The 143,644-nt window shown below is 44.3% G+C and overlaps 4 protein-coding genes and 1 long non-coding RNA gene across 17 annotated transcripts; 3 read left to right on the plus strand and 2 right to left on the minus strand.

The window, feature by feature from the left end:
* Positions 1-440: 440 nt before the first annotated feature.
* Positions 441-19,122, minus strand: THNSL2 (threonine synthase like 2). 6 transcript variants are annotated; one of them, XR_009739412.1, is made up of 10 exons: positions 18,969-19,075; positions 17,040-17,274; positions 14,890-15,084; positions 13,825-13,977; positions 10,357-10,587; positions 6,630-6,778; positions 6,406-6,531; positions 3,398-3,549; positions 2,610-2,886; positions 441-2,500 (listed from the first exon to the last, which is right to left on the minus strand). XR_009739412.1 is itself a non-coding variant. In XM_061432605.1 (9 exons), exons 2-9 carry the CDS (start codon positions 17,260-17,262, stop codon positions 2,661-2,663), a joined length of 1,455 nt encoding a protein of 484 aa, XP_061288589.1. In that variant the 5' UTR covers positions 17,263-17,274; positions 18,969-19,075; the 3' UTR covers positions 441-2,660. The 6 variants fall into 6 exon arrangements, 3 of the variants coding, with proteins under 3 accessions (XP_061288589.1, XP_061288590.1, XP_061288591.1); XR_009739413.1 differs by having other exon boundaries at positions 441-1,494; positions 2,131-2,886; XM_061432605.1 differs by having other exon boundaries at positions 441-2,886.
* A 33,190-nt stretch (positions 19,123-52,312) lies between these two features.
* On the plus strand, positions 52,313-58,048 carry FABP1 (fatty acid binding protein 1). The gene is made up of 4 exons (XM_061432608.1): positions 52,313-52,462; positions 54,675-54,847; positions 57,034-57,126; positions 57,924-58,048. Exons 1-4 carry the CDS (start codon positions 52,396-52,398, stop codon positions 57,972-57,974), a joined length of 384 nt encoding a protein of 127 aa, XP_061288592.1. The 5' UTR covers positions 52,313-52,395; the 3' UTR covers positions 57,975-58,048.
* A 5,866-nt stretch (positions 58,049-63,914) lies between these two features.
* Positions 63,915-112,872, minus strand: SMYD1 (SET and MYND domain containing 1). Of its 2 annotated transcripts, XM_061432609.1 has the most exons (10): positions 112,639-112,872; positions 97,040-97,216; positions 94,309-94,522; positions 92,246-92,376; positions 89,452-89,490; positions 87,134-87,323; positions 75,004-75,096; positions 71,162-71,325; positions 69,616-69,784; positions 63,915-68,452 (listed from the first exon to the last, which is right to left on the minus strand). In XM_061432609.1, the coding sequence occupies exons 1-10, from the start codon at positions 112,773-112,775 to the stop codon at positions 68,294-68,296; spliced, it is 1,473 nt and encodes a 490-aa protein (XP_061288593.1). In that variant the 5' UTR covers positions 112,776-112,872; the 3' UTR covers positions 63,915-68,293. The 2 variants fall into 2 exon arrangements, with proteins under 2 accessions (XP_061288593.1, XP_061288594.1); XM_061432610.1 differs by lacking the exon at positions 89,452-89,490.
* A 321-nt stretch (positions 112,873-113,193) lies between these two features.
* Positions 113,194-118,360, plus strand: LOC133257115 (uncharacterized). Of its 2 annotated transcripts, none has more exons than XR_009739416.1 (3): positions 113,194-113,292; positions 113,823-113,960; positions 118,197-118,360. It is a non-coding gene; the product is annotated as an uncharacterized LOC133257115 (long non-coding RNA). The 2 variants fall into 2 exon arrangements; XR_009739415.1 differs by lacking the exon at positions 118,197-118,360 and adding an exon at positions 115,078-115,171.
* Positions 118,361-128,735: 10,375 nt separating this feature from the next.
* Positions 128,736-143,131, plus strand: KRCC1 (lysine rich coiled-coil 1). Of its 6 annotated transcripts, XM_061432616.1 has the most exons (5): positions 128,773-128,961; positions 137,862-137,968; positions 138,762-138,874; positions 139,881-140,001; positions 141,781-143,131. In XM_061432616.1, exon 5 carries the CDS (start codon positions 141,800-141,802, stop codon positions 142,571-142,573), a length of 774 nt encoding a protein of 257 aa, XP_061288600.1. In that variant the 5' UTR covers positions 128,773-128,961; positions 137,862-137,968; positions 138,762-138,874; positions 139,881-140,001; positions 141,781-141,799; the 3' UTR covers positions 142,574-143,131. The 6 variants fall into 6 exon arrangements, 5 of the variants coding, with proteins under 5 accessions (XP_061288600.1, XP_061288597.1, XP_061288596.1 ...); XR_009739418.1 differs by lacking the exon at positions 141,781-143,131 and having other exon boundaries at positions 128,736-128,961; positions 139,806-139,895; XM_061432613.1 differs by lacking the exons at positions 138,762-138,874; positions 139,881-140,001 and adding an exon at positions 129,812-130,017.
* The last annotated feature ends 513 nt before the right edge of the window (positions 143,132-143,644 follow it).

Consider the following 143,644-nt stretch of genomic DNA (forward strand, 5'->3'; position numbering starts at 1 on the left):
TGTTATCCACTTTAAGTACAGCAGTGTGTACATGTCCATCCCAAACTCCCCTTAACTATGGGGAGAAGACAGCTAGACGGCCACTGGGTCCTTTCACAGCAGCCCTCAGAGTAGCTGCAACAGTGCCCTCTAGTGGTCAGAAATCTCTCCACACTGTGCCTGCCTCACCTGCCATCCGAAGGGGCTCCCAGGGACCAGGGTCTGAGGGTGTGCTGATATTGCAGTCTTTGTGTTTGTCTAACCCCCTCCCTCAATCCACACAAGATTTGAACCCAATAATATAAGTAAATCCACAACTATCTGTGGCGTGTTCATGTACACACAAAGCCAAGGTTAAGCTCTAGATCACTGCTGTCTCTAGAAATACATTGGGAGCCACAAGGGCAAGCCCCATATACAACTTTAAATGTCCTTAGAAAAAGAAAAGGAAAAAGATGGAATTAATTTAATATTATATTTTATTTATTCTAATACATAAAAACACCATCCTTTCAACAGATCATTGATATAAAATTACTGAGATATTTTAGATTTTTTTTCATTAGATGTCTTTGAAATCCAACATGTAATTTACACTTGTGGTACATCTCAATCAGAACACTATCTTGAATCAAGATATCTTAACAAGAATCTTCTTGAAAAAGAACAGACACGTGTATATGTATAACTGAATCACTTTACTGTACAGCTGAAACGAACACAACATTAATCAACTATACTCCAAAACAAAGTAGTTTATGTACTTCATAAATTTTATAGCTGAAAAAGCAGATCCATATTACTTGAATTTTTCCATACTTAAAAGTTTTCCAATAACTGAATCAAGTAAGAAAATTTGACATTTAAATGTAAATTAATTAAAAAATTTAAAATTCAGTTCAGACTATTCACATTGCAAGAACTCAACAAATGTTTGGTGGTTCCTGAATTGGGCAGTGTAGGCTAGATCATAAAAACAGTAGCAGGAAGAGAGCATGCCCTTGTGGAAACAAAGCATATCTCCCTGTGACAGACAATTATTTATGAACTTAAAGTCCTTGGCCAGGGTTTCCTGAAATTAGAGGGCGGAAACTTATGTGGGGGCATTTGTAAGAACTGAAGACACCCCGCCTATGTCCACAGATTTGCTGTGCTCTAGGGTGGGGGTTTCACTTTCACTTTTCGCTTTCACGATTGGAGAAGGAAATGGCAACCCACTCCAGTGTTCTTGCCTGGAGAATCCCAGGGACGGGGGAGCCTGGTGGACTGCCGTCTCTGGGGTGGTACAGAGTCGGACACGACTGAAGTGACTTAGCAGCAGCAGCAGCAGCAGCAGGGTGGGGGCTGGGAGTTTGCATTTTGGGGAAACCCAAGGACCACACTTTGAGAGTCATCACACAGTATCTGGTAGATGTGCAGTCACAGAGGAGCTTTGTTCCTGGTCCTGCCAGTTCCAGAATGCACCAGGCACAGTGCTCAACCAGGACTACCAAAGACAGGCCCACAGGCAATCCACTGGACGGGGGGAGAAGAGATAAATGTAAGTGCTGTTATTATTTCTTCATGTCTATTTAGCACACTCTGTGTGCTAAACATATATATATATATATCTTTTTTTTTTTTTTTTGCCACACTATATGAACTTCCCTGACCAGGGATCGAACCTGTGCCTCTGCATTAGAAGCATGGAGTCTTAACCACTGGACCACCAGGGAAATTATACATAGTCTAGTACACATACGTTGGGCTTCCCCAGTGGTTCAGATAGTAAGAATCTGCCTGCCAATGCAGGAGACACAGGTTGGATCCCTGGGCTGGGAAGATCTTTGGAGAAAGAAATGGCAACGCAGTCCAGTATTCTTGTTTAGAGAATCCCACGAACAGGAAGAGCCTGGCAGTCTACAGTCCATGGGGTTACAAAGAGTGGGACACAACTTATCTACTAAACACAACAACAAAGCCTCTGACAAGGCAGGCCAAGGCCTCTGATCTGGTTTGGGGACCAGATAAACTAAGACTCAAGCCAGACCTGTGCTAATGGAGTCAGTGGTCCCCATCTGCCTGGGTCCAAAATCTTAGAACCGAGGTTGACCCTGAACCCCAGACTTTCCTTTCTTTTTTAAGTTTTTATTTATTTATTTATGTATTTACTTATTCTTTGTTGCTTTGCTCGAGCTTTCTCTAGTTGCTACAAGCGGGGGCTACTCTTCCCTGTAGCACACAGACTTCTCATTGTGGTGCTCTCTCTCGTTGCGGAGCACGGGGTCCAGGCGCCCAGGCTCAGCAGGTGTGGCGCAGGGGCTTTGTTGCTCCCTGGCATGTGGGATCTTCCTGGACCAGGAATCAAACTTGTGTCCCCTGCACTGGCAGGCACATTCTTATCCACTGAAACTTTCACAGGCAGCAGCAATGCTCCTGCACTGTCCGGCGGTGGCAGTGCACCCCCAGCAACATCTACAGGAGCCCTCCCCGCCTCCCAGGGGATCAGGCGCGACATCAGGCGGTGACAGCACAGAGCATCCTGGGAACAGAGCACAGCCCGCTGGCTCCAGACCCCCACCTCTAGAGCAGCCCCCCGAGAACCTCCTGCACAGACTCTCAATGGGGAGAAGGTGCCCCAAGCGGCTCACAGGGGACACCTCCCAGGGTCAGAGGCCTAAAGGAAGCCATCTCCAGCGGGGCTATACCGGGAGATTCAGGAAGCGCCTCTGCCACTGCTGGCTCAGGTCCTCAATCGTGTCCCGGAGCATCCGTGTCCAGTCATCGCCCTTCCGCATTGGGGTGCAGCGTGCCTCCTTGTGCTCCAGGGCGAGGATCTCTGCCGGGGTGTCCAGGGTCAGCCTGGCAGCCTGCACAGCCTCCGGGAACTTGGCTGCAGAGGCGGGAGCCAGACAACAGCGGGGAGGGCTGGGGGAAGTGGGGGCAGTGAAAACAGGGGGTGGAAGATAATAGATAGTGGGGCAGGTACCGGAAGAAGGTGAGGCGGGAGAAGAAGGAACAGGGGAAGGTTAGAGGTAGGGTGGAGAGAGACAGGGAAAAAAACAGGTTTGGTCCCTTGAATTCATTTCTGCAATAACTCTGCTAGCCAACTGCTCCTGCTTTTGGGGGTTCAAGCTCCCTCTTCTAGGACCACAGTCTCAGCACACACCTTCACTCAGCACCCACTATGCTCATAAAACCCATTTGTGGGACTTCCCTGGTGGACCAGTGGTCGAGACTCTGTGCTTCTACTGCAGAGAGCCTGAGTTCGATCCCTAGTTGGGGAACTAAGATCTCACATGCCATGTGGGGCACCCCTCCTCCCAAAAAAAGCAAGTTGTTCACATTCCTGTGCCCCCTGCTTGGGGAAAAGGATGGGCCCAGAGAGGTCCAAAGGGGTCCCCCCTCCCTGAAACTCAGGCGCCCACCCCACCAGTACCTGGGCTGCTGCCTGTCCACCTGCTGGTAATGGCAGCTCACGGCCACAGCTGAGTGCGGGCACAACAGGTACTGGTTCTCCTGCCAGCAGCGGCCCATCGTCTGGGTGATAGCCTCATCCGACACCGATTGAGAGGTTACTGCCTCCGAAAGCTGAGGGGAAGTGGGGAAGAGATGACCAAAAACCCACCATCCAATACAACCATCTGGGTACACATCAGAAACTCAAATGAAATGGCTCAGATTCAGCTCAGAGAAAAAGCTAGTTTCCCATGTTTCCCAGTTTTAAACAGATTCACTCAAGTTAGAGGAAGCACACGTTTGAGTTTCAGGTCAATACATTTAGTTAGAATTTGGCTCTGGATCAGCAAAATAGAACATATGCTTGCTCAGCAACCAAAGGAAACACAGGCTAAGGGCACTCAAGCATTCCTAGTGCTTTGCTGTTAGTGCGCCCCCTCCCTGTAGGTATGGGAATAGTTTCCCATCGGTTTCCACCCAAATCTCCAGCTTTCCTTTAGGAAAATTGCCCACTACCTCAGAAAAGGAAGACTCCCTTTTCAGTGCTCCCTCGGTGTAGATGGTTTATTTGATCATTCTCTGGAAATGCACTGCATGTGCCAAAAACCATGAATATAATCAACTTCAATCAATAAAGACCATGTTGCTGCTGTTTAGTTGCTAAGTCATGTCCGACTCTTTGTGACCCCATGGACTGTAGCCCTCCAGGCTCCTCAGTCCATGGGATTTCCCAGGCAAGAATCCTGGAGTGGGTTGCCATTCCCTTCTCCAGGGATTTACCCAACCCAGGGATCGAACCCATGTCTCCTGCATTGGCAGGTGGATTCTTTACCACTGCGCCACTTGGGAAGCCCAATAGAAACCACAGGTTATTATAAATTGTTTAGACATCTTCCTGACCCATTATGGTTCACAGCAGACAATGAGTGTGTTTGTTTTATTTATATTTGAATCTCTAGCACCAAGCACAGTTCCTGGCTCATGGGCAATAAGTAACATGAATGAATGAATGAACAAATGAATGAATGTTGTTTCAGCAGATGGAGTAACTTCTACATGTACAGCCAGGGAGAGAATGAAGAACCAGGGGATATGGTGTCTGTCTTCACATAGCATCTCATTTACATGAGGAGAAGGAATATCAAAACAAACCATTAAATAAGCTGAACTTTAGTTGTATTATGGTCTTCATAGTCGTGTTCCCACCAAATTTATATGTTAAAGCCCTAATCCCAATATGATGGTATTTGTAGGTGAGGCTTTGGGAAGTAATTAGGTCATGAGGGTGGAGCCTTCATGAATGGAATTAGTATCTTTATTAGTGTCTCATATTCCCCCATATGAGGATACAAGAAGGTGGCCTACTACCTCCCAGAAGGGGGCCCTCACCAGAATCCAACCTTGACCTTGATGCTAGCACCTTGACCTCGGTCCTCCAGTCCCTGGAATTGTGAGAAATACATTTGTATTGTTTATAAGTCACCAGTCTGTGGTACTTTGTTATAGCAGTCCAAACTGATTAAAACAGGTTGCATCGAAGAAGCATAGGGAGACTTCCCTGGTGGTCCAGTGGTTAAGACTCCTGGACTCCAATGCAGTGTGGGGGCAGAGTTGATCGCTGGTGGGGAACCACAGGCCATGGCCAGAAGAAAAGAGAGGAAAAGAAGCACAGATTCCAGAAGACAAATTCCATACCCGTCTGTGTGAGTGACTGAGCCCACAGAACTGTATCTAGTTCTGGGAACAACTCTTTAAGATGGACACCAACCACTCAAAATTACGCCATGTAATTCACACCATGTAGCTAAAGGAACCAGGAAGGCTTAGCAGGTAAAGGAAGATTCTCTTCAAGTATGGGAATCAGCTCACCAGTACACAAGCTAGAAGGAACAGATTCTGGCTTGACATAAAGAACTTTGTAATGACGACAGCTGATGTGAGGTAGTGAGGTCCTTGTTGTTGGAAGTATACACAGTCTGGATGACCAATTGGTAGGAATGTGGTAGAGAAAATTATAGTCAAATTCAATATATGAAATCCTTTTTTGATATTAAATAAGTTTCCATCACCAGGTTACATTAAAATAAAAGCAATCCTTCCCTAGAGGGCTTCCTAGTAGTTCAGACGGTAAAGCATCCGCCTGCAATGCAGGAGACCTGGGTTTGATCCCTGGGTCAGGAAGATCCCCTGGAGACAGAAATGGCAACCCACTCCAGTATTCTTGCCTGGAGAATCCCATGGACAGAGGAGACCGGAGGGCTACAGTTCATGGGGTCACAAAGAGTTGGACACAACTGAGCAACTGAGCCCTAGACTCCTATCCATCTGGAGACAAAATTTCTCCTTATTCTTTATTTTTTTAATGTAATTTTTTGGCAGTGCTGTGACTTGCAGGATCTGAGTTCCCTGACCAGGGATCAAACTTAGGTCCCCTGCAGTGCAAGCACAGAGCCCCAACCACTGGACTGCCAAGAAACTCCCTCTCCTTCTTTATTTTTTTTAAAAAAGTTAATTGAACAATAGTCTCTGCACATACTGGATAGAGAAAGTGGCTTCCAGTTGTTATTATTGGAAATCAACAACAATAATGAATAAAATAATGATAGTTAATATATTAAGCCCTATATTGCCAGGCAGTATACAAAGCGCTTGATGGACTTAAATCTTCAACAATGCCATGAGGCAGGTATTCTCATGATTCCCATTTTACAGATGAGGAGATTGAGGCACAGAGTTTAAGAATCTAACCCAAGGCCTCATAACTGGCTTGGATTTACATGCATCTAACTCTAAACCAAAAACCTCTAAACCAACCACCTCTCCCCATTCAAAAAATAAATCCTCATAAACTCCAGAAGTGCGAGACTCATAGCAGGTACTCAAAAAAATACCCAAGCATCTCCTTTCCTTGAAAAGATTTTCAAACCCCAGGTCTGGTCTCGTGGCTGTACCCTTTCCTTTCTCCATGGTGTGTGAGTGGTAACTGACCTTGCTGTGCAGCTCCTTGGGTAGACTCACACTTTTTGTACTTTCAAACTGCTCCATGAGGGCTCTTATCACCTGGCTGTCAGAGCCAGACAGCAGCCAGAAGATCCTCTCCATGTTGTAGGGAACCTGAGCAGAGAGGCAGGGTCCCAGGGGTCATGCTGACCTCAGCCCTTGTCCACCTCCATCCAACCAACACCTGGGGCAGACCTGCACACACATCCCACCTGAATGTCCATGGCCGACGCCAAGGTTGGCTTGACCGCTTTGGACAGAGAGAAGTCTCCCCATTGGATGGTCCTGTGGATGATGTCATTGCTGTTCACTGCCACGACCAGGTGAATGGGCAGCCCCATCTTCTGAGCGATGCACCCAGCTTATGAGAGGAGAACAATGGTTTCTTAGCCATGACACCAAAATCACAGACAACAAAAGAAAAAATAGATGAACATCATCAAAATTAAGAAGGTTTTGTGCTTTTTGAAGCTTTCATGCTTCAAAGGACACTATCAATATATCATTATCAATTTATCGCTATAAAAAGGCTACCCACAGAATAGGAAAAACCATTTGCAAATTGTATATCTGATAAGAGACATGAACCGAGAATATATAAAGAACTCTTACAACTCAACAATTAAAATACAAATAATCCAATTAAAAAATAGGCTAAGGACTTGTGTAGACATTTCTCCAGAAAAGATAAACAAATAGCCAACGGACATATGAAAAGACACTCAACATCACTGTTGCTGTTGTTTAGTCACTAAGTGGTATCCAACTCTTTTGCAACATTTGTAACCCACCAGGCTCCTCTGTCCATGGGATTTTTCAGGTGAGAATACTGGAGTGGGGTGCCATTTCCTCCTCCAGGGATCTTTCTGACCCAGAGATTGGCAGGTGGATTCTTTCCCACTGAGCCACCAGGGAAGCCCACTCAACATTATTAGTCATCAGGAAAACACAAACCCAAATCACAATGATACACCACTTCATACCTACTCGGATGGTTAGAATCAAGAAGACAGATGATAACAAGTCTTGGTCAGGATGTGGAGAAATTGGAACCCCCATATACTGTTAGTGGGAATGGCAAATAGTGCAGCCACTTTGGAAACCTGTCCAGCAGTTCCTCAAAAAGTTAAGCACAGAGCTCCAGTACGACCCAGAAATCCACTCCTAGTTTGTATATACTCAAGATAACTGAGAACAGAGCCACACAAACACATACACAAACGTTCACAGCAGCATTATTCATAACTAAAAACCTAAGCAATCCAAATGTCCATTAACTCTTAAATGTGTAAACAAAATGTGATACATTGATACAATAAAATAGTATTCAGCCATAAAAAGGAATAAAGTACTAACACGTGCTACAGTATGGATGAGCCTTGAAAATGTCATGCTAAGTGAAAGGAAGCTAGACATAAAAGGCCACATATTGGATGATTCCATTTACATAAAATGTCCAGAATAGGAAAATCTACGGAGATGAAATAGATGAGTGACTGCCTAAAGCTGGGAGAGAGGAGGGAATGACTACTTCATGGGAACAGGGCTTCCTCTTAGGGTGATGAAAATGCTCTAAAACATTATGGTGATGGTTGCACAAATCTGTGTGCACTGAAAAGTATTAAGCTGAATACTTTAAACGGGTGAATTGTATGGTATGTGAATCATAGAGCAATAAAGCTGCTACCAAAAAACAAAAAAGGAGGAAAGAGTAGGAGGGGGTTACTGTGCCCTGATGCTGTTCTCCACGCCAAACCCTGCCCCTACCAGGTACCGACACACAGCATTTGCAGAAGAGAAAACAGAGGTTCTGAGAAGTTTAAATGACCCACCCAAAGCCTGCTTTGGGCTTCCCTGGTGGCTCAGATGGTAAAGAATCTGCCTGTAATTTGAGAGACCCAGGTTCAATCCCTGGGTTGGGAAGATCCCCTGGAGAAGGGAATGGCAACCCATTCCAGTATTCTTGCCTGGAGAATCCCACGGACAGAAGAGTCTGGCGGGCTACAGCCTATGGGGTTGCAAAGAGTCGGACACGACTGAGCTACTAATTCTTGCACTTTCAGAGCCTGCTAAGTGGCAGAGTGAGGATGTGAACTTAGAGGTCTGTCTAAGTCTGGAGCACACGCTGAGCCCCAGACGAAGAACTTTCAGGCTGAGTCTTTCAGTGCTTTCAGGCTGAGTCTCCTGGAAAGGGGCCGAAGGAGGATGGGGAGGCAGCTACTGTCCACCTAACAGCAGCTCCTGTTTGCATGAAACAAATAAAATGCCTCACCCCGAGAGATGGAGAGCCCAGAAAGGTAATGTAGTTTAGGAAGGTTCCTATTCCCATGAATAGTTTATTTCTATGAGTAAGTAAAAGGAGTTAGGGATACCCACACCACCCAGTGTCACTCAATTTTGCAAAGCACTTTCACAGTCTTATTTCATGGGACCCTCAGTAAATGCCATGAACCTTGCATGACAGGGGAACAATGGAGGCTTAAGGGGTCCAAGGGCTTAAAGTCAAGCAGCTAGTTCCTGATGGAGCAGGGCTAGATAGGAGATCCCTCTGCAAATGTTGCTTTTGTGCCAGGCACTGTGGCAGATACAGGGCACAGGCAGGTGGTACCATTCCCTGGGGGGTGATGCAGATAGGCAGTGTGGTGGGCTTCCCTCCATGGACGGGGAAGAAGGCTGAGCCGTCCTTGTCTAACAGCCAGCTCATTTTTTCCATCGCTGTGTTAGCTGAAGTCATAAAGACTCCTGAGCACTAAGATGCTTTCATGGTCTCACCTAAGCCAACCTGGGCACCCATCAGAAGCGATGCCATTAACAGAACCATCAGAAAAAAGTCACGTCCATCAAGAGGCAGCCTCATAAGTTCAAGAGGGCGAAGACTGAAGCCAGCTTGCCTGGGCCACCATCCTGGCCCTGGGACTGACCAGTGCATAAACAATGACAGGCTGTCCAAGGACTTCTATGTGCCACAGCCTCCTCACTGTAAAATGAAATTAACGTGGGCCCCTCATAGGCCCATGTGAGGATTAAATGAATTGATATGAGGGAAGCATTCAGAGCACTGCCTGACACACAGTCAGTGCTTGATCAACGTTCCTATAAATTATTACAGGAAATGATTTTCATGCCATGCAGCTTTATAGCACTCGACCTTCACAAAGTTCACATACACACAGAATCTAATTTGCACCTCACGCTCGTCCTGAGAGATATGATAAGCGGTCCAACCTCCCTTTGATAGCCGAGGAGCTGAACCTAAGGGACAGCCATTCAGCTAGTAAAGGACAGAACTGGAGCCAGAAGCCCAAGTCCAGGACTCTTTCCACATCACACGGTCTCTGAGGAGAACACGCTGTGCCAGGCGAGTCCTTATCCTCAGAGCAGGGAGCTGGCCAGGGCTGGGAGGAAAGTCCACGTTCCTGGCAGAGGGCTCTGCCATCCAGGAACAGCAGCTGAACCTTCACCTCATCTCCCCATACTCTGCTGAGCGACACATCAGATCAGGCGGCCGAGCACACTGGGGTTAACCCATTACTCTCCCTCTGTGGCGAAAGGCCGGGATGTCCTCCCAGGAAGTCAGGGGGACATTTTCTGGAAGGTTCTTTTGTGTAGTTCCCCATCACCTAGGACCCAACCTGGGCTTCCGTGGTGGCTCAGTGATAAAGAATCCACCTCCCAATGTAGGAGACCGAGGTTCAATCCCGGAATCGAGAAGATCCCCTGGAGAAGGAAATGGCAACCCACTCCAGTATTCTTGCCTGGGAAATCCCATGGACAGAGGAGCCTCGTGGGCTACAGTCCTTGGGGTTGCAAAGAGTTGAACGTGACTAAGCGACGAAACAACAAAGGACCCAACCTAGGTTATAGCCAAAAGGTGGCTGGGAGGACAAGGACCACAGGCATTTTTCTGGAAAGCCCATTTCCATCCAGGGGTCTTCTCACCTGCAAGGTTACCGGCAGCCCCCGTTGGCACAACCACCTCCACGGGGGACAGGGGGTGCATGTCTAAGGATGGCGCACACTGGAAGTAAGCAAAGAAGTGGTGGGCTATTTGCACGAGGACCCGGGACCAGTTGATTGAATTCAGACTCATTAGGTTGTGCTTCTTGACAAAGGCCACGTCGGCAAACACCGTCTTGATGGGCTCATCCAGTTCATCGCTGTTACCCTCCACTGTCAGGGGAGAGAGGAGACGGAGCTGTCAGGAGCACAGAGAACCCCTAGATGGTCAGCATGTGCCCACAAGGCCTTTCAGACTGAGCCCATCGCACTGGGACCTTCACTCAACCCATGGCTCATATCGTTGTGGTCACATTTCCAATGTTTCTACCATTATCTAAAATTAGATATTAAATGTCAACCTTCTGGGACACTGGGGGAAGAATTCCTCTTTGTAGTCCAGGCCCTCTTCCCCAGGCTCTGGGAACAAGGACAGGATAGTTTATCAGGTTATAAGATGGTGAGAGGCTGAGCTTTACTCCATGGTTCTCCATCAGGGGCTGAGGGGAAAGAGTTGCTCTTTCTATGGGATCTGCCCTTGTTCCCTCATTTAGATCAAAGGGTGGAGGTTCTACCCTCGGCTCCTACGTGGCAGGGAAGCTGGTATGGGCAGGATTTCTCCTTAAGCTGGGTGTGTGTGCACTTTAATTTATGGATAAATTAATTGGGTAATTGTTGGGCAAATCAGCACCTAGTCCAAGTTGCACCCCTCAACCCAGCCCAACCAGCAATCAAGCCAACATTAATCTCTTATCTAAAACCTGGGTCTATTTCTCCATTGAATCCAAACTTGGAGGCCAGAGGGGGATAAGATTATTGGGGGTAAATGCCAGAGTAGGCGTGGAGGTTACCATTCATTCCCCCTTTCATCATGTAGTAGCACTGAGACTGCAGGACTAACTCCAGATCCATGTTACAAGGGGGTATTTGCTGGGGTTCAAGGAAAAGATTCACTGCTTTCAAGAGACAGCCACAGCAAGAGAGACTTGGTTACCTTCAGTAACCATCATGAACCACAAAAAGCTTGAGAATTGGGGAAGATGGAACCAAGAATACTTGGCTCCCAGAAGGCAGTGAAACAACCAGTCAGAAGCCCATTCCATTTCTATACTTACAGGTACATGAGCTGGAAATTATCCCTGTTCAAGTCAGTCTGAGTTAGGTTTTCTGTTACTTCCAGGCAAAAACAACCCAAATAATACATAACTAGCATTGGCTGATTATCCTCTGCTTAAGAAGAATTGAGTATATAATGTACAATGGGTATTAATGACTTCAGAAAACATCAGTGTCTAAGACACAACAATCCAGGTGACCCATCTCTGCTCCCTGAGCTCCCTAGTCCTAGGGAAAACACACACCCACTGCTAGCTCCCAAACTAACGCATATTCTCCTGGAAACCAAGTCAGAAGATTCCAGAAAGGAAAGGAAGAACTTGAACGGTACTGTTTTGAAATAAAAACTAATTTATGCACATTTATGACATACTGTATTCATCACCATCCACATGTCTGCCACATTTTCCTAATGTGCACTGTTCTCCAACTCATGATCAGGAATGATGCTTCTATACACGCCCTTAGATAAAAGCCTTCCAACATCTGTATACAAGGAGAGAAGGCTGCAGGTCCAGAACAGAGGCACAAAAAGCTATTCTCTGATCTGATTCTAGGCAAAGACAGTCGCAGATCCATAAATAGCAATTCTGGTGCTTAGGGTTTAACAGAAACCCTTAGGAACCTGAATGTTGTGCATTAAAATCTTGCCATGACTGCAGGAAAATGTAGTCAGATGCTCCGCTCAGTCACGTCCACTCTTTTTCGACCCCATGGACTGCAGCCTGCCAGACTCCTCTATCTATGGAATTTTCCAGGCAAGAATGCTGGACTGGGATGCTGTTTCCTACTCCAGTGGATCTTCCCAACCCAGGGATCAAACCCGCATCTCTTGTATCTCCTGCACTGGCAGGTGGATTCTTTACCACTAGCGCCACCTGGGAAGCCCAATATGTGGCCAGATATGGGCAATGAATTACCAAGGTTAATTCTGCCAACACTTGCCTTAGCTAAACAATAAACTTTTCACTGGAATGTACATGGGTTTGCTAAAGGAAAGAGTAGAAGAGGCTTTTTGTTTGCTCTTGAACAAACAGACAAAGGATATTCATGCTAATCCCCTGGGTAACAGTTGTTTTCCCTGTGTTTTTGGTCCTTGACAAAATTGGTGTTATATAAAACTTCATCTATGGGATTATAACAGGAGGCCAGGCCAGCTACAGAAGGAGGGTTTTCTGCTACCACATTTGTTGTCCTGCTAGGTGAGTGACCAAACCAAGTCAGGCTACCTAGATAGCTTGCTCCAGGCCACAGAGCACAAAACTTCACCAAGATCTCTACTGCTCATTTTCCTATCCCTTCCTTGGGGGTCCCTGGGGTGCAGTGGGGTGTGACAGGTAGAAATAAAAAAGTATACAAGTGTGTGTTAGTTGCTCAGTCAGATCCAGCTCTTTGGAATCCCATAGACTGTAGCTGGCCAGGCTCTTCTGTACATGGAATTTTCCAGGCAAGAATACTGGAGTGGTTTGCCATTCCCTTCTTCAGGGTATCTTCCCGACCAAGGGATTGAACTCAGGTCTTCCACATGGCAGGCAGATTCTTAACTGTCTAAACCACTAGGGAAGCCCACAATAAAAAGTATGGCTCCACTCAAACTCACTCTGCCTTCCTACACTCTTGGGCTTCATAATGATTAAATGCGCTCAGAATAGATGGCCAGACATTAAGATTTTTTTTGCCTTTCTGCAAGCATAAAATGCTATGATTCATGATGTGGCTCAGGAAGTAGGAGTCATGAGCCATAGGTACCACTGAGTAGCTTCCTATTTTAAATACTTAGACCTGCTAACCAAATGCATTAGTTGATTCAACACTGCAAGGGAAGATGTGAGCTGCCAACATGTAATAGCACATTCTCTCAGAGGGCAATGTGTTTTTGCCCTCTGAACCTCAGTGCCCTGGAAAAAAAATCCAAGTCATCTGGCTCAGGCTATGGCTCTGGGTGGCTGCCTTACAGACATGGCACAAACAGGTTGAATGTGCATGGAGGTGGCATTCTTTGGGGTATGGGTTTAAACCTGCACTTCCTTGGATGTACTATTTATTAGTAATGGTTTATGCACCAGTCACCTCCAATAGTTTCTGAGACTGTATAGCCACGAGCCTACTTAGGGCTAAGTCAGGGCATATATCAACCTCAAAATATGACTGATAAAGGAAGGGAAGGAGAGAGAAAGGAGAGGAGGCAGGATGCTCAGCTAGACAATTGATTAGCTTGGTTCCAGTCCATCTCGCAACATAGAACCACTCAAGGCAGGGCCACGCTGTCCCTAGAACCTCAGTCCCAACACTCACCTCCGAACACGTGGACGTTCTCTCTTAGCACTGTTGTCATCTGGAGCTCCTGAATCTTTGTACAGTGACCCTTGGGCAGCAGAACAATGATGTCCACATTTTTTGCCCCCTGAACACTCTCAATGGCAGCACTTCCTGTGTCTCCAGAAGTTCCTAGATGGGAAGAAGGAGGAACCCTCCTCTTTAGACAAAGGGAGATGGAAAGAAATTGGCCCCTAAAGCACAGTTGCCAAGTGAGGGGATACCCTGGAGGATAGGAATCCAGAACTTAACCTGGGGTCCTTGAACCTCCAAGAGACCCATGGATACAAATCAAGGCACCTGTGAAGTTGGCACCATATCATCTATGTATTTTATTTATTTAAATTATTATTCTGAGAAGATTCCATAGCCTCTATCAGTCTGTCAAAAGGGTCCATGGCACAAGAGAATGTTAAGAACCCTGCTCTACAAATTAGGAGGTTGGGATTAACATATATATTTAAAATAGGACTTCCCTGATGGCTCACCGGGTAAAGAATCCACCTGCAATGCAAAAAAACACAAGAGATACAGGTTTGATTGTTGGGTCGGGAAGATTCCCTGGAGAAGGGAATGGCAACCCACTCCAGTATTCTTGACTGGGAAATCCCATGGACAGAGGAGCCTGGTGGGCTACAGTCCATGGGGTCACAAAGAGTCAGGCACAACTGAGCACTTCACATATATAAAACAGATAACCAACAAGGACCTAGTGTATATCACAAGGAACCATACTCAACATTTTGTAATACTGAGAAATCCCATGGACAGAGGAGCCTGGTGTGCTAGATAGAGTCCATGGGGTTGCAGAAGAGTCAGACACAACTTATCGACTAAACAACAACAATAGATACATATAACCGAATCACTGTGCCGTATACCTGAAACTCACATGGTATTATAAATCAATTTTTTAAAAAAGAAAGCTGCTCTAGAAGAATCAGTAACACACTCCCCAAGAGACATCAGTGGAGGGCATCCCATGGGCGGACACCAGCCAGCTGGGGTGCTGTGGGCTCCAGGGCACATGCCCACGATGCACACCTACAACCACGGTGATGTGCCTGTTCCTCTTCTCCAGGAAGTACTGCAGGAACTGTGCTGTGCAGCACAGGGACAGGTCCTTAAACGCATAGGTGACCCCGTGCCACAGCTCCAGCACGTTCAGCCCATTCCTCAACCTGGACAGATGCACCACCTCTCTGTGGCGGAATCTGCTGAAGGCACGATCAATCAGATCTGCAAGGGGAAGGAAGGGAAATCGTACATTGAAAACGGCATTCTCTCATCCTCCTCCAGGGCTTCCCAGGTGGCGCTAGTGGTAAAGAATCTGCCTGCAAATGCAGGAGATGCAAGAGATGTGGGTTCAATCCCTGGGTTGGGAGGATTCCCTGGAAGAGGAGATGGCAACCCACTCCAGTATTCCTGCCTGAAAAATCACATGGACAGAGGAGCCTGATGTGCTACAGTCCATGGGGTCACAAAGTGCCAGACACAACTGAGAGTGTGCACACGCGCACACACACACACTTGTCCTCCAAGTTCATTCTTAGTCTCTTTACACTTTTAAATTTGAATTTTCTATCTTGTTACCAGAGTAAAATACCTGAAATTTTTATCATAAAGGATACTGTGTATGAATATAATTGTATAATCCTAAGGGGAAAAGTTTGGAAAGACATGAACCGAACTGTTCATGGATTCCTCACAGTGATTCTCCCAGACAGCAGAATTGATGCTGTAAGACTTTCATTTTTTACTTTATAGATTTCTACACCATTTGGATTTCTTGTGTGCATGTATTCCAGTAGAAATTCAGTTAAACAATCACGCAACAAACAAATCAAGTATCTCATCTCTTCTAATTTTCCTTCCTAAAAAGAGAGTTGTTTCTTTGTTTTGCATTACTTAATCTCACACCTGTGATGCCAGAAACTTGGGGTCCTACCTAAAGCTAAGCCCATCCAGAGTAGCATTTCTCAAACTTTAATTGGCAAACCAGTCACCTGGGATCTTAAAATGCAGGTTTTGGATCAGTAAGTCGGAGGAAGTAATGAGAATTCTAACACATACCCAGGCAATGCCATCAGTGCTGGTCACTGAACTACATTTAAAATTTTTTTATTTATTTATTTTTATTACATCCAGAGTAGCTGTGGGTGGGCTACTCTCTAGCTGGGGTGAGAGAGCTAGCCTCTCTCTAGTTGCACGAGCGAGCTTCTTACTGCAGCGGCTTCTCTCATTGCAGAGCACAAGCTCTAGGTGAGCCGGTTTCAGTAGTTGAGGCACTCGTGCTTAGTCATCCTGCAGCACGTGGAATCTTCCTGGACCAGGGATCGAACCGGTGTCCCCTGCACTAGCAGGCAGATTCTTCACCACTGGATCACCAGGGAAGTCCCAAACTACATTTGAGTTCTTTTCAGTCTCAAACTCTCATTACTAGGTTGCTGCTGCTGCTGGATTATATTATACAGCTGGTCCATGGACCAGCAGCATTAGTATCATCTGGACGTCTGATGCATGCATGCTCAGTTGCTCGGTCATATCTGACTCTTTGCAACCCTATGGGCTGTAACCCACCAGGCTCCTCTGTCCATGGAATTTTCCATGCAAGAATACTGGAGTGGGTTGCCATTTTCTCCTCCAGGGGATCTTCCCCACCCAGGAATCAAGAACCCACATCTCTTGAGTCTCCAGCATTGGCAGGCAGATTCTTTCCGCCTGCACCACCAGGGAAGCCTGGACGCTTGATAGGAATGCAGAATTTTCAGGCCCGCCCCAGATCTACTGAATCAGAATCTGCATTTTAACAAGATTCCCAGGGACAATCTGTAGGCACATAACAGTCTGAAATGAGCTGGTCCAAAGTTTGGGAAATATGACTGGGGACTTGTTAGTTATTCAGTCATGTCCGACTGTTTGTGACCCCGTGGACTGTAGCCCACCAGGCTCCTCAGGCAAGAATACTGGAGAGGGTAGCCAGTCTCTTCTCCAGGGGATCTTCCCAACCCAGGAATCAAACCTGGGTCTCCTACAGTACAGGCAGATTCTTTATCATTTGAGCCACCTGGGAAGCCAAACTTTGGGAAATATGACTGGGGATCTCCTAGGGGTTGAATGATGGATTTGCAACTCTGGGGGCTGGGCTGGCAGAATAGTGAGGTGGGAGAGTAGAAAGGTAGAGGGGTGCTCACCATTTAGGTCATCTCTAGGAATGAGCTCAGGTCCAATGAAGAGGCTGCACAGCTCCTTCACCAAGCTGGGGTAGGAGAGCGTGCTCCACTCATGCAGGGTCTCTCTGCCCAGCTGTGGAAGCTCCTCAGGCATGTAGAGGCCCCTGTCTGGAGCATAGCCAGAGAAGAGCGCCTCCTTGAAGTCAATCCGTGGGGCCATACCCCGAGTGCTGACATACCACATGATCCCGGGGGCCTGCAGAGGGACCAGCCCCAGAGGCATTTAATCTCCAAGCTCAGTACCCCATGGGGCAAAGCCCAAGTACACCCAGCTCCCTCAGCTAACCCCTAGGCCATCACTCATCAGGCATGCATGTGTGCTAAGTCACCTCAGTCGGGTCCAACTCTTTTGCAACCCTATGGACTAGAGCCTGCCAGACTCCTCTATTCATGGCATTCTCTAGGCAAGTAGACTGGAGTGGGTTGCCATGCCATCCTCCAAGGGATCTTCCCAACCCAAGGATCGAACTTCGAGTCTCTTATGTCTCCTACACTGGCAGGCGTTCTTTACCCCTGGCGCTACCTAGAAAACTGAGTCAAATTGTTTGACTTTAAACATTGTTTAAGCAGTTAAACGTGTTTAACTTAACCATGGTTTTTCAAGTAGTCATGTAGGGATGTGAGAGTTGAACCATAAAGAAGGCTGAGGGCCAAAGAGTTGATCCTTTCGAACTGAAAGCTGAAGAAGACTCTTGCGAGTCCCTTGGACAGCAATGAGTTCAAACCAGTCCATCCTAAAGGAAATCAACCCTGAATATTCACTGGGAGGACTGATCCTGAAGCTGAAGCTCCAATACTTTGGCAACCTGATGTGAAGAGCCAACTCACTGGAAAAGACCCTCATGCTGGGAAAGATTGAGGGCAGGAGAAGCGGGTAGTAGATGATGAGATGGTTGGATGGCATCACAGACTCAATGGACATGAGTTTGAGCAAACTCTAGGAGATAAAGAAGGACAGGGGAGCCTGGCCTTCTGCAGTCCATGGGGGTTGCAGAGTGTGAACAGCAACAAACCAGAAAGAGAAGCCCAGAAGCAGAAGCAGCTGCCACAGGACGTGAACTTGTGAAGTTAACCAAGAAAATTTAGCACCTGGGTTGGACTGCTGAACGGACTAATGACCTCTGGCGCATGATTTTGTAATTTGCCCCTGTGACTCCGCTGGGCCCTATTCCAGGGTGGAGACGGGTCAGAAAATATCCGACCAATAATCTGGATGAAGAGCAAAGGAAACAAGAAATGGCCGCAAGGCAGGGAAACATTTTAAGAAGGGCTCCTCCTCCAGGCCAAGAGATTTTCTGAGCAAGGATGGGGGCAGGGCGGAGACTTAAAATCGGGCGGCCGAACCGTAAGCGGCTATCGCTGCGCCCCTGGGATGGTGGCCAAGGCAGGGCCATGGCAGGCGCCGCCAGCCTCTGCAAGTCACTGGCACCTCTGGCTGGCCTTGCCTTGGGCCAAGGCGTTTTTGATCAGGCCTGCGGGATAAAGTTCCACTCCCAGCCTAGGAAAACCCAACAGGCTTAGTGTCGGGGCTCTCCGTGAATTGCAGAAATCCTGCAAAATTTTCGAAGCGTCGGGAACCCTCAACCCTCCCAGGTTTCCTCCAAGTCGCAGCGCCCGAACTAGAGGCTGAAAAAAAGGGGGGGGGGTCAGGGAGGCCAACCCAGCCACGCTGAAGACAGGGTTGAGCGAAATCGCGAGTAGTTTCGGAGCTCAGAAGTCTCGCTACCGATGAGCTCTGCGAGGCCGCCGCGATTGCCGGGGGGCGACGCGGGGAGGGGACCCGAGGCCGGCGCGCCGGCTCGCGTGGGGCGGAACCCCAACTCCCACCCCGGAATCAGCCGGCTGGGCCGGATGGTAGGAGGGCTGCAGGGGCTGGGGCGGCGTGGTTACCCGGTCCCAGGCTCCAGAAGCGGCAGAGCTCGGCCCGGGAGGCGGATCGAGCGCAGTGGGAGTGCCAGGCTCCGGTCTTGAGGGCGGGACTGGGCGGGCAGCATCCAGGCTTCGGGTCGGAGGATGAGCAGGGCCTCATGGGTAGGAGGCCGAGGGCGGAATAAGTGGAGGAGGAAATGAAAATGAGACGGAACCTTGTATTCCACATTTGGCCTTTTTTAAAACCACTTTGCTAAACGTTTTATTCAGCCTCTTAATCGTCACTGCAGCCCTGGAAGTACCATACCGCCGCATGTTTCAGATTTGAAAAACTGAGCGCCAGGTGGAAAGAAGAAAGGTCCTTAGCTTCGCTGGGCTTCACGCTTCCCACCTGCAAAAATCTCAAGATTGATGAGCTCTCTGTTTCTCAGGAACTTCTCAGGAGTGCGTCAGGAATTCAGAATCCACGGGGATTCATGACATCGTTTTGTAGGAAAACACTTTTTATTAAGCATAGATCTATTCTAGGGGTTTCCCTATAGCTCAAGGGACTAGATCTGATAAGAGTGCCTGATGAACTATGGACGGAGGTTCGTGACATTGTATAGGAGACAGGGAGCAAGACCATCCCCAAGAAAAAGAAATGCAAAAAAGCGAAATGGCTGTCTGAGGAGCCCTTACAAACAGCTATGAAAAGAAGAGAAGCCAAAAGCAAAGGAGAAAAGGAAAGATACACCCATTTGAATGCAGAGTTCCAAAGAGTAACAAGGAGAGATAAGAAAGCCTTACTCAGTGATCAGTGCAAAGAAATAGAGGAAAACAACAGAATAGGAAAGACTAGAGATCTCTTCAAGAAAATTAGAGATACCAAGGGAACATTTCTTGCAAAGATGGGCTCAATAAAGGTCAGAAATGGTATGGACCTAACAGAAGAAAATATTAAGAAGAGGTGGCAAGAATACACAGAAGAACTGTACAAAAAAGATCTTCACGACCCAGATAATCACGATGGTGTGATCACTCACCTAGAGCCAGACATCCTGGAATGTGAAGTCAAGTGGGCCTTAGGAAGCATCACTACGAACAAAGCTAGTGGAGGTGATGGAATTCCAGTTGAGCTATTTCAAATACTAAAAGATGATGCTGTGAAAGTGCTGCACTTAATATGCCAGCAAATTTGGAAAACTCAGCAGTGGCCACAGGATTGGAAAAGGTTGGTTTTCATTCCAATCCCAAAGAAAGGCAATGCCAAAGAATGCTGAAACTACCACACAATTGCACTCATCTTGCACACTAGTAAAGTAATGCTCAAAATTCTCCAAGCCAGGCTTCAGCAGTACGTGAACCATGAACTTCCAGATGTTCAAGCTAGTTTTAGGAAAGGCAGAGGAACCAGAGATCAAATTGCCAACATCCGCTGGATCATTGAAAAAGCAAGAGAGTTCCAGAAAAACATCTATTCTGCTTTATTGACTATGCCAAAGCCTTTGACTGTGTGGATCACAATAAACTGTGGGAAATTCTTAAAGAGATGGAAATACCAGACCACCTGACCTGCCTTTTGAGAAACCTATATGCAGGTCAGGAAGCAACAGTTAGAACTGGACATGGAACAACAGACTGGTTCCAAATAGGAAAAGGAGTACGTCGAGGCTGTATATTGTCACCCTGCTTATTTAACTTATATGCAGAGTACACCATGAGAAACTCTGGGCTGGATGAAGTACAAGCTGGAATCAAGATTTCAGGGAGAAATATCAATAACCTCAGATATCCAGATGATACCACCCTTATGGTAGAAAGTGAAGAAGAACTAAAGAGCCTCTTGATGAAAGTGAAAGAGGAGAGTGAAAATGTTGGCTTAAAGCTCAACATTCAGAAAACTAAGATTATGGGATCTTGTCCCATCACTTCATGGGAAATAGATGGGGAAACAGTGGAAACAGTGGCAGACTTTATCTTTTTGGGGGGGCTCCCAAATCACTGCAGATGGTGACTGCAGCCATGAAATTAAACGACACTTACTCCTTGGAAGAAAAGTTATGACCAACCTAGACAGCATATTAAAAAGCAGAGATATTACTTTGCCTACAAAGGTCCGTCTAGTCAAGGCTATGGTTTTTCCAGTGGTCATGTATGGATGTGAGAGTTGGACTGTGAAGAAGGCTGAGCACCAAAGAGTTGATGCTTTTGAACTGTGGTGTTGGAGAAGACTCTTGAGAGTCCCTTGGACCGCAAGGAGATCCAACCAGTCCATCCTAAAAGAAATCAGTCCTGAATACACATTGGAAGAACTGATGTTGAAGCTGAAACTCCAATAGTTTGGCCACCTGATGCAAAGAACTGATTCATTTGAAAAGACCCTGATGCTGGGAAAGATTGAGGGCAGGAGGAGAAGGGGACGACAGAGGATGAGATGGTTGGATGGCATCACCAACTCGATGGACATGAGTTTGAATAAACTCTGGGAGTTAGTGATGGACAGGGAGGTGTGGCATGCTGTCATGGCACAATGGAAATAAGCAAAAAGGCAGTGACATATGTTAAAAGTGGTAAATCATCTCACTTTTTCCTTATATTTTTGTTTTTAGTGCATGCAGAGGAGTGTGTCCTAGGACTCATCAACTTAGTGAGCTCATTGGTCAGGGTGTGGGTCTCATGCCACCATTGTTTTATTGGTTTTGGGTGTGTCTTATGCTTCTATTACATGGTTTTGTTGCTACGCAACCCTGCTTGGTTTTGTGGTTAAACAAATCTACTTTCTTTCTTTTTTTTTTAATTGGAGTATAATTGCTTTAGAATGTTGTGTTAGTTTCTGCTTTACAATGTGAACAAGCTCTAAATATACATATGTCTCTTCCCTCTTGTGCCTCCCTCCCAAATCTGCTTGCTTGAGTGATCATTAACTTACAGGGGTTCCCATACTTTTTTCTTCACTTAAATGTTTTAGTGAGATGAACTATTTAACCACCTGCTTTGTACCTTTTGGAGAAGGAAATAGCAACCCACTCCAGTACTGTTCTATGGACAGAGGAGCTGTGGCTACAGTTCACGAGCTCACAAAGAGTTGGACACCACTGAGTGTCCGTCCCTGTAGTGTCTGTCCCTGTTCTACCCTGTTTTACTCTTTTCCATAAACTTATCACCCCCAGACAATCTAGAGGGTCACTGGTTTCTCCTCACCGTACTGGAAGATCCCCGGAAAGCATAGGATAGTTTTGTTCCATTCTCTGATTTATCCCCAGTGCTCAGAACAGTGTCTGTCATATAGAAAATGCTTGATAAAGTATTTGCTTAAAGAGGAAGGAAGACATTACTGCAGTGATGGAGATGTTTGACACTGTCTCTACCCTGATACCTTCCCTTCCTCCTGGTGCCTCTTAGTCCCAAACTTCTTACCAGCACATGACTAGGAATAAAAACAATCAGTTAATTCCTTTTAATGAGTAATGCTATTCTGAGTGAGGGTGTCCCCGGTGACTCAGCAGTAAGGAATCTGCCTGACAATGTAGGAGATGCAGGTTCAATCCCTGGGTCAGGAAGATTCCCTCGAAAAGGAAATGGCAACTCATTCCAGTATTCTTGCCTGGGAAATCCCATGGACAGAGCAACCTGGTGGGCTACAAAGTTGCAGAGTCAGAAATGGCTTAGCAACTAAACAATAACTCTGAGTGTGGTTATGTGTGGCTTTCAACAAATTTGGAGGGAGGCAAAATAGAGTAAGGTCAATATATAATTTATTACTTCAGGTGAGTTAAGAAATAATAGGTGACCATCAAGTCAATACAGGTATTGTACACACCATGTGGATGACACAGGTCAAGATCACAGAGAACAAGCCTGAGACAATATGGGACACAAGTCAGGCAGGACTGTCATAGATCAAGCTAGGCCGGGAGCAGATGTCAACTGTCTCAGACAGGGCTCAGCAAACTATGACCCACGGGCCAAGTCTGGCCCACTGCCTGGTTTCATGGATACAGTTTTACAGGAACCCAGCTGTGCGCATTCATCTGAGTACCTTCTATGGCTGCTTTTGCACAGAGTGGAGAAGCTGCACCATAGACTCTGTGGCCCATGTCCATTGGGAAAAAAATGTACAAAAGTTGAGAATTACGTTTTGTTTGGCAGACTTACTGAGAACTTAAGCCTGGGATGCAGCCTCTCAGATAGCTCTGAAGCACTGCTCCAAAGAGGTAAGGGAAGAGCTAGAATATATAGGAATTTTCACAATAGAAACCAAGTAGTCAGAACATTAAGAGATAACTGTCTAAAAAAAAATTTTTTTAATGAAAAAGATAACTGTCAAAAGGGAAATCAGACATGTCAAGTTAATGAATTTAGCACTTATGTATGGGAAGATGTAAGAGTCTGGGTTCATTGAAATCATTCCTTTGATATGCACCTTAGCTGTCTAAGGCCAGTGTCCCACTTTTCTCTAATGTGAATCCCCTTGGGGTGTATAGTCTGATGGAGGCTGCAGTGGCTGAAGGTTTGATGGCTCCAATATCCTTTGTTTCCCAATAAGGCAGGTGACATTTTTGGTCCACACCCGCACAGCCTCATATGTTTATTCTCTGGCGCTTTACAGAGGATGTTTGCCCACCCTGTTTTAGCAGCTTCTTCCTAAGTAGAATTGACAGGGAGAGAGTGAACGTGGGAAGTATTTGTCTGAAAACTTTGAGGGAGATTCAGGACTTGTTGACCATCTATCTCACAATGGGATGCCACAAGCAGCATCAAGAAAATATCTTCCAAGGAAAGGAAGGCAGGCACCGAGGTCAGGAAACTATGTGAGCCACAGAGGGGCACAGGGGCAAGGGGAACAGCTTAAAACACAGTTTTCTTTTTATTTGATTGATTGGTTGGTTGATCTTTTGGCTGCACCATGCAGCCTGTGGGATCTCAGGGGATCTTAGTGCCCAGACCAGGTTTCGAGCCCACTCCCCCCGAGTTGGCAGCAAGGAGTCTTAACCACTGGACCACCTGGGAAGTCCCTAGGCTACATTTTTTAAATCTGCGATGCTCATCGGAGCTTCCTGAATGGAAGGAGCACTATCCCAAGTAGTAGGAGAAGAGGGGAGAACAGTGTGTTTGCCTTGACGTCAGGGGTCGCAAAGAGTTGGACACGTCTGAGCACACACGAAGAAATGGGGCAAGTTACCCACCGTTGGGGGAAGAAGGTCCCTGAGGCCAGACCTTGGAGACATCACAGTGTCTTCAGGAATTAGCTATGATGCTATAAGTCACTCTGACATCTGTCAGTCATTGCATACGGCTGCCCCAGGGGGAGGTGTGACGTTGAATGAAGCCGATGCAATCAGTGTCTACAATTGTCCCATCAGCTGATAGAATCTCCAAACAAGCCTATGGGTTGAAGGTCTTCTCCCAGGGGTTCCCAGCAGCTGAGGAAAACGCTCTTCCTTCCTGAAGCAGAGTGTGAGCAGAGCATTGTAGCATCCTCCTCATTTAGAAAATGGTTTCAGAGGAATAGAACTCTCATTCTCTGGAGCTGACATTGTTAAAGTGATAAACATTTACTCTGCCATTCACACATTTTATTGCATAAATTATGTATAATATATATGATGTATATTTAATGTATAATACATCAGATCAGATCAGTCGCTCAGTCGTGTCCGACTCTTTGCAACCCCATGAATCGCAGCACGCCAGGCCTCCCTGTCCATCACCAACTCCCGGAGTTCACTCAAACTCACGTCCATCGAGTCAGTGATGCCATCCAGCCATCTCATCCTCTGTCGTCCCCTTCTCCTCTTGCTCCCAATCCCTCCCAACATCAGAGTCTTTTCCAATGAGTCAACTATTTGCATGAGGTGGCCAAAGTACTGGAGTTTCAGCTTTAGCATCATTCCTTCCAAAGAAATCCCAGGGCTGATCTCCTTCAGAATGGACTGGTTGGATCTCCTTGCGGTCCAAGGGACTCTCAAGAGTCTTCTCCAACACCACAGTTCAAAAGCATCAACTCTTTGGTGCTCAGCCTTCTTCACAGTCCAACTCTCACATCCATACATGACCACAGGAAAAACCATAGCCTTGACTAGACGAACCTTTGTTGGCAAAGTAATGTCTCTGCTTTTGAATATGCTATCTAGGTTGGTCATAACTTTCCTTCCAAGGAGTAAGCGTCTTTTAAGTTCATGGCTGCAGTCACCATCTGTAGTGATTTTGGAGCCCAGAAAAATAAAGTCTGCCACTGTTTCCACTGTTTCCCCATCTATTTCCCATGAAGTGATGGGACTGGATGCCATGATCTTTGTTTTCAGAATTTTGAGCTTTAAGCCTACTTTTTCACTCTCCACTTTCATTTTCATCAAGAGGCTTTTTAGTTCCTCTTCACTTTCTGCCATAAAGGTGGTGTTATCTACATATCTGAGGTTATTGATATTTCTCCTGGCAATCTTGATTCCAGCCTGTGTTTCTTCCAGTCCAGTGTTTCTCATGATGTACTCTGCATATAAGTTAAATAAACAGTACATATATGATGCATAATTAAATATGTTATATATATATATATATATATTGTCCATGGATTCTCCAGGGAGGAATACTGGAGTAGGTAATCATTCCCTTCTCCAGGGGATTTCCCAACCCAGGGATCAAACCTAGGTCTTCTGCACCGCAGGCAGATTCTTTACCATCTGAGCCACCAGGAAAGCCCAATAATTAAATTATATATATATATATATATATATATATATATATATAAAATATATAATCGTGTCCAACTCTGTGTGACCCCACAGATGGCAGCCCACCAGGCTCCCCGTCCCTGGGATTCTCCAGGCAAGAACACTGGAGTGGGTTCCCATTTCCTTCTCCAATATATATATTGCACCTAAAAAAGTACCAGGCACTGGGCCAGGGTCTGCACTTCATGACCCCATAGTCTGCAGAGCAGAGGAACACAGACAACTGACAAGTGCTCCAAGGGAAGCAAGCACAGGCCTGGCTCACCACATAGATTTGGGGCTCAGGAGATGTAGCCAGAGTTTCATGGAAGAGGTGGCCCCTGATCCAGCCTGGGCAACTCGAGTTTGCAACTTTAGGTGGAGTGGAAGAGGGCGTCTTTTATACAGTCACACCATGCAGAAATTTTAAGTGATAGGAGCCTTTGACTCCCTTCTCTCCTGCATGGTACCACCACCCTGAATTCCAACTCTTGGTTCCTGATTCCAGCATAAACCAGAGTGTTTACATTCATTGCCACTAGAGGGCAGTATTCAGTTAAGCGTGCTTGCTACAGTGGCTTTATTACTGTCAACCCTAGTATCAGTTGAACTAGTTTCAATTTTGGTTTGGGGGGGAAGGGGGACAAGATGAGAAATCTTGTGGCAATAGGGTTTTCCATTTCTTTTACTTTACTTCATAAATTTGTATATGACATTTATATCCACCACCCAAACTTACTGAAAAATTAGGCAAATACTAGAGTATGACTCTTCGTGGTGATTGGAAATTACTGCCTAATGTTTTCCTAGAAAATTGGTATAACTTCCCTGGTGGTCTAGTGGTTAAGAATCTGCCTTCTCATGCCAGAGGTGTAGGCTTGATCACTGATCAGGGAACTCAGATCCCACATGCTGCCTGCTGTGGCCAAGAAAAGAAAATTGGCAAAAACTAGAGTTTTGCTATGAGAATTTTCTTTTTTTAATATTTATTTATTTATTTGTCTTCAGGGGTCTTAGTTGAAGCACATGAGATCTTCGGTCTTCATTGCGGCATGCAGGATCTTTAGTGGCAGCATGTGATATCTTTTTGAGTTTCCTCATGCAGGGTTTTAGTTGCCATATGTGAACACTTTAGTTGCAACATATGGAATCAAGTTCCTGATCAGGGATCGAACCCAGACCTTCTGCACTGGGAGCTTAAAATCTTAGCCACTGGACCACCATTGAGAATTATCTTTTATTACTACCCCACCTCCTGGCCAGGGACCTGGTATACACACTGGTAATGTTATACTTACTTTTTTTCATGATCTCCAGTTGGCACCATCTTCTCTCACTTGTGCGAGTTCTACCCACGCTCCACAAGGTGAGGAGAGGTTGGACTTTCTGTGGCAGGTGCTATGGGGCATGGCCGGGGCATCCTCTGACAGCAAGATGGCAGAGGTGTGCCCACCTGGGCACCTGAAAACCACCAAATAAGCCTTGTGATCCTAATCTTCCATGATAATGAATCATTGATAGCATCTAAAGCCAGAAAAGAAATGAGAGGAGGAAAAAAAGAAGAAAAAGGAACAATTATAAAACGTGTTATTTAGAAATGTATAGAAAAGTATCAGGAAAAAAAATAGCTAAAGGTTGAAAGTGGTTGTAATGATCTCATTACTTTTACCTTTTATTGGGTGTGTTTTTTTTTAAAAAAACTTATTTATTTTATTTTTTGGCTGTGGTAGGTCTTCGTTGCTATTCATGGGCTTTCTCTAGTTAGTGTGAGTGGGGGCTACTCTTCGTTTCAGTGTGAAGGCCTCTCTTTGCGATGGCTTCTCTTGTGGAGCACAGGCTCTAGGCACTCACTCTAGGCTTCAGTAGTTCCGGCCTACGGGTTAGTAGTTGCAGCCCTCAGACTCTAGAGCGCTGGCTCAGTAGTTGTGGCCCACAGGCTTAACTGCTCCACAGCAAGTGGGATCTTCCCCGATCTGTGTTCCCTTTATCACAAGGCAGATTCTTAACCACTGGACCATCAAGGTAGCCCTAGGTGTGTTTTGATGTGCATTTTAAAATTATAAGAAAGGTCCTAGATGCTCAATTGTTTTGTGCCCCAAAACACAAGGGGAGATTCATAAACACCCAGACTCCACCTTCAGAGATCCAACTGGTGGGTCTGCAGTGGGTTCAGACATCTGGATGTTGAACATGGTACAAGACCTCGGTGGACCACTTTGGGGGCTTCTATTCTAGGTTCCAGAGAAGGCAATGGCATCCCACTTCAGTACTCTTGCCTGGAAAATCCCATGGATGGAGGAGCCTGGTAGGCTGCAGTCCATGGGGTAGCTAAGAGTCGGACACGACTGAGCGACTTCACTTTTCACTTTCATGCATTGGAGAAGGAAATGGCAACCTACTCCAGTGTTCTTGCCTGGAGAATCCCAGGGACGGGGAGCCTGGTGGGCTACCGTCTATGGGGTTGCACAGAGTCAGACATGACTGAAGCGACTTAGCAGCAGCAGCAGCATTCTAGGTTCCAAGTGGGATGGAGCTGCCCCCCCAAGTTCTATTCCAGCTCCACTCCTTCCTGGCTGTGGGACTGTGAGCCACTCACTTCACTTCTCTGTTTCCTAAAATTAACAAGGGATCACTTCTTGCATGTTTTGAGAGGCGAAAGTTGAGAGTCAAAAGAGCATCTTTTTAGAAAAATGCAATATGATACTTTGTACACAATTTCAGAATATTCCTAGACCCTTCTGGGTCCCATAGATTCTTGGTTACAATCTCTTGGAATGAATGTTTTCAAAGAATGTGTCCTTTGCAGTTCTGATGTTCAAGGTTGATCTGGAATTTGGATGCTATGGGCAGGCTGGGGGAGAGGGCTGGATTCAACCTGGAGATCAGCATAAGAATCTCTGTCCATGAGGCTCTCCTGATATATGCTAAATGGGCACTTTATTCTGCTTTTTATGGGATTGAAGAGCTGGTCACTAACTCACAGATACAAACAGGATAGAAATCTCCCCAGCCAAGACCTTAGTAGCTAAGCTTCCTGTGAGTCCCGAGGGACCAAGGATGCTTCCTGCTTTTCCTACTAAGCTATGAACTGTTCCTCAAAGACTACCACCTACATCTTTCTATGCCCAGCACCTGCAAAGGAATACTTGGCATACTTTTGTGTTAAGATTCACTGAATTCAAATGAAACAGACTGAAGCAAGTGAAGTCTATTGGCTAAAACCTACATCAACCATCATAGATAAAAACATGAAAACTTTAAATTAGAAATAAGGCAAGGTGACCTATTATTACCATTATTGTTATCACAGCTCTGGAGGTCCTGGCCAAGATTATAAGGCAAGAAAAAGAAATAATAGGCATAAGAATTGGACGGGAAGAGATTAGATTGTCATTATTTGAAGATTATATGATTATCAGTAATTAAAAAGAGAGGGGACTTCCCTGATGGTCCAGTGGTTAAGAATCTGCCTTGCAATGCAGGGGGCAGGGGTCTGATCCCTGGTTGGGGAATCAAGATCCCACATGCTGCAGGGGACCTAAGCCTGTGTGCCACAACTACTGAGCCTGTACACCACACAAAAAGATCCTGCACGTCGCAACCAAGACAAGATGCAGCCAAGTAAATAAACATTTTTTAAATTTTGTTTAAATAGAGAGAAAATAAGAAAACAAACTCAAGACCAAAAAATCTTTTTTAAAGAGAGAGAGAGGACTTTTGTTTCTGGCCACAATGAACCTTTCTGCCTAAAACAACCAAAAACAAAAAATATGTGAAACAACAGTTTTCAGAAGTCTGGACAGCATACAGTGAAGGAAATTAATCTTGCAGAGACTGAAAGTAAATGATATAAGTCTTATGATTGTCCCAACTTACTGGCTTGAGTTCCTAGACTATGGCACAAGCAGAGGAAACCCAGGCAGACCTTGGTGAACCTCTTGAGCTGAGGAGACAAAACTGAATATCCAGGAAGACTAAGTCAGTGAAAGCTTGCAAAACAGAGGACTAGAGAGGAGACAGCATCACAGGCAGAGAATCCCAGAGATCTTCAAGTGTTACCAGAGAACTGATCAGCAAGGGAACTACTCCAAAGCCAAGGAAAGAACCAAGCCAGAGGATTAGAGGTAATAGTGCCTGCTCCCACCACATGAATTATGGGAACTGAATCCTTACTTTTGAAAGAGCTAATCTCACTACTGGGGAATAATTATTCCTAGTCAGAGCACTGTTCCAGCCTGCCTATCAAATCTTAAAGATCCAACAGAATCAAACTTTTTGAAACCACATCCCAGAATGAAAGTCAAGAGTATTAATGGGACTACAAGAAAGTTATAAGACACTAATGAAAGAAATCAAAGATGACATAAACAGATGGACAGAGATTCCATGTTCCTGAGTAGGAAGAATCAATATTGTGAAAATGACTATACTACCAAATGCAATCTACAGATTCAATGTGATTCTTATCAAATTACCAATGGCATTTTTCACAGGACTAGAACAAAAAATTTCACAATTCATATGGAAACACAAAAGACCCTGAATAGCTAAAGCAGTCTTGAGAAAGAAGAATGGAGCTGGAGGAATCAACCTTCCTGACTTCAGATTATACTACAAAGATACAGTCATCAAGATAGTATGGTACTGGCACAAAAACAGAAATATAGATCAATGGAACAAGGTGGAAAGCCCAGAAATAAACCCATGCACCTATGGGTACCTTATTTTTGACAAAGGAGGCAAGAACATACAATGGGGCAAAGACAGCCTCTTCAATAAATGGTGCTGGGAAAACTGCACAGCTACATGTAAAAGAATGAAATTAGAACACTTCCTAACACCATACACAAAGATAAACTCAAAATGGATTAAAGACCTAAATGTAAAACCAGAAACTACAAAACTCTTAGAGGAAAACATAGGCAGAACACCCGATGATATAAGTCACAGCAAGATCCTCTGACCCACCTCCTAGAGTAATGGAAATAAAAACAAACGTAAACAAGTGAGACCTGATTAAATTTAAAAGCTTTTTCACAGCAAAGGAAACTATAAGCAAGGTAAAAAGACAACCCTCAGAATGGGAGAAAATGATAGCAAATGACACAACTGACAAAGGATTAATTTCCAAAATATACAAGCAGCTCATACAACTCAATGCCAGAAAAACAAACAACCCAATCAAAAAGTGGGGAAAAGACCTAAACAGGCATTTCTCCAAAGAAGAAATACAGATGGCCAACAAACACATGAAAAGAGGCTCAATGCTGCCTATTATTAGAGAAATGCAAATCAAAACTACAATGAGATATCACTTCACATCATGAAAAAGTCTACAAACAATAAATGCTGGGGAGGGTGTAGAGAGAAGGGAATGGTCTTGCACTGTTGGTGGGAATGTAAATGATACAGCCACTATGGAAGATGGTATGGAGATTCCTTAAAAAACTAGGAATAAAACCACCATATGACCCAGCAATCCCACTCCTAGGCATATACCCTGAGGAAACCAAAATTGAAAAAGACACATGTATCCCATTGTTCACTGCAGCACTATTTACAGTAGCTAATACATGGAAGCAACCTAGATGTCCATCAACAGATGAATGGATAAAGAAGTTGTTGTAGTATATACACACAATGGAATATTGCTCAGCCATGAAAAGGAGTGCTTTTGAGTCAGTTCTGATGAGGTGGATGAACCTATAACCTATTATACAGAGTGAAGTGAGTCAGAAAGAGAAAGATAAATATTATATTCTAATGCATATATACGGAATCTTGAAAAAAGGTACTGAAGAATTTATTTACAGGGCAACAATGGAGAAACAGACAGAGAATAGACTTATGGACATGGGGAGAGGGGAGGAGAGGGTGAGATGTATGGAAAGAGTAACATGGAAATTTACATTACGATATGTAAAATAGATAGCCAATGGGAATTTGCTGTATGTCTCAGGAAACTCAAACAGGGGCTCTGTGTCAATCTAGAGGTGTGGGATGGGTTGGGAGATGGGGGGAGGTTCAAAAAGGAGGGGATTTTAAAAAAAGGGAGGGGATATATGTATACCTATGGCTGATTCATGTTGAGGTTTGACAGAAAACAACAAAATTCTGTACAGCAATTATCCTTTAATTTAAAAAAAATAGAAAATATGATACATCTATAATATTAGCCTTGCTGGGAAAATCCCATGGACAGAGGAGCCTCATGGGCTACAGTCCATGAGGTCACAAAGAGTTGGGCATGACTAAGGGACTGAGCACAGAGCATAATATTAGCAATATCTCTAAAACATCAAGAAATTAACTTTATAAAACACATGACACTTCTGTGGGAAAATGTATATATATATGCCATGTAGCTTGAAGGATCCTTGGCAGTCAAAGTGCAGAGTCCTAACAGCTGGACCACCAGCAAAGTCCTGATGTGGGGAAACTTTTGAATCCTATTAAAGAAGGCTGAGTGCTGAAGAATTTATACTTTCAAAGTGTGGTGCTGGAGAAGACTCTTGAGAGTTCCTTGGACTGCAAGGAGATCAAACCTGTCAATCCTAAAGGAAATTAACTCTGAATATTCATTAGAAAGAATGATGCTGAAGCTGAAGCTCCAATACTTTGGCAACCTGATGTGAAGAGCCAACTCACTGGAAAAGACCCTGATGCTGGGAAAAACTGAGGGTGAGAGAAAGGGGTGACACAGCATGAGATGGTTGGGTAGCATCACTGACTCAATGGACATCAGTTTGAGCAAACTCCAGGAAATAGTGAAGGACAGGGAAGCCTGGCACGTTGCAGTTCATAGGGTTGCAGAGAGTTAAACATGACTTAGGGACTGAACAGCAACAAAGAACATAAGAGGATGTGCAGATATGTTTGATGAGATAACGGTGTTATAAAGATAACGCTTCTCTTTAGATTGATATAGATATAGACACAGATACAAAAAGTACTTGATTTATCAGACATGCACAGCACTGCAAGTAGGCGAAAACACAATACCATCTGAACAAGGTTGAGGTTTTGTTAGAAAAGAAGTGGGTGAGGATGTACGTTAGGAAACCCCCACAGTGTCTGCTGCATCAGTAAGCGTGGTGTAGAGAAACAGCCCTGATCAGAAATCGAGCGAAGTTTGAGTATCAGCTTCAACACCAGAACTCTGGAAGTTTGGGCAAATCTCTTACCACCTCTGACCCCTTATCATCCTTACAAAAGCCAAGTCTGGACCATTTGCTCTGTATAGCACATTAAGTTCCATGTTTCATCGCCCCATCTCCCTGCTCCTGCACCTTCAACTTCTGCATAGCAGCTCACAGCTGCTATGGAGAGCAAAGGGGCACCTTTGCTCCCTTATAGGGAGCAAAGAGGCACCTCTAGCCCCCCATGCTCCTCAGCCTTTCTTCTTGGGGAAGATACCCACATGGTTGGTCTCTATTAAAGCCCTAAGCAGTGCCAGGAGACAATTTGCCATGCTGGGAAGATCAGTAAATTCCTCAAGGACAGGGGCTGCAACTTGTTAACATCTTGGGTATTAACAAGGGATGAGCAACATCCCAGCATGAGGTAAATGCCTCATAAACACTAGTTGTGTGAAGCAATAAATACATTGCTTCTTAGTTCAGTTCAGTCGTTCAGTTGTGTCCGACTCTTTGCGACCCATGAACCACAGCACGCCAGGCCATCCTGTCCATCACCAGCTCCCAGAGTCCACCCAAACCCACGTCCGTTGAGCCAGTGATGCCATCCAACCATCTCACCCTCTGTCATCCCCTTCTCCTCCTGCCCTCAATCTTTCCCAGCATCAGGGTCTTTTCAAATGAGTCAGCTCTTTGCATCAGGTGGCCAAATTATTGGAGTTTCAGCTTCAACATTAGTCCTACCAAGGGCTGATCTCCTTCAGAATGGACTGGTTGGATCTTCTTGCAGTCCAAGGGACTCTCAAGAGTCTTCTCCAACACCACATTTCCAATGCATCCATTCTTCGGCGCTTAGCTTTCTTTATAGTCCAACTCTCACATCCATACATGACCACTGGAAAAACCATAGCCTTGACTAGACAGACCTTTGTTGACAAAGTAATGTCTCTTCTTTTTAATATGCTGTCTAGGTTGGTCATAACTTTTCTTCCAAGGAGTAAGCGTCTTTTAATTTCATGGCTGCAATCACCAACTGCAGTGATTTTGGAGCCCCCCAAAATAAAATCCCTCACTGTTTCCACTGTTTCCCCATCTATTTGCCATGAAGTGATGGAACCAGATGCCATGATCTTAGTTTTCTGAATGTTGAGCTTTAAGCCAACTTTTTCACTCTCCTCTTTCACTTTCATCAAGAGGCTCTTTAGTTCTTCTTCACTTTCTGCCATAAGGGTGGTGTCATCTGCATATCTGAGGTTATTGATATTTCTCCTGGCAATCTTGATTCCAGTTTGTGCTTCCTCCAGCCCAGTGGAAGGCTTCTTATTCTGCAAGTGACAAAATTGTTGTTGGGGAAGCTGGGATTGTGTAACCAGGACTCTGTGGTCTGACTGAAACAGAGCAGGAGCCTATGGTCCTTGCCCCCTACCCCCCACCATGTCCTCTGCCTACCTTTTGTCTGTGGAAAACTTTAGCCAAAGAATCAGTTTAATGAGAGAAGTGAGAAATTCGGAAACAAAGGAAAACTGTCAAAGGAGACTAAATAATAATAATGTAGTCATTAAGCATAGTCAGTGCTCTTGCCTGGAGGATCCCACGGACGGAGGAGCCTGGTAGGCTGCAGTCCGTGGGGTCGCTGGGAGTCGGACACGACTGAGCGACTTCCCTTTCGCTTTTCACTTCATGCATTGGGGAAAGAGATGGTGGCCCACTCCGGTGTTCTTGCCTGGAGAATCCCGGGGACGGTGGAGCCTGGTGGGCTGCCGTCTATGGGGTCACACAGAGTCGGACACGACTGAAGTGACTTAGCAGCAGCAGCAAGCATAGTCAAGGACCTTCAGCTCTTTCTCAGGGGCTGTAGATAATATTCTGAGCCACATCCTGTGAGCTGTCTTATAGATATTAAAACATCAGGTGGAGAAATTAACTACATGATGACCAGATTGTATCCAGAACATGAGCTGCCACAATTCCAAGAACTGACCGCAAAGAAATGGGAACAAGTGGATCCTGGAACTGAAGATTACCTGTACCTAAAACAACTAAGATGAGGCTAGTCAGACCACTGATTACCAATTTAAAGATGACTGTTAGAGATGACTGTGCTGTTTTTTGTGTGTATCCCTTCCCCCCTCCCCACACACACTCTGTCTATAAAAGTTCTCATTGCCTGCTTGTCAGGGGTGGGGGAAGTAAGCCTTTGGACAGGTATCCATCACCTTCCCCTACCCCAAGTTGCCAGCATCTGAAATAAAGCAAACTTTCCTTTCCACCAACCTGGCCTGTTTATTGGCTTTGGAGTGGCAAGCAGCCAGATCCACAGCCTCTTTTGGTAACAAGACTACAAATTCTGCACTCTTTCTGATTGATGGCAATGACTATTTTGTAACCAATTGGGACCCTTTGCAACTTTCCCAGGACAGATCCCCACCCCCCATATACTCTACTTTAGCTCCTCTCTGAAGTATCCAGATAATAGTGTCTGATGCACATTTCTTGGATAGTTTTGCAGATGCTAAAAGCCCCAACAAATGAAAGAAATTAACCACTTGATGAGCGTGAGCCCTTTACTACCACCACGCCCTCCACACCTACTAGCCCCTAAGGATTGATAATGTTAAACCCTGTGACACTACCCTATTACACGCCCCCCATCAACCAATCAGAACTGTGCACCAACTGACCACACACACTGTGACTGTCCTCCCTTACCTTGCCTTTAAAAATGCTTTGCTGCATTTTAAAATAATTTTTATTTATGTATTTATTTATCTTTGGCTGTGCTGGTCTTCGTTGCTGCTTATGCTTTTTTCTAGTTGAGGCGAGTGGGGGCTACTCTATAGCTGTGGTGCCTAGGCTTTTCATTGCAGTGGATTCTCTTGTCATGCAGCACAGGCTGTAGGGTGCATGGGCTTCAGTAGCTGTGGCTCACGGACTCTAAAGCACGGGCTCAATACCTGGGCATACGGGCTTAGTTGTTCCACAGCACGTGGAATCTTCCTGGACCAGGGACTGAACCGGTATCTCCTGCATTGGCAGCAGATTCTCTACCACTGAGCCACCAGGGAAGCCCACTTTGCTGCATTTTTAACCAACAAGGATTTACTGTATAGCATAAGGAACTTTGTTCAATATTATGCAACAACCTAAATGGGAAAAGAATTTAAAAAAGAATAGATAATGTATATGTATAACTGAATCATTTTGCTGTACATCTGAAACTAACACAATATTGTTGATCAACTACACTCTAATACAAAATAAAAAGTTAAAAAAGGAACTTCCCTGGCAGTCTGCACTTCCAGTGCAAGGGACATCATTCGATCCCTGGTCAGGGAACTAAGATCCCACATGCTGCACAGCATGGCCAAAAAATAAAAATAAGCAAATTATTTTTTTTAAGTTAAAAAAAAATGCTTTGCTGAAACCTATTGGGGATTTCAGGCCTTTTGAGCATTAACTGTTCCAGACTCATTGATGACACCTTACAGTAAACGCTGCACTTTCCTTAACCACAACCCAGTGTCAGTAGATTGGCTTTACTGCACTCAGGCAAGTGGACCTAAGTTTTGGTTGGGTAACAATTTCATATGCCCATTGAAGAGATTGAGAGTAGAGGCCAGGACCCCTCCTCCCCAAGAGTCACTGAAGATGATTGACGGCAATAAACCGTACATGACAGTTGGAGTCTTATTATGCCCACTTGAGTGCCAGAGGGGTCTCTGGATGCCAGGATGTATGACCACTGATAGACTTGAATAGACAATATAGTGGGCAACTTGAAGGTCTAGTAGAAGGTTTTCCAAAAGGGATGGAGAAATGGGAAAGGGAGCCCCCTGGAGAGATCCCCAAGATACTTGGGGGACCTCCAGCCACCACATCCCATCTCATCCACATAACCTTCCCCAGGAGAACTTCACTAATGAAATAACAGAAATCCAAACCTTGCTTTGCATTTAGAATGAAGGTGTGAAGGGAGGCACCCCTGGCACAGTGCAGACAGTTTGAGGATCACTCTCAGAAGGCCTGCCTTCTCGGCTGTTTCCTTGCTGTGTGGCCTCAGGCAAGATGCTTTCCCTCTCTGAGTCTCAGTTTTCTCTCTGGAGAAATGGGAGTGATAGTGTAAACCGTGTCTGCCCAATGGGTTGTTGGAATGAGTAGGTCTTTGTAAGCTGAGGTGTGCAGAATAACATTTGGCGTTTTATTCTAGCCTTCAGAAATTTGGAGTTTCTTTGAACTGGGCTCCCCAACTATAATGAAAAGAATCAAGAGTCTGTCTGATGAACCTACTTGGAAAAGGAGTCAAGTGAATGGTCTGAGACACTGACAAGTCCCACCTTGACCCATACATATTTATGAGGAAAAAGAAAAGGTTTGAATCCACTTTTCACAGCTAATCCTGCCGTTTCTCTGGACACCAGGGTTTTCTTGGAAAGCTTTGCACTGACCTTGGAGAACAGTTCACATCAGAGCTATTTTCAGCAAAGACAGCCAAGGAAGGAGGACAGACTCCGATGCCCTAAGTTACGAGAAGTGGGTCTGTCAAATATTAATAATTAGTTGAAATTTAACCAAATTGTTAAAAGTTTGGTCAAAGGAGAGATTTGGGTCCGAGCTGGACTTGTGATATAAAATGCACCCCACAACCCCAACACACATACCTATCAGCAGATGCGGGACTGGTCTTACTCCTGCTTTCAGTGGACAATGTACATTTTGTGAGCTCTGTCTGCATCATGGAACGGTAGTCTTCCCTGACTATTTCCTTTTTTTTCTAAAGATTTTTTTAAATTAACGTATTTTAGTTTTGCTTGCTTTGGGTCTTCATTGCTGCTTGTGGGCTTTCTCTAGTTTCGACAAGCAGGGGCTACTCTCTAGTTACAGAGTGCGGGCTTAGTCTCTAGGGCACTTGGGCTTCAGTCTTACTTGCCCCAAGGCACATGGGGGATCTTCCTGGATAAGGGATCAAACCTGTGTCCCCTGCATTGGTGGGCGGATTCTTAACCACTGAACCACCAGGGAAGCCCCCAACTTTTTCCAAAGGTTAGTGAGCTTTACAGTTTCTATGAAATGCTTATAAGGATATTACTAAACAGATGCCAAGCCTCTCTCATATTCACTCAAGGCACAGTTTATTCCTTTATCCTGTGTAATTAAGGATTCATCAGGCTGCAAATGCTAGAAAGAGCTGCCACTGGCAGGCAAAGTCTTTAGCATTTGTTTTGTTCTTATCTGTTCACTCAGCCATTCAACAGGCATGTCCTGAGTGGCTTCTACTCTCAGCAACTTTGTTAAGTTCCAAAGACGCACATAAACATATACTCCTGGTCCTCAAGAAACTTACTAATAATAAACAAAAGAAAACAGAAATAGAAGTGTCATTACAAACCCAGAAGTTTCATATCTGGTTTTATCAATGTACCTCTGATTTAACACTATGGTTATTATTTCCTGAAAGTTGAAATCCTCCCAATCATAGTTCAGTAGACTAAAAGTAAGAATTTTGCTTTTTGTGGAAACTTTACTGCTTAATCTAAAGTCCACAATACTCAAAAAAATATGTTTTCTCTTTCTCTCAGTTTATTCTTTTAACTGAGGATACTTGCTTTACAATATTGTGTTGGTTTCTGCTATTTTTCAACATGAATCACACATAGGTACACATATGTCCCCTCCCTCTTGATCCTCCCTCCTACCTCACACTCCATCCCACCCATTTAGGTTGTTACTGAGCACTGGTTTGAGCTCCCTGAGTCGTACAGCAAATTCCCACTGGCTATCTATTCCACATATGGCACAATACTCAAAATTTTAATAACCCAACCAGAGTTTGAAGCACGAGGGGAGAGGTGATTATTGAAGGAGTCCCAAGATTTTCCCTTTAGCTTCAGACTGAATGGAACCTTGGGTATTCCCACGCCTATTGGTGGGTCTACAGAATAGCTCAGGGTTACTTTGATGCGAAGAGCTGACTCATTAGAAAAGACCCTGATGCTGGGAAAGATTGAGGGCAGGAGGAGAAGGGGATGACAGAGGATGAGATGGTTGGATGGCATCGCCGACTCAATGGACATGGGTTTGGGTGGACTCCGGGAGTTGGTGATGGACAGGGAGGCTTGGTGTGCTGCGGTTCATGGGGTCTCAAAGAATCGGACACAACTGAGCGACTGAACCGAACAGAACTTTTTGGAACTTACAGCTCTTTGAGATCTTTCTTGGCAGCCCCAAAAACACTACAGACCATTTGGTGAGATTCCATCTATTGTGAAGCCATCCCAATTTTTGTACATTTGTGGGAAGCATACTGACGAAGGCATGACAGTGGTTCCTCCTAAGTGGAGTCAGTCCTAGGTCCAGTATCTATAAGGAGATCAGAACGGTTCTCACATTAATGAACCCATCTGCCCTGGTTTCTATACATGATTCCTATGCATTTGGTGAATATCAATCCCTGTGCTTCTTGATGCACTTGGGAAATCTGATGGAGTCTGACTTCTCATCTTGAACTGATGTCATTGATAGAGATGATCCAGACTCTTCCCTTGGCAGGGACGGATCCATGGTTTTGAATCCTGGCTTCTGTATGTCTCACCTGGGAGAGCTTGAGTAAGTTTCTTTATTCCTCACAGTGCTCTGTCTAAAGTAGGTTTTAACATATTGAATAAATGGGATAATTCATATAAATGAGCCAGTAGCAGTGAATGTTGAGTATTAGCCTTGTGTAGTGAATAGCTGTAATAGTCAAGGGCATGCTAAAGGAACAGGGTGGCCCTGCAATTTTGAGTCTAGGACCATGGTCTAGATCTGGGAGTTGACTGGTCCCAGTTGTTCTCATCACCACAGGAAGCAGCCAGGAAGTCCTGATTTAGCAGAAGGAGAGACTGCGCTGAGTATTTCTCACATGGCAATGACTGCCTCATTTTAATCAGTTAATTATTTATCAAACAAATATGTTGTGGGGAAAAAATCAAATAAAAGCAAGTAAACAGTACCTTTCCACGACTCTTTCCCTTCCCACTGTTCTCTTCACAGGTCACACCTATGAACTGTCTGGGATAAACACTTCCTTCCAGACTTTCTCCACATACACATGGGTGTATGTACACCTATGATCATGGTTATTGGGTTTTAAAATTTTAAATGAAATCATATTATGCACTTTTTTCTATAACTACCTTTTATTGGGGCTTCCCCAATGGCTCAGTGGAATCTGCAATGCATGACACTCTGGTTCAATCCCTGCATTAGGAAGATTCTCTCAGTCAGGAAGATCCCCTGCAGGAGGACATGGCAACCCACTCTGGTATTCTTGCCTGGAAAATCCCATGGACAGAGGAGCTTAGCAGGCTACAGTCCATGGGGTCGCAAAAGAGTTGGACACAACTTAGTGACTAAACAACCACCTTTTATTACCTTAGTAATACATCTTTGGAAATATTTTCAAAACAGGACGCATTCATTCTTGTTCATGGACTATGATCTATGTAAACAATCCTTTATTGGTGGATATTTTAGTTATCCTTTCCCCAGCTCTGTTTGGGGAAAATTGTATTAAATAACACTACAAAGAGAATATCAATGTGGAGGATGTTCATTCATGAACCAAGCAAGTTCAAGCTTTAGGGTTAAGGATATTCCAGGTCACAGACCCTTGAAATAAGTGGGGACTACATTTTAAAGTTTAATCAGAATTTGCTGAGCCCATGATACATATACAAAACCAGAGAATCCATCAGGAAGGGGAGCCTGGCACAGGGGTCAAGTGACAAGGCAGCCTGAAGGAATTCTGCTAAACAACTTTCATCTGCTTTGACTGTTTCTGTTGAGCTGTTGACATAGATGCTGGATTTTGCCCTTGGGATTTTAAAGGCATCATGGACATTGGACTATGTACAAACAACCTACTAGGAACTGAAGCTGAGTGGAGAGCAGAGAAGGGAGGGCTCCCAAATACACAAATAGCTTCATTACATTATTACAGCTACTGCTATTTTCATCAAACATTTACTGATCCTGACCCTGTGCCAGAGACTATGAAAGCCCAGTAGCAGAGACAAGGATGAATGCTTGTACCCTATTATCAAGCACCTTGCATCGGAGGGAGGAGAAGGCATAAAACCAGGAGAGGTTGTAAAATAGAGTTGTATAAACAGTGAGAGAGGGGCAGCAACTGGAGTCTAGAGTGAGAAGGAAATACTTCCAGCTAGGAGGAGCAGAAAGGGAAAAGGGGAGGAAGATTGTCTTCAGATGATTTTCTTTGGTAGAGGCAGTCCTAACGCGGTTGGAAAAGAATTGCCAGACACAGAGCATTTCAGAAGGGAGTGAGTTTATTAAGAACAAAGAGCAGTGATAATGTGAGCACTGCAAGTGCAATGGGCCAAACTTCTGACAGACCAGGGCGAGTCAATGGTTCTCATGGTTTAGTAGCCAATTGTTATGCCCTCAAGACAGAAAATTCCTGCTGGAAGGTTGGCATTAGGAGATTGGTCAGGGCTTCCTTGGTGGCTCAGATGGTAAAGAATCTGCCTGCAATGTGGGAGACCTGAGTTCAATCCCTCGGTTGGGAAAATCCCCTGAAGAAGGGAATGGCCACCTTCTCCAATATTCTTGCCTGGATAATCCCATGGACAGAGGAGCCTGGTGAGCTATAGTCAATGGGATTGCAAAGAGTCAGACATGACTGAGCGACTAAGACTAAGACACTATAGGGTGATCACTGGAGTGGGTATTTTTACCTAATTTGGGGTCAGGAAGCCTGCTGGTGATGATCATGGGGGCTTTTGGAAATGTTTGCAAAGGGGTTCAGTCAACTTCAGAGGTGACCTTGGTTCTGGGCTCCACTTCTGTGGCCTTGGTACAAGACCTCGCACCTGTGGCCTTGAAGCAGGACTCAGCATCTTCTCCCTACATCTCCCACCTGAGCAGATGGATGGTGTTAACATCACCATGGTAACCCAGGCTGCAGCTTTCAGGAGCATCTTCAATTCTTCCCATACCTTCCCACCCACCTATAAAAGTGAAAAAGCAAAAGTGTTAGTCATTCAGTCATGTCCAACTCTTTCTGACCCCATGGACTGTAGCCCACCAGGCTCCTCTGTCCATGGGATTTTCCAGGCAAGAATACTGGAGTGGGTAGCGATTTCCTTCTGCATGGGATCTTCCTGACCCAGTAATGGAACCCGGGTCTCCTGCATTTCAAGCAGCTTCTTTACCATCTGAGATGGATCCCCAAATGCTCTCAGTTACAATCACACAATAGCTCTCCAATTCATACCCACTCACCTCTTCCCACATTTAGATCTTCATCCTCTCCTGCGAGAATTTTCACAGGAGTTTCCTAATCTACTTATCCACCTCAAATTCTCTCTCCATCCAACCCATCTTTCATACTATCTAAGGGTGCTCTATCAAAATCACAAATCTGATTATCATTCCTCTGCTTAAGAACTTTGGCTGACTTCCCATCACCTAGCACAGCAATATCGTAAATTTTTTCACTAGCATATCAATTTCCCATCTTTTTGTCCCATTTCCCTGTGTTCTTGTGCCAGTTCTTAATTTGTGTCTCTCAGCCCCTTCCCCTCGATTCACCACTCTGCTCTGTGTTTTGGGGACTGGAATCTACAAATTATATTTTCTGAACTCCTTTGCCAGCTGCTTTTCTGTTAGGATGTAGGGTATGCCAATCATCCAACCAGAAGGCAATTGGACGTCAGAAGGAAGAGGCAATCTTCCTTATTTGAAGTTCTCATGGCTGTTATTGTGGCAGTAGGAGTACAGTGGCTCTAGATTCCAGCAGCCAGGTCAAGGTGGATCCAGAATTGAAGGTGCCAACAACCTCCAACACCATAGAGGCAAGTTTAGATCTCTGGGTTCCAGCCCAGGGGCATCACCAGCTTCGAACCCCCTTCTTCCTTTTGCTCTTACAGCTCCTCCAACACCTTGGTAACCAATATCCTGTATTCAATTCCTGCATTTGAAATACCTAGGGTAATATCTGTTTTCCATACTGGACTCCTGTACTATTAGTTATATACTATTTTTCTCTAAGTGACCCCTTTTTAAAAAGAAGCAAATTGACCTTATCCAAAGCCATAATATCCATGAGGTTGTACGTGCAGAACTATTAATATTTAAGTTGTTCATCTATCTCCCATCTTTTTGGGGAAAATTTATTTATTTAGTCAGTTCCTTATGTTTTTGGCTGTTCTGGGTCTTCGTTGTTGCACGGGCTTTTCTCTAGTTGCGGTGAGTGGGGGCTACTCTTTAGTTACTGTGCTCAGTCTTCTCATTGTGGTCACTTCTCTGGGGTGGAGCACAGGCTCTAGGGTGCTCAGGCTTCAGTAGTTGCGGCTTCCAGGCTCTAGAGCACAGGTTCAGTAGTTCTGGTACACGGGTTTAGTTGCTCTCTGCAGCAGGCAGGATCTTCCCCAAGCAGGGATCAAACCCATGACTCCTGCATTGGCAGGTGGATTATTTACCACTGAGCCACTGGGGAAGCCCTGTCTCCCATCTTAAATCATATCTTGTGCTGATATACACCCAATTCTGGGAAACTATAGTCTAGAGGCTACAGTGTAGCCTCCATGTCACCATCTGGTTGTGGCCTCCCTCCCCGGCTCCTGTCTCTGGTTCTCCTACAAACTCTTCCATCTTCCTCTCTGTCCTTCGCCCAAAACCATATGCCTTTCTTCAGCAACAGCATATTTTGTCACATCTTTGCATGCTTTGTTCTCCATTCATGAAACTATCTTGATTCCTTCCCTGACCAGAAAATTCCTTCTCATTCTTAATTTAATCATCCCCTACATTCTGAAGTGAAAGTGAAGTCGCTCAGTCATGTCCGACTCTTTGCAACCCTGTGGACTGTAGCCCGCCAGGCTCCTCTGTCCATGGGATTCTCCAAGCAAGAATACTGGAATGGGTTGCCATTTCCTTCTCCAGGGGATCTTCCCGACCCAGGGATCGAACCCGTGTCTCCCGCATTGCGGGCAGACGCTTTACCCTCTGAGCCACCAGGGAATCCCAACATTATGAAGTATCATTTAAACTTCATGCTAGTCAAAGGGCAGCTTTGACCTCTTTCACACTCCCCTTACAGTGAATTCCTTTGTAGATTCAAAATATAACCTGTGCAGGAACTTCATAGAGTAGGTCAGCGTGTCACTTGTTGGGTGAATAGTCAAGAAGTAGATGAGTTATCTGATGCCTGTGGCTTCTGTGGGATCTGAGGCTGGATAAAGGCTGCCCCGGAGGAGGGAGCAGAGTGGTGCACACGATCGCCACGGAGCACAAAATGAGTGCTTACAGAGTGGCCCAAGGGAAATATCCCAGTAAATCCAATACAGGAAGAGCAGCAGACCCTAACTTTGAAGAATTAACATTCAATAAAATACGCTTTGCAGGGCACCTCTTCTGAACAAAGCCTCAGCAGTAACCTCAGGACCTTTCATTTCTTCAAAATCTTGCTTCATGCACATGGACTGTCTGGTTATTTGGTCTAGAGCAATAGGGCATTTCTAAACCGACGGTAACCCAGCCATCAGTGACTCAAGAGGTCAATAGCACCTAGCCTGTTGTCTTATCAACATTTTCTAGACTCATGTTCCATGGAAAGTGCAATGCTAATCTCTGGTTTAGAAGACTTCTGGGGGGGATTAACCAAGATATTCCTTTTAAAATTACAGTATTGGAGGGGGATTTGAGAAGGGATATGTGTATGTGTAAGGCTGAGTCCCTTCACTGTGCATCTAGAAGTACCCCGACATTGTCAGTTGGCTATACCCTAATACAAAAGAAAAAGTTCAAAGAATCACAATATGGAAATAAGAAAAGTCAAAGACAAGCTTTAGGGGTCAAGCACATGGGGTTCATGCTGCTATTTGGCAGCTTCCTATTTGGGTAGCCGTTACTAACTGCTTCTCACCTTAGTTCTCTCATCTGAAAATGGGAATAATAATGCTTACCCTAGAGTATCGTTTTGAAGATACAGTAATAATTTTCATTTTTTTAAATTGGGATATGGTTGCTTTACAATGTTGTGTTAGTTTCTACTGTATTGCAAAGTGAATCAGCCATATTTAGAAACATACCTCCTCTTTTTTGGATTTCCTTCCCATTTAGGTCACCACAGAGCACTGTGCTGAGTTCCCTGTGCTATACAGTAGGTTCTCGTTAGTTATTTATTTTATACACAGTAGTGTATATATGTTAGTCCCAATCTCCCATTTTATCCCACCTCTCCTTGGTGTCCACACATTTCTTCTCTATGTCTGTGTCTCTGTTTCAGCTTTGCAAATAGGTCATCTGTACCATTTTTCTAGATTCCACATGCATGTGTTAATATACAATATTTGTTTTTCTCTTCCTGACTTACTCCACTCTGTATGACAGGTTCTAGGTCCATTCACAGAGAAAGCATGTACTTAGTCAATTAGTGGAAGGTGCATTTTGTCGCTGTTAATGTCATAGAATTCATGGAACTGAATAGAAATCACGAAAGAAGTTGTCGATCTAGAGGAGCTGAGCCCCCCAGGAGGGCTACATGCAGAGGGACTGTAGAGCTGAGCCTTGAGCAGTGTCAGCAGAGTGACCATCCTGACTCTAAATGGCTGATGATTCACGGCCCAAAGACACAGAGAATGCAGGGCTGAAGGGTGGGGGTGTTAAGTTGGTCAAGGGTTGCCTGGGGAGAGCTTTCTTTTTGAAGTGTCAGGCTGACTGACTTTGAAGCCAGCTGGAAGCTTCCAACACTCAGAGGGCAAGGGCCACAAGGACACAGGGACACAGGGCAGGCAAACACTATTAGCTTTTACAGCCTACACAGGAGCTTTACAAACCAGCCTTGCAGATAAGTTTCAAGTTCTTCCTTGTTACATCAGCCCTCAAGTTAGTGCTACTGCCTGCCATGTGATTCACAACACTTTCTGCTTTACTGCATCACAGTAACCTCACTGTGGGCCCAAAGTGAATCACAGGAAGGACTCACTTTTTATCATAGGGATAGTCCAAAAGGTTATTGTAGAAAACGAAATTTTATTGAATACATTTTTCAGTATAGTCTGTGTAAGTGTGATTTCTCTTACAGGGCAAACTACCACCCACAATTTTTGTTTGGCATATTTGCCCTTGTGCCCCTCTAGTGACTTCTTCAAGCAGGCAAGACCTCTAAAAGGCCAAGGGTGTTGAGTGGTTCCCATTCTAGGTACTGGACAGTTGTTATAGGAGGGCATTCTTTTTTTAACATTTATTTACGTTACATGTCATTTACTGGACTGCATCAGGTCTTAGCTGTGGCCTGTAGGATCTTCCATTGCAGCGCACAGACTCTCTAGCTGTGGCTCACAGGCTCAGTCGTTGCAGCTCGTGGGCCCTCTAGTTGTGTCGTGACAGCACTAGAGAATGTGGGTTTCATTAATTGCAGCACATAGGGTTTCTCTGCTTGTGGTGCATGGGCTTAGTTGTTCCTCAGCATATGGGATCTTAGTTTCCTAGCCAAGGATGGGATCCGCGTCCCCTGAATTGCAAGGTGGGTTCTTAACCACTGGACCACCAGGGAAGTCATAGGATGAGATTCTTTAAGGAGTTTACAATGATTGAAGAGACAGAATAGAATATGATCAGCAAGGCTTACGAAGGTGTTTTAAACATTTTTGCAGAAGGATGTACATCCTGAAATCCCACCCAAAGGATCTGAAATAGCACGTGACAGAAAGAAGAGACTTGCAGGAGTGATGACATGGCCAACCAAGCTGATACGAAGTCTTCCCTCAGGATGAACCTGCCGCTTGAACCATAACAGTGTTTCCGATGTACGGCTGAGGTTACAAGAAAAGAAAGAAAAATCCCTTGATGCCAGGAGCTCTGTAGGAACTGAAAGTTGGAGCAGTAAGCAGTGAGCTGAGCCTGGAGCACCTAGAGACATTACCCACTGGCCCAGGGAGATGGGAAGGAAACTTGTCCTCAAGTTTTGTGTGTGTGTGTATGCTCAGTCACATCCAACTCTTTGCAACCCCATGGACTATAACCAGCCCACCAGGCTCCTCTGTCTGTGGGATTTCCCAGGGAAGAATACTGGAATGGGTTGTCATGTCCTCCTCCAGGGGATCTTCCAGACTCAGGGATCAAACTTTCATCGTCTCCTGCATTGGCAGCAGGGATTCTTTAACACTGAATCACCTGGGAAGCCCTGTCCTCAAGTCAGATCAACATAACAGTTGGGCTTGAGCTGAGATACCTCTGGGCACACAGCAGAAGCAGATGCAAAGTGCTGTGACCCCCGCCTCTGATAGGACCTTCACATTCCTGAAGGTGACACAGGTTGACAACGTGTTTTCAGGAGACAGTCAGGATCATTCAACAGATAAGTAAGTGGAGCCCCAGAGAAGCTCAGTGCTTTTGTTCAGGGTCACACATCTGTTAGCAGGAGCCCTAGACCCAAACTCAAGTCCTTCCCCTCCTGCAGCCCTGCCTCTAAAGAAGTATGGCTCATGTGGCATCTCCCAAAACACCCAGGAAATTGGGCAAACTGGAGCTGCAGGCGTCCTGGGGTCAGATCCAAGTGCAGAGGAGCCTGGCCTCAAATGAATGGCGGTCATATTCTGGCTACCAAGAGGCTGTCCCTGCTCCCATGCCTCCACACTGCTCACCTAGTAGGGAAAGTAAAGAGAAAGACTGTCTGGTGGGGCTCGGAGGGGGCTGCAGTCTCTGAGTGGACAAAAATCAGAAGCTGAGCCTGTGAAACAGGAGTCTTTTTTTTTTTCTTCTTGGAAGCCACTTGAACTTTGTCATTGCAATTGGACTTATCTCCTCTTGTGTTTACTTAGCTCGTGGGCGAGAAATGTCATTACCCTTTTTGATTTTATGGAAAACCATTTACAAGTGTTAAATATTGCAGTGGCTACTAATCTCTGTGGCTTCAAGACATACACACACACACACACACACAGTCTAGCCAAGAGCAGGCTATCGAGGGCTGCCTGAGAGTCTCCCTGTCTTGGGTCTGGGAGAGGGAAGAAGTCCTTGCTTCATATCTGTAGTCTTGGTCCACATGCCTCTGTCAGGCTGTCCCTTTGTGTGGAGGCTGTAGGGTCTCCAGCAGCTAGGCCAGCCCCTTGCCCAGTCTCTGAGCCGGTCACGCTCAGTGCTGCCTGGATGGGGAGGCAGGGAATGCAGGGCAGGTGGAAGGGTTGCAGGGAGTTGGTTCTTAGGCACTGCTCTCCCTCAGACACTAGAAAAGGTAGCCAATCCAGGCTTCCTGATAGGTCTCTGGGACTGATACTGTCCTGCCCTATGAAGAAACTTTTATGATGCTCTGTCCCTCTCTCCACCTTGGGGCCCACTGAGCAGCACTGTGGGTGTGGCATTTGACATTCATGGTCAAGGGGAGAGAGTCCAGATGTGGAATTTATGTCCGGTATCCCTTTACCCAAGAAGAGGTGTTAGGCAGGCATAACTGCATACTAGAGTGTGGTGTGTCCAGGCCACTGCCAGTGATCCTCGCAGATAGAGCAGGGAGGGTTTTGAGGTGGGAGGAGGTCTCAGGTATAAATGAATTTAGCCCAAGGCCCAACCACCGTACAGTCATTAGACAGACACATGCCAGCTGTCAGCCTGTGGCCATTAGCCTCCATGCGCTTCCCTGATGGCTCGGTGGTAAAGAATCTGCCTGCCAATGCAGGAGATTAGGGTTTGATTCCTGAGTTGGGAAGATCCCGGGGAGAAGGAAATGGCAACCCACTCCAGTACTCTTGCCTGGAGAACCCCATGAAGAGAGGAGTTTGGTGGGCTACAGTCCCCGGGGTTGCAGAGGGTCAAGTATGACTGAGCAACTAAACAACAATAGCCTATGTAACCCAGATGCCAGCAGAGATTGGATGGTCCTCTGGGGTTTGAACAAAATTAGCTTGAATTTCTCCTAAACCCTACCTAAGATCTCCCTCAGGGAGATCCCTGAGGGAATGCATCCCCTGGCCACTGGTCTTCCTGGTACCGTTTTCAGTACCAGGTACTGTTCTCAGTATTTCTTGCTTTCAGTACCAGGTACTGTTCTCAGTACTTATTGGTTTCACTGTGCTGTCTCGGCTCCATCACATCAACCCAGAAGTGAAGCTCAGCCCCTCATCATTTTCCTCTTGCACATCTATTGATGCAAGAATTATACTGTACTGAAACATGGAGGTAGCTGGGGAGATAATTAAAGAAAGATGGATGGGGATTCACTTGGCAGCAAACAAGCAGCTTCAGATTCAACATCAGTCCTCCTAGAAACCTCCCTGTGCCTGGGGGTGCCTTAGTGACCTGTCACCCCATACCCTTTTGCTAGCCCCTCTCCTTTCGGCATGCTGCCCTGCTCCATCCTCTCTCCAACCATCCGGGAGAGAGAAAGAAGATGGAACCAGTGTCTCTCTCTCCATCTCCTGATCAGCACAGCCCTGCTTCATCATCTCAGCCTCACTGAACACCTCCCCAGCTCCCTCGCTCTCTCTCCCAAGCAGCTTATCTGATCATTTCCTCTCTCTTACACACACACACACACACACGAGTTTCCTCTCTGAGACAAATTCTGATTCCAGTTCTTAAGATAATGGATTTTACTTCTTTGTGTGTGTTCAGTTGCTTCAGTCGTGTCCAGCTCTTTGAGACCCCATGGACTGTAGGGCATCAGGCTCCTCTGCCTATGGGATTCTCCAGGCAAGAATACTGGACTGGGTTGCCATGCCCTTCTCCATTTACTTCCTTACATATCCCATCCCCCCAAAAAATCATCGTCCCACCTGGTGGAGACCCTCAGTACAAGGAGACATATTTAAAGGGACCTAAGGTTTCCCTGGTGGCTCAGATGGTAAAGAATCTGCCTGTAGTGCAGGAGACCTGGGTTCTATCCCTGGGTCAGGTTGGAAAGATTCCCTGGAGGAGGACATGGCAACCCACTCCAGTATTTTTGCCTGAAGGATTCCATGAACAGAGGAGCCTGGTGGGCTACAGTCCATAGGGTAGCAAAGGGTTGGATACAACTAAGTGACTCACACAATTAAGGTTCAGAACAAGACAAGAGGAGGCTGTGCCGTCATCCTGTCTGGGCCATTTTCCCCACTTCCATCCCAGTGCCATGGCATTCGTGGTAACTAAAAATGGCTGTGAGTTCTCAACATACACGTCTCATGCTTAATGTGCTCCAGGGACCATCCTGACTTGTGGCCTGGAAAGCACATTGTGTCCCAGGCACTGTTAGAGGGAGGGCAGAGCAGAGCCCGCCTCTGCACTTGGAGGAAAAGGTTTACTGGTGCCAGATCCTCGGGCACATCAGCCACTACCCTCTGCCCACACTGCTCGGCAGGTAGTGATCTCCCCGTGGCAGGATGTATGCTAGTGCACCTGCCAGGAAAGCCAGAGCCAGGCTCTGGCATGAGCACGTGGACTTCTAAGGTACTCTGCTGGATCAACAAGTCTGAACTCTGGAAGTTTGGGAAAGTATTGTGAGAGGGCTGGAGAGAAGGGAACGCACCTCTACTGTGGGCTGACACACCCTGTTAGTCTTGCTCTGGGGCACCGGTGTCCCCTGTCATGAGTCCTCAGCTACTCACGGGTCCCCTACCTCAGGCACAGTCAGAACCTGAGGGCTTTCTAGGCTTGCAGAGCAGATGGCCCAGCAGCCCAGCAAGTTCTGGGGTGCAGATTTCTGGTGGGGAGGGCTGCCAGTTTGGCAGATGAGAAAGTGAGCACCTTGGTGACTGTGCTACATGTAGGACCAGATAAGATCCCCCAGCAGGGGAGAGAACTATCCAGCAAACAGAGAAAGCTCTGCCTGGAATCTCCTACCATCCGCTCAGACTCGAGCTGGAATGGCAGACCAGAACTGCAGAGAAAGGAGAGAGACCGACAGGGGTGGGAAGACTGTCACTGGCTCTTGGACCTGGGGTCCACAGTACCAGCCCTATTCACATACGCCCATGCTAAACTTTCAGCCAGGCGCAAATCTGTTAGGCACACACACACACACACACACACACCAATCTCCTGGCTGCCCAGCCCCAACGATTCAGTGGTTTGATAGGGTGGACCAACCTGACTATTCTATCTCTTGTTTTTGTTTAACGAGAAACAACGTGGCCTCATTGTCCGCTGACCGTTTTTATTTGCTGACTCATCATTCACTGGACGTTGACTACGTGCCTGTGTGTTGGGAATACCAAAGAAAAGGTACAGTGGAAAAGAAGACTTAGAGAAAAAAATCCCAGTAGGAATGAGAATATAGATATTTGCAACGTGTTCTCTGAGCCCAGAGGATTCACAGAGAAGATGACCAAGGGGAGAAGAAAAGAGAGGCAGAGGGAGCCCCGTGAAAGCCACAGGGAGGCATGGATACCCTGATAGGTTTTGTTGATCCAGGAGGTCCTACCCTCTTCTTTCTCCTAACTTGTCTCTGGCTGATTAAATGTATCTCAATTTCCACATGTCTGATTTAAAGGTATCCTTTCACACTTCCAAAAGGATACTGTGCACCTGTGGGCATCAAGGAGGGATTCCCAAAGCAGCTCTAGGGGCTGATGACAGGTTTGTAAAAACTAAGTTTGTGTGACGATAAAGATGGGAAGACTGTGGACATAGTGGGGGAAGGAGAGTGGGGACGAACTGAGAGAGTAGCATTGACATATATATATACACTACCATGTGCAAAATAGCTAGGTAATGGGAAGCTGCTGTACAGCACAGGGAGCTCAGCTCAGTGCTGTCTGATGACCTAGAGGGCTGGGCTTAAGAAAGAGGGGATATATGTGTACTTACAGCTGATTCACGATGTTGTCCAGCAACATAGTGTACAGTATGTAAACTAACATAATATTATAAAGCAATTACCCTCTAATAAATTAATTTTAAAAATTATTTTTTTAAAGATGGTAGGAGATCGTAAGGTTATATAACTAAAGTGAGATTTTGAGGCTGAAGGGATTCCTTGGTATTTTTCTTGGAGCATCTAGATTTAGACTCCAACACACACACACACAAACACACACACACACACACCTACATGTATATGGGTATACATACATGTGAACATGTACACACATGCAGGTTTGTGTGTATAGGTATGTATGGGCTTCTCTGGTGGCTCAGTGGTAAAGAATCTGCCTGCCAATGCAGGAGACAGGGATTTGATCCCTGGGTTAGGAAGATTGCCTGGAGAAGGAAATGGCAAGCCATTTCAGTATTCTTACCTGGGAAATTCCATGGACAGAGGAAGCTGGTGGGCTACAGTCCATGGGGTCACAAAGAGTCGGAAACAACTGAGCGACTAAACAACAACAATAGGAAGGTATACACACACACACACACACACACTTCACAGGAAAGGGGCATCTTAAAGGCTGCAGGGCTGAAGGGCTTTGCACCTGATTGACACTCACCAATGTTTGCTGAATTGGAGCAATCCACTGCCAGGCCCATCCTGTTTTTTTATCGTTGACCATTGCTCTCAAGAGTTAATGTTTGACCCTGGCCATAAAGGAGATGACAGCTGATGACTTGTGACCGACTTTTGGAGAGGAAAGAGCCCCCTATAAATTAGCCCACACCAGCCCACACTGGCAGCCCTGCCAGAAGAGCTGTTGGATCACCGCCACCATGAACTTCTCCGGCAAGTACCAAGTCCAGACCCAGGAGAACTATGAGGCCTTCATGAAGGCAGTCGGTGAGTGCTGGGCCAAGGCTGGGGATCGTGGCCATGAAGGCTTGGCCCTGCAGATGGTGGCCAGTCAGGGTCCTGAAGTCAGACAGGAGGAGCAGTTCAAGCTTCATACAGATTTGGAATCATGTTCTGCAGGTTCCTTGTGCAGTTTTGGGCTATTCCTCCCTGGACAAGACTATGCCTTAGGGAAGTGGAAATGGCACTGAACTAAGATCTGATCTAGAGTGAAGTCACCTCCATGGCCACCTCACTGGGTGACCGTGTTCATTCACTCATTCATTCCTTTCCCCACTCTTCTAACAAACTTTGATTCAAGGCCAACCACACGCTGAGCAGAGTGCTGTGCTGAGCAGATACCACAAAGACAGATAACAATGAGCCACATTTCAAGGTCAGAATTTAGAGAAAGAAAAAAGAGAAGAAATGAATGCAACACAGCCTCTCTTAATGTGCCTTGAGTGTTGACTCAGTATCAGGACTCGTGCTAAAGCCCCGGACAGCCAACTTCCTGCTGTTAGCTTCCTCTCACTCAGTCGTGTCCAACTCTTTTCAACCCCATGGACTGTGGCCCACCAGGTTCCTCTGTCCATGGAATTCTCCAGGCAAGAATACTGGAGTGGGTTGCCACTCCCTTCTGCAGGGGATCTTCTGGACCCGGGGACTGAACCTAGGTCTCCCACACTGCAGGCAGATTCTTTACCGTATGAGCCACCAGGTTGAGTCCTCACCAAAAACTCTGAGCTCGGCACTATTATTTTTCCCATTTTACAGGCAAGGCAATGAAGGCCTTGAAAGAGCAACTAATGCCAACCGGGGTCACACAGATCATAATCCCAACCTGAGTTGAGATATAAAGCCAGCACTAGTTCCCAGGGACCCCACTTTAAATCCCTGTCACCCACCCACCCCACTGAGTCACTTACAGGAGGATGTGGAGGCCGTGGGAGGGTATCAGGGGAAGGCTTGGTAGGAGTGAAGGTGAGCCTTGGGCCTTGGGAGATGAGAAGGTGTCCCCTGGGGGCTGGAGGAGGAGATTGTGATCCAGGGGGAGGAAGTAAATAGGGTGGGGAGACAAAGAAGAGTGCTGAGAAGGAGAGGGTGGGGAAGAGAGCAAAGGCAGAGACAGGAAGCCTTTTGGGGTGGCTGAGAGCTGGGATCTTCTCCTGTAGGACACAACACAACACCTCTTGTCCCTGCATCCCTCACCTGGCAACAGGAGCCTCCCCATCACTGTCAGTGCACCCGGTTTTCCTGAGCCTCAGTTCATATGACAGCACAGACACTCTGACATTCATCACATTCTGTCCCCGGAGAAGGGACTCCTGGTCCATCTTCCTTAAAAGCCTTGATGGCAGAGGTGGAGGCAGGGATGGGGGCATAGGCTTGCCAGGCACCATCCTGCTGTGTGCCTCTTGCCCCTGAATAATTTTTTAATTAATTAATTTTTTATTGGAGGATAATTGCTTTACAATGTAGTGTTGGTTTCTGTCATACATCAGCATGAATCAGCCATAAGTGTATGTATACCCCTTTCCTCTTGAATCTCCCTCCCATCCTGGCATAATTTTTAAGAGCTTCCCTTTCACTCTCAGGAGGGACCTGGCTTGGGAGACAAGCTGATGGTCACCCTGAGTGTGGAGGAAAAAAATACTTACTCTCAAAGAGCAAAGTCTCTGAGCTTTAAACAGGGAGGACGGAGGAGGGAGAGTGAGTAAGAAGCAGGTGCTCAGACGAGGAAAGCTTCCCCAGGGCTGAGAAGTGATTTTTTCTTTTTTTAACAAACCAAACTGGCAAGATAGTGGGCACCTGAGGTCAGGCCAAGTCAGGCCACTGACCTTCCCTTTCAGAGGTTGAAGCTCAGTTTGCTCACAGGGCTCCAGGAAGTGCCAAGGCCTCAGGGATCTTTCCTCCCACTTCTCACCACAGGGTTTCTCTTGTGACCGCCAGCTTGCAGGTCCCACCTCTGCTGTTTAGTGGCTCAGTCACGTCCAACTCTTTCCACCCCCATGGGTAGGCCACCAGGCTCCTCTGTCCATGGGACTCTCCAGGCAAGAATACTGGGGTGGGTAACCATTTCCTTCTACAGGCGATCTTCCCAACCCAGGGATCTAACCTGGGTCTCCTGCATTGCAGGCAGATTCTTTACCGACTGAGCCACCAGGGATGCCCCACTCCCACTTCTGCCCGCCCCTAAGCCTTTAATGCTTCTCTCCAGGGATGCCCGATGACGTCATCCAGAAGGGGAAGGATATCAAGGGGGTGTCAGAAATCGTGCAGAATGGGAAGCACTTCAAGTTCATCATCACCGCTGGCTCCAAAGTGATCCAGAATGAGTTCACCTTGGGGGAGGAGTGTGAGATGGAGTTCATGACTGGGGAGAAGATCAAGGTAGGAGGCACCCCCTCCAGCCACCCTCTGCTTCCAGAACTTTTCCTGGAGCCTGGACCCAGACTTCCTTCCTCAAGGCTCCCAGCTTACAATTCCTACTGCTGAGACCCTATCTCTGAACCCACAGCTGGGGTGGAAAGGCAGTGAGATAGCAGAAACCAAGATAATATTGTCTCCACATGGATAAAGAATCCACCTGCAATGCAGGGGACATAGGAGACGCAGGTTCGATCCGTGGGTCAGGAAGATCCCCTAGAGTAAGAAATGGCAACCCACTCCAGTATTCATGTCTGGGAAATCCCATGGACAGAGGAGCTGGCCGGGCTACAGTCCATGGTATTGTAGAGTCAGACACAACTGAGCGACTAAACACACAAGCAAAAAACACAATATTATAAAGCAATTATCCTCCAATTAAAAATAAATGAATAAACCAGCTCTTAAGAAGCTGTTAGGAAAGGTGTCAGTTTCCTGGGACCTCCTGGAGGAACTCTGGCCTGAGAATCTGTTATTGTTGTTCAGTTGCTCAGCCACGTCCGACTCTTTGTGACCCCATGGACTTCAGCACACCTGGCTTCCCAGTCCTTCACTATCTCCCCGAGTTTGTCCTTTGAAGTCAGTGATGCCATCCAACCATCTCATCTTCTGTCACCCCCTTCTCCTCTTGCCTTCAATCTTTCCCAGCATCAGGGTCTTTTCCAAAGAATTGGCTCTTCGCATCAGGTGGCCAAAGTATTGGAGCTTCAGCTTTGGCATCAGTCCTTCCAGTGAATATTCAGGACTGATTTCCTTTAGGATTGACTGGTTTGATCTGCTTGCACTCCAAGGGACTCTCAAGAGTCTTCTCCAGCACCACAGTTCAAAAGCATCAATTCTTTGTCACTCAGCCTTCTTTATGGTCCAACTGTAATATCCATACATGACTACTGGAAAAACCATAGCTTTGACTAGAGGAGAATCTGAGCTGTCCCATATGGAGGGTATGGGGGAACCAGACCCGGAGCAGGAGTCTAAGATTCAGATCTTCCAGGCCCAGAAACAGACAAGTGAGAGTCAGTGCAAAACCTTAACAGAGCCCTAAGTTCATCCCTGAGCCTAAGGAAATGGCTTTGCCGAGCCTAGAGCTGGTGGTCATGGGGAGAGACTTCCTGAAGGAGGTGCTGGCTATACCAGAGAACCAAGGCTCCAGGCAGGCCTTCAGATCAAGCCTAGCAGGTTGGTCAGTGACTCCTGGTCTTCGCTACCTCATCTGTGAAATGAACACAGTCACTTCCCAGAGCAAAGATAGTGGGTAAGCCAGCATCACCTCTATTGGGCTGTGGAAAAGGTATGCAATTCAAGCTGGAGGTAGGATGTGTGAGTGGTGGGCAGGCGGTGGCAGGGAGATCCAGGCAAGGGGGTGCCCCTCACAAAGGGTCTCTATTCCTCCCTGCCAAACCCCGCATGCCAATACTGGCCTCACTGATACCACTGAGCAGAGGTCCTCACTCCTCTCCCCCAGCATCCCCGACCCCAGAAAACTTTGTGCATCTGTTTCAGCACAACCATTGGTCTTTTTTTTTTTTTTTTTAACCTTTTCTAGTGGCTCTTGACTTCTGCTTCCCCAGATAAAACATTACAGATCAGGAAACCTATGATAAATTTTAGAAGGGAAACTCTCTTATCCGCCAACAGTAAGGGGCAAACAGTCATGGCCCTTTCCAGCTGTCGATTTTGGAGGCAAATTTTAACCTTGGCCAGTATCTTCTGCTCCCTGCTGGGTTTCTGTTACCTCTCCCTGGATGTGTGAAAAGGAGACCACAAGAGGAAAGATGAAGGTGCTAGAAGGAATAACATAATGTAACACAAAACCAAGACAGGTGTTCTCCCAAACGGCCAGTGTTTTGAATCTACTTCCTCCCTCCATTAACTTGGAGAATTGTTACTTGATTTTATTTTAGTGTTTGATTTGAGACCACTTAGCCATCCTATGCTGACTCCTGGATCACAGCCCATAAATGAAAAGTCTGACAAAAGAAGCCCTGCCGTTTTCTTCAGTTCTTACGTAACCTCACTTCTGTTCAGAGCCAGGGAAGGGGGTTTGGTTGCTGTAAGCAGAGTCCCATGCCGGGGAGCCAACCTCATTAGTGAGAGAGTTACTCCCTCTGGGACCCGTCCTCACAGGCTATTTCTTCTGTCCCCTACAGGCAGTGGTTCAGCAGGAAGGTGATAATAAACTGGTGACAACTTTCAAGGGCATCAAGTCTGTGACTGAATTCAATGGTGACACTGTTACCAGTGTAAGTCTGCACTCTCAGCTTGGGGGTCCTAGTACCTGGGGCTGGGTGGGGAGGTGGGTAGTCGGGGGTCAGGGGAGACATGAAGAGCAGTGACTATTTCCTGTGGTCAGTCTCTCCTACTGCTTCCTGAGCATCCTTTGTGCCCCAGGCAGTTTCCACACATTTTCTCAAATCTTCCCACCAATGCTGAATTTCCTAAATGTGGAAACTGAGGCAGCATACAGCCAGGAAATGGCAGAGCTGGGGTTCCTCTGAACTGGATCTTACTCACAAGACTGATATCCATGGTGATACACTGCACAACCCTAGGAGGAGCCACTCTCATTACAGATGAGGGGCTTTGTACATTTCTTACCATCTTGCAATGAATGCCAATAAGGCACCTGTGGAGAAGGAAATGGCAAGCCACTCCAGTATTCTTGCCTGGAGAATCCTGTGGACAGAGGAGCCTGGCAGGCTACAGTCCATGGGGTCGCAAAGAGTCAGACACAAGTTAGAGAATGAGCAGGAGCAAGAAGTGTTCAATGAAATGTTGAGAAATTGGATTGGATTGAACTGGTCTTGCTCTAAGTCACTGATGTAGAAAGGAATTCTGTAAAAGGCAGGACAGCTCTGCATGTGAGGAAGTGACAAAGACTTGGCATGGGATTTTAGAAAAGATTGCCGATCCTTCCTCCGGTCCTATAGACAACAGAGGCGTCTCTGAGTTGCTGCATATATTAGCATACTGGGGGTTTAACTATCCTTTATAATTCTACATCAGATGAACATTTCATGATTTCTTTTCTGGCTTTCAGACCATGACGAAGGGCGACGTTGTCTTCAAGAGAGTCAGCAAGAGAATTTAGACAAAGTCTGCATTTCATATTCTTTTAGTATGTACAACTAATGTAATAAAGTGAACTTTGTTTTAAGAAAAAAATGTCTTCTTTTTGCTTAAAGGAGGAAGGGGAAGGGGAGTTAAAGGAGAGAGACTGAGAGAGAAATGGACCTGGTGTTGCCCCTCTCTCTCTCTTTCTCTCTTTTTTAATATTTATTTTTGTTTATTTGGCTTCACCAGCTTAGTTGTGGCATAGAACATTTGGGATCCAGTTCCCTGACCACGAATCGAACCCAGGCCCCCTGCATTGGGAGTCTTAGCCACTGGACCACCAGGGAAGTCCCCAAAATGTCCTTTCTTCTTAATGGCTTTTCCTTGATGGGGTATTGAACACTGATCACCTCTAGTTTTGTAAATCTTGATCATCTACATGTTACATCCTGCGGGGTTAGGTCTGATTCTCACCCTGAAAGCAGACCCCAGGCTGTCCACTCAGGCAACCCTATAAGGAACACATGATGTGGCTGGATCTGTAGACCAGCCCTGGAATGACATGTCCCGCTGGACAGCCACACAGCAAGGAGCTGGAGCATGAGGCTGTGTGGTGGACTAGGTCACTCCCATGGGGATGGAGAGAGCAGGATCGCTGGACAGGCAAAGGGAAGCCATGCCCACAAGTGTGGCCTTGGCAGCCCCACCAGCCCCACCCACCTGGGGACATGAACAAAAGGAGCAGGCCTTGAACCACCCAATGGACAATTCTCCCTCTAGGGAGTGCCAGAAGTGGACAGAGAAACCTCTAGAAAGTCCTTCTGGGCTGTGGGCAGAAGCAGATTAAGGGAGAAGAGGAGTGTTTCCCCAAACGGTTATGAGTTGAGTTGCATCTCCCCAAAACTCACGTGTCAGAGTCCTAACCCTCAGCCTCTGATTGTGACCTTGCTCAGCCATAGCCATTACAGATGTAACTAGGTAAGTTAAAATGAGGTCATGCTGGAGTAGGGCAGGCCACTAATCCAATATGGCTGGTATCCTTATAAAAACGACAAATGTATGGGGACTTCGAGCTTCCCAGGTGACTCAATGGCAAAGAATCTGCCTGCCAATGCAGGAGACATGAGTTTGATCCCTGTGTTGGGAAGATCCCCTGGAGGAGGAAATGGCAATGCACTCCATTATTCTTGCCTGGAGAATCCCATGGACAGAGGATTGTGGCAGGCTACTGTCCATGGACTTGTAAGGATTTGGACATGAATGAGTACAAGCAGAAGCAAGATGAGGGCTTCCCTGGTGATCTAGTGGTTAAGACTCCAAGCTCCCAATGCTAGGGGCCTGGGTTCAATCCCTCGTCAGGGAACTAGATCTCACACGCTGCAAGTAAAGATCTTGCATGCATGCCACAACAAAGATTGCTTGTGCTAAGACCTAGCACAGTTAAATTAAAAAAAAAAAGAAAAGAAAAAAAAAGCAGAAGTTTGTGGAAATGGAAACATGCACACAGGGAGTATGCCGTGTGGAGACTGGAGTTATGCAACCACATGCTGAGGAACTAGCAGAAACCAGAAGAGAGACCGGGACAAGATCCTTTTCCACCTCCCTCGAAGGGGGCGGAGCCTTGTTCACCTTGATGTTCGAGTTCTGGACTCCAGAATTCTGAGATAACAAATGTCAATTGTTTGAGCCAGCCAGAGAGCTGCCAAGCTCTGGAATTTCTATCTTACATCCCTCAGCTCTCAGAACTGCATCCAGCCCACAGAAATCTCTCAACAAATGTACCTTGATGATACTTAGAGAATAGACTTATGGTTGCCAGGAGGAAGAGTGGGGGGAAGGGATATTTAGGGAGTTTGGGAGGGACATGTACCCACTGCTGTATTTAAAATGGATAACTAACAAGGACCTACTGTACAGCACAGGGAACTCTGCTCAACGTTATGTGGATGGGAAGGGAGTTTAGGGGAGAATGGACACATGTGTATGTATGGCTGAATCCCTCTGCTGTTTACCAGTCATACCCCAATACAAAATATAAAGGTCAAAAAAAATTTCCAGAAATTCACTTCTGAAAAAAAATGTACCTTGATGAACAAATGACTCTGTCACTTTTCCCACCTCCTCTCCCCCCTTTTCTGGAGGTGAAGCTCAATTGCTTTTTACTTGCATAGTATCACAGGCCACAATGGCAACTCCCTGCCTCTCTCTCTTACCTGTGAAACTTCACCCCACGAACTGTCATCTTCCCTAAAAACAGCACAGGTCATAATGCATCCCAGTTCACTGACTTATACATGAGAGTCAAACTCCACAAATGGCATTCACGTCTCTATAACAGGGATCAGTAAACTTCTTTTGCAAAAAGCCAGAAAGTAAATATTTTCAGTTTTGTGGGCCACCCAGTCTCTGCCACAGCCCACCAATTCTGCTGTGGTTAACACTGAAGCAGCCACGGATGATGCCCAAACAGGTGGGCATGGCTGTGTTTTACTGAAACTTTATTTTTGAACACTGAAATTTGAATTTCATATCATTTTCATGTGTTCTTCTTTTGATTTTTTAAAACTTTTTTTTAAATTAATTTTTTATTTATTTTTAAATGTTGTTTGTGCTGAATCTTTTGTTGCAGCGCACAGGCTTTCTCCAGCGGTGGTATACGGGCTTAGTTGCCCTGAGGCATGTGGGCTCTTAGATCCCAGACAAGGGATTGAACCCATGTTCCCTGCATTGGAAGGTGGACTCTTAACCACAAGACACCAGGGGAGTCTCTGATTTTTTTTTTTCCAACCTATTTAAACATGGGGAAATATCCTTAACTCGCACACCACGTAGAAAAAGGTGGTAGCCAGATCTGAGTCATGGATCCTATGATTAAAGTGAAGACCTTGAAGTGGGAAAATTATCCTGGATTATCCCACTGGGGCTAATGAAATCACAAGAGTTCTAAGTGAAAGAGGCAGGCAGGAGGGTCAGAGAAGGGGTGATGTCCTGCTGACTGGGGACCACAAACCAAGGAATGTGGGCATTCTAGAAGAAGCATTTAGAAGCTGGAAAAGATAAGACACAGGTTCTTCCCCAAGGATCTCCTTATTGACTTCTTTCTGCATCCTTAAGAGAAGTAAACCTGAGCCATCCAGGTTAAAGGTTATATCTGGCCTTTAATACACGTCTGTTAATTCACTTGTGGGGTGGTGGACAAGAGGCTTAGTCTGAAGGGTTTGGTGTGGCACTGGATGGCAGAGATTTCAGAATGCAGAGTTCACCCTTGACTCTTTAATGATCTTTCTATCTATTCTGCTGTATCTATGTAGCAAACTCCACTTTTACTGACTGATAACACTACAAATTAATGTGTTATTCTAAAGTTCAACCGATCACCATGACGTAAATATTCCCACCAAGTCCAGTGGCAGGTTATCAGTGTGATGCTATGCAGAGGTGGGAAGAGGCGTGTGTGGCTGACTGTCTCGAGCTGGTCTAGCACATCACTGCTTGTCTCTGTCCTTCACCCCCACTTTCTCAGTAGGGGAAGGGACACCCCAACAGAAGCATGGGTGGAACGCTCATGGACCACTTAGGATGAGACAGGCACTGTTTTAAGAAACCTATATTTTTAAAAACGTATCTTGGGGTACTCTTTCTACCCCCTTCTGATGTCTATATCAGAAGCTTTCTCTATCTCCTTTACACTTTAATAAAACTTTATTACACAAAAGCTCTGAGCGATCAAGCCTCGTCTCTGGCCCCAGATTGAATTCTTCTCCTCCAGAGGCCAAGGATCCTGGCCTCTTTGTGTGATTCAGCAACAACCTTTCATCTTGGGGGGCTTGTCCGGGATTCTTCAGGACAAGATGGGAGCTAACAATTCCAGCCTCACTGCTTTGAACTGTATCCTGAAAAACTGGGATAGATTTGATCCCCAGGGCTTAAAGAAGACACACCTGGTCTTCCTATGTGATACTGCATGGCCATGGTATCCATTGGAGGATGGCAAATGGTGGCCGGTTGGAGACACTGGGGCAACTTATTCCGTGCTTATTGAAGCCTCTGGCCCACTTTCTTCCTGATCCGCTTCTGTAATGGGACTGTCTGGACAAGCCAAAAGCTTTTCAACAAGCATTAACACAACTCCAGGAGACGACTCCTGACACAGCCTCTGAGTCAAGCAAGCCTCTATTTGAGCCAGGAACCGAGCTGTCAAAGTGCCAGGAATTGATTCGTGGGTACATCACACTTGAATTAAGAGGTGGCACCATGACCGAAACTAAGTGACTTCATTTTATGTCTTTACTTTCTATGCTCTGACTTTGTACTTTTCAGATGGGCCTGATAATCTATGTGAGCCTACTTCTGCTGACTCCAAAAATCTTGAGTCTGCCATTTAATCCTCAAGACAATGCCTTCCTGTCCTGGGCTCACTCCTACGCAGCATTTCATAATCAGTCTAACTGCTGGGTCTGTGGAGCGGAAGGCTTCCTGTGGTGGACATCTCCACTTCAAGGAAAAGACTTTCTCCAAGTCTGCGAATACATTCAACAACAATCATATGTGATGCCTCTTCCTAAACTGATGACATCTAACAACCCTAAAATGGACTGGTGCAACACTTGTACTTTAACTATGGACATAACGTGACTTTTAATTTTGATTATACATTGTCTCGGTTCGATGACTGTTTCACTACACATAAGGCAAATAGGTCTAGATCTAATGGTTTTTTTACCTGATGTTTATTAAACATGGGATGAGGCTATATGGCTAACTCCTGAAAAAGGACGTCTAATATCTACTGCCCCTATATGCTGGGAACAAACAGAGCCATCCCCAAAAGTTAGCCAACAACTTAATTACAATTATCGGAAGCAATTGGGATTTTTGCCTCAGGATACATGCAACATAATCTTTCCCATGTTTTCCAACCCCAGTTCAGGTCCTTTCTTTGTCTGGCCAGGCACTAATTGGGACTGGATATCTCAGTCACGCCGGCTTGCTCCAAATGGGACCTACTGGATATGTGGCTCTTACCTATGGGCATGGCTTCCCCCTGGTTGGATAGGGAGATGCACCCTAGGGTGCCTTTACTCGTGGCTTTATGTTTTCAGAGCTTCCAGAAAAGTGTGCTGATTTACCCCACCTTAAAACTCCGTGGGCAAGGTCTGTATTTCACTGGTATGATTATTTGGCTGCAGTGTTTGTTCCCTCTCTGGAAACTACAGATGTTATGCTACGAGTAGATGCTTTGACTAATTTTACTCAACAGGCATTGCAAGATTCTCAAAAAGCTATTTCAGCTCTTAAGGCTGAACAAGCACAAATTAGAAAGGTGGTTTTACAAAACAGATTGGCTTTAGATATTTTGACAGCTGCGCAAGGAAGAACTTGTGCCATTATTCATACCCAATGCTGTACATATATACCTGATATGAGCACTGATGTTACTTATTTTTCTAAACACATGAACAAGATGATTGGGGCAATGGACACTCCTGAAGCCTCAATTGCCTCACTTTGGAAGACGTTAACTAGTTCCCCATGGTGGAAAACTATCTTAATTACAATAATTCTGATTGTTGTAAAAAAAAAAACAAACATATCTCTTATAGTAACACTCCATGGTATGTAGAAATAATGAAACTGAAGCATGGATGAAATAACCAGTCCAAGATCATCTAACCAATATCAGGACCACTGATATGAACTTAATTTGTGTCAGTGTACATGATCTTAAAAACTACACTGAAGAATTCTCTAAAACTGCACTAATACAGTAGACACCAGCTACATTGGCTATTTTCATTGAAATATAATAGTTAAAAGCTCAGATCATCACTCATACTAGACACATTTCAAGTTCTCAGTTGTCCCATGTTGCTAGTGGCTACCATACTGGACACAGATAAAACACATTTCCATCATGACAGAGAGGTCTATTAACACTGCTTTAAACAGACTGTCAGAAAGAAAGAAGCCACACACATTTGCTTGGAAACATGGAAATTTAATAGCCTATTTGGACTGCTATAATAAAAACTCAAGATACATAGTTCTATGTCTCTTGTGCTCTGATCTAAGCAAATTCATTCACTTAATCATTCATTCAATACATATTAACTGAGCACCTACTATGTCCCAGGACCTGTGCTAGGTTCTGGGGATAGAAAGATGAATAAAGGGACAAAGCTCCTGCCCTCCAGAGGCTTACAATCTGACGGAGGAGGCAGACGAGTAAAAAGGCGATATAAGGTCATGAGGAAAATGTTATGATGGGAGATTCAAGGGTAATATGACAGACTCCGATAGGCAGCCAGCTGAATCTAAAGCTTTCAGGAAGGGCTTTACAGAAAGGGTGATTTCCAAAGTGGGTGCTGAAAGATGAATAGGAGTTGATAGGTTTTGCATATTTTAGACACAATGTTTCGAAACTCAGAGAGGCACAGGAGGACATGGGTCATCCAAGGACCCATGAGTAAGTGGCCCTGACTAAAATCTCAGATGAAGTAAATACTCAGTAAGTAACTAGACCAGTAGTCAGATGTTCTCCTTGGGGGCAATGGGTGTTGAAGAGGAACAGGCGCAGGAGTAGGGAGAAAGGAAAGAGAAAGAGTTCCCTTTTGGACATGATGAGTTTGAGGGGCAGAACGTTCGACAGGAGATGTGGGACTAATGTTCAAGAACAAGGTTAGAGGGTACAGACTTAAGAACATCAGCCTCAAAAGTATGAAAGTGTTAGTCACTCAATAGTGTCTGACTCTTTCCGAGTCCATGGGCTTCAGCCTGCCAGGCTCCTCTGTCCATAAGATTCTCTATGCAACAATACTGGAGTGGGTTCCCATTCCTTTCTTCAGGGGATCTTCCCAATCTGCAGGCAGATTCTTTACCATCTGGGCCATCAGGGAAGCCCTGAGGCCATGAGGAAACAAAGAGCCTGGCTGAGCTCCTGGGGGAAGGTGTGCAGAGGGAGATGAGGACCAACTGAGAGTGACCAGAATGAACAAAACCAGCTCTAGGAAATACCAGCCTGTCAAGGGCAGGAGAGAAACCTCGACAGAGAATCATTACAAGGATGTGGTACCCAGAAATCAAGGGCTGTGATGCCAACTGAAGCAGAGAAGCCAAATAATACGAAGGCTGAAATGGCCCACCATGAGTCAACCTTGGAAAGCGCCATGATCATTCTGCAGTGGGTTCAGGAAGAAATGGAAAGTGAAGAAAGCTAAATTCCAGTATACAGTAGGTGCAGAAAAATGCTGTCTGATTCCACTTATACAAGGTACCCAGAATAGTCAAATTCATAGGGCCAGAAAGTACATTGGTAGATGCAGGGCAGGGCAGGGAGGGGAGTTAGTATTTAATGGGGACAGAGCTTCAGTTTACGAAAGTGAAAAATTTGGGAGATGGACAATGGTGAGCACAACAATGGGAATGTACTTAGTGCCACTGAAATGTACAGTTAAATATGGTTAAAATAGTATGTTTCATATTATGTAACTTTTACCACAATAAAAAAAAAAGCATTTTTTTTTTTTAAAGAGGGACTTCTCTGGTGGTCCAGTGGCTAAGACTCTGTGCTTCCAATGCAGGGGGCCTGCGTTCGATCCCTGGTCAGGGAAATATATCCCACATGCTCAAGTAAGAGTTTGTGTGCCACAACCAAAAAAAAAAAAAAAAAGCCCAATGCAGCCAAAATCAATAATTTTTTTTTAAAAAAGAATTGTTAATAAACATGGGAGACAAAGCCTTTTAAAAAATAGTTAACCTTAAAGATTATGAGTCCCCTGCATGTCAATTAACTGCTTTAAATAAGCCAGAAATGTGAAGAATCCAAGATGAGAGAGAATATAGGGGAAGCGAGGTTTAAAGACCCAGGAGGGGACAGGAGTCCAAGGTGCAGGTGGAGAGTTTGGCTTTGGAGGGGAAGGGGGTGTGAGGAGGGGGGACGGGAAGGACAAGCACAGATATGACATGTGTGAACCCACGTGGGAAGAGGAAACGGAGGAAATCCCATCTCCTGGCCCCTCCATGAAGCAGGCAATGAGGGTCTGCTGAAAGCTGAGAACTCAAGAACAGGAGTGAAGAGCTGAAATAACCACTGGGCAAAGGGGGAGCCAGCAGGGGCACAGGGAGCACGTCTGGGCTGCACCCCAAGGCCAGCTGAGGTTGGCGAGGAGTCTGTGGAAGAACCTGTGATGAAAGGTGCCATTTTCCTGGCTGTGCACAGACCTCCAGGTACAACAGAGGAAAAATAAGACAGCTGAATTACTCTAGGTCAGAACTCTGCTGGAAGGGGGCATGGGCCAAAAGGAAGACAGACACCTAATTTGAGGAAGAGGGGATGGGAAACAGACCAGGAATATGGGAGAATGACCAGCAGTGTGGCAGATGAGAGTGACAAAGAAGGAAAGAGATTTGGAGGAAGGTTTTATATGAGGGTAAGTCACTTCAGTCATGTCCAACTCTGTGGCCCCACGGACTGTGGCCCGCCAGGTTCCTCTGTCCGTGAAATTTCCCAGGCAAGAATACCAGAGTGGGTTTCCATTTCCTATTCCAGGGGATCTTCCCAACCCAGGGATCAAACCAGGGTCTCCTGCATTGGCAGGCCAGTTTTTACCACTAGTGCCACCTAGGAAGACTGGGAATAGAAGAGGGACCATTTGAACTGGCACAGTTGGCTCCCTGGGAGAGGGCTGGTTCCGTCCTTTGCCGTGTAGTATGTGGGCTTAGAAGAACTGTCACTCTCCCAGTGAAAGTTCTAAAGAAGCAGGTGTCCTCAGTAAAGAGCCAAGTGCCAGGTACAAGCACTCTGCAAAGAGTTGGCATCTTTGCAGAACTTTTTGGACAAAGATTTTGGCACATTGGCAGGGCTGTTAGGTTCCAAGGGAGGTAGTGGATTGTTCTGAGGATGAAGGGGTGTAAGGATGGAGGAAGTGACTCTTTAGGCACAGGTGACAAATCTAGGTCCTGGGGGGATCATGTGACTTCAAGATGTTAGTCAGAGCTCTGGGGTCAAGGGTGGCTCCAAAGGATATAGAAGACTTGGTGATACTCCCAAAAAGAGGGTTTTGGTCCAGGATCCCCCAAAACACTGGTGAGAAGTTTGGGCTCCCAGAAGATACAAGAGCACAATTAGAACAACTGTCCCAGGCCAATGGGACAGCTGGATTGGTTGATTCCCAAGACCCTCATTCTTGAGTGAAAAATCAAGAGCAGCTCCCCAGGAGATGAGAGCAAGTAGATCATACCCCAAAGAGGTCCCAACCTAAGTGTGAAGTGTCCAGATTAGACATTTCTCCTGGTAAGAAAAGTAAAGAACCCAGGGTATGGACAATGAAAGAAATTAACCCAAGGAAGTCATAATTATTCATAACTAAAAATAGAGATTTCCTGGGGGTCAGTGATGAAGTCTAAGCTGATATAGACCACCCAGGCACATGTAACCAAATCAAATATCCAAAGGCCAGTTCTGCTGGACCCATGATTATCAGGTAGGTGGGTTTCCAAATTTCTCCCTCAGCTTCACCCTAAAGAGACTTGGGCCAGAGAAATCTCAGCTAACATCCAACTACTCCCACATCATGGGAATCACAAGGCTTGACTCAGAGGGTAGAGAAGGGAGCCACTCCGTCTCTGTTCTAAAAGTAGTTTCAGAATAATCCTGGGAACCCAGACTTTAAACTGAGGCCTCAAGTGGCTTGAGCAAACCTCCCTCTCCTTCTGCACAGTACCCTTATTAAAGAGGTTCTAGTTCTCTGAGTAGGACCCACATGGCCCAAACACAGTCCCATCTTCATAACTCCACAGTCACCTGTGGAAACTGGACAATACCCATTCCAGTCAGCAAATCCTGAATATCCCTGAGACACCTGCACAGATAGGTGAGCAGACAGCTGAGACTCCAGGTACCTGCAACTCTCAGCTCAGAGGTCATCTCCTCCATGACTAACCGCCACCCACCCCCACCCCGCGATGGACACACACACACACACACACACACACCCTAGACACATATCCCTCTCTCCATACAGCTTACCATTGCATTTATTGTCACACTGTGTTTTAATTGTTTGTTTATGTTTCCTCTCCCCAGTTACCTTTGGAACTTCTTTATACCTAAGGTCTAGCACCCAATAAACACTTGTAGGATGAGTTAGACCGGGCTGGGCTGGGATAGAGTTAAACTGAATTGGACTGAGTTGAAGTTAAAGAAAATGACACCAGGGATCACAGAGCAGTACGTTCCCATGGCAACAAAGTTGCGTATTACCCTGATTTCCTCAAGGGTCTCCCCAGAAACCCACCACCCCCAGGATGTCTCCCCAGTGCCCCAGCCACGGCGCCCCTCCCCCACCATGCAGGTCTTCATTGCTTCTTGTGGAACAGAGCTGGCGCCGGCTCTTTGCTGGGCTCGGCCATGACCTGCATGGGTTGGTTGTTCAGGGCGGCCTCGCGCATCTTGTGGTACATGAATTCGTTCTGGCGGAACATGCGCAGTTCCATCTCCGTCTGCATCCGCATGGCCTGTGGGACGCGGATACATCGGAAACAGTGATGACAAAGCCCCAGGACGTGTCGGTCTCTGACTTATGTTGGCCCTGCTGGAAAGGACACATATACACCCTACACACACATGCATGCATGTATACTCACACTCATCCACTGGGGGTCGAATGTCTTGACAGTGGGCTCCATTTGTTAGGAAGAGGCAGTCACACGAACCACTGAGAGAGCAGCTTGTGGGACTGTTCTCAGCAGAGATTATTCTTAGGAAGTGCCAGGTGGGGACCTGGGTTTGAACCTTGGCTCCTGCACTGAAGTCCCATCTAACATTGTGGGACTTAATCCCTTCAGCCCTCAATTTGCTCATACATGAAATGGGTGAGATGCCCTTGTACTTTATAATGTGCCAGGAAGACTACAGCCTGTGACACATAGCAAAACCCTCACCCTCCTAATGTTAATTCAAGAAATATCTATCAAGGGCCAGGCTTCGCTGCAGGGCTAAGGTCAAAGCAGTGAATACGGTGACAATGACTTATTTGACAAGCTTAATATACTGACATAAAGTTAGTCTTCTCGAACGTTCTATGACGCTAGGGTCTGTCTTCTTTCCCTATACTGCTGCCTGAGGACAGGCCTTTGGACTCTGTTACTTTCAAATAAATCAGTGTTCAAAGCACAAAGGAAACCGGTAGCTATGAAGAGCATTCCATTCACACACCAATTCATCAAACCCTTGTGCCAACCCTGTCTTTTTCCTCCATTTCACTGATAAGGAGACTGAGGCCCATACATTCAGTATTAGCAGCCACACAGCTGGAAAGTGGTAAAGCAGCAGCAGCAGCAGTCTGATTCTAGAGCCTGTGCTCTCTGACTCTACTCCACATAGCAGGTTTTCTAATATACGTGTTACACACACATGCATACCATTAGGTTTTCTCAGTCTAGGCTTGGAGCATCCTAGGGTTCAAGTCTGAGCTTTGCCATCCACTAGCTTTGTGACTAAGGACAGGTTACTCTCCTTCCCTGGGCCTCAGTTTTTTCAGATGTAAAATGAGAGGAGGGACTAAGCATGTCTGAATTCCCTCCTGGTCTAGCAGGCAACTAGGGTCTTTGCAAAAGCAGAATCTAGTACTCAGCTTTCATCTTCAGAGAGCCCAGCCCAGCCACAAGATGCCACTTGCCTCTAAGTCCTTGGTGATGGGATGAGAGGGTCCATGTGTGACCAGGAGGATGGCATAAGCTTTGCAGATCATGCCATGCCCCACTTCAATGTTGCCAGCATGCCAGTTGGTCAGCCCTGCCCGCATGATGGCCATGCCCAGCTGGGCATTGTTGTGATGGTACAGCTTCCTGTGGGGACAGAGCAAGTAATCATAACCCATATTCCCAACCTGCCTTGCATCTGCACAGCATTTGACAGCTTATAAAGCAACCATGGGACTTTCCTGGTGGTCCAGTGGTTAACAATCCTCCGTCCAATGCAGGGGACACAGGTTCAATCCCTCATTGGGGAATTAAGATCCCACTTGCTGTGGGGCAACTAGAGAGCCTGTGTGCCACAACTAGAGAGAAGCCTCAGCACACTGCAATGAAGACCCAGGGCAGTCAAAAATAAATAAATAAATAAATAAAAGTGACCTCACTGATTAAGTCCATTTGCTTTCCCATCAGCCCTGGGAGGTATCCGCCATCAAAGATAGATTGAGGCACACAGAGCTGCAGTCAGATACCAAACACCCCACATGGTGAGACTGTGAGGTGGAGACTCTGACCTGGGCCACTGAGCCAAGTCCTCACAGGGAAACGGGGGCAGGATTGTACTTGGAACTTGAGTACTGGGAGCTGACAGCCTTCAGGAGTACCCAACCTCTCCTTGGGAAAAAGCTAAGAAGTTTAGGGGAAAAAAATAATTTGAATGCTCTTCGTGGGACCAAGTGGTATTCTTACCTCCCTGGTACCCTCCTTTTGTACCCTCCATGGATTGAAAAGGGTACCCTCCATTCAAAAAATACAACTTTCTTATGCAAAAGTATTCATTTGGCCAGAAATACAAATTCACACACCAATGTGGACACATATGGCAAGAGAAGACATTAGCAGAGGAAAGGCAAGGAAGTTGCCTTTTACAGTTTATAAGCAAGGATGGCCCACGCCTCTTTTATTTTCTTTCTTTTTTTCCTTCTCTTTCTCTCTGTTTTTTTGTTTGTTGTTTTTTTATCACACTGTGCGGCTTGCAGGATCTTAGTTCCCAAACCAGGGATTGAACTCTTATCCCCTGCAGTAGAAGCACAGAGTCTTAACCACTGACTATCAGGGAAGTCCCTTTCTTTTTTCTTTTGATAAACTCTAAAGCTGCAAGATTGCCTCTGTTGATTGGTTGATTGGTTGGGGGTGGGGGGAACCTTTCTAGGCACTTAAAAGCAAGCCAGATTTAGCCTTAAGGAAACCAAAAACAGAAGATGCCACCCAAATAATAGACAACCTGGAGGTGGGAAAGACAAAGGTTGACACACAGATTTCATCTCAAGTATCCGATCTGATTATTTGGACATTATTGGTGGGCACACCATGATAAAGAGGTTCAGTCATAAAGAGGATGGTGATAGATTACTAATGCCTGCTGTGGGTGCCAGAGGGAGGGATATAGTGATATGCCTGCCATCTTCTTACCATCCCTGAAATAGACACATTTCTGGAGACTACCTGAGACCCGGGATCGTCACCTACATGTAGCCATCCACCATCCTCCTGGCGTAGTGTGAGGCCTCCTCAAAGGCCTGCAGGTAGGAGAGGACCTCGGAAACAATGCTCAGCAGTCGCAGCGTGTAGATGTTGGTGTCGGCAAACACTGGCTCCTGCTTCTGCAGGCACTCCCGACATAACTTCACAACCTAGGAGACACAAACCCTGATTGTACTCACTGCACCAGAGCACAAGCTTAATTCACATACGGGAGCATCATGATGCCATCATGGACACTCATGCTTTGAAGACTGAGGAAACTGCTAACAGAGATGGGAAAGCACCAGCTTGTGATTTGAAGAGAAAAATGGTTCCCATTTGGCTAAGATGTAGAGATGGAAAGGGTAACTGTGGGACACAGTGCTGACATGGCAGGATGAGGAGTTACCATAGAAGTTAGTATGGAGTCTGTTAACAGATGAATGGTACATATATACAAGGGAATTCTGCTCAGCCATAAAAAGGAAATGAATTTGAGTCAGTTGTAGTGAGATGGACGACCCTAGAGCCTGTTATACAGAATGATGTAAGTCAGAAAGACAAAAACAAATATTGCATATTAATGCATATATATGGAATCTAGAATATTCATTAGAAGGACTGATGCTGAAGCTGAAGCTCCGATACTTTGACCACCTGATGCAAAGGGCTGACTCATTGGAAAAGACCCTGACCCTGGGAAAGATTGAGGGTGAGGGGAGAAGGGGATGACAGAGGATGAGATGGTTGGATGGCATCATCAACTCAATGGACACAAGTCTGAACAAACTCCAGGAGGACAGGGAAGTGAAGGACAGGGAAGCCTGGGGTGCTGCAGTCCATGGGGTTGCAGAGTTGGACATGACTGAACAACAACAAATGGAATCTAGAAAAATAGTACTGATGAACCTATTTGCAGAGAAGAGATGGAGATGCAGACATCTTTCTCTGTGTCCATACCTCTGCCATGTGAGGATGCAGCGAGATGATATGCAAGGAAGGTGGCCAGACAAACATGAGCTAAGTTTCCTATCTGCTGTATGTATGTGTGCTAGTCAGGAGTTTCCTTAGCAATTGACAGAAACCTAAATAAAACTGGTTGAGAATAATGGAATCACACAATGGTATATTAAAAGGAACTCAGCCATTAAAAGGAACAAAACTGGGTTATTTGTAGATGTGGATGGACCTAGAGCTGTCATACAGAGTGAAATGAAGTAAGTCAAAAAGAGAAAAATAAATATCGTATATTAATGCATATATGTGGAATATGAAAAATGGTATTGATGAACCTATTTGCAGGGAAGGAATGGAGATGCAGATATAAAGAATGGACACATCGGGGGAAAGAGAGGGAAGGACGAACTGAGAAGGTAGCACTGACATATATACACCATTATGTGTAAAATGGATAACTAGCAGGAAGCTGCTATATAACACAGGGAGTCCAGCCTGGCACTCCATGGCAACCTAGAAGGGTGGAATGTGTCAGGGACGGAGGCTCAAGGGGGCACTGATGCATGTCAGAGACCTCCACAACATTGTAATTATCCTCCAATTAAAAAAGAAGTCAGTAGGGAGTTATGAAAGCTATATTCACACATTACTTCCTCTCACAACAGCATGATGAGAGAAGTGCTGCTAATATCCTCATTTTCCCAGATGAGGAAACAGAAGCACAAAGAGGGTAAGTGCTTTGCTGAAGTTACACAGAGAGTGAGCGATGCAGTGCAGATTCAAACCAAGCAATGGAGCTTTATCTTAACCATCATGTCCATGATTCTCCATCGTGGCTCTACTTCGGAATAATCTGGAGAGCTTTTTTTTTTTTTTTTAACACCTTGAACGAGTAAAATTTCTACTTCTTAACTATGCTTCAATAAAGCTGGAAAAACATAAAGAGTATACCACATGCTGGAAGATATGACCCCTTCTCATGAAGTATTGCTTATAAAGCAGTGCTTCACCTGAGCCTTTGACAGCCTTATAACACTTTTTATTAGGCTAGGAGGATGTGTAGTATGGTAGGTGATGTAACCAGTAGAATCCAAGCTATGGCTCCATTTCCACACCTCTATGGCTATAAAAGGCATCATTTGGACTAGTGATACCAGTGTGCACTCAGGTACCATTGGGACAAAATCTCTGTAAGTGCCTGGAGAGCTTTTTTAAATCCTGGTGTCTGAGTCCTACCCCAGACCAAAGAAATTAAATATCTAGGGGAGGGACCCTGGCATCTGTAGCTCGTATCTGCCCCCGGGTGGCCCTTATGCACAGTGACATTGGACAGTCATGACCTGCTAGAAGTGTACAGGATGGATTGGAAGAGAGAGGGTCCAGGAGACTGACTAGAAGGAGGCCACATTGGTCCTGGTGAGGAAGAAGATGGGCTCAATCCCAAGGGACTTGGAGGCAGGCTTTCCTGACTAATTCACATGTAGACATAGCTTCAGTGATGCCCTACAAAGTCAGATGGTTTCTAGATTTTAGTGGTTCATAGCTCTCCTCTCTTTCCCTTGCCAATCTCATGGAAGAAACGTCACACAATTCTTTCCATTTCTAATGAGTGGAAATTAGTTTTCTCTGAGATTCTCCCAGAGGCCCCTGGGGCAACTGGGTGGTGGTGTGATGGAGTGTGAGCTAACAAGCCATCCATCCTGAAAACAATCATGAACTCATAGGCACTCTCCAGCCCTACATCTGGCCCTGCCCAGCTTAAGCGCAGAAGAGGACAGACAAAGAAGAAGAGAGGACAGAGGAATGGAATCAGGAACTGAAGCTCCTACCTCAAACCTCTAGATTTTCTATATTGCACAGCAACACTTTGTTCATGGGACTCTCCCTGAGACTTGACAGACTCCTGGGAGGCAAGCAGCATGTCCTGTGTTGGTCACCTCAATAAGGGCTCAAAAATAGGCAATGAATGAATGAGGAAAGAAGAATGAAGACAATGGACAAGCTGACAGAAATGAACGAAATGAATCTCCCACACTGCCACACCCTGCTAAGTCTCTTCTGCTGCTGCTGCTGCTGCTAAGTAGTTTCAATCGTGTCCGACTCTGTGCGACCCCAAGCAGCCCACAAGGCTCTGGCATCCATGGCAACCCCAGCCACACGTTAACAGAGCCACAAAAGAGCTTGGGGGGGGAAGGGAAAAATACTGTGATGATCCCTGTGTTCTGTTGCAGACTGGGTGAATCACATCTCAGGGGGTGAGACACAGGAATCTGTATTTCCAACAAACTGCCTGACAGAATTCAATGCAAGTAAGTGCTCTGCAGGTCAGTGCTGGTGGTGGGTCTCAACTTTAGGTGCACATTGAAATCATATGGGAGCTTTAAAAATCTTGATGTCTGGGTCCCACTCTAAGAGATTCTAGAAGGACTGTCCTGAGTGTCAGTATTTTTCAATGATTCTAGTGTACAGCCTGGCTCTAGCGTACAGCCAGGGTTGAATGCACAGTTAGAAGAGCCTGGAAACTGTAGGCAGGACACACGTTCAGTTACCAGAAAGCAAGCCATCCACTGCCGTTTCCATTCCTCCATCCCTGATGCCAACCTAAAATATTACAGACCATCCCCCAAACCCCAGGGACATTTGTCAGGCTGCCTGTGCTTTCCTCAAACCCAGTTTTAGTGAGTTGAACCATCAGTGAGAACACGCCCCTAAAAGAGGCTGCATGGCTTAAGGGCGAGAAGAGTCATGGTCTCAACCATGGGACATCTTCCAGAAAAAAAACCTGCTTGGTAGCCTCCCCGTCTTGACTGCCCCCCACCATTTCCCTCCTTTACTAGAGAAACCTTCTGCCCTCTTCCCCACCCCTATCCCGTATAAAAATGAATTTTTACCTCGTGGTACAAACCCTCAGAGCGAGCCTTGTCGATTTTTTCCAGTATATCCTTGGAGAATTGTATCATCTCCTTCACCACCTCCTGAGAGGGCTGGGAAAGGAAGGGACACTGAGCTGGAGACCTGTTCGTGAGGCAACCCACCGCATCTCTGAACAGCCAACATTTTTTTTATTGGAGTATAATTGCTTTACAATGTTGTGTTAGTTTTTGCTGTTCAACGAAGTGAATCATCCATAACTGTACACATATCCCCCTCCCTCTGGGACCTCCCTCATACCTCCCCACCCCGCATCCCAGAGAACTGAAGTGAACTCCCTGTGCTATAGAGGAGGCTTCCACTGGCTCTCTTTTCATACATGGCAGAGTATATATGTCAATCCCAATCTCCCAATTTGTCCAACCCTCCCACCCCGCCGACCATGTCTACATTTTAGTTCTCTATGTCAGCGTCTCATTCCTGCCCTGCAAATAGGTTCAGTTGCTCTTGTTGACATTTACTGTAGTACGAGATTAATGCCTTCCTCCTTGTGAATGCTTCATTTCTGTAAATGCCGCTCAGGATCCCTATAGCTTTTCCAACTCCCTCATTATGCTTCTGATGCACATTGCATTTTCCATTGACCAAGGTCCTGAGCCTTGCTGCTGGGTCATGTTCCCCAGCCCAGCTCGTGCCTGGGTTTATAGACCCCAGTGAAGAATCTGACATTAATCCCTGTTGTGTTTTCTCTGGCATTTTGGATTCTTATTGTATTCTATCACTCAAAATGTTTGCCATTCTTCCTCTTGACTTCAAATCAACCACATATTCTATAGGTATGGCCTTGAATCTTTGTTTTCACCCAAATACTGACCAGCACAGGGCTGAGGACAGAGTCTGAGAGTTTGACAAAAAAAAAAAAAAATCATACTCCAGTCTGCCACTGAAGCTCATTAAACAGGGCCCTGTGGCTATGGGCTGTCAACCCTTTCACGTGTCTCTGCATCCTGCTCATAGTTCCTTAGGATGATCAAAATGATATCATGGAACGTCCTTGGTGATCTGGTGGTTAAGAATCCACCTTACAAAGCAGGGACACAGGTTTGATCTCTGGTCAGGGAAATAAGATCCCACATGCCCAGGAGCAACCAATCTGCGTGACACAACTAGTGAAACACGAGTGCCACACCTCCAGAGTCAGTGCCCTGCAACAAACGGCCCGTGGGCCTCAGCGAAGACCGGACACAACAAAATAAATAAACGCATGATTAAAAAAAAAAAAAGGCTACCATGAAGAACTTGTTAGCTGTGAAATCTAGACCAATTAAGCTTCCTATGTTTGTCTAAGCAGTCTAGTGATCTTGTAAAACAAAAATGAGGTTTTGATATTCAAGGTACCATAATTAAGAAGCCAGTTCCCATGAAAGCATAATTTTGAAGAAAAAGTGCCAGATTTCCCAAAGACCAAAGAAAGAGTTTGCCTGCAATGCTTACCAATATCAGAAGCTCTTTTCTGGGGGGAAAAAAAAAAAGTTTTTTGCTCAGGCAAATCTGATATAATTTTTTCAAAAATAAAAATATCTTTATTATTTATTCTGACTGTAAAATTAATATACACAAACTGTAAAAAAAAAATAAAACATATGAAAAAAACATGGAGAAAAAAAGCGGAAATCCCCAGAACTCACCCAAAGATGGACACAGTATGTTGAGGAGTATTTTCTAATACTTATACATAGGAATAATATTTTAAATATTTAACAACTAGTATAGGAAAAGCACTGACAGATCAAAGGCACAGACACATCAATAGTATGTCTACATGACCATATCAGCTTACACTGGCTGATAAAGTTCTGATACACAGAACTTTGGTCCTGCATGTTCACACATGCATGAGTGTGTCTATGTCTATAGCATCATATTTTTCTAACTGGTATAGTAACATATTTCTCTCTATTGCCTGTTTTTTTTTCACTCATTATAGTCGGATCTATGGTTTTTCCAGTAGTCATGTATGGCAATGGCACCCCACTCCAGTACTCTTGCCTGGAAAATCCCATGGACAGAGGAGCCTGGTAGGCTGCAGTCCATGGGGTAGCTAAGAGTCGGACCCGACTGAGCGACTTCACTTTCACTTTTCACTTTCATGCATTGGAGAAGAAAATGGCAACCCACTCCAGTGTTCTTGTCTGGAGAATCCCAGGGACTGGGGAGCCTGGTGGGCATCCGTCTATGGGGTCGCACAGAGTCGGACACGACTGAAGCGATGCAGCAGCAGCAGCATGTATGGATATTAGAGTTGGACCATAAAGAAGGCTGAATGCCAAAGAATTGATGCTTTTGAACTGTGGTGCTGAAGAAGACTCTTGAGAGTCCCTTGGAGTGCAAGGAGATCAAACCAGTCAATCCTAAAGGAAATCAGTCCTGAATATTCATTGGAAGGACTGATGCTGAAACTGAAGCTCCAATACTTTGGCCATCTGATGCGGAGAGCCAACTCATTGGAAAAGACCCTGGTGCTGGGAAATACTGAAGCAAAAGGAGAAGGGGGTGGCGGAGGATGAGATGGTTAAATAGCATTATTGACTCCATGGGCAGGAATCTGAGGAAACACAATTCTGTGTTTGTTTCCGTACTTGCCTCACAGCCTGACCCCAACAATTGATGCATATGTCAGTGCTCTGCCTTCTGTTGGGTCTCACTCCTGGTTTATCCTTCACCTTGACCTTTGATTTGGCTGAGATTTCTGGCTGCCTTCCTGCTTGATGACCTAAATGTTGACTTCCCGCCTGAATGCTACTCAGCCCCCTGTTAGTTAACTGGTCATGTCTTGGTCCCAGACCACATCATTTCAGTGTGTGTCTGCTTCCCTAAGCCCGTTTGAATCAACCACATTAGTGAGAGGAGTCCACATCCTGCCTGGTATGCAGAGTCCTGTGAGTAGGGTCCAGAGGTGTAGCGTATCATCCATCCATCAAACCTACATCTTCAGTTTCACCTATCATTTGTTGCCCAAGTGTTGGCTCATAAAATCCCATCTAGTTGATGACTACTAGTCTCCAAGCTACTGTAAGTTCCATCATATTCAAAATTCTTAGTGAATCTTCTCAGTTCAGTTCAGTTCAGTCACTCAGTCGTGTCCGACTCTTTGCGACCCCATGAATTGCAGCACGCCAGGCCTCCCTGTCCATCACTAACTCCTGGAGTTCACCCAGACTCATGTCCATTGAGTCAGTGATGCCATCCAGCTATCTCATCCCCTTCTCCTCCTGCCCCCAATCCCTCCCAGCATCAGAGTCTTTTCCAATGAGTCAACTCTTCACACAAGGTGGCCAAAGTACTGGAGTTTCAACTTTAGCATCATTCCTTCCAAAGAAATCCCAGGGCTGATCTCCTTCAGAATGGACTGGTTGGATCTCCTTGCAGTCCAAGGGACTCTCAAGAATCTTTTCCAACACCACAGTTCAAAAGCATCAATTTTTCAGCGCTCAGCCTTCTTCACAGTCCAACTCTCACATCCATACATGACCACAGGAAAAACCATAGCCTTGACTAGACGGCCCTTTGTTGGCAAAGTAATGTCTCTGCTTTTGAATATGCTATCTAGGTTGGTCATAACTTTCCTTCCAAGGAGTAAGTGTCTTTTAATTTCATGGCTGCAGTCACCATCTGCAGTGATTTTGGAGCCCCAAAAATAAAGTCTGACACTGTTCCCACTGTTTCCCCATTTCCCATGAAGTGATGGGACCGGATGCCATGATCTTCATTTTCTGAATGTTGAGCTTTAAGCCAACTTTTTCACTCTCCACTTTCACTTTCATCAAGAGGCTTTTGAGCTCCTCTTCACTTTCTGCCATAAGGGTGGTGTCATCTGCATATCTGAGGTTATTGATATTTCTCCCGGCAATCTTGATTCCAGCTTGTGCTTCTTCCATGGGAAAGAAATGCAAAAAGCAAAATGGCTGTCTGGGGAGGCTTTACGAACAGCTGTGAAAAGAAGAGAAGTGAAAAGCAAAGGAGAAAAGGAAAGATATAAGCATCTGAATGCAGAGTTCCAAAGAATAGCAAGAAGAGATAAGAAAGCCTTCTTCAGCCATCAATGCAAAGAAATAGAGGAAAACAACAGAATAGGAAAGACTAGAGATCTCTTCAAGAAAATTAGAGATAGCAAAGGAACATTTCATGCAAAGATGGGCTCGATAAAGGACAGAAATGGTATGGACCTAACAGAAGCAGAAGATATTAAGAAAAGATGGCAAGAATACACAGAAGAACTGTACAAAAAAGATCTTCACAACCCAGATAATCACGATGGTGTGATCACTGACCTAGAGCCAGACATCTTGGAATGTGAAGTCCAGTGGGCCTCAGAAAGCATCACTACAAACAAAGTTAGTGGAGGTGATGGAATTCCAGTTGAGCTATTTCAAATCATGAAAGATGATGCTGTGAAAGTGCTACACTCAATATGCCAGCAAATGTGGAAAACTCAGCGGTGGCCACAGGACTGGAAAAGGTCAGTTTTCATTCCAATCCCAAAGAAAGTCAATGCCAAAGAATGCTCAAACTACTGCACAATTGCACTCATCTCACACGCTAGTAAAGTAATGCTCAAAATTCTCCAAGCCAGGCTTCAGCAATATGTGAACCGTGAACTTCCAGATGTTCAAGCTGGTTTTAGAAAAGGCAGAGGAACCAGAGATCAAATTGCCAACATTTGCTGGATCATCGAAAAAAGCAAGAGAGTTCCAGAAAAACATCTATTTCTGCTTTATTGACTATGCCAAAGCCTTTGACTGTGTGGATCACAATAACCTGTGGAAAATTCTGAAAGAGATGGGAATACCAGACCACCTGATCTGCCTCTTGAGAAATTTGTATGCAGGTCAGGAAGCAACAGTTAGAACTGGACATAGAACAACAGACTGGTTCCAAATAGGAAAAGGAGTACGTCAAGGCTGTATATTGTCACCCTGCTTATTTAACTTATATGCAGAGTACATCATGAATCTTCTCAAGTAATCAATAACTTGCAGGATAGACTCAGAGAATACCAAGCTGTTAGATGTCAAGAAAAATCGTACTGATGAACCTATCTGCAGGGCAGGAATAGAGACGCAGACATAGAGAACAGACCTTGGACATAGAGGGGGCAGGACAGGGTGGCATGAATTGAGAGAGTAGCAGTGAAATGTATATATTACCATATGGAAAATAGACAGCTAATGGGAAGCTGCTGTATAGTGCAGGGAGGTCAACACGGTGCTCTGTGACAACCTAGAGGGGTGCGATGGGGAGATGGGGGGAGATTCAAGAGAGAGAGACATCTGCATACTTATGGCTGATTCACATTGTTGTATGGCAGAAGCCATCATAATGTCATAAAGCAATTATCCTCCAATTAAAAACAAATTAAAAAAAATAAAGTGCATCTCTTATAGAAAGCTTTTTTTTTTTAATCTTCTTCAATTTGATGCTGTAAGAAAAAGTGCTACTTTAAGCTCTTGAAGGGAGTTAAATTTTTTCAAGGAGGCAACTGCCAAGGTTCTCAAAACAACCTGGCTGAAAGGCTGTTAACTGACCCATGCAACATGTGATGAAGCTATTCTGAGAAGGGAAATGGGCTGTTCCACTTGGCTCTCTTTTCAGAGTAAAGGCAGGAAAGCCTGATCTGCAGACAGGATTTAAGGAACCCCACAGAGAGAGGTTCCACTCTCCAGGAGCACCAAGATTAATAGAAGGAGGAGATTAAAGATTAAAACAGGGAGGAAGAGAGAGGAGCCAGAGGAGAAGGGGGAGGAGCTAGTGGCGAAGGGGGAGGAACTGGAGGAGGAACCAAAATAAGAGGAGGGGAGGGAAAGAGGGACACTGGCTCCCCAAACTTGAAAAACTGAAACATTCCTATTGTGAAAACCATAGGTGAAGGCTGGAGAAAGAGGGAAAAAATAAAAAATTTAAAAAACAGCAACCTAAACAAGGAGGGTACAAAGCTACAACTGAGGGAAATTGGTGTTATTTTCTCATTTTAAAAATATTTGGTTTTTATTTTTATCCAGCTCTATATGTCTATATATTATATATATACATATATATAATGTATACATATATATAATGTATACATATATATAATGTATAATGTAACATATATATGTACACATATATATATGTGTGTGTATATATATATATGAGTCAGAAACAATTTGATGCCAACTGAAGGTTTGAAGTTGAGTCACAAAGGCTGATGTACAGAGAGGAGTTTATCAGGCTGTGATAAAGCATTATTTAAATAAATAAAAGCAATTGGATGACATCATAGAAAAGCCTGAAGGAACTGTTAATAAGTTAGTCCAATGCCCCACTTCACAGATGAGGAAACTGAAACCCACAAGGAAGAGCCTTGCCCAAGCTTAGACATTCAGGGTCACAGCCAGAATGAGAACACAGGCCTCCTAATTTTTTCTCCAGTGTCCTTTCCGCTACAATATTTGGGGGGTGGGAGGGTGGGGGGCTGTGGTGGGGGCAGAGGGAGGCAGTGAAAGTGTTAGTCACTCAGTCGTGTCTGACTCCTTGTGACCCCATGGACTGCAGCTTGCCAGGCTCCTCTGTCCATGGAATTCTCCAGGCAAGAATACTGGAGTGGATGGCCATTCCCTTCTCCAGGGATATTTCCAACCCAGGGATCGAACCCAGGTCCCCGCATTGCAGGCTGATTCTTTACTGTCTGAGTCAATATGAAAACCCGAGTTATTGTTATTTCTTTATTTTAATAGAGAAACCATTTTGATATAAAAATAATAAAAAGCTTTTGCTTTGAATCCAGGTCAGTTCAAGCAGAAATAATTGATGTTTTGTATCAAGAGAGATGTCAGCTCTTCAATTCAGATAGGAAGATGTGGGCATATGGTCACCATCTGGTAGCAGCTTATCTAAAGTGAAGGGGCAGGAACTAACAGCCACACATCACCTACTTAACTATTGGCACTGCCAGGTAAATATCAAAAAATTCAAAAGCCTGTATGGGAGGGGAGTTTGGAGGAGAATGGATACATGTGTATGTATAGCTGGGTTGCTCCGCTGTGCACCTGAAATTAACACAACATTGCTAATTGGCTATACTCCCATAAAAAATAAAAAGACGAAATGGAAAAAGAAAAAACAACACATCTGATTTCAGAATCTTAAAATGTGACTATAGATTTTTGGGTGTGTTTAAGGATATTCTCCTAAAAATGTATAAAATATACAAAAATATTAAAATCTACATGTATAGTGTATTATATGAGCATAGATGGGTCCTTTCAGGATAAGTAAATGGGAAATAAATTAATTAGTACTAATGAACTCAAAGGGGCTTCCCAGGTGGCACTAGTGGTAAAGAGTCAGCCTGACAATACAGAAGACATAAAGAGACACAGGTTTGATCCCTGGGTCGGGGAGACTTCCTGAAGGAGGACATGGCAGCCTACTCCAGTATTCTTGCCTGGAAAATCCCATGGACAGTGGAGCCTGGCAGGCTACAGCTCCGAGGGTCACAAAGAGTCAGACACACTGAAGCAACTTAGCATGCATGCAATGAACTCAAAATAAATAAGAAACAGATATTCCATGTCATAATAAGTAATTCCTGTTTCTTATCTAATTTATTTTGAGTTCATTTGTACTAATTAATTTATAATTAAACTAATACCTTAACTTGGTTTCTATAAAAAGAAATTTCAAAAGATTCAAAGAAATAACTACAGTTATTTCATTTAATTTCAGAAGTGAGAAAAGAAGGTCTTGTCTTTTAAAAATTAGGTAGTGTTTGCTGCTGCTAAGTCACTTCAGTCGTGTTCGACCCTGTGCGACCCCATAGACGGCAGCCCACCAGGCTCCCCCGTCCCTGGGATTCTCCAGGCAAGAATACTGGAGTGGGTTGCCATTTCCTCCTCCAATGCATGAAAGTGAAAAGTGAAAGTGAAGTTGCTCAGTCGTGTCCGACTTTTAGTGACCCCATGGACTGCAGTTTTCCAGGCTCCTCCATCCATGGGATTTTCCAGGCAAGAGTACTGGAGTGGGGTGCCACTTCCTTCTCCAGGTAGTGGTAGAAGCAAGTTATGAAAAAATTACTCAGGTCCAGGCAGCAGGCGGGAAGGCTGGCTGGCTTGCAGGTAAGACACACGTTAACCTGCAGGTTCTAGAAGGTCAGGTTAAGGGTGGACACAGTAGCTTATTCCTTTCTGTACCTCCTGTGGTACTGAGCTCAGTGCCCCATACATACAAGCCAATTCACATTTCCTGGACTATAGAACCTTTGATTCTATGAAAATGGGGTTGTTCCTATAAAGAACACATCCCTGAGTGTTTTGTATCCTGCCCTGTATCGAGATTGACTTCTGCTTGCACACACATGTGGGTACACGTATCTGTGTGAGTGCATGTGTCCTTTCTAATTTTAATAATTAAATAAATTTAATTTTAATTTGCATACACTGTTACATTCCCCTCCCAAATTCAATCCATATGTTTCAGTTCTAACCCCTAGTACCTCAAAACATGACCTTTTTAGAAATAGGGTCAGTGCAGGTGTAATTAATTAAGATGGGGTCAAACTTAATTAAGGGTGGCCCCTTCATCCAATGGCACTGGTGTTCTTATAAACAGAATGCCAGGTAAAGAGAAAGATACATGCATGAGGGGAAGACCATGGAAAGAGGCCCAGGCCCGTCTACCATCTAAGGAAAGAGGCCTAGAGCAGATACTCTCTTCATAGCTCTCAAAAGGAACCAGTCTAACCAAGACCTTGATTTCAAATTTTAGCCTCCAGAACTGGGAAACAATATATTTCTATTGTAAGTCACCCAGTTTGGGGTCCTGGGTGTTATGGCAGCCCTAGGAAACAAATTCATATGTCAATGTTTGGCCCCTTAACTCTTTTCCCTTAAGAAATAGAGCTCAGACTTCCCTGGTGGCACAGTGGATAAGAATCCACCTGCCAATGCAGGGGTCACGGGTTTGGTCCCTGGTCCGAGAAGATGCCACACAGCTACGGAGCCTGTGTGCCACAACTACAAAAGCATCCAGAGCATGTGCTCTGAAACAAGAGCAGCCACCACAACGAGAAGCCTGAGCACTGCAACGAAGGGTTGCCCCTGCTCACCACAACTAGAGAATGCCTGTGCGCTGCAAGGAAGACCCAGCCCAACCAAACATAAATAAATAAATGATTTTAAAGAAAGAAGTAGAGCTCAGCTAATCACAGTAGCTAAGATGCAAAAACGACCTAAATGTCCATCAACAGATGAATGAATAAAGAAGATGTGGTGCCTATATACAATGAAATATTACTCAGGGATTTAAAAAGAATGAAATAATGCCATTTGCAGTTCCGTGGATGGACCTAGAGATTATCATACTAAGTGAAGTAAGCCAGAAAGAGAAAGACAAATACTATATGGTACCTCTTACATGTGGAATCTAAAATATGAGATGAATGAACTTGTCTACAAAATAGAAACAGATTCACAGACATAGAGAACAGAGTTATGGTTGCCAAGGGGGCAGGGAGGGAAGGATTGGGAGTTTGAGGCTGGCAGATACAAACTGTTATCTATAGAATGAATAAACAACAAAGTCCTCCTACATAGCACAGGAAACTATATTCAGTATCCTGTGATAAACCACAATGGGAAAAAACATGAAAAAGAATTATGTGTGGGTGCGTATAGGCTTCCCAGGTGGCACTAGTGGTAAAGAACCTGCCTGCCAATCCAGGAGACACAGGTTCTATCCCTGGATCGGGAAGATCCCCTAGAGCAGGGCATGGCAACCCACTCTAGTACTCTGGCCTGGAAAATCCTACGGACAGAGAAGTTTGGCAGGCAGCAGTCCAGACGGTCACACAGAGCTGGACATGACTGAAGCGACTTAGCATGCACACACACATGTATAACTGAATCATTTTGCTGTATACCAGAGACTAACACAACACTGTAAATCAATTATACTTCAATTAAAAAAATAATAAATGAAAAAAAAAGAAATAGAGCTCCTTTCATATTTGTACATAAAGATATACCTCATCAGTTTTAGTGACTTTGAGGTATTGCCCTAACTTAAATATTTCCCTATTGGTGGTTACTTAGGTATTATTCAATATTTTGTTGTTCCCAACAATGCCACAGTGTCCTGTCTCTTTATACATATACCCATGCATGTATGCAAGTATATCTGCAGGGTAATTCTTAGAACAGCTTGGCCAAAGGGTAAAAATATTATCTATTAAAAATAAAAATAAGCTAGTGGCAAAAAAAAAAATGTCTAGAGTAGCCTGGGGATAAGAGAAATGAGTGGGGGACAGCAGCACTGATGCCATAAGTAATTAGGTGGGTCCCACCATCTGAACCTAGAAGTCAATTTTGTTTGTAGCCTTTGCTATAACCAGAGACAAGTTTCTGCCAACACACAGGATGCAGTGTATGTGTGTGTGCTCAGTCACTTCAGTCATGTCCGACTCTTTGCAACCCTATGGACTACGGTCCGCCAGGCTCCTCTGTCTAGGGGGTTCTCCAGGCAAGAATACTGCAGTGGGTTGCCATGTTCTCCTCCAAGGGATCTTCCCAACCCAGGGATCAAACCTGAGTCCCTTATGTCTCCTGCTTTGGCAGGTGGGTTCTTTACACCAGTGCAACCTGGGAAGCCCAATAGGATACAGAAGTTAAGTTAATTCACAAGTATATTTGTGTCTTCAAATGCACTGATGGATTGTGCATTATACAGAACTACTGAGTTAGTCTCTCCAAGGAGGCTGGCGCCCAGTTAAAAACCTATATGTGCTTTTTCCAGATCTGACTATAAGCTGTACCTGGCAGGCCACACAGGTAGGAGGGAAAGCTGCCCTCCCCACGAAAGACTTGGTGCAAGGCCAGTGCACCGCCGTCTCTGAAGGGAGGTGCAGCCAAGGGCTCAGGCCCATCCTGGCAGCTCACACTCTTCACATAAGGGCATTCCTGACCCAGGTGCCTTCATTCTTAAGTCTCTCTCTCTCTCTTTAATTGAAGTATAGTTGATTAACTGAGGTCTTGAGGTCTTCTTCAGGAGCCTCTACTGAGGCCTGCTTATTGTGAAAGTGGAGTTGGGGGAGATTTTCTTTTCTTTTTTAGTATTTTCTTTGCCACACCACATAGCATGTAGGATCTTAGCTCCTGGACTGAGGATGGAACCCATACCCCATGCACTGGAAGCATGGAGTCTTAACCACTGGACCACCAGGGAAGTCCCTGGGGGATTTTGAGACATGCTTCCTCATTCTGACTCTGTATCCCAGACTTTTCTACTCCTAACTCTTCCCCCACCTCCCACCCCCTCACTCACATGCCTCAGGGTCCATAAAACTGTGGGGCCTTCAGTTCTGGGTCCCTCAGCAGTGAGCCAACCCTCACATCTATGCTGATCTACCTGACCCTCCACCTGTGTGCCTTCCCATGGGGGGAAAATGGACTGGGGGAATCGGCGCCCACTCCAGTCTCAGTCTCATGCTTTACCATTACAGGTAAGCGATTAAAAGCTTGCTGCTTTAATTGGCTATTCTGTCACCTAGCAGCCTAGCTCTCCCAATTCAGCAAGCCCCTGACCTCCTCGTTGATAAGACTTGCAATGCTCAGTGGTCTCACCATTGATGAGGAAAGAGCTACTCAGGAGGTAAACGTTTTAACCAATCTAAATATCGCCTGGTCTGCACATTGCCCATTTCCATAAGACTAGGAACATATCTGTGATAATCTGACAACAAATCTCTTTGCCCATCTGGTCTCTCTATGAGAAACTCTCTGCATCACTTAATGTGCAAGGGGGCAAGAAGAGGAACTTAAATTTACTAAGTGTCTACTCTCTATGCCATTTCCTTTACATAGATCATCCTGTTTAATCCTCATAACAGCCCCTCACAGTGGATGTCATGTTCCTATTTTACAATTGAGAAAACAGAGTTACGTCCCCAAGCTCAAAAACCTGGCAAGCAGTGGCACCAAGACACTAGCTAGGACCCATCTGTGGTGCTCTGTCCACAAATCAGCAAGGCAAGGGCACCTTGGTTAGCTGGGGAATCCACCCTTGTCCGGCTCTTGAGGAAGATGCCCAAAAGCACCCCAGTAGTGGGGCTGCGTGTACCTTCGGGTTGTCTTTCACCCCCAGGAAGAGGTCATCCTTCAGCCCCTTCTGGCAGTGCTCACACGTGCAGTCAAAGTAGTACTGTCTCTTCAGCTGCTTCTTGCGTTCTTCACTGACGTTAAGGAAGTCGATATAGGACACCGTCAGCTCCTCTCCTTCTGAGATTTTGCCCAGGGCTCGGAGCTCAATTCTGGACCAAGGTAAAGGAGAAGAGTCAATCAAATCCAGGGTGGGATACATGCTCTTCAAGGTTTCAAGGAGTTGAACCTCAAAGACAACTTCCACTAACACTCTGAGAAAACATTCCTCCAAAAGGGGCAATTGTGACATAAAGGACAGTTTTCTGAATAGGTCTGCTCTACTTGTCATAACAATCAAATCTGCTGCATTCAGTCTGTTGCTCTGGAAGCAGCTCAAATAGACTCCCAGTAGAGAGCTGGGCTTGGTCATAAAAGCATATGAAGCTTCCATGTCTGCAATTATCCCTGTGTATTTAGCCACTGATTGTAAAAAAGGAAAGGAGAAATAATAAGGTACAAACTTCAAACAAGAGAAGACTTAATAGTCATGTCTGGTTGGTCAAGGACGGCTTCTCTCAGAAACACACATATTCAGTTACCCACAATCTTAACCCATTTTGTGTCTAATTATAAGGCCTGGCCTATCTAAACTTTTGGTCCAATGGTTCAGGCCAACATTAAGTGAGGAGAGTTATGCTTGGAGATCTCTGAAGGCAACTAAAGCCTGGCTCTTTAGTACCCCACTGCATTTTTCACTTTTTTGTTTACTTGGGGACATGGATTTGGGGTTGAAGGTGGGTTAGAAAGAGCAGATGACATTTCAACCACCTTCCAGCCTAGACCTGAGCCTCCAGTTACCTACAGCACTACACACCTCACCATGTAATAGAGACAGAATGTGCTGAAGACAAAAGGCCGCTGCACAACTGACACCCAGCTAAGCCAAACCAGCAGAGACCAGCCCGTGGGCCTCTCAGCCATGCATCTTCTACCCACAAGGCCAGAAGCTATAGAAAGAGTAGTGAGCTCAGAAAACTGTGCTTCTGTATCTAAGCTGTGCTCCTGTATCTCCCCAAGATCCTGGCACCTTCCTTCCCAGAGAGAACCCATCACCTAGAGAGTGAGTGGCAGGATGCGGAGGGCTAGGAAAGCATCAGCAGAGAGGTCCGCAGTCATTCCCTTCACCTCCCAGAGAGGCTGAGTCAGATGCCATGTGAAAGGCAGGAGATGGTCTCAGTCAGAGGCAACCCCTTCCACATGTTCTGAGGTGACAGCCCAGCAAGGAACAGCTGAATGGCAGTGACACGTGTGTCCAGGTATCTGAGGTGACTACTCCTCTCACAGTGGGGTACACTGCAATGCCCAATAAATGTGATCATACACACACACACACACACAACTTATATAGAGACCGGCAAAATTGTCACCTTTAGTCCCTTGTTTCCTTTCATCTCCACCCTAATTTTTGACTGTTACTGAAGGAGTGAGGCCTGGTGTGCTGCGATTCATGGGGTCGCAAAGAGTTGACACGACTGAGCGACTGAACTGAACTGAACTGAACTGAAGGAGTGAAAAGTAAAAGGAGAGAAGGGCAAGATGGCCTACTCGCAGCTCTGCTTAGAATCCTAATATGTCCTAGCTGCAGGGCATTGACCTTCTCATTTCACACATGAGGATGCTGATACCCAGAGAGATGAAGTAACTTCCCTGAAGGTCCCACAGCACTTTGGCAACTGGACCAAGATTTTGAACTCAAGAGCTTTATCATATCATACTGGCCATTAATTCATGGTTGGCCCAGAAGCCGTAAAGATAATATACGAATAAATACTTACCAAAAACATCACAATTACAGATACCAATTATAGAACTAGTCTGAGTACGAAATTGGAGGTTATGAACAAACACACAGTCCTTTAGTAAGTCAGTAATATCAACAGTCTTCATTTCATGGTAAACAGGGTTTAGAGGAATCATGTGTGTTTTTCTAAGAAGATGTGGACTGGAAGGGACTGTCATACTTTGGGGTTAGAGGAGAGAAAGAAATAAGGAGTAAAAGAGAAAGAAGAAAGGGAGCAAAAGCAAGCACAGCACAGAAGGTAGTGGTGGGTGAGGAACAAGATGATTAACATAAATGCATTAAACATACAGTATTCAGCAAAGACGAGATTTGGGGGAGCGGACAGGCATTACAGACAGACAGCAACCAACGGGTCTCAGGACGGGGCATTCCCAGCAAATCAGGCAAGTAAGGGAGATGGGTCAGAGGAACAGGGAGGTTTTCAAAGACTGACCCACCTCATCTGGGTGTGAAACATGGATTTCACTGCCTCATGACTGAAAAACAAAACAGACACCCAAATGGAAATCATTATCACCGGCTCATCCCATACAGCTAGCAACAGTGCACAGCATTCCAGGTTATGCCATCAAAGCTTTGGCCAGCACAACCAACTCTCTCCCAACCCCTTCTAGCTGAGCTCCCTTGGCAAGATGTAGCCTGGTTAATGGAAAGTACATTTGATATGAAACGAGAAGTTCTGGGTTCAAAAGGACTCAGCCTTGGGCAAGTTACTTCCCTTCCCTGAGCCTTGATGTTTTCATCTGTAAGCTAACAACAAGACTGTCATAAAACAATTAATTCAAAAGTAGAGGGCTACCATATTTTTCAATGGCAGGGCAAAAAAAAGCATGCGAACCATTCATGAAAGATGCTCCTGGGTGCCCAGGAAAATTTGAACACCAAATCATGGGCAAATTGGGCTTAGAGTAGCCCTTCAGAGCCTTAGGGTCTTCTGAGTGGTTCGCCAATAGGGCTTCAACTTCAAGTCACCAGCAGCATTGCCACCAAGAAGCAGAATCAAACAATCCTTGGATGGTTTACTCTGGCTAATTTCTCTTTAAAATGAAAGATTGAGGGCAAGAGGAGAAGGGGGCAACAGAGAATGAGATCGTCGGATGGCATCATCTACTCAATGGACATGAGTTTGAGCAAACTCCAGGAGATAGCACAGGACAAGGAAACCTGGCGTGCTGCAGTCCATGGTGTCACAAAGAGTTGGATAGGACTAAGCGACTGGACAACATCAATTTCTCTTTTAATGAAATAAATGTTCTTGCAGGCATTCTTTTCCATAAATAAGTGAAGTAGAGTGCTAAAAAATCATATGGGAAGCTACATATTATTATCCCTCTAAACAAGCATCTTGGGCATAAGGGTGGCCTCTTTTGATGTCTGTCTTGGGAAGAGTTTGAATATGTCTGGAGACCAGTCACACAGGTAGTATGTAAAAATTGCTAGGATTAGAATTGGACTCCTAACATCACAACAAGTATTCTTTCCACTATGGCAGGCACCTAGACTGTTACTGCAACGTCACCTTCTCTCACACAACAGCCAAGAAGCTTGGGTACCGCGTGTCTGCTCAAAATTAGAGGATGCATCGAAGCCAGAGTGGACACTGGTGATGATCTGAAGAAAGGGCCCCTCAGGTTTCTATGGTAGTGACAAGAAGGGCACTGGCTCACCACCACTTACGGGAGGGGTACCCAGAAAGACCAGTCCCACTTGTGAATTTAATCCTCCCTGCCTACCAGGGTAACTCCAGACACCAGTCCTTCTGGGGAGGATTCCATGAAGTCCAGGCCAGGGACCCCAAGAGGTTTAGGAAGGGAAACACAAATACACTGGGAAAAGATTGTCATCTGGGTCCAAAATAAACTTTCCTGTCTTGAGGGACTTTCTCAAGTGCTCAAAAGCCTAGTGTCATGCATGCCCTTGTTTTCAGAATTAGGAAGGAAAAGGGAAATCAGAGTCCAGGCTCCACTGGAGCATAAGCTTGTTTCTTGGCTGAGAACCAGAAACCGTTATTTTTGGGGGCAAACCTGCTCATTGTTGATGGCTTATAGTCAACTTGCATCATCATAAGAGCTCGTCTCTAACAGTAAAAGAAATATTTCTTAGGCCTTATATCCCCAGTAGCTCAGACAGTAAAGAATCTGCCTACAATGCAAGAGACCCGGGTTCCATCCCTGGGTCAGGAAGACTGCCTGGAGAAGGGCATGGCTACCCACTCCAATATTCTTGCCTGAAGAATCCCATGGGTAGAGGAGCCTGGTGAGCCGCAACCCATGAGGCCACAAAGACAGACACCAACTGAGTGACTAACAGTTTTCTTTATATCCCCAAAGCTCCCCCTGTCTGAACCATGGACAACCTGGATTCATCATGTTTTCTGACTCTTCTCCATTTGCACCCCACCTCAAATTCTGTTCTCTGCCCTTCAGTCCTCTGATCTGTGCCTTCCAGGGGGCGAGGGTGAGCTCTGAAGTTTTCATAACCAGATTCTTTGGTCATCTGGCTTCTGGTTTAGCCAATGGGAGGAGATCAGAAGGTGGGAGGAGAGAGAAATTGGGGTATTTAGTCTCTTGGCTCCCTCTCTGCCTGACCACGGTTCCAGCTGTGGCTGGTTTCTCTACAGGCACAGCTGAGCTGTTGGGCTGGGGGACAAACGGCTCCCTCCCATGGCTACAGCTCTCATCAGCCACAGAAACAGCACTTCCTCCATCACCCCTCCAAGTCTAGAGGAGGTCATGATTTCATGTTGCTGCCCAGACCCTGGACACCTCACCATTATTTTGTCAGTTTCTTCAGCTTTACCCACACTTCTATCAATTGCCCTTTTATTAAATTCTCTTAGGGTAACCCTTGAGTGCGCCTTCTGATTTCTGCTGGTAACTTGACTAACACATGCTCCTGACAGGCGCCTTCTTGGCCAATGATGCTCTGCAATGACCCCTAGATAGAAAATCTCAGGCTTCAAGTTTGAAATTACACAGTAGTTAGAGGTTTATTTAACATATCTCAGCCACCTCAAGAAATATACAAAAACTCAGAAATCACTTTGCTACCTTCCTCATTACATTTTTCCTCTCTACACTTATTCTGGAATAAAATTTCAATTTTCTATCCAGATGAAATCCATGCTAGTTCAGGTCCAACAGTTTACTTTTGGTTTAAGTCAAGTGTAGAGATGATACCCTACTGTCTCCCCATCCCTAGCACACCAACCCAAGTTAAAGACATACTCACTTGCCATTGTTAAATATGACAGTGCAGTTGGGCCAACAGTCATGGTTCACCAGGGCCAGGTTGGGGAAGACGCCCACGCCCACAGCCTGCAGGCCTCGCTGGTCACTGAGTGTGAAACCATTGCAATTAATCTGCCCAGAAGAAAAGATGAGAGTCAGCTAACAGACCAGACATAGACTTGGTGCAGAACACTAACCAGCTGTTGAAAGTATTTTAAAAATAGAAAACGTGGTCTCATTCTGGAAATGCTTAGAGAGTTTGGAAACAAAACAGTTAGTCTCCTGATCTCTATGTGATTCCAAATGACCCTCAAGATGAGTACCATGTGAGAGTCTCAATTTGTACCATTACCTTGAAAGTCTAGGGTAGCTGTATTCTTAAAAAGTCCAAGATAGGAATTCTCTTGTGGCCCAGTGATTAAGACTCATTTCCTTCACTGCCATGGGCAGGGGTTCGGTCCCCGGTTGGGGATATAGGATCTCACAAGCTACACAGCAGTGCCAGAAAAAGCCCCGAACTGCCTCTTGTGTTGCAGAGATTGTGTACAATAATAAAATAATATCTGGGACACTGGGATGGTTAATTTTATGTCAATTTGGCTGGGCTGTGGTGACCAGATATTTGGTTAAACATGATTCTGTATGTTTCTAAAAGGTGTTCTTTGGGTGAGGTGAACATTTAAATTGGGAGGCTTAGAGTAAAACAGGTTAGCCTGCACAATGGAGGTGGGCCTCATACAATCAGTCGAAGACCTTCATAGAGCCAGACTGATTCCCCAAGTAAGAAGGAATTCTTTCAGCAGACTGCCTTTGTACTTGAAACACAATTCTCCTTTTTGGGTCTTCAGCCTACTGGGCTACCAGCAGCCCCTACAATCACAGGAGGCAGTTCATTAAATCTCTTTCTCACTCGCTCTCTCTTTCTACACACACACACACACACACACACACACACACACACACACATCCTCGTGGTTCTGTTTCTCTGGAAAACTCTACTACAGAAGCACTGGCACGTGGGGAGGACTCTGAGGTGCTGAGCACGATCATACTATTTTATTACGAGAACTCCCTCCTCAGCCCACTCACCAGCAGCCCAGCAGGCACTCAGCCTGCCAGATGGGAGACAAGTTCCCACAGCCCACAGCCTGAGTCGGCTGACCCACTGGGCTCCCATTCCCTCCTCCCTCACGGCTTCAGAAGGCCTGGATTTGTGGCTCAAGACAAAGCCCTCCAGAAAGCCCCTACTCTCCTCTCCCTGCGTCCCCATGATCAACCCATTAGATCTGGAAAAAGGAAGAATCTTATTTCCAAAGTGCCTGGTCAGCAAGAAGAAATAGTGACTGGATCTTCATTTTCTTTTCTTTCAAGATTTGGGGGGTGGAGGGAGGTGGACCATGTTTAATCTTTATTGAATTTATTACAGTATTGTTTCTGTTGTTCTGGTTTTCTTGGCATGAGGCATGTGGGGGTCTTAGCTCCCTGACCATGGATGAAACCCATGCCCCCTGCATTGAAAGACAGAGTCTCAAGCACTGGACCACCAGGGAAGTCCCCCTGGGTCTTCATTTTCAATGTGGAGTAGAGAAAGTATAGAAGTGCAGATGAACAAGAAAGTAAATCACCATCTAAATATGCGGTGGGAGATAAAGAGTAGTTTTCAGGTGGGATGTTGGTTTCAGACCCCACAGGAATGACCTCATAGTAACACAAGACCAGAAAGAGAACTGAGTGAGAGCTACTCATCTAAGGCCTCCTTTGCCCTCCAGAGCTTTTCTTGGCTTCCCCAGTCCACACTTTATCTTTTGATGCAGATCATTTTAAAAGTGTTTATTGAATTTGCTACAACATTGCCTGTTTTGTTTTGTGTGTGTGTGTGTGTGTCATGTGTGATCTTAGCTCCACAACCAGGGATTGAACCTGCACCCCCTGCTTCGGAACGGGAAGTATTGACCACTGGATCACGAGGGAAGTCCCTCCCCTTCCTCTCTGACCTGGCAGCGCTGGGGTCGCTGGCCCACCTCCACCCCACCCCATCCCCACGTTGAGCGAACTCTTACGCACCACACCGAAGATATGGGAGATGTACTGCATGCTGAACTGCTGGCTCTGCGGCGGCCAGTACTGCAGGAACGTGTCCACATCCAGCCGCAGCTCCTTCTGCTCCTCCTCCCCGAAGTGCTCCACGTGGTTCTGCAGGTCGTCCACGGAGACCAGGCAGCCCTCGGTGAGCCCGCTACCCTCTCTCTCCACCCGCCACATGATGCGTGCCGCCAGCCTGTGCAGAAGGGTGGAGTGAGTGAGGGCTTACTGCGATCATTATTTCCACAAACACTTGTGGAGTGCCTCCTGCTGCCTGGCGCAGTGTCGGGCTCAAGGTAACAGTTCTGAACTAGACGGATGGAATTTCTTGTGTTGTGAAGCGTCTTAGAATGGTGGTTGGTGGTTTAGTCACTAAGTCCTGTCTGACTCTTGCAATTCCGTGGACTGTAGCCCTCCAGACTCCTCTGTCCATGGGATTTCCCAAGAAAGAATACTGGAGTGGATTGCCATTTCCTTCTCCAGGGGATCTTCCCCACCCAGGGATCAAACTCACATCTCCTGCATTGCAGGTGGATTCTTCACTGACTGAACTATGAGGGAAGCCCTCTTAGAGTCGGGGAGACCTAAGTTGAAAAGATAATCTAAACTAGTGCTAAGTGCTATGCCCAAAATCAAACAGGGTGACCTGAGTGGGAGCGGGAGGGGAAGCCAAGGTGCTCAGGGGAGGCTGGAGGAGGCACACCGGGCTGCCAGTGGAGTGAACAGGAGCCAACTCTGTGCAGATGGGGAAAGAGCAGCGAACACAATGGCCCTAAAGAGAGAGAGAGCTTGGCATGATTAGAAGCAGCAAAATGGGGACTTCCCTAGTGGTCCAGTGGTTAAGACTATGAACTTCCACAACAGGAGACATGGGTTCAGTCCCTGGTTGGGGAGCTAAGATCCCACATGCTGCAGGGTCCAGTGAAAAGAAGCAGGGGGAAAAAGAAACAGCAAGATGCTGGGGCTAGGGAGCAAGGAGAAGAAAGCAAATAAAGGTGAAGACAGAAACGGAAGCCATATTTTGTGGTCTGGGAAGCCATGAGAGGGGCCTGGGGACACAGTGAGGTCCAGTTACCTGTGTCTCTCCTGACCCTGAGGCTAACTGAAATGAGCACTGGAGAAGTCTGATGACTCCACTTCTTACTGTGTGACTCTGGGCAAGTTGCTTGCCCTCTCTGAACCTCTCCAATGGCGAGTAAAGTGAGGGTAATACACATTCCGTGCCATGCTAACCTCCAGAGTGCTGGTTCTCATACTGCCCTCCCTTTACAGAAGGCAGGAAGAGACCAAAGAAAGAGGCCCACCACTCCAGATTGATGGTGGCACTCTGAACCTGCAGGGCACTCACTTAGAAAGCTTGTCTTGGGTGGCCACAGGTAAATAGATCTTTCACAATACACATGTATAGCAAATCAACACAATGTACAATACATTTTAAATATCAATATCTTACGACTTAATCAATTACACCTCAATAAGAGGGAAATTTATAAGTAAATAAAATTGCACATGAAATTACAAAAAGAAGGAGTAGGGGAAAAGAAGAAGATTTCAACAGATGGAACTAAGGGGGACAGGAGATGGGGAGGCTGACTAAGCAATTTCATTTTGCAGTTTCCCATAAGTTACCAGGATATGATGATTCCAGTCTGGGCTTTAACTTCACAGTTAAAATGCTCAGTTCAAATGCTTCAACATCACCATCCCCATCTCCTCCACTCTCCATTGCCAGCTTCATAAGCACCTACCTGCAATCTAGCATCAGGTCCTACCCTGGCAGAGCCTCCTGGACTTAGTAGCTCTGGAATTAAGGTATTGGCGCAGAGATTTTTGCAAATGCAAATGCATTTCAGGTATTTGTACTGAGTCCAAAGGGCTAGTGTACAACCATGGGGACGAGTGGAGCTGTGATAATTTGAAAAGTTCTATTTTGTTTAAAGAGGTTAGTTGCTATTGAGCTCTCATTTTGCCAAATCTTCACTTTTTTTTAAGAGAAGCCAGAAATCTTAATTTTTTTAATGTGCAACTTGCTAATTTTTTGACATAGCAGGTCAGTTTTTAATTAATTTTAATTAGAGTATACTTGATTTACAGTATTGTGTTAATTTCAGTTGCTAACCATAAGTTTGTTTTCTATATCTGTGACTCAATTTTTATTTGGTAAATATGTTCATTTGGACATTTTTTTTTTTAGATTCCTCATATAAGCCATATTATATGATACTCAGATCACTTTTTAAAAATTAAACATTGAGGAGCCACACAGAACAAGTTTGCAGCCAGCTCCAACCAGTGGAAATTCCCTCATAAATGGGCTTCCCAGACCAAGTGGGGAGGGGCTTCTCTGATGGCTCAGATGGTAAAGAATCCACTCACAATGGGGGAGACCTGGGTTCAATCCCTGGGTTGGGAAGAGCCCCTGGAGGAGGGCACGGCAACACACACCAGTATTCTCACCTGGAGAATCCCTGCGGACAGAGAAGCCTGGCAGGCTGTATTCACGGAGTCGCAAAGAGTCGGACACAATTGAGTGACTAAGCACAGCCCAGATCGAGGGAGAGCACAGAAGCAGCAATTGTAGTCTGTTTGGGGCTTTCTCTTGATTTGCTCTCAGCCCAGCTTGCTTGGACCGAGGCGTGGTGCCCCCGCTGCCACCCGACTCCTCACCTGACATTTGGAAATGCAAAGCCCCACCCCAGGGCCCAGCTCTCACCTGATGTTCTCGTTGGGCACCTTGCCATATCTCTTGATGGCCGAACATTCATTCTTGTGGTTCAGCCAAGCATCTTTCTGGCAGGTGCGGTCACAGTAGTGGGCAAACTTGCACTGCCCACATCGGTGGAGCTTCTCCTGCCTCTTGAAGCAGGTGTGGCACACAACATTCACCAGGCTGGAAATAGGGGGAGAAAACTCTGACCATGGGGCACCACACCAGCTGTTGGGAGACTGGCATTTGGGTATGGGCTCAGTGGGCTGTCCTTGCCTTTCTCAGCTTCAGAGTCCCACCTTTCAAAATGAGGAGCTTGGGTTTCCAAAGGTCCCTTCCAGCTGTAACCATTCTTTTTTATAATTTTATTTATTTATTTTTGGCCCTTCTGGGTCTTCATTGCCGTGAGGGCTTTCTCTAGTTGCAGCAAGCAGGGGCTGCTCTTTAGTTGCAGTCCCGGGGCTTCTGATAGTGGTGGCTTCTCTTGTTGCAGAGCACAGGCTCTAGGGCTCCAATAGGTGTGGGACCCAGACTCTAGAGCACAGACCCAATAGTTGTGGCACATGGGATTTGTTGCTCCACAGCATGAGGGATCTTCCCAGATCAGGGATTGAACCCATGTCTCCTGCATTGGCAGGTGGATTCTTTACCACTGAGCCACCAGGGAAGCCCTGTACCTATTCTTTTGGCAGATATTTTTCAGTGAAACTAATGAAAGGGACACTGTTGAACTCTGCATATAAACCCTCCAGGTTAATTCAGTAAGTATAGATTTACGACCTGTATGCGTTAGGCACTGGGAATATCGCAAGTTGCTGGAGGAACAATTGAACTGGGGTCACCAGGCAGCATGAGCAGCACTATAGGAAGAGGGACGCAGGGTGTTCATGGATCACAACATAGGAGTTCCCCTTTAGGAACCGGGGACGTCTTCTAAGCCAAGGGAGTGGGTGGAAATTCCTCACAGTCCTCTTGCTGAAAGTCACAGGTCATTAGCACCATGGCATGGGAGAGAGCATTTTGTGTCACGTGTCCTTCTCGTTGTTGAAATAGACTGTCCTTTTCTCCAAAGAATAAAAAAGTCATAATTATCTACAGTATAATGGGACATGACCTGTTTTACCCAGAATGACATCTACATATTTATGTCACAGTTCTGTGTGTTTAGCAAGAGTGAGAATGACAGAGTTGCTGATATCACCAGTGTTACGTGATGTGTTCTCTTGGCTCAGAGAGAAAGTGGAAGTGATGGGTGGCCAACTCCACAAACCGCTGTGAGGTGCAATGCCAGTAATTAATTATAAAGTGCTCAAGGCTTTGAAAGGTTAGGGCTTACTTACAGGTTGGGTTATTCCCATAGTAATGTCTTCCTCACTCCCTTGTATTCCCTGAAGTTTTCCCAATGAGAGAGGAAGAGTAGAATTACTTATAATTGCGCAGAATTGCAGCCCGTTAATTACTATGCCACTACTACTACTTGGACCAGGAGAAGGCTAGGGACAGAGCCCCAAGATACTACAGTAGAGACCTCACCCCATACTGGGTGATGGAGAGACCTTTACAACAATGTATACAATCCCTTATCAGGCCTTGACTCAATTCAGCCACCAGTTCAACAATCTTTTGCCCTCATTTTGTCTCATCAGAGTCTTTACAATCACTTTGTTATAATAAATGTTTAATTACAATTCAACTTCCCTGGTGGCTCAGACGGTAAAGCATCTGTCTACAACGTGAGAGACCTGGGTTCGATCCCTGGGTTAGGAAGATTCCATGGAGAAGGAAATGGCAACTGGGAAGACAGTGATGACCTATACACTAAAGGGTTGCTGTGACGGTTTAACAAAAGAGAATTGCTTAAAAATATCTCTGAAAATTGCAAAGCACTGTGTAAATGGGACTCTTGTGGGGACTGAAAAAATGAGACTAAGGAGGAGAAATGTGGCTTGGTGAAGGTCATCAGCTAAGCTGGCTGGCAGAAGCAGTCTTTCTCTTGGAATCTAAGATGTGGTTTTAAGTGGGAAGGGATAAACTAGGAATGTGGGATTAACAGATACACACTACTGTATAGAAAATAGATAAACAACAAGGACCTACTATATAGCACAGGGAACTATATTCAATATGTTGTAATAACCTATAATGGAAAAGAATCTGAAAAAAGATATATATATGTATAACTGAATCACATTACTGTATACCTGAAACATTGTAAATCAACTATACTTCAATAAAATAAATAAGTCAGAAAGTGGTATTAGAACTTTGTTTATTTAATTATAGTTGATGTATGGTATTATATGTCACAGGTGTACAATGTAGTGATTCACAAGTTTTAAAGGTTATACTCCAATATAGCCAATATTTTGTCATAGCTATAAATGGAGTATAACCTTTAAATTTTGTCATCACTGTCTTCCCAGAGATATTATTCTCACAGGGGTCCCTGGTGCCTGACACTGTTCCCAGCACAGAAGGCAGAGGAAGCTCCCAAACCTACCTGCTTTGTGTACAGCCCTGAGTGTGCCCTGCCCCAGCCAGCGGGTCCCTGCTCGCTCTTTCCTCTGCAGCCCTGGGTTGTATCATCTGTCAGAGTCAAGAGGGATGGAAAGGCAGCTGCTGCTCAACTCCTTGTATGGAAATAACTGGTTCCTGAACAGATAAATGCAAATAGAAGGCGCCTGCAAGGTGGACGAGCCCTCTAAAAACACAGCCAGAGAGGACTGGACCAACTGTTCTGGCTTCCTGGGCTACCTGAAAACTTGTAGCCTGAGAGGAGGTCTCCCCTTAAAAATTGCAGGGGAGAGCATCTGTCTTAAAGAAATCACATCTGGGAGGGGGGTTCAGGATAGGGGGACACATGTATACCTATGGCCAATTTATGAAAAACCATCACAATATTGTAAAATAATTATCCTCCTATTAAAATAATTAATTTTAAAAAAGAACATCACATTCCCCCAAGTACCCAGAGAACTTTACAATATTTTGAATTCCTTCTTCCTTCCTTGTTCCTTCCCATCTTTCTTCTTTTCACAAGTTTTTATTGGGCATCATTTGCAACAATGTGGATGGACCTGGAGGGCATTATGCTCAGTGAAATAAGTCAGAAAGAGAAAGATAAGTAATGTTTGTTATCACATATATGTGGAATCTAAAAATTAAAATCAACAGATGAGTATAACAAAAACAGAAACAGACTCACAGATGTAGAGAACAAACTAGTGGTTACTAGTGGGGAGAGGAAAGGTGGAAGGGTCGTGATAGGGGTACGGGATTAAGAGACACAAACTACTGGGATTTCCCTCGCAGTCACGTGATTAAGACTCTGCGCTGCCAATGCTGGGGGATGCAGATTCAATCCCTGGTTGGGGAACTAAGATCTCACATGCTGTAATGCAGCCAAAAGATAAAAAATAAATAAAATTTTTAAAAAGAAGGTGTTGGTTTTTAAAAAAAAAAAAGTCTCATCATAATTGATAATGATTCCATGATCCTACCACCTCCTTCTGTAAAGACATATTTTTTAAAAAAAGAAATACAAACTACTATGTATAAAATAAATAAGCTGTAAGGAAATAAGCTAGAAGGATACAACACAGGGAAATATAGCAAGTGTTTTGTAATAACTTTAGATGGAGTATAATCTATAAAAATATTGAATCAGTGTGTCATACACTTGAAACTAATATGATATTGTAAATTATACTTCAAGTTTTGAATTTTTTGTTTGTTTTATGTTTTTTACTATATATATATTTTTAAAAGTAAATTAAAAGTTCTAAGTGTATTAAAAACCATTTATTGAGCATCTGTTATGTGCCTTGCCTTGAGCTAGCTGACAGAGATAAAGAAGATACAGACTTTGCCTTCAAGCAGTCCCCAGTTTGGGCTGGTGCATAAACACATATAAGGAAGGTGAGGCATGCCCCCCAGGAATCCTGCTGCAGGATTCAAGGTCAAGGAAGGAGGAACCTGGGAAGGCCATCACCAAGGAGGCCGGGAGGCATGGTTCTGACTGTCTGAAGATGAGCTGAGTTATACATAGAAGGTCAAGTGCTCTGCCACGGACAGGCACTGGCATGAGTCAAGGGCTTCCATGGGGGGAGCAGTCACGGCAGGTGTGTCTAGGAGACAGGAGGAACTGTTTGACAAGATCACATTACTGGGAAATAATGTTGGAAAAATGACTGGACTGTGGGGGACCTAGAATGCATCTTTCAGTAATAAGACCTTATTCTGCAGCTAGAGGGGCTGGGATGGAGGGCACAGAAGAGGTCCAGTGGAGGCTTCTGTAGAGAGGAGAAACATGGCCAGAGTTGGGATACTCTGTTTCTTTTTGCTACGGCATCTACCTAATGTCATTTTAAAAAAATTGTATTTGTTTGCTTTTGGCTTTGCCGGGTCTTTGCTGCTGCTCGGGCTTTTCTCTAGCTGTGATGGGGGGATGCTCTCTAGCTGCAGTGTGTAGCCTTCTCACTGCAGTGCCTTCTCTTGTTGCAGCGCATGGGCTCCAGGCGAGTGGGCATCGGTAGTGCTGTACATAGGCTCTAGAGCTCCGTAGTTGTGGCATTTGGGCTTTGTTGCTCCACAGCATGTGGGATCTTCCCGGATCAGGGATCAAACCCTGTATCTCCTGCATTAGCAGGTGGATTCTTCACTACTGAGCCACCAGGGAAGCCCTCTAATCTTGTTTTTAAATGGCCCATGTCAATCCTTAAGGGATTCACATTTGCACAATTATTTACCTTAGCAGAAGTTAGGTGGTGTATATCCCTAGACCAGACCTAGAGATTTTTAACATTTCTTTAATTAAAATAGCAACTTTCAAGATTTTCTCTGCCACAGCTCCGAGGAAAAGGCTCACACACCTCACTCAGACCTGGATGCACCTCCCACACTCTACCAAACCCCTCTTCCCAGACTCAGAACACATCTTCAGATGCAAATGAGAGGTGACATTGTTTGGGGGACAACTTGGCATTTGACCTAATCTTTGCTTAAAAACACAAGCTGGAATCAAGATTGCTCGGAGAAATATCACTCACCTCAGATATGCAGATGACACCACCCTTATGGCAGAAAGTGAAGAGGAACTAAAAAACCTCTTGATGAAAGTGAAAGTGGAGAGTGAAAAAGTTGGCTTAAAGCTCAACATTCAGAAAACGAAGATCATGGCATCCGGTCCCATCACTTCATGGGAAATAGATGGGGAAACAGTAGAAACAGTGTCAGACTTTATTTTGGGGGGCTCCAAAATCACTGCAGATGGTGACTGCAGCCATGAAATTAAAAGACGCTTACTCCTTGGAAGGAAAGTTATGACCAACCTAGATAGCATATTCAAAAGCAGAGACATTACTTTGCCAACAGAGGTCCATCTAGTCAAGGCTATGGTTTTTCCTGTGGTCATGCATGGATGTGAGAGTTGGACTGTGAAGAAGGCTGAGCGCCAAAGAATTGATGCTTTTGAACTGTGGTGTTGGAGAAGACTCTTGAGAGTCCCTTGGACTGCAAGGAGATCCAGCCAGTCCATTCTGAAGGATATCAGCCCTGGGATTTCTTTGGAAGGAATGATGCTAAAGCTGAGACTCTGGTATTTGGCCACCTCATGTGAAGAGTTGACTCATTGGAAAAGACTCTGATGCTGGGAGGGATTGGGGGCAGGAGGAGAAGGGGACGACAGAGGATGAGATGGCTGGATGGCATCACTGACTCAATGGACATGAGTCTGAGTGAACTCCAGGAGTTGGTGATGGACAGGCAGGCCTGGTGTGCTGCAGATGGGGTCGCAAAGAGTCGGACACGACTGAGCGACTGAATTGAACTGAACTTGCTTAAAAAGCTATTATCCCCAAACTTCTGCATTTAAGGATTAGTTAATCAAGTTTAGCAACACAGCTCACTATGGGTCATGTGACATATCAACATGTCTGACCTCTGCAGATGAATTAAAGTGCCAAATTAAATATATATGTCTAAATCTACTCTGTGGTTATCCTTAACATCAAATGCAAATGTTGAAGACTGTAACCCAAATACTTGCACAGTTACTCACTCATTTTCTGAACTATCTGTTCAGGAATTTCTCTAATCCCTTTATTAAATTATTTCCATTTATAGCATCATTTATATCCCACCACCTACCCATCAGCTGTTACCAGGTTAAGGTCACACATGTATTTGTGCATATGCCATGGTTAATTCTGGTGTTCCCACGGGTCCACATAGAATTACATGGGCTGAAAGCCCAGCCATCTCTGCTGGACCTGAAGAAGCGCAGAGCTGGCTTAATTTTCAAAAAAGCCCAGCTGACAGTAATTTGTTCTAAAATATCCTTCTTTTCAAACTCTTAGACTTAGAGAATGAACTTATATTGTTGGGGGAAAGGATGAAGAAAAGGGATAGTTAGGGAGTTTGGGATGGACATGTACACACTGCTATATTTAAAATGGATAACCCACAAGGACCTACTATACAGCACAGGGAGCTCTGCTTAATGTTATGTGCAGCCTGGATGGGAAGGAGTTTGAGGGAGAATGGATCCATGTGTGTGTATGGCTGAGTCCCTTCGCTGTTCACCTGAAACTGTCACAACTTTGCTTGTTAATTGACTATACTCTAATACAAAATAAAAAGTTAAAAAAAAATCTTTATTTTTCTCATATTTTCATCTTTGATTTTCCCTGCTCAGATGGATAGATAGGTTCTCTTGGGCACTTCCAACTCTTTAAACAGAATTATTTAGGAGTTGGTCAAGAACTTTAAAAAAAAAAATTCACTGTCCTTTTCACTTTTTAACATCATGTATGACAAATTGAATTAATAGAAAATGCATTTTATTGGTTGAAGTAAGCTGAAAAATAGCCCCCCAAAATGTCAATGTCCTACTCCTGGAAACTACATGAATTACCTTACATGGCAAAAGGGACTTGCAGATGAAATTAAGATTAAGAACCTTGAGGTGGGGAGGTAATCCTGAATCATCTGGGTGAGTCTAACGTAATCACTAGGGTCCTAACTAAGAAGGATGCAGGGGGTCAGAGGAGAAGATGCTACACAAGTGCATTAAAGATAAAGCCCAGAGATACAGGCAGCCTATAGAAGCTAAAAAAATCTTGGAAACATAGTCCTGTTTTATTTCAGATAGTAAATTTGTGTTGTTTAAACCACAAAATTTGTGATAATATTTTATACCAAGAGTAGAAAACTAATTGGGGCTTTCCAGGTGGCTCAGTGGTAAAGAATCCACCTGCTAATGCAGGAGACATCAGTTTGTTCCCTGGGTCAGGAAGATACCCTGGAGAAGGAAATGGCAACCACGCCAGTATTCTTGCCTGGGAAATTCCATGGATAGAGGAACCTGGCAGACTACAGTCCATGAAGTTGCAAGAGTCAGACACAACTTAGTGACTAAACAACAACAAAGGAAACTAATACATTGGTTTATTATTATAAACATTTTTTTCCTGTATCAAAGTGAAAGTGTTAGTCACTCAGTCATGTCCAACTCTTTGCAACCCTGTTGACAGTAGCCCTCCAGGCGCCTCCGTCCATGAATTTCCTCAGGCAAGAATACTGGAGTGGGTTGCCATTTCCTTCTCCAGGGAATCTTCCCAACTCAGGGATTTAACCCAGGTTTTCTGCATTGCAGGCAAGTTCTTTACCATCTGAGCCACCAGGGAAGCCCCTTTTCCTATATGCTGCTGCTGCTGCTAAGTCACTTCAGTTGTGTCCGACTCTGTGCAACCCCATGGACGGCAGCCCACCAGGCTCCGCCGTCCCTGGGATTCTCCAGGCAAGAACACTGGAGTGGGTTGCCATTTCCTTCTCCAATGCATGAAAGTGAAAAGTGAAAGTGAAGTCGCTCAGTCGTGCCCGACTCTTAGCGACCCCATGGATTGCAGCCTACCAGGCTCCTCCGTCCATGGGATTTTCCAGGCAAGAGTACTGGAGTGGGTTGCCATTGCCTTCTCCTTTTCCTGTATAGTCACATGTATATTTCTGTTTCTTACCTACAAGTCTCTGGATCTAACCTTTCTCAGGCCCCAGAACCAGATCTTGATTCCTCTGCAATTAATAGATGCATATTCTTTCTTTTATTATGACTAAATATTAATAATTGACAAGAACAAAAGAAAATTAGGTAGGCAATGGTAGGCCCACTTGTGAGGGGTGGGTGGTTGGGGAGGATAGTGAAAAGAAATGACAGACAAGATCCTGGGAGACTCAACCCTTGCCCTGCCCTGTGTGACCTGGGAAAGCCTCACTAAGCCTCAGTTTCCCCATCTGTAAGAGAGAGGACTTGAATGAATTCGATGGGTCTCAACCTTCTTCTGGGTTGAGGACCATTTTGAAAGTAATAACTTTCTCCCCAGAAATAAAAAGCATGCATGCACATCCACATACATTTTGATCCTCCCGTCACAGGTGCTTCCCTAGCTAAGGATCCAAGAACCCAGGTCAGGAACCCATAGGCTAGAGATTCCCTAAATGTAAGACATCTGGGACTTTATCAAATAAAAAAAAGAAAAAATCGAATAGTATTTTTGGCTTCTAGAACTGCCCATGGCCACTTTCCTTATGAAAAGTATATTCGTTGTATGTGATGCTAAACTAAATCAAAACAAGCTTTATTCCTATATTAGCCTAACACCCCTGTCTTGCCACACTGTAGTCCCTTGCATGTCCTGAAAAAAAAAAACTCAGAAAATCTCAGACCGGAAGAGATCTTCAGGGTCCTATGATCCAATTCCCCTCTGTGGCCCAACTCGTACTCTACATCATCTCTGTTGTCATCAAGAAATACACACTTCCCACCTCCAGACTGCCAAAGCCCTGTTCTACCTAGAAGGCAATAGAAACTCAGTGTCGGGGGCTTAAAAGCTTACAGATGCTCCAGGGAAAGATTTGGAACTGATAACATCTTTTTTGTTGTTTAGTCCCTCAGTCATGTCAGACTCTTTGTGACCCCATTGACTATAGCATGCCAGGCTTCCCTGTACTTCACAGGGAAAATAGACAAATTGCAGAAGAAGAAACGTAATGACCAATAGGCATATTTAAAAGACCTTTCACCTCCTTAATAATAATAAATTCAAACAAAATAATTCTGGGCTTCCCTGGTGGCTCCGTGGTAAAGAATCCACCTCTCAACGCAGGGGACACAGGTTCGATCCCTGGTCTAGGAGGATCCCACATGCAGCAGAGCAGCTAAGCCCTTGGGTCACCACTATTGAGCCTGTGCTCTAGAGCCTGGGAGCTGTAACTACTGAGCCCACATGCCCTCAAGCCTGTGCTCTACAAGAGAAGCCACCGAAATGAGAAGCCTGAGTACCACAACTAGAGAGTAGCCCCTGCTCACCCCAACTAGAGAAAAGTCCACAACAAAAACCCAACACAGCCAAAATAAATAAACAAATTATATTAAAAATAATGATAATTATAAAATACATTTTAAAGATTAGTGTTAGTCACTCAGTCGTGTCCGACTCTTTGTGACCTAGTGGACTGTAGCCCGCCAGGCTCCTCTGTCCATGGAATTCTCCAGGCAAGAATACTAGAGTGGGTTGCCATTTCCTTCTTCAGAGGATCTTCCCCCAGAGATCAAATCGGGGTCTTCTGCATTGCAGGCAGATTCTTTACCATCCAAGCCACCAGGGAAGCTCCTAAAAATGAATCTGTCTGCCATTGCAGGAAGACACAGGTTCAATCCCTGGTCTGGGAAGATTCCCACATGCCGCAGGACAACTAAGCCTATGTAAAGTTAAGTACAGAGCAAAAGGAGAAGACAGAAACCTTGAACAACTCAAGCTTATCCACCATGCTTGGGGTCTCACCCACTTTCAAAGACCAAATCCATGAAAGACGACTCCTTGGTAAATTGACCTTATCCACCTACTTTGCCTTCATCCCCTTCCAGCATGAAACTCAGAATCCCCAAAAAGCATGACACACAGGCTCCCTTCTAAACGTCAGTTTTGGTTGATGCACAATGGCTGCCTGAAGTACCCTGTTAGAAAGAACAGTGAGGCCAAGTTGGAGTTAAGGAAGAAGGTGTTGCCTGATTGATTAGCCATGTCTCCCAGGGATCCTGGTGCCCAAGTGCTGCTCATTTGCCGGTCTCAATGGATTATCTCTGTTTTATTCTTGGCCTTTTATGTTTAAGCAGATGACCTGTTTTTCCAACCAAGCAAATTAAAGAGATTCTAACCAAACTAAGGGCTATATAATAAAGGCCTGAAGAGCTGCTCTGAATGCTAAGCCCAGTCTATTCTAGCAAAGACACAATTCAACTTGCAAGTCAACATGACACAGTGCAGCATTATATTTTAAAGCTAAATATCTCATGCATCATAAACCAGAAATTCCACTCCTAGGATACACACCCCATGTATCTGTTCACCAAGAGATACAAACAAAAATGTCCATAGCAACTACTTGCAGGAGGATGGAAACATAAATTGTGATACATACATATACAGAGCTTACTCATTTTGTTAGTTACACAAAACCATATGGATAAATAATAGAAGAACATTTGAATGAAAGAAGCAAGAGCATAAAACCACCTATAACTGTATACCCCGGTTTAAAAGATGAAAAAAAAAGCTATAAAAACTAAATTATATATCGTTTAGGAATATGTACATATATGGCAAAACTATCATTGAAAACATAGGGAAATAAGCAACACGAAATTCAGGAGACTACTATAGTTACCTTTGGGGCAAGTATGGGACAGGATAGGGAAAGATAGGCAGGATGAATGTAATAGAATGTTCTCATTAAGTAGGATGGTGGTTTCACAGGGGTTCATTTATTGTAATGCTTCATGTATGTTCGCGTGTGTACTCAGTCACTCAGTCGTGTCTGACTCTTTACAATCCCATGGACTTTAGCTGGCCAGACTACTCTGTCCATGGAATTTTCTAAGCAAGAATACTGGAATGGGTTGCTGTTTGCTACTTCAGGGGATCTTCCCGATGCAGGGATCGAACCCTTGTCTGTTGCATCTCCTGCATTAGCAGGCAGATTCTTTACCACTGTGCCACCTGGGAAGCCCTGTAATGATTCACAGAATATATACATATACATATACATATACATATACATATACATATATATATATATTTCATGTATTGTTTGCAAGAAGAGATTTTCATTTAATGCACTACTCAACTAAAGATAAAATCTTCATTTTGGAAGGTAATGCAGATAGCCTGGTTTGCAGTAACACAGTGTTAGAAAATGCTTCTTTCATAGGGTGACTTTTGTGGGTCACCTGGTTCTACTTCCCCAGTCAGGTTCCTCCCTTCCAGTGGCTGAATCTCATCAGGAGCCTAAAATTGGAGTGAGGATATGATGAGCAAAGCTTTCCTCTGATGCTTCTCTAGGCTGTCTCAGGTACACCTGAGCAGTTCCCTCATCTTTGCAGTGATGAATTTGATTTTATCTCTTATTTTTTAATTATGAAGCAGTCATTTCAATTTCCATATTTCTTTCTTTTTTATTTAAATATAGTTGACTTGAAATGTTGTATTAGTTTCAGGTGTACTGGGTAAATCACTTTAAAAAATAATCTTTTCGATTTTTTAAATCATTTTAAAGATCATTTACTCTAATTATCCTAATCTTTATTACTATTATAACAATAAGATTTTATTAACAGTTTATCTGCAACATGCACTAAAGTTGTTTTTATATAGTTATTACTTCAAATGAATGATGAATTTTTTTATAATAAGAAAAACATGTAAACAATCTGAATGTCCATTCATAAAAGAATGGTCAGAAAGTATGCAGTCTTAAACTCTACAAAGAGAGTATAGTAACACAGAAGATACCTAAATCATTAAATGAAAATCTTCCCAAGTCGGGAAGTGGTAAAAAAATCTGCCTGCCAGCGCAAAAGACACAAGACGGGGAGGTTTGATCCCTGGGTCAGGAAGATCCCCTGGAGTTACTCCAGTATTCTTGTCTGGAAGATTCTACAGACAGTAGCCTCGTGGGCTATAGTCCATGGGATCCCAAAGAGTCAGACATGACTGGGAATGCTCGAAGTTTAGATAAGATCCGAACTAATAGTACAAATAAATGAAACCTATGTTTTAAAATGGGTTTCCCTTGTGGCTCAGTGGTAAAAAATCCGCCTGCCAATGCAGGAGACTCAGGTTCAATCCTTAGCTTGGGAAGATCCCTTGGAGAAGGGAATGGCAACACACTCCAGTATTCTTGCCTGGGAAATCCCATGGATAGAGGAGCCTGTGGGGTCACAAAGAGTCAGACACGACTTAGTGAATAAACAACAACAACATTTTAAAATAAGCTGGAAGGAAATGACCACCATGTCAATGCTAGCTTCATGTGAAGATACATTTTTCTCTTCCTAAGTTTTACTCTTGTAATGGAAGGAAAATCCACTCAACTTCGGACACTCTTGAAAGGGAAACTGATTGGCAATACTGGTTTTTAGGGAGTTGAAGACACCCATGGATGTTCTATAAAAGGCAAGATGGCGACTCAGTAGTAGTAGTAAGATCATTGTTCAGAGTTTCTGTGTTTCTAGCTTTTTCTGTCTTACTTCTGAATCCAATTGATTCCTCAACTGCCCCCAACACACCCACACAAGTAAATAAAGTAAGACACACTCCCCCTGAAGAAGTATTACTGTCATCTCAGCCTCTCTAAATTCCTCAGCTGTAGCTAGCCATACACTCCATTCACAGCCTTTTCCCTGAAGGTCTTGGTGGGCAGGAAGAAATGAGAATTTGAATGCTACTTAAATTATCTCTGAAAAGCTGTGAAGATCATGGCATCCGGTCCCACCATTTCATGGGAAGTAGATGGGGAAACAGTGGAAACAGTGTCAGACTTTATTTTTCTGGGCTCCAAAATCACTACAGATGGTGACTGCAGCCATGAACTTAAAAGACGCTTACTCCTTGGAAGGAAAGTTATGACCAACCTAGATAGCATATTCAAAAGCAGAGACATTACTTTGCCAACAAAGGTCCGTCTAGTCAAGGCTATGGTTTTTCCTGTGGTCATGTATGGATGTGAGAGTTGGACTGTGAAGAAGGCTGAGCGCTGAAGAATTGATGCTTTTGAACTGTGGTGTTGGAGAAGACTCTTGAGAGTCCCTTGGACTGCAAGGAGATCCAGCCAGTCCATTCTGAAGGAAATGAGCCCTGGGATTTCTTTGGAAAAAATGATGCTAAAGCTGAAACTCCAGTACTTTGGCCACCTCATGTGAAGAGTTGACTCATTGGAAAAGACTCTGATGCTGGGAGGGATTGGGGGCAAGAGGAGAAGGGGACGACAGAGGATGAGATGGCTGGATGGCATCACTGACTCAATGGACGTGAGTTTGAGTGAACTCCAGGAGTTGGTGATGGACAGGGAGACCTGGCATGCTGCGATTCATGGGGTCGCAAAGAGTCGGACACGACTGAGCGACTGATCTGATTTGATTCTCAGGATGGTCATACAGTGAGTCAACCACCAAATCTAGATTATCAGAGACCATCTTAATTTAGACCACATCAGTGTCAGTCAGGTCACCCCAATTTGGGGGCTCAGAGAATACTGTCATAATGTTATCACAGTGGAGGGTTTTTTAAAAATAAAGATTATTACTACTGGTTCAGGAAGATCCACTGAAGGAGAGTATGACAACCCACTCCAGCATTCTTGCCTGGAGAATCCCATGCACAGAGGAGCCTGACGAGCTACAGACCACGGGGTCACAAAGAGTCGAACACAACTAAAGCGACCGAGCACGCATGCATGCAAAAGTGTAGTGGTCAAGTATGGACAGGACTGTAGGGGAAATGGGAATGTAAATTTAATAGATTCTCTTTGGAGGGCCTGTTAAAATGGAAAACAGCACACCCCAAGGCACGGTGATTTTTCTCCTAGCCAGTTCGCCTAGAGAATAATCACACATGTATGCAAGTGGACATGGTCAAGGATTTCAATCACAGAAACATTTGTTTTTATGAAAAATTGGAAACCACCAGATGTCTCTCAACGGGGCAATAGATTTTTGAAAGTTCATATATTCATATGGTAAAATACCCACAGCAGTTAAAATTGGTGGTCCATATAGCATATGGATCAACGTGATAGATCTACATGTTGAGGGAGGGGGAGGAAAAAAAAAAGCCCACAGATCTTTGAGGATTTAAAAGAAGTGGCTATAGATTTAACGGTTCCCATGAGGATAAATATCAAAACATGTTGTTTAGTGAAAGGAGCAAGTTCAAGGATAACATCGAAAGTATGATATTATTGGGAGTTCCCTGGTGACCTAGTAGTTAGGATTCTGTGTTTTCACAGCCATGTCCCAGGTTCAATCCCAGGTCAGGGAACTGAGATTCCCCCAAACCACACAGTGTGGCCAGGAAAAAAAAAAAAAAGTATTGTGCCATTTCTGTTAAAAAGAAAAAACAAACTACAGCTATGCATTTTGATAAGTACAGATATATATATATATATATAGGTATCTATCTATCTATATATATATATCTATACCTATTTCTACAGGTAAAGAGATGTAATAGTACAAGAACATTCTAGAAGGAAACACATTAAAATTAAAACAAGGATTACCTCTGAGGAAAGACAGAGGAAACTGGGACCTGGGGTGGGAAAGGTGAAACAGGACTACAGGTCATTGGTGATATTCTAATTTTCAAAGGTAAATGGATTCCAGTGTTACTTGTGTGTTTGCAATTACTTTTTTAAAGTCTCAGCAATTACTTAATCTTCTAATATATCTATTACACCTCAGAAGCGAAAAATATGGAGCCTTCCATAGAAGAATGTCTCCTAGACACCACACCCCCTTTTCATTCCCTTTCCCTCCACCATCTCCACTCACAGCACTCCCACTCGGGCAAGTTCACTTATGTTCTGAGTGCTTGTGTTGTGCTTAGTCGCTCAGTAATGTCCAACTCTTTGCGACCCCATGGACTGTAGCCCGCGAGGCTCCTCTGTCCATGGGATTCTCCAGGGAAGAAAACTGGAGTCGGTAACCATTTCCTTCTCCAAGTGATCCTCCCCACCCAGGGACTGAACCCAGGTCTCCTGCATTGCAGGCAGATTCTTTACTGTCTGAGCCACCAGGGAAGCCCAGTGTCCTGAGAGTATGCCCTAAAGCCTTCAATCACCTTTGCAACCCTCCTAGGCACCAGAGCAAATCCCATGCAGAGAAAGTAACGCCAGCAAACAGCTGTGCATGTACCCGTCATTATCAACAGCCACATGAATTGTATCCCTTCCCATGATTATTTTTTTATTAATTGGAGGATAATTCCTTTACAATGTTGTGTTAGCTTCTGCTGTAGAACAATGTGAATCAGCTATATGTATACATAACCCTCTCCCTCCCACCCTAACCCTATCCCCCCTGCTCTGGGTCATCATATCACCAGGCTGAGCTCCCTGTGTTACACAGCAGCTTCCCACCACCTACCTATTTTACACACAGTGGTGTACATATGTCAGCGCTACTCTCCCTCAATTTTGAGAGCAAAGTATTTGAGAGTGTGGCACTGGCCAAATCACCAGGAGTAAAGAAGGCAAGAACCCATATTCCATACCTGTCAAAAACCACAGCAGAATAAGCCCGCTCGGCAAAGATGATGTCGGCAGCACAGAACTCCTTCGTGGCCTTCAGACCTCTGCCTTTGCCCTCAGCAGTGAAGACCTCCACATTCTCCATTCCCCCTATTGTCATCTCAGAGTCTTCGGGCAGCTCGGCAGATATTTAAAACTGAGCCAAGTCCCTTGTCCTCGCAGCTATTTCAGCACCTTCAGCATCCCAAAGAGCAAGTCTATAAATGGACAAGCACCTCCCCTTCCCTACCCCCTCCAGGCCCTGGGCCCTCTCTCACTCCCCCTTCTGCTTCTTTTCTTGGAGACCGGGATGGGGGAGGCCAGTGGACAGTGACCCAGGAAGGATCCCCTCCACCGCCCAGCCAAGCTGACGAAGTAGAAAAAGACCATGGGCTGGTGTGCTTCTCAAATTGGGCCTGAAAACTTTGGAAAAGTTCCTTTGCAAGGAGTAGTAAGTCCTGGATTGCAGTCGTGCTCAGCTTTAGTTGGAATGGGCAGCACTTGGTCAGTAGGGTATTTTTAGCAACCAGATGCCTCTGTCAATCCAAAGCAGAGACAGCTGAAGTGGTCCAAGAGAAGAGGAGAGGTGATGTTTGCTGCTCTGGGACCCTTCAGCTGTCAGACTTGGACTTTCTCAAGTGAGATGGGGCCCTTGTTTCCTCCATGGGTAGACTATTGGCAGAAAGTAACAGATGATAAATTGACCCTTTGCCATATACATAACCTCTCTCCTCCCTGGTGGCTCAGACAGTAAAGAATCTGCCTGCAATGCAGGAGAGTCAGGTTCAATCCCTGGCTCGGGAAGATCCATGGAGTAGGGAATGGCAACCCACTCCAGTATTCTTGCCTGGAGAATCCCATGGACAGAGAAGCCCAGCGGGTTACAATCCATGGGGTTGCAAAGAGTCGGACATGACTGAGCGACTAAGTACTCTCTGGGCCCCAAGGGGCCTCCCTCTTCTCTAATATTCCTTGACTCTCCCACAGTGCCCCTCCCAGGGCATGGAGGTCTGAGCATTCTCTGATGAATGCAGGTATGTTGGACCACAGGATGTGTTATGAAAGGAGGCTGGCTTTGAAGAAGAAAGCCCTCATATCTATCATTCTGTCAAATCTCCCTTAAACTTTATGTCTGTTACCAGAAAAGTATCAATACCTTCTTTCCCAGGAATGAGGACATTGGAAGGATTAGTCTAAAATCCCAGCTATTGAACACTGGACGCCGCTCATCTTGATCATCAGACAGCTCTCACTGAGGTTGAAAAGAAAGACACTTGCAGATCTGGAGCTATGGCTTATCTTCCAGGTAATATTTTTAGTTTCTGGGATGCATCTGTTTACGGATTTCTGTGCTCTGGGTTTCTGTAAGTGTACTAGTTTACAAGCACTGGCTTCTGAGTTAGACAGGTCTGCATGTGAATTTTGAGCCTTCTAGGACCATGGGCTTCCCAGGTGGCACTAATGGTAAAGAACCCGCCTGCCAATGCACGAGACATAAGAGACCCAGGTTCAATCCCTAGGTGGGAAAGATCCCCTGGAGAAGGGAATGGCAACCCACTCCAGTATTCTTGCCTAGAGAATCCCATCGACAGAAGAGCCTGGCAGGCTACAGTCCATAGGATTGCAAAGAGTCAGACATGACTGAAGCAACTTAGCAGGACAACTTTGAGATAGTACCTGTAAAACAAGGGTGATAATTTCTACCTCACTGGTAAATGAGATAATAGGTACAATGGATATGGCACAGCACTTGGCTATGTTCATACAGAACTTACTAAATGATAGCAAATTTATTTTATTTATTCTGTCCATTTTCTTCCCCCAAACCATCAAGATACATTCAAAATTCTAATGTGTCTTCAACCCAATTGCATCTCCTGATGCTTCTTTGCTCTTGGAAGCAGCTGGAGAATCGTCTGTCAGACCTTGCATGCATGCTAGGTCACTTCAGTCGTGTCCGACTCTTTGAGACTCCATGGATGGTAGCTCGCTAGGCTCCTCTGTCCATGGGATTCTCCAGGCAAGGATACAGAGTGGGTTACCATGTCCTTCTCCAGGGGGTCTTTCTGACACAGGGATTGAACCCAATTCTCTTGTGTTCTTGCATTGGCAGGTAGCTAGCACCACCTGGGAAGCTCTCTCCATGTATCCCAGTTTTTAGGTCATAACACATAGTACCTGGAACTAGAGAATAATTCAGCGAACTCTGATCTATCCCAAAGGGCAAAACACGTTAAGACATTTAAAATTGGGTGCCCCAAAAGTAAACATCACATGCTCTTGGGGGAAAAAAAGCAATTAAATAAGAGTTCTTCAGGTTAGTCTCAAATGAATGTCTGCACCCACGTTGCCTGGCAAGAGCCAGGGTCCACCCTTGGGAGCCAGCAGCTCTGCCTGGTAGAGATGACCTCATTCTCCTCTAGACACAGGTTCAGCCCAACCCAAGGTCAAGGAAGACATCTACCTGCCTGAAATCAGAAAGAGAGAAGGAGCATCAAACCTGGTGCTTTAGTTTCAATGGTGAGTCTCAACCTTCTCAGAACAGCAAGATTATATTATTAAAACATGGTAGAGGGCAGTGCAGTGGATGAGAATGCAGGGGACATGAGTTCAGTCCCTGGTTTGGGAATATTCCATATGCCATGGAGCAACTAAACCCGTATGCCACAACTACTGGGCCTGAGAGCTGAAACTACTGAAGCAGGCATTGCCTTTGGCCTGTGCTCTGCAACAAGACGAACCACCGCAATGAGAAGCCAGCACGCCACAACTAGAGAAGGCCCACACAAACCAACAAAGACCCAGTGCAGCCTAAATAAATAAATAAAATTTAAAACATGGTAGACAGAATAATGGTTTCCCAAAGATACTCAGGTCCTACTCCACAACCCCATGAAGATATTATCTTACATGGCAAAAGGGACTTTGCAAGTGTGATTAATTAAACCTCTTGAGAGAGGGAGGATTGTCCAGTTGGCCCGATGAAATCATAAGAATCCTTATAAGAGGGAGTTGGGGGGTGATCAATGTCAGGTGGAGATGTAACAATGGAAGCAAGAAGGTCAGAGTCAGAGAGAGAGACATTTGAAGATGCTATATGGTTGGCTTTGAAGTAGGAGGAAGGAGCTATGAGCAAAGAAATGCAGGTGCCCTCTAGAAACTGGAAAAGGCAGGGGTATAGCTGCTCCTCCAAGAGCCCCCAGGGGGAGCATGGCCCTGATGACACTTTGATTTAAACCCAGTGAACCCTCCGTTTCTGGCTTCTGATAACTGAATTCTAATATAATAAGTTTATGTTATTTTAAATCACTAAGTAATTTGTTAAAAAGCAGCAATAGAAACTAACACATACAGTATTATACTTTGTTTTACATAAGAGATACCAAGGGAACATTTCATGCAAAGATGGGCTCGATAAAGGACAGAAATGGTATGGACCTAACAGAAGCAGAAGATATTCAGAAGAGGTGGCAAGAATACACAGAAGAACTGTACAAAAAAGATCTTTACGACCCAGATAATCATGATGGTGTGATCACTGACCTAGAGCCAGACATCCTGGAATGTGAAGTCAAGTGGGCCTTAGAAAGCATCACTACGAACAAAGCTAGTGGAGGTGATGGAATTCCAGTTGAGCTATTTCAAATCCTGGAAGATGATGCTGTGAAAGTGCTGCACTCAATATGCCAGCAAATTTGGAAAACTCAGCAGTGGCCACAGGATTGGAAAAGGCCAGTTTTCATTCCAATCCCAAAGAAAGGCAATGCCAAAGAATGCTCAAACTACCGCACAACTGCACTCATCTCACACGCTAGTAAAGTAATGCTCAAAATTCTCCAAGCCAGGCTTCAGCAATACGTGAACCGTGAACTTCCAGATGTTCAAACTGGTTTTAGAAAAGGCAGGGGATCCAGAGACCAAATTGCCAACATCCGTTGGATCATGGAAAAAGCAAGAGAGTTCCAGAAAAACATCTATTTTTGCTTTATTGACTATACCAAAGCCTTTCACTGTGTGGATCACAATAAACTGTGGGAAATTCTGAAAGAGATGGGAATACCAGACCACCTGACCTGCCTTTTGAGAAACCTATATGCAGGTCAGGAAGCAACAGTTAGAACTGGACATGGAACAACAGACTGGTTCCAAATAGGAAAAGGAGTATGTCAAGGCTGTATATTGTCACCCTGCTTATTTAACTTCTATGCAGAGTACATCATGAGAAACGCTGGGCTGGATGAAGCACAAGCTGGAATCAAGATTGCCGGGAGGAATATCAAGAACCTCAGATATTCAGATGACACCACCCTTATGGCAGAAAGTGAAGAGGAACTAAAAAGCCTCTTGAGGAAAGTGAAAGAGGAGAGTGAAAAAGTTAGCTTAAAGCTCAACTTCCAGAGAACTAAGATCATGGCATCTGGTCCCATCACTTCATGGGAAATAGATAGGGAAACAGTGGAAACAGTGTCAGACTTCATATTTGGGGGCTCCAAAATCACGGCAGATGGTGATTGCAGCCCTGAAATTAAAAGATGCTTACTCCTTGGAAGAAAAGTTATGACCAACCTAGGTAGCATATTCAAAAGCAGAGACATTACTTTGCCAACAAAGGTCCATCTAGTCAAGGCTATGGTTTTTCCAGTGGTCACGTATGGATGTGAGAGTTGGACTGTGAAGAAGGCTGAGCACCAAAGAATTGATGCTTTTGAACTGTGGTGTTGGAGAAGACTCTTGAGAGTCCCTTGGACTGCAAGGAGATCCAGCCAGTCCATTCTGAAGGATATCAGCCCTGGGATTTCTTTGGAAGGAATGATGCTAAAGCTGAGACTCTGGTATTTGTCCACCTCATGTGAAGAGTTGACTCATTGGAAAAGACTCTGATGCTGGGAGGGATTGGGGGCAGGAGGAGAAGGGGACGACAGAGGATGAGATGGCTGGATGGCATCAACGACTCGATGGATGTGAGTTTGAGTGAACTCCGGGAGTTGGTGATGGACAGGGAGGCCTGGCGTGCTGCAATTCATGGGGTCACAAGGAGTCGGACACGACTGAGCGACTGAACTGAACTGAGAGTAAATATTATATAAAATCCTTTTTGATGTATGAAATTAAATTTATAGAGAATATAATGTGTTAGTTCTTGAACCTAAAAAACATAGATTACTAACTCCTCTGGGGCTTCCCTGGTGGCTCAGATGATAAAGAATCCGCTTGCAGTGCAGGAGACCTAGGTTAGATCCCTGGGTCAGAAAAATCCCCTAGAGAAGGGTATGGCAACCCACTCCAGTATTGTTGCCTGGAGAATTCCATGGACAGAGAAGCCTTGCAGTCTACAGTCCATGGGGTCACAAAAGAATCAGAAATGACTGAGTGACTAACAGGGTCACTTCACAAAGTCTGAGTATTTGTCCCCTCCACCTCCAAATTCATACGTAGAAATCCTCACCCTCAATGGTGATGGTATTAATCTGTGGGGGCTTGGGTAGATCCTTAAATCATGAAGGTGAAAACCTCATGAATAAGAGTCATGCTTTATATATAGAAGAGGCTCCAGAGATTGCCTTGGCCCTTCTCTTCTGCCATGTGAGGATACAAGGAGAATTCTGTGACTTGAAAAGAAGCCTTCATCCAAACATGCTGACACCCTGATCTAGGACTTCAAGCTTCCATAACTGTAAGAAATAAATTTCTGGTGTTTATAAACTACCCAGGCTTTGGTATTTTGTTATTGCAACTCAAATGGACTAAGACTCTGATCTAACCTAGTAAAGGAAAAGGGAAAATGACAGTTAAATTATAATAAAATAACATATATTCATTGTAAACTCCAGGAGATATTGAAGGACAGAGAACTCTGACATGCTGCAGTCCATGGGGGTCTCAAAGAGTTGGACACAACTTGGCAACTGAACAACAACATAAAAAAAAAAAAACTAGCTTATATAATGTTAATACTATTTAAAAAATAAAAGGACCCAGCTTTTTAAAAAAATTTACAGAAACTGATCTATGATTACGTAAGACAGTGTTCTAGACTCAGATAATTATAAATATGATTTTACATAAGTGAAATGAATATCCAGATATTTGAAGTACAAGGCTGTTGCTTACTTCCTGGGGCATCCAGCATCTCTGGCCAGGACCAGTGAGACAGGGGATGTTGACTCTAGTTATCAGGCTGGTGATGGAGAAGGGAGCACAGGGCTCTGTGGTATCAAACACCAACACAAATCCTATGCAAAGGCTTTTTGCCCATCTACCCACCTACATTTCATTTTTTCCCCACTGGGATCAGCCTTTCTTGCTGGCCCTAGCCCTACTTCTGCCAACAATAAGCCAGTGCTTACATGTGCGTGCTCAGTTGTGTCTGACTCTTTTTGACCCCATGGACTGTAGCCCGCCAGGCTCCTCTGTCCATGGGATTTAACAGGCAAGAATACTGGATCGAGCTGCCATTTCTTCCTCCAGAGGATTTTCCCAACCCAGGGATCAAACCCATGTCTCCTGCCTTCACAAGTGGATTTTCTACCACTGTGCCACCTGGGAAGCCCACATTATGTCAGTTGCACCCCACAATCATCATAACAACCAAAATATCCACCCCCACATTTCTAAGATGGCCCCTAACTAGTGGAACTGCCTCCATTGAAAAGTGCTGGTTGTCATCATCAGAAAAAGCACATTTAGAGTTTTTAGTGGATTTCTTATCGCTCTACTGGAGATGTTTAGCCAGAAAAGATTCAAGAAGGACATGAGAGCTTTCTTCAGCGTCATTCATCAAAGCATGGAAGAAGCAGGAGATTCATTCCACGTTTCTTAAGAGAGCAAACGAGGGTCCAGAGTGGACATAACCATTTGGCAATGTGGTATCGAGGTTAAGATCCTAAACTTGAGCTTCAGAGACCCTCACAATCCTATCTCTCTTGAGCACTTTTCTGCTCCAAGATGGAAACTTTCCCATTGTTAATGATTTTAATAGCCATCCAGTCTCTTTCTTTGATATATCTATTAACAGATAAAGAAGGATGGTAAGAAAGAAAGAAAAATGAGATTGTGCAAGTCAAAGGACCCCTGGTCCCACAAGTACTGGCTGAGTTAGGAGATTGCAGACAAGGGAATGATGAGAATGACTACAGTGGTTCTGTAACTCAAAGTGGGATCCAGCTGCTCGCCACTCCAAAACCATTAAAGAGGCCAGGCTGGTGGAAAGAAAAGTTTGCATTATTTTGGTTGCTGGCAACCGGGGGTCAGGAAGGCGGATGCTTGTCCAAAGGTCAACTACTCCCCAACCCCTAACAATTAGGGCACAAGAGCTTTTATAGACAGAGAGAGGGACTGCATGCAGAAACAACAGAAACAGCAGTCAGCTCTGACGGTCATCTTGAAGTTGGTCATTGGTGATGTGACCAGCTTCATCTTGATTAAGTACAGTTAATCTTCAGTTCCAGGGTGGGTTTATTCCCATTTCCTTGAGGCCAGTTCTTGGAATTGTGGCAGCTTATGTCATGGCTACAGTCTGGTCATTATATAGTTAAATTCTCCACCTGGTCGGGATTTTGGTATCTATAAGAGAGCTCACAGGATATGGCTCAGATTTTTATCTATAGCTATTGAGAAGGAACTAAAGGTCCTTAGCTGTGCTTAATGACTACATTATTATTTGGTCTCCTTTGACTGGTTTTCTTTGCTTCTTCATTTTCTTACTTCTCTAACTAGATTTATTCTTTTCTAAAAAAAATTTATTTATTTATTTATTTATTTTTGGCTGCATTGATCTTCCTTGCTGCACTCAGACCTTTTTTCTCTAGTTGAGGAGAGCTGGGGCTACTCTCTAATAGCAGTGCACAGATTATCTTTGCAGCGGCTTCTCCCTGCATGGACTCCAGGGCAAGAGGGCTTCAGTAGTTGTGGCACATGGGCTTTTGTGCCCCATGGCATGTGGAATCTTCCCAGACCAGAAATTGTCCCTTGCGTTGGTGAGCAGATTCTTACCCAATAGATCTGGACGTATTATTTGGCTGAAGTTTTTCCACAAACAAAAGGTCAGCAGAGAACACGGGTGGGACGATGGAGGGGAAGAAGGTGGTAAGGACCATAGGGTCCTGCTCCATTTCGGTTCCATTTACCTCGATTTTTAGCTGAACTCCCCTCCCCACTCAGGCCATACACAAGGACATTACTATGGCTATTGAGTACCCAGCACCCTAAAGAAGTGTGGGCAACCATTGCTGGGTTCCCAGTCTTGTACCTCAACGGTAGAAGAAACTAACATGAAGTGGCCAAGACTGGGGCCTATTTTGGAAAGAATTATTAGCATAACATTATAAGCCTAAACATGGGTTTCAAGTAACCCTTACTATAAGCTCCACTGGTTAACTTTTTTTTTTTTATGTATTTTTGGTGGGGATGCTTCCCTGGTGCCTCAGATGGTAAAGAATCTGCTTGTAATGTGGGAGACCCAGGTTCAATCCATGGGTTGGGAACATCTCCTGGAGAAGAGAATGGCTTCCCACTCCAGTATTCTTGAGACTTTGTCTTTTTTTTTTTTTTCTAATTTATGTATGTATTTATTTATGGTATAGATTCTCAGATTCTTATTTTATTCGATAAGTTGTAAGACATTGTTATTGTTTTTTTCTTTTTCATTTGTTATTAACTCCTGTATTTTACTTTATTTTTTTTTCAGCTTTATTGAGATATAATAACATATAACATTGCATAAGTTTAAGGTGTGCAATATGATAATTTGCCACTGGTTAACTTTCATCTCGGATAGAATCTGTTCCCAGATTCCACATCACAGCCCCAAAATCTTTTTTTTTAGCGTCAAAGTCTTTAACCATATTCTGTTTTCATATTATTATCCTGAATTTTTGAGCAAATAATCTCAGAGGCCTTGAAAGAGTGACTGCATTCCCTTCAGTTGGATATGCTACAGTTCAAGGAATATGTAGAAGTAAGTGTGAAGGTGGAGATGTCTGTGAAACCCAGAGTAACGATTTTGAACCACCAAGACAGTTTGTGTGCCTGTGTTAATATCATGGTAGCTGATCCACCACGCTCGATCCTTCCTTTTGGTGAGATTCAGTCACACACCTGCAGGACCACCACCTAGTGGCAAATCAAAAGAGCTGCAAGATTTTAAATCTTTTTTGAAGACCTTTTTTTTTTGCCAGGCATGGCTTTAGTGGGGCCCCTGCTGTAGCAGGGCGGAGCAAGAATAAACAACAGGTTCCCTTGCTTGTTTGCTCCCCTAGGGAGGGGACAAGCTTGTTCCTTATTTGGGGTGAGGGTAGGGATGTGTCCAGAGGTTCGGCTGGAGGGGTGGCTTAGGTGTTGTGGGCAGAGGGTGTGCTCTGTACCCTGCTTTTGTTCCTGACACCCAGTTTTTGCTCCCGGCTCTTCTAAAGTGGTGGTTGGTTTTTTGGTCTCTTTGTATCTTTTGTCCAGAGTTCACCCCAACTGCACATGCAGGCAGTTGATTTTAGTCCTATATAGTTTCTTTATATTTTGCTGTTTGGAGGAGAGGTGTGTCCAGGCGCAAGCATTTTAGCAAAGGTCCCCAGGTCTGCCAACCTGTCTCATTCCCCGCTGTGAAACTGTGCTCAGTCGCTCAGTCATATCTAACTCTTTTCGACCCCATGGACTGTACCCCACCAGGCTCCTCTGTCCATGGGATTTTTCAGGCAAGAATACTGGAGTGGGTTGCATTTCCTACTCCAGGGGAAAAACTCTACACCCTAATTATTTTAGTAAAAGTACAGCACTTTATCATTGGTTTCGACCTTCCTTTGTACCCAGAGCTAAGATTCATTTAGGCCAGGGCTTGAAAAGGTTCCTTTAGGCCTGTGAACTAAGAACAGTTTATATATTCTTTAATGATTGGCACTGGGGTAGAATGGGGGAAATCAAAAGAATATTTTGTGACACTTGAAAATTATGTGAAACTCAAATTTCAGTAACAATAAATCATATAAAAAAAGCAGCCATACTCATATGTTTACATATTTTCTAAGGCTTCTTTCACACTATAGCCCCAGAGTTGAATAACTGCAACAAAGACCACATGGCCCACAAAGTCAAAAATATTTACTGTCTGGCCTTTTACAGAAAATGTTTGCCAATCCTGCTTTAGACTAATAGTAGCTAACGCCTAGCAGTGTTAAATAAGCCAGGGGTTGCTCACTATTTTCAAATGCATTCACTGGCTGATTCATTATCATTTCATAATCACAGGATCAAAGAGGTTTGTGGGCACACCTAGCCCTCACATTCCAGAATGAGAGGAGCAGGTTCCCTCCTGAATAGTCCATTATATCCTGTGTAATCGGGGTTCCCAGGTGGCACAGTGGTAAAAAATACACTTTCCAATGCAGGAGACCCAGGAGACAGAGGTTGGACCCCTGGGCCAGGAGGATCCCCTGGGGAAGGAAATGGCAACCCACTCCAGTGTTCTTGCCTGGGGAAGCCTATGGACAGAGGAGCCTGGCGGGCTACAGTCCATGGGGTCGCAATAGAGTTGGACATGACCTAGTGACTATACAACAACAGTAACAATCCTATAAAATTACATCATTGACAAAACTTCACACTCTCTCTGGTCCCTGCATTCTTACTAAAGTAGCACTCCTGCTTCCTTCTTTCTTCCTTCAGCTCCTAAAATTCTCAGCTCAAATTGCTTTCCTCTCAAGAGTTCCTGAAGGCACTCATTCCACATGCATTTATCAGCACTTTTACCAGGCACTATACTCAGTGCCCCCACACAAAGGTGATTAAAATGTAGGCCCATATGATATATAAAATAGATAACTAATGAGAACCCACTGTGTTTCACAGGGAACTCTATTCAATGCTTTCTGGTGACCTAAATGGGAAGGAAATACAAAACAGAGTGGATATATGTATGCATGCTAAATCACTTCAGTTATGTCCAACCCTTTGTGATCCCATAGACTGTAGCCCACCAGGATCCTCTGTCCTTGGAATTCTCCAGGCAAGAATACTGATGTGGGTTGCTGTGCCCTCCTGCAGGGGATCTTCCCCACCCAGGGATCAAACCCGAGTCTCACATCTAACCTGCATTAGCAGGCAGTTCTTTACCACTAGCGCCACCTGAGAAGCACAAATATATGTATATGTATAGCTGTTTCACTTTGCTGTACAGCAGAAACTAATGCAACATTGTAAAGCAACTGTACTCCAACAAAAACTTTTTTTGAAATATAGGCCTGGTATCTAAGACATTGACCATTTAGAGAGAATTATAGGTAATGGCGGCTTCCCTGGTTGCTCAGTGATAAAGAATCTGCCTGAAACGCAGGAGCCAAAGGAGACAAGGGTTCGATCCCTGGATTGGGAAGATCCACTGGAGCAGGGCATGGCAACCCACTCCAGTATTCTTGCCTGGAGAATCCCATGGACAGAAGAGCCTGGCGGGCTACAGTACATGGGGTTGCAAAGAGTCAGACACTGAAATGACTTAGCACATACGCATGCATATAGAGATGTACAAGGCAAAGGGGAAAGGGTAGTAATGGCAGCCTAAGAAATCAGGAAAGGCTTCAGAAGTAGCAGACAAAGATAAGTGTGGGAGTGGGGGGAAACTTTCAGGCCCAAGGACAGAGCAGAGATATGGAGATAAAGAAACAGCATGATATTGTATAGATAATTACAATCAGTATTCTGGGAGCTAAAGAAGCACATGTATTATACTTCACTTTATCCTCTGTCACCAGACTATCTCACCCTTTATGTCCAGTGTTTCATATACAGCAAAAATAAGTGTTTGAATGCTTGAAACTGTGCTTTATTTGCATTACTTCATATTGCTTTCACAACATCCTTTGAGGTGGGTATTACTGAGACTTCCTAGTTAAAAAGTAGATCCCTCTCCTAAGTATAATCCCCCAGAGAAACTCTCACATGTGAGCATAATGAGACTGAACAAGAAAGTTAAAGCAGCATCGTCTATAAAATTAGAAATGGGAAATAAGCCCAAAGTCTTAAGACAGGAGAATGGATAGCTCATGTGTATTCATACAATGGATGTTATAGAGCTGTGAAAGGGAATCAGTTATAACCTCACAACTCAACAGAGGTTAATATCAAAAAATAGTAAGTGAAAAAAGGAACCTTCAGGGGAATAAATAGTAGGCAAAATAACATTTATGTAAAGTTTTAAATCATGCAAAGTAATACATCATGTTACTTAGGGATACATATCTATGTAGTAAAAATATAAAGAACCAGGCTACCTCGCCCCTTGCTGGCATTCAAAAAAAAAGAAAACTTTCCTTTACACTAACCTGGCCTCTTTATTGAATTTTGAGCATGAGAATAAGAAATGCTGAATTCAGGATAGTGTTTACTTCTGAGGAAAAGAGGAATTCATTCGGAAGTAGGAAGAGGGTGTTTCAGGAAGAAGTGGCAGATGCAATAAACTGAGTTATGCATAGTGTTTATGGGAATCAGTAAAGGTTTAATGTTGCTGAATCATAAAGTGAAAGCAGGGTGGGGAAGTGAGAACACTGGGAAGCTAATGAGATCAGGGAGGTGCACAGAAGCCCAGTAGTACAGCATTCATGATTGACTGAATGAAGAGCCAGTAATGACTTCCAGGTAGTACCCTTTGGCAGTACCGAGAGTAGACTGGAGGGTGAAATTGAAATGTAGCAGTACCCTATGGTCCTTGGATCCCCCACCCCACCATGTCCTCAGCCTGCCTTTTGTCTGTGGAATAACTCCTGTTGTTGTTCAGTCACTCAGCCTTATCCAACTCTTTTCGACTCCATGGACTGCAGCACACCAGGCTTCCCTGTCCTTCCCTATGTTCTGGAGTTTGCTCAAACTCGTGTCCATTGAGTCAGTGATGCCACCCAACCATCTCGTCCTCTGTCATCCCCTTCTCCTCCTGGCTTCAATCTTCCCCAGCAGGGTCTTTTCCAATGAGTTGGCTCTTCACATTGGGTGGCCAAAGTACTAGAGTTTCAGCTTCAGCATCAGTCCTTCCAAAGAATATTCAGAATTAATTTCCTTTAGGATGGATTGGTTTGATCTTCTTGCAATCCAAGGGACTCTCAAGAGTCTTCTTCAGCACCATAGTTCAAAAGCATCCATTCTTCTTTGAAAGAAAGTACTCAGCTTTCTTTATGACCCAGCTCTCACATCCATACATGACTACTGGAAAAACCACAGCTTTAACTACATGGACCTTTGTGGGAAAAATAATGGAACAACTTTAGCCGAAGAATAAGTTTAATCAGAGAAGTGAGAAAATGCATAAACAAAGGAAAACAGTCAAAGGAGACCAAATGATAACAATGCAGTCATTAAGCAAAGTCACGGGCCTTTAGTTCCTCCTCAAGAGGTATAGATAATATTCTGAGCTATATCCTGTGAGCTGTCTTATAGATACTTCTCCCCTCAGATGAAGTTAACTACATGATGACCAGACTGTAGGCCATGACATAAGCTGCCACAGTTCCGAGAACTGGCCTCAAGGAAATGGGAACAACCCACCCTGAAGATTAACTGTACCTAAAACAATCAGGGGTTTCCCTGGTAGCTCAGCTGGTAAAGAATCTGCCTGCAGTGCAGGAAACCCTGGTTCAATTCCTGGATCAGAAAGATCCCCTGCAGAAGAAGTAGGTTACCCACTCCAATATTCATGGGCTTCCCGGGTGGCTCAGATGGTAAAGAATCTACCTGCAAAGCAGGAGACCTGGGTTCCATCCTTGGGTTGGGAAGATCCCCTGGAGAAGGGCATGGCAACCCACTCCAGTATTCTTGCCTAGAGAATCGCCAAGAACAGAGGAGCCTGGCTACAGTCCATGGGATTGCAAAGAGTCAGACACGACTGAGCAAACAAAGCACAGCACACAAAACAATCAAGATGACACTGGTCAGACCACTGATGACCAATTTCAAGGTGATTGTCAGAGCTGACTGGGCTGTTTCTGCATGGAGCCGCTCCCTGTCTATAAAAGCTCTTGTCCAGATTGTCAAGGGTAGGAGTTAGTCTTTCCACAGATTCCACCCTATCTCCCACTTGCTGGCATCCAAAATAAAGAAAACTTTCCTTCCCACCAAACTGGCCTCTTTTGACTGTTTGACTTTTGAGCAGCGAGCAGCCCAGAACCCACTTTCGGTAACAAAATCAGGAATGATGATAAGTAAGGCAGACATTGCCCCGGCTCTAACAAAAGATAATGAGAACCAGAAATTAGGCAATGCTAGTTTGACGGGAAAGGAGAACATACAGAAGAGAAACTTTTGCACAGTGCACCAGGGGGCATGCCCATCAATTGGGAGATGGGTGGAATATTGTACAGCAATGAAACGAGTAAATTACACATATATGCAACAGCTTGGATGTACCTTAAAACAGCAAGTGAAACAAGTCCCAGAATACCGCTAGAGAAAGACATAAATCTTATGAAATTCAAAAATAATCGAAACTTTTTCCCCAGTCACACATATATTCCTTTCAAATGAGTATATCTTTATCACATATATTATATTCATATGAAAGGAAATGACCACAAACAGGGTATTAATTTCCTTGGGAGATAGGGAATTAGAGGATGAAATGAACCGGTGTGTATGTATATTTGCATACACTGAGACTATCAGAAGGAGAGAGAAAGAGGTCATTTATGGAGCAATGATGACAGCATATCAAGACCAAGGATTTTCCACCCTGTATTAAAGGCTCTAACAAAGAAAACCGGTAAGGGAGGAAGGCATGTATTTTTCTGATTTTTTAAGAATTGTATTTATTGAGCTATGTCTGGTCTTAGTTGCAGCACTCAGGGTCTGTGCTGTGTCATGCAGGACCTTGTCTTGTTGCACATGGACTCTCTGCAGCGGGCAGGCTTAGTTGCTCCTCAGCATGTGGGATCTTAGATTGAACCCAAGTCCCCTGCTTTGCGAAGTGGATTCTTAACTACAGAACCAGGAAAGTCGTAGGTTTTTTGGGTTTTGTTTTTTTTTTTTCAATTAATTTAATTGGAAGATAATTACTTTACAATATTGTGATGGGTTTTTGCCATACAGCAACATGAATCGGCCAGAAGTATACGTGTCCCCCCACATCCTAAATCTTCCTCCCATCTCCCTCCTCACCCTATCCCTCTGGGTTGTCCCAGAGCACTAGCTTTGGGTGCCCTGACTCATGTATTGAACTTGCACTGGTACAAGTGCATATGGTAATGTACATGATTACCATATGGTAATACACATGATTTAGTGCTATTCTCTCAAAACCTCGCCTTCTCCCACTGAGTCCAAAAGTCTGTTCTTTACATCTGTGTCTCCTTTGCTGCCCTGAATGTAGGATCGTCGGGTACCGGCTTCCTAATTGGTTTCAGACTCTCCCAAGGTGAGCTGCCCCAGGAGTTTTTCCTCTCTTCCAATGGTGGGTGCGTGCTAAATCGCTTCAGTCCTGTCCGACTCTTTGTGACCCGATGGACTGTAGCCCACCAGACTCCTCTGTCCATGGGATTCTCCAGGCAAGAATACTAGAGTGGGTTGCCATTGCCTTCTCCAGGGGATCTTCCCGACCCAGGGCTCAGACCCGTTTCTTGTGGCTCCTGCATTGGTAGCCGAGTTCTTTATCCCTAGCACCAACTGGGAAGGCCCATGGAGAGAGACCAAGGAACAGCAAAGAAAGTGAAAGTGAGTCACTCAGTCGCGTCCAACTCTCTGCGATCCCATGGACTGTAGCCCACCAAGATCCCCTGTCCATGGGATTCTCCAGGCAAGAATACTGCAGTGAGTTGTCCTTTCCTTCTCCAGGGAATCTTCCCGACCCAGGGATCGAACTCAGGTCTCCCATATTGCAGGCAGACTCTTTACCGACTGAGCCACCAGGGAAATCACCAAAGAAGAGCAAAAGACTAAGGAACAGCAAGGAACACCGAGGTACACCAAGGAACAGCAAAAGAAAGGCTAATGCAAGCCAGAGAAGAAGAGAACTCGGGAAGTGACGGACTGAGCGGGTAGGGCAACCCGGAGGGCGCGGCTTTCGTGGAGCCGGGAGACTGCGCAAGCGCAGTAGCGCGCCTCGCCGCCATGGTCCCCGGTTCCGTCCAGTCAGCCGCTGGTGGTGGCGGCGACTTCCCCTCAGGAAGTCCGGTCTCCGCCTCCTCCTCCTCCTCTTACCCCGCCTGTTCGGCAGCGGCGGAGGCGGCGGTGCGGCAGCGGTTGTCCCTGCCTCTCCGCCACCTCCACCTCGGCCTATCCCCGGGCTGGCGGCGCTGGCGGGGAGGGGGACAGTAGTTGTAGACGCTGCCCCTGCCTCAGAGAAGGTGAGTTCCCGCCCCGGCGGCGGGGGCGGCCCGGGCCTTTAGCCCCTCCATCCTGCGACCCGGTAAAGGCCCGGCGCGCCCGGAGAGTGCGAAATGGCGGACCGGACAGGACCTGAGGCTCTCCGCTCCCCTCCCCACCCGTCACCCCTGGGAAACGGGCGCCGGGCTCCCACGTGGATCGCGGAGGGAGAAGGGACGTCTCCGCTGCCGGGGGAGCTGAGGTTGGAGCGGGAGAGAGGCGACCCGGCCGAGGCTGTAGATAGAGAGTGACAGGGCGAGGGAAGGGGAGGATGTGATGGGGACAGAGGCAAGGAGAGAAAATGCCCCAGACGCGGAAGGGCGTAGACCTGCGCGGGGTGAAATTGAACATCCCGGAAAGTGGCGACCTCACTCACAAGTAGGGAGAAGTGGAGTCGGAACTTGGGGAGAATAGGAAGTAAACACGCGAGCCCAAGGTTCCTGGGGCCCTGGAGGAAGAGAAGAGGGGTTAAGTTTTGAGGGATCACTTCGCAGAGTTTCCCCGGGTTTTTTGAGGATAACACCCTTTAAAACAAGCCTCCAAGATGTACAAGCTCATCTTGATAGTGGTGTGAGTTTTAATAGATACCTGCCAGTGTCAAAGCAGGACTTCAGTTAGGGCGGCGAAAACAACTTTTATTCAGTAACTACTGATAGTAGGAAAAATACTGAGCTCCATTCCGACTTTTCGCAGAAGTGACTGGGGGGTCTTAAAAGAAGGAATGGGGGAAGGTGGGGTTCAAGTAGAGTCGGAGAAGTACAGACTTAACAAAGGGTTGGGCAGTGTCAGCTTGCTGGCAATTACGGAAGTGAGAATTCTGTTTTCCCACAGAAACTGGGAGACAGCCTCTGAAATACATGATCATCACATTTCAAAGGAATGACTTTCAGATCCGTGAGACTCAGACACACCCGAGCTGTAGGAGACAGAAATACATTTCAAAGAGCCTGAGGAAGAGTTCGCAATTGTAAACCCTTTAGTAAGAACTGTATGAAAGAGAGGCCAGGAACCTCATCAGGTGTTGGCTAGAACAAACAGTAAATATTTTTTGACAGCCGTGAGCTTTTCAGACCTGAGCTCAACGATGGGGCTGGTTCATTCAAACGTGACCATGTTAAAATTTGGTCAAGTCTCTGCAAAAGTTTGAAAGAAATATACCTGCCTAGAGTTTTTACAGTTTTCACAAGTTCATTTTCCCTAAAACAAAGAGCTACTTCTTGACCATTTCGATCTAAGAGATGTTTGAGTTCTTACAAGTACTGTAAGAACTTACAAGTACAAACAAACTGCTGGTTCCAAACTATGAGTTTAGGCTTTAAGGCAGTTTTGAAATGATTTTGGATCGTGGAGCTTGATCCCACTGCAGAAGATTCTAGTAGAACATTCAGCCATCTTCAGTTTCATAGTTAATTTTTAGTATTTGCAGTGTTGCCTCATGTTGCTTTTTGTCTCCAGAGAGACAAAATGAGAACATTATTTTTGGTGGAAGCCAGAACATTGTTGGATAATTTAATTTTCCTTTTTCCTGAGGAACAGCAGTAAATATAACTTCATTAAAATAATTTTTATTTTCATCTTCCACAGTATACTCTATTTTTGTGTACTCTTGAATAATCTTTTATACCTTTCACTTGAAGGAATGACAAAACAGTAAAATATTATAAATTTCTTAGAACATTTTGTAAATATTTTATATAAATTCCATTCACTAAGAATGGAGATCAGAAACTGTAACCAAATGATGTTTCATTAAGTACCTTAGTGAGAGCAACTTTTAGAAGACTAGGTTTAGTGTCTTCAATCAGCCTGGGTTAGTATTACTGTTCTGAGATTAAAAAAATAAAATCTGAATTTTCTGCTTTCATACCAAACTTCCTGCCTTTCACTAACAAGCCTGAGCTATTATGATGTCAAGACTACAATTCAGTTTAGCTTCCATAGCCACATCACAGAAATTTGGAAACAGTTTCTCATGGGGGGAAAAAAAACAGCTTTTTGCCAGAGTGGGGTTTTTTTTGTTTTGTTTTGTTTTGCAATGACTTTGAATATGTGCAGTTACTAAAGACTAAAAATCAGTTCAAAACAAAGTGTTGGCAGGCAGTTACCTTTCTGTACTGCTTCAAGGTGGTTTTGAGGGCATAGGAGTCTTGACTAAATAGATTCTAGTGCTAATTTCTCAACTAGCTTTATGACACTAAGTCCCAAACTTTCTGAACTTGTTTTGCCATCTGTGGGGAGGGGAGTTGGACTAGCCCGATTGAGTGACTTTCACAAACAGATGCTTTTGCCCTGCCCCTACCTTAGAGGACAGTTAGCAATGTTTGAAGACTTTTTTCCTTGGTTTTTGCCACTGGACAAGGAACAGCTTGGTGAGCAGTGGTACTACTGGTATCTGCTAGATGCCAGAGATGGCACACACAACATGAAAAGCACAGGGCACCAACATAGACATACCACAGCCTCCACAAAGGATTATCCTACACGAGATGTCAGTGTCAAGGTTGAGGAAGTCTGCACAAACCAAATAGAGGACCTCACCAGCTTTAAAATTATGAACTGGTTTGGCTTGGCTGTGTACTAGAACAGCAATTTATAAAACATGAAACTTTGACTTAAAATGGCTATCAAATGACGTTCAAAGAGTAGTGAAATACTTTGAGTTACAGCTGAGATTTTGTTAGGATTTGGAAAATAGAATTTACTACCTAAAAATTACCTCGTCACTTTTAAGTAAATATCCTTATTAATTATTCAGTTAACTGCTACTTAACAAATAGTAAATATTTGATATGCTATTTAAAACACTCCTAGGACCCGGTATATTTTTAGTTTAGATATTTATAAACGCCTAATGTAATTTCCTATTGTACATGAGCTGAAAGAGAAAAAAAAATTTATCTAGTACTTAGCCAATATCTTTTTTTCTTAAGATTCCTCCAAAAGGTGTCAAAGAATTATCATCCTTTCAATTATTAAATTCCACTCTCCTTTTCAAGATCCTGAAAGGACTATTAAAACTCCTGATCCATTTTCACCTGTAGCTGTAATACTTATGAAGGAGCTTCTCTTAAACTGGGCTTGATAATAAAGGTCAGTAAGGATTAAGAATTTGCAAGCAGGGAATATATAGAAGGTGTAAATTACAAATAGGAAATTGAGAAATTAGACTCAATCACAAAAACTCAAATACCACATGACCAGACTTACTTGAAAAGAAATATACATCACATTTATGGTGAAAGTGTAGTAAGATTTTCCAGGACACTTTGTAATTCATTGAAAGAAGTTTCTCAAATATTTTTGACAGTTAAAAACTTTTTTCAGAATAATATTACTAAGAAATCAATAGAAACAAAACCACAGCAAACAGTTCTTTCTTATCTGGCTTTTTAAAAGAAAAGAAAATTAGACTCATTTTCAGAATGAAGAGCATTTCTAACTGCTTATTGAATCTAACCCATTTACATAGCAATTGTCTGAAGTGTTCCTTTGTTTTTTTGCAGAGATTCGAGACAAATGACAGAAAATCAAGCTAATAAGCCCTTATATTTATTCAGAAACCATTTAGAGCCCCTCCCATTAACCAGGTTCTTATGTTAGGACATGATCATTCTTACTGACCTATTTACATTTACTGACCTTTTGGAAGGACTGGCACGTATTTGATGACATTCTAATTCAGAATGGGCCCAAGTAAAACTAATTTCTTAGTTGATCTAGTCAAGGTCCTTGAGCTAGCTAGCCATAGATTACTTACAATGATTGATATTCAAAACATTTGTGTGTGCTCAGTCACTCAGTCATGTCCAACTCTTTGTGACCCCATGGATTGTAGCCCACCAGGCTCTTCTGTTCATGAAATTTTCCAGGGAAGAATACTCGAGTGGGTTGCCATTTCCATCTCCAGGGGGTCTTCCCAACCCACGAGTCGAGTCCAGGTCTCCTGCACTGCAGGTGGATTCTTTACCAAAGGCTTAGTTTGAGTAAAGACAGGAAATTTCCCTGATCATCTAATGATTAGGAATCAGTGCTTTTCCTGCTGGGGCCTAGGTTAGGGAACTAAGATCCTGCAAGCTGTACAGCACAACCAAAATAAATGGACATAAATTTTATATTACATTTGTAACCAATAATCCCAATTAATGATTTTGTTAATTCCTTTATGTTTTGTCATTGGAAATGTGCCATAGCAAATCCTGTTACTTGTGTGATTTTATTAGTGTAAAATAACTATAAGTCATCCAGTTCTATGGCAAACTCATAGGTCACATACTAATCTCATTTCCTGAAAAGGCAAGGTTAATAACTAACTCAGTTAAGAGTGAGTATTCATAATACTAGAAAGTATACACTGCATCTCTCAAAACTTCTTAGATGGAATTTGACCCTCTGGTAAAAAGGAATAAAGCAGCATACTTTGGTTAAGAGAACGGAATCAGTTACCTAGTCTCCTAAAACAGCGGTCCCCCAAACAGTCCCCAACTGTTTTGGCACCAGAGACCGGTTCCGTGGAAGACAATTTTTACACAGACTGGGGGATGCAAGCGATGATCAGCTATAAATACAGACGAAGCTTTGCTTGATTGCAGGCCACTTACCTTCCACTTTGCAGCCCTGTTCCTAAGAGGCCGTGACAGTTAACTGTCCGTGGCCCAGGGGTTGGGAACCCCTTTCCTGATACAGGCTGTGCTCTAGTCTTCCCTCAGGTTATAATGGTTTTAAAAGATTGCCAACCTCAAGAGCCAGGAGCAAGGCAGGGATGTCTATTCTCGCCAGTTCTTTTTAGTATTGTCCTGGACGTCCTAACCAGTATAGTCAGGAAAGGAAAAAAGGTTTACAGATTGGAGAGGAAGAAATCAGACTGTCTTTGTTTGCTGATACTAATGATCTGATCATCTATGGGCTCTGTGGTGGCTCAGTGGTAAAGAATCTGCCTGCAGTGCTGGAGAATAAAGTTCAGTCCCTGGGTTGGGAAGATAACCTGGAGAAGGAAGAGGCAACCCACTCCAGTGTGAAATTTCATGGACAGAGGAGCCTGGCAGTTCACAGTCCACAGGGTCACAAAAGAATCAGACACGGCTTAGCAACTCAACAACAACAAATAATCATCTATGTAGAAAATCCCAAGGAATTTTGGAAAAGCTACTAGAATAAGTGAGTTTAGCAAGGACACAAAGTACAAGGTTAATATACAAAACCAATACTATCTGTAAATGTTAAAAACAAGCAATTAGACATTGAGATTTTAAAAAAATACTATTAACTATTGCATAAAAACCAAAATACTTCTGGATAACTTTAACAAAGTACAGTGAATGATACATAACATTGCTGAGAGAAGATGCAAATGGTGGGGAAAATGTCCTTTAATGCTTCTTAGTGAACTCCATGTAAAAATGTAGTACTGTGTCATTAATTTGATATATTTAAAAAAGAGTTTATTAAAGGGAAACTAATTACACCTAAAACTTGCCAAATTAACATTCTAATTTTGCTCAAACATTTTTTCTTCAGTGATTAAAGATATTTAATAAGTATTTTTTAAAACTTAGTTTTAATGTCATGTTACAACACAAATCGGGTAGTGTCCTGTGGGCATGAAAATTTTTAGTAAATTTTTCACTCAGATTGAGTTGATTTACTCATCAACCTATTAAACCTATTGTGGCATATTAAAAACATATATAATGCAAAAGTTAAATTCAGGTTTTGCAATTTCTAAAAGGGTGATTGTATGCTTGCTTAGTGGTGTCCAACTCTGTGACCCGATGGACTGTAGCCTCCCAGAGTCCTCTGTCCATGGAATTCTCCTGAAGCCATTCCCTTCTTCAGGAGATCTTCCCGACCCAGGGATCAAACCTGGTCTCCTGCATTGCAGGCAGATTCTTTACCATCTGAGCTGCCAGGGAAGCCCCTGAAAGGATGACTGGGGTGTAACAAATTTTCTGACAAGATTAGAATTAGGAACAGTGGAGTGGTTCTTAGTATTTTATTAAATACTAAACCTTTTTAGACAGTTTTGAATTGCAAGTAATTCATACTTTTCATTTTTCATATTTAACTCAGTAGTTCACATGCAATGTTTTTATTACTTTAGCTTTTGCAATGGCTTTACCTATTATTACTGAAATAAGACCAACCCTTGTACAGATATTGAATAGCAAGGTGCATAGTTTCATTTCTCGAAATAAAAGATTACATTTTCTTTCTATTTGCACTATATCTTTCCTGGAAGTGAATGGCATTGTGGATAGTCATCTATAACTAGACTTGTACAAATAGGAACATCAAGTTTTCAGAATTTTGCTAGATTTTTTACAAAAATTAACCCTAATCTGAGAAAAATACTCCAAATGAGTTTCAGAAGAAACAAACTATTTCTTGCTTGAGACCTAATACCAACTTGTAAATAGATTGGATGTTTCTGCTTGACATTCCATTCTTTTAGACGTCAAAGTACATATAGCAAACATTAACACAGGACATAAACTGAAACCTTATAAGAGTTGGTTTAAAATCAGCAATCAGAAAAGATAGTAAGAATCAAGTTGAAATTTGACTTTTCATTTAAAAAAAAAAGGTCCTTCTGAAACATGAGTTAGCTTGAAATGCAAAGAATTAGGTACTCCTGTCAGGCACTCCTGACCTGTATAGCCATAATCTTTTCTTCATTTGGCTTTCTGTAGTTACTGGAATGGGCTTTTAGATGGCTTAGTGGGTGAAGAATCTGTCTGCAACGCAGGAGACGGGAGAGACACAGGTTCCATCCTTAGTCTGGGAAGACCCCGTCTGGGAAGACCCCTGGAGGAGGGCATGGCTACCCACTCCAGTATTCTTGGCTGGAGAGTCCCATGAACAAAGAAGCCTAGCGGGCTACAGTCCTTAGGGTCCCAAACAGTCGGACATGACAAGCAACTGAGCACACAGTTACTGGAATAATTGGTTGGAAAAACATTTCAGTTAAATGGATGAAATCCCAAATGACAATAAAAACAGCCCAGTTGTACAGCATTTACTATGTGCCAATACTCTTCTAAGTACTTTACATTTGTTAATTTCCTTAAGATCCACAATACCTGAAAAACTTGACCAAGCCTATATAATAAGTGCCAGAACTGACTCTAGAGTCCCTATGTCTAGCTCCTAGAAGCAGTGAGAAAATTAACATTGTGTGGCAAGCAGTAGTTCTGCATAGGTTGGCTTAAGCTATGTTAGGTGGATGATCTTCCTGGAAACAAAGCCAACATTTAAAGATCCAGTGTAGGGACTTCCCTAAAGTTCAGTGGTTAAGACTGCTTCTGCTGCAGGGGGCACACAGGTGGGTTCCATCCCTGGTTGGGGAACTAAGATCCCACTTGTTGCTTGGCCAAATATCTGTGTGTGTGTATATATATATGGTGGCTCAACAATCTGCCTGCAATGGAGGAGACCTGGGTTCAGTCACTGGGTCCGAGAGATCCCCTGGAGAAGGGAATGGTAACCCACTCCAGTATTCTTGCCTGGATAATTCCACAGACAGAGGAGCCTGTCAGGCTACAGTCCATGGAATCACAAAGAGTCAGACACGACTGAGTGACTAACACACAGTTACGTATCCAGTTTAACAAATTACAGTAGAATTTTTTTCCAAAACATTCATTTTAGATCTTTAAGCGCCTCTCATACACTTTACTGAGGTTTACTTTACTTATAGTAAACAGCACTCATTAAAAGTGTACAATGAGTTTTTGGCAGGTATTTGACATGAAACCACTTTCATAAACAAAATGCCATGTATTTCCACCAGCTTGAACACTTTTCTCCTCCTCCTTTACAATTTATCCCTCCCTCCATCCTTGTGCCTGGCAACCACTAATCTGCTTTCTATCGCTACAGATTAATTTGTGTTTCTAGAACTTTTATAAGTAGACTCAGTAGGTACTCATGCTTTTACTCAGCATGATTATTTTGTGATTCATCCATGTTGTATGTATTGCTATTTTGTTCCTTTTCGCCGCTGAATAATTCTGTTGTATGGATATACCACACTTTTCTTACCCATTCCCCTGCTGATAGAGTTGCTTCTGATTTTGGCTATAAGAAATAAAGCTGCTATGAGTATTCATGTACATGGACATGTTTTCATGTCTCTTGGGCAAATACATAGGAGTGAAATGACTGGATCCTATAGTAGGTGTTTAACTTTTAAAGACATTGTCAAAACTGTGTACCATTTTAGATTATAACTAGTATTGTAGCAAATGCCAAGATTAAAAGAATCTGAATTTTAAGATTGTCAGAGATGAGAGTGGTGGCCTAAACCTTTACCAGGATAAAGTATAAAGTCCTACATTTAGAAAAGTAAATCAATTACATTAAGTCCCAGATGGGAGAAGTCAGCCAACATGGGGAGAGAGATACCGCTGGGATTTTAACAATTACAAAGATCAAAAATCAGAAACATGTCTGCTCTAAGACACGAAGTACTAAGGCTGGATGCCCGCCCCAAATCATTTCCCTCAAGTCCAGAGTCCTACTGTAATGTGCCCCAGTAACTTCTCCTTCAGAGAAGAAGTATTTTCTGAACTAAAAAATACATCATTGTTGTTGTTCAGTCGCTAAGTCATATCCAACTCTTTGTGACCCCATGAACTGCAACACGCCAGGCTTCCCTGCTCTTCACTGTCTCCTGGAGTTTGCTCAAGCTCATATGCAATATCAGAGGCTTACTAAATGTTTTCATACTGAAATTGCCATTCCAATGAGCAAAAAGCTATTACTTTAGCCTTGTAAGCAGTCTTAACTTGAGAAGTTAAGATTTGATATGGTATATGAAATGATACAGGGTTGAAAATTGAAAATATTATCGTAAATGTCTTACCTGCCCTTATTTTATTCATAGATACCACGTTGAGTGAGCAAAGACTGAACATTTTACAGATACCTTTTGTAGAAGGCTTATAAGAACTAGTGCCATAATTTGAATCATAATGGATTTCACATTATGAGGTAGGTTGAAAATAAAGGACATCTCAATTATTAGCGTTATTTATACTGAAGCATTATACATATTATACATAATTTATACTGAATTATTTATATATGTTATACTTTGATTTGAAAGCAAGCGAAAGTATAACACTCTTAGTTCAGACTAAATATAGTAAAATTCCTGAGTAAATAAACTAAAACTCACAAGTGCTATTTTCAAATTCAGAGGTGTAAATTTTGGATCACTTTCTCTAAAATAAACAATATTATTTATTTTTCAAGGGTAAAATACACACTGGGCTTCCCTCTTGGCTCAAACAGTAAGAATCCACCTGCAATGCAGGAGATCTGGGTTCAATCCCTGGATTGGGAAGATCCCTTGGAGGAGGGCATGGCAACCCACTCCAATATTCTTGCCTGGAGAATCCCCATGGACAGAGGAGCCTAGCAGGCTCCAATCCATGGGGTCGCACACTGAATGATTAAGCACAGCACAAAACACATACTCAAAAAGTTGGCTTTACTTTCAGATTTACAGGAAGCAAAATAAGAAATTGAAGATGCATTTTGTGAGTTTTCAGATGATTGATTTATGTTGATGTAATTCTAAACTTTGAATTATTTAATCATTATAACAAGATTGTGCTTGCAATATTGTAGAGCAGTTAACCTTCGATAACTTCAAACTTCAAACCTCAAAGCAAGTTTAACTTTTTTTAGAAAAAAGAAAAGATTGCTTGGTTTCAGGTAAAGGGAAGTAGAATACTGGGCAACAATAGATTTTTAAAATCTCTGCTGTCATGGTTTTTAGCTCCTCGGTTGTTGCACAGTCTCGCTATTTGGAGAAAGTTCATGCTAAAAAACGGAACTAATTAATGAGTGAATATGATCAGATTTCTCCACCAAGGTCTCAGTCTGATAAGGGTAAGGTTCAGTTCACCTCTTCATTGATCTCTGCACCATCTGTGATCTTTTGGGGTTGTCTTCAAGTTTCATCCATGGTATACCATTTTGTAGTACCTCATTCCTTTATATTCCTGAATGACATTCCATTGTGTGAATTGCCACATTGTGTTTATCCATTCATCAGCTAATGAACATTGATTGTTTCTAATTTTAGCTGTCAGTAATAGTGCTGCTGTAAACATTTTTGTACAAATTTTTGTGTCGACATAGATTTTCATTTCTCTTGGGTATATATTTAGGAGTGAAATTGCTAGGGTTATGTGGTGACTCTGTGTTTGACATTTTGAAGAACTGCCAAACTGTTTTCCAAAGTTGCTGTACCATTTTACATTCCCACCAAGAATGAATGAAGTCTCCAGTTTTTCCTCTTCTTTGCCAGCACATTATTTATTATCTATCTTTTTAATTATAGCCATCCTGTGAGTATGAAGTAAAATCTTTTTCTTATAAAACATTTTTAAATATAAAAATAGAGAAAACAGTATTATGACACCTTCTGTACTTATCATCCAGTTTTGACAATTATCAACATCTTTTTAATTTTATTAGTGACTTTTTAAAAGTAGCTTTATTGAGGTATAGTTGAGGTATGTACAGGAAACTGTACATATTCCAGGTATATAATTTGATAGGTTTGAAACATATATATTGATGAAATGATCACCATAGTTAAGACAGTAAACATATCCATGCCCCCAGAAATGCCCCTTATAATGCTGTGCTGAGTTGCTCAGTCATGTCCAACTCTGTGGAACCCCATGGACTGTAGCCAGCCAGGCTCCTCTGTCCATGAGGATTCTCCAGGCAAGAATACTGGAGTGGGTTGTCTTGCCCTCCTCCAGAGGATCTTCCCAACCTGGGGATCAAACACAGGTCTCCCGCATTACAGGTGGATTCTTTACTGTCTGAGCCACCAGGGAAGCCCAAGAATACCAGCATGGGTTGCCATTCCCTTCTCCATTAGATCTTCCTGATGCAGGAATGGAACCAGGGTCTCCAGCATTGAAGGCGGATCCTTTACCAGCTGAGCTCCCTCCTACTTTTTCCTGACTACTTTTTCCCAGGCAACCACTGTATTGCTATAGGTTAGTTTTCCTTTTTCAAGAGCTTTATGTACATGGAATCGTGTATTATGTACTATTTTCTCAGGCTTTTTTGAGTCAGCTTGATTATTTTGAGATTCATCCATTTCGTCAAGTGTATCAATAGTCTGATCCTTTTTATCATTGATTCCATTATATGGATATACCACTGTTTGATTTATGCATTTATCTGTTGATCAATATTTGGGTTTTTTTTTCCTTTCTGGGGCTATTACACATAAAACTGCTGTGAATATTCAAGTATAAGTCTTTATGTGGACATATACTTCCTTCTCTTTAGGATAAATATCTAGGAGTGGAATAACTAGATCATATGGTAGGTGTATGTCTAACTTCCTTAGAAACTACCAGACTATTTTCCAAGTAGTCGTACCATTTTATATCCTACCAGCAACATTTGAGAATTCCAGTTGTTCTATATCCTCACCAATCTCTTTAATTTCAGTCATTCTAGTGAGTGCATGATGGTATTGCTTTGTGGTTTTAATTAACGTCTACTTGATGATGAATCATACTGAGCATCTTTCATGTGTTTACTGTCCATTTGTGTATATTCTTTTCTGAAATGTCTGGTCAAATTTTTTTGCCCCTGTTTAATAATATGTTACATTTTGCTCTAGTCAGAATTTTTCTACTATTTAAGTTGAATAGGAACTAAATTTTCTGGCTCACCAAATTAGGCTTCATTTAGACTTCCTTTTTAATCTCAAATTGCCAGTAAAACTAGCTGATCATTGGTGACTCTAGATTGCTGTCAGACTTGTTTCTGTTAAAGGAAGGAACTGCATGGGTTATACTGCCTCATAATTTTTGGAAATAAAGCATATCACCAAAAATATTATCTTCTCATACTAAGTACATTTTCTGCTATATTTGTAATGCAGGATTTGAGGTGGGGACAGAAAGAGAAATAGTAGTTGTACTGCCCCATCCCCCAAAAAGCAAGCAAACAAAGATTAGCATATCGGCTTGAAATTTCTTCTGAAACTTTTCTCTACATAAATCCCTACCCACTCTGAGCTTTCACCTCCATTTCCCGCTTAGCCCTCCCACCAGCTCTTTAATAGAGAACAAGCCAGAAGGCATTCTAGAATGTCTTTTTCACCAATCAGAAGTAACAGAATGAAATCCAATTCCTTATGCAGAAGATACAGAACTCTGTTCCCTCATCTTTTCTCATGCCCTATACCTACGAGTAGTTTTGTCTCAGCTGGATTTCTAATTTCCAGCATTCCAAAACCATTTTATAATTTTATTGTTAAGTCTTACAATACTGTTATCTGGTGAGTATGTATGTTTATTTTATTTTGAGTGAACAAAAGATTTTTAAAATTACCTCTCTATGGTTTGTTACTTTTCTTAGACAACAGTGTTCAAGAATCTGAATTTTAGAAATTATTTGAGCACTCAGATCAGGCCACTCACCATGGATGTGTAAGTCCTTCTATCCATATATCCCTACAAAGCTTTACATTTTTAGCCCTACAAAAGAATTATACATGTCAGCTCCTTTCTGCCTCCTTCATCTCACTTCTGAGAAGGATAAAATTACTTGTGAGTGGCATAGGCAATATTTGACTTCCTTATGCTCCTTTTTGGCATATAATATCATGATATTTAACTTTTATACCAAAGTAGATTTTAATTTTGGGATGGGGAAGGGGCTTCTTTATTTTGTCTTTTGAGATTCTTCAAGAGTAAAGGAAATATTCAGAATTAAATAATCTAGTAAGAATTTTCTCCCATCTTTTCTACCCACAGAGAATCCCTTGTCAAGCTAATGAAGCATTCAAAGAAGACATATGACTCTTTTCAAGATGAACTTGAAGATTATATCAAAGTGCAGAAAGCCAGAGGCTTAGAGCCAAAGACTTGTTTCAGGAAGATGAGAGAGGATTATTTGGAAACCTATGGGTACAAAGAAGAGGTTGACTCTAGACCCAGGTGTAGAATGTTTGAACAAAGACTCCCATATGGAACCGTCCAAACCTACCCAAGATCATGCAGTATTTCACAAAGAGTGGAAAAGCAGTTACCTCAGTGGCTACCAGCTCATGACAGCAGGCTGAGACTAGACTCCCTGAGCTACTCTCAGTTCACCAGGGACTGTTTCTCAGGAAAACCTGTACCCCCGAACCTTAGTCAGCACGAATGTAACTGTAGCTCATACAGTGTAGAATCTGGAGTTTACAGGCACCTCTCCTCAGAAAATAATACCAGTGCCCATCAGGCTAGTTATAAACACATACATCAGAAGAGGAAAAGGCACACAGAGGAAGGCAGAGAAAAGCCAGAGGAGGAGCGACCCAAGCATAAGAGGAAAAAAGCTTGTGAGGAAATAGATTTAGACAAATACAAGAGCATCCAAACAAGCAAAACGGAGGCAGAAACAGTCAGAGTCAGTACAGAAAAGCTTAAGAACCGGAAGGAGAAAAAAAGCCGAGATGTAGCCTCTAAGAAAGAGGAACGTAAGCGCAGAAAAGAGAAAAAGGAACAAGGCCAAGAAAGGACAGAGGAGGAAATGCTTTGGGACCAGTCTATCCTTGGATTTTGAAGCTCTTGCATTGGTTCCCCCAGGGTTAAACTAATAGCTGAGAAGCTTGGTTTTACAGTGTTCATGTTCAAATCCCTCTTCTCACATGAGCAGGTACAAAGGCTAAAAGAACAGGAAACAGAGTACGCTTGCTATCCAACATGCAAATATTTTTCCTCATTTTCTAAAATCATTACTACATTTTTCTTATACATAATGTAATTTCCCTTAACAAGAGTGGCTCTGCTTTTATTCATCTGGTTGCTGTGATGATGGAAGTATTTTTCCCTTGGGAGGTCATTTATATTTAAGTAGGATTAATAGGCTTAACAGAATCTATTTCTTGATTGGGTTTTAGTTTGGGGTGGGTATTTTTATATTCATTAGTTTTCTCTGTGAAGCAATTTAGATATTTTTCCTCCGTTAGATCTAACTTGCAGTATATTTTCTAGATTGAAAGGTGGAAAATGACATACATTATAATAAGCTTAAGTTACATACAGTTTTTAAAAAGAGTCTTGATACAAAATCAGTTTATATTCTGGAAATGTTTATAATATAATAAAAATCTAATTTCTACTTTTTTGTTTGTTTTGTTTTGTGTCATTGATCTGTTCCTATTCGATGAATATTTTCTTCTGGAAGAGCAATAGCCAAGTAAATTTAAATCCACTTTTTGGATAGAAATCTGTGAATGGCCACAGTTTTTCCAAATAGTTGAAATTGGGGGATTAAATGGCATTATTCTTTCCTGACCAGTATTTTCTGTTCTGATAATCCCCTTTTTTATGATAAACATATCAAGTATTCAAGCACTGCTCTTTTGTTGTAGAGAGTAGTGACCTGGAAATCTGAATCCCAGAATTCTAGTCTCAGCTATGCCTTCAAGTTGTTATGTGACTTTGGGAAAGTCTCTCAACTTTATTTTCCTCACTATTAAATATAACTAGAAGCACTGGCCTCTAAAATGCCTTGGATAACAAGATGCCGCCATGATATGAAAACTCTTTGCATTCTACAATGTTGTGCATATATATTATAATATTAACTTTAACCTTATTTTGCTAATGTGATTTTTTATTTTATATTTTA

Source organism: Bos javanicus, chromosome 11 (assembly GCF_032452875.1).
Source record: "Bos javanicus breed banteng chromosome 11, ARS-OSU_banteng_1.0, whole genome shotgun sequence".
Lineage (NCBI taxonomy): Eukaryota > Metazoa > Chordata > Mammalia > Artiodactyla > Bovidae > Bos > Bos javanicus.

What these genes read in the sequence shown, in the direction of transcription:
- FABP1 (XM_061432608.1), top strand. Translation starts at nt 52,396, where the DNA reads ATGAACTTCTCCGGCAAGTACCAAGTCCAGACCCAGGAGAACTATGAG. An exon ending in TGACTGGGGAGAAGATCAAG is followed by an intron (nt 54,848 to 57,033) that starts GTAGGAGGCACC and finishes TGTCCCCTACAG; the next exon opens with GCAGTGGTTCAGCAGGAAGG. An exon ending in ATGGTGACACTGTTACCAGT is followed by an intron (nt 57,127 to 57,923) that starts GTAAGTCTGCAC and finishes TCTGGCTTTCAG; the next exon opens with ACCATGACGAAGGGCGACGT.
- SMYD1 (XM_061432609.1), bottom strand. Translation starts at nt 112,775, where the DNA reads ATGACAATAGGGGGAATGGAGAATGTGGAGGTCTTCACTGCTGAGGGC. An exon ending in GTGCCCAACGAGAACATCAG is followed by an intron (nt 94,523 to 97,039) that starts GTGAGAGCTGGG and finishes CCTTCTGCACAG; the next exon opens with GCTGGCGGCACGCATCATGT. An exon ending in ATGTTTCACACCCAGATGAG is followed by an intron (nt 87,324 to 89,451) that starts GTGGGTCAGTCT and finishes ACCTTGGTCCAG; the next exon opens with AATTGAGCTCCGAGCCCTGG.
- THNSL2 (XM_061432605.1), bottom strand. Translation starts at nt 17,262, where the DNA reads ATGTGGTATGTCAGCACTCGGGGTATGGCCCCACGGATTGACTTCAAG. An exon ending in GCACATCACCGTGGTTGTAG is followed by an intron (nt 13,978 to 14,889) that starts GTGTGCATCGTG and finishes CTTCCCATCTAG; the next exon opens with GAACTTCTGGAGACACAGGA. An exon ending in CGTCGGCCATGGACATTCAG is followed by an intron (nt 6,532 to 6,629) that starts GTGGGATGTGTG and finishes CTCTCTGCTCAG; the next exon opens with GTTCCCTACAACATGGAGAG.